The sequence below is a fragment of the Pan troglodytes genome, chromosome 22 (genome assembly GCF_028858775.2).
Source record: "Pan troglodytes isolate AG18354 chromosome 22, NHGRI_mPanTro3-v2.0_pri, whole genome shotgun sequence".
NCBI classification, from domain to species: Eukaryota; Metazoa; Chordata; class Mammalia; order Primates; family Hominidae; genus Pan; species Pan troglodytes.
This window is the reverse complement of record NC_072420.2, coordinates 32,348,190-32,471,708: the sequence shown is the minus strand read 5'-3', so window position 1 is coordinate 32,471,708 and position 123,519 is coordinate 32,348,190. Positions and strand designations below refer to the sequence as shown.

The 123,519-nt window shown below is 41.0% G+C and overlaps 3 protein-coding genes and 1 non-coding gene across 21 annotated transcripts; 2 read left to right on the top strand and 2 right to left on the bottom strand.

The window, feature by feature from the left end:
* Nucleotides 1–29,632: 29,632 nt before the first annotated feature.
* Nucleotides 29,633–91,530, top strand: SCAF4 (SR-related CTD associated factor 4). Of its 14 annotated transcripts, none has more exons than XM_063803685.1 (20): nt 29,633–30,148; nt 55,509–55,592; nt 56,394–56,438; nt 57,938–58,099; nt 59,485–59,620; nt 59,945–60,087; nt 60,691–60,867; nt 65,098–65,276; nt 65,623–65,731; nt 66,863–67,030; nt 67,554–67,627; nt 68,368–68,558; nt 69,403–69,503; nt 69,922–70,035; nt 70,923–71,079; nt 73,404–73,561; nt 76,134–76,299; nt 76,383–76,469; nt 76,627–76,818; nt 90,210–91,530. In XM_063803685.1, the coding sequence occupies exons 1-20, from the start codon at nt 30,119–30,121 to the stop codon at nt 91,163–91,165; spliced, it is 3,429 nt and encodes a 1,142-aa protein (XP_063659755.1). In that variant the 5' UTR covers nt 29,633–30,118; the 3' UTR covers nt 91,166–91,530. The 14 variants fall into 14 exon arrangements, with proteins under 14 accessions (XP_063659755.1, XP_054531279.1, XP_063659753.1 ...); XM_054675304.2 differs by having other exon boundaries at nt 67,554–67,639; nt 76,693–76,818; XM_063803683.1 differs by having other exon boundaries at nt 67,554–67,639.
* A 2,459-nt stretch (nt 91,531–93,989) lies between these two features.
* On the bottom strand, nt 93,990–101,434 carry SOD1 (superoxide dismutase 1). The gene is made up of 5 exons (NM_001009025.1): nt 101,363–101,434; nt 97,321–97,417; nt 96,029–96,098; nt 95,178–95,295; nt 93,990–94,097 (listed from the first exon to the last, which is right to left on the bottom strand). Exons 1-5 carry the CDS (start codon nt 101,432–101,434, stop codon nt 93,990–93,992), a joined length of 465 nt encoding a protein of 154 aa, NP_001009025.1.
* LOC112206706 (small nucleolar RNA SNORA81) lies at nt 96,731–96,907 on the bottom strand. The gene has a single exon (XR_002941135.1). It is a non-coding gene; the product is annotated as a small nucleolar RNA SNORA81 (small nucleolar RNA).
* A 192-nt stretch (nt 101,435–101,626) lies between the features above and the next one.
* On the top strand, nt 101,627–113,459 carry LOC107970121 (uncharacterized). Of its 5 annotated transcripts, none has more exons than XM_063803696.1 (4): nt 101,627–101,807; nt 103,110–103,269; nt 105,797–107,225; nt 112,881–113,459. In XM_063803696.1, the coding sequence occupies exons 3-4, from the start codon at nt 106,912–106,914 to the stop codon at nt 112,900–112,902; spliced, it is 336 nt and encodes a 111-aa protein (XP_063659766.1). In that variant the 5' UTR covers nt 101,627–101,807; nt 103,110–103,269; nt 105,797–106,911; the 3' UTR covers nt 112,903–113,459. The 5 variants fall into 5 exon arrangements, 4 of the variants coding, with proteins under 4 accessions (XP_063659766.1, XP_063659765.1, XP_063659764.1 ...); XM_063803695.1 differs by having other exon boundaries at nt 102,978–103,269; XR_010154531.1 differs by having other exon boundaries at nt 101,690–101,807; nt 102,978–103,269; nt 105,797–105,950.
* The last annotated feature ends 10,060 nt before the right edge of the window (nt 113,460–123,519 follow it).

Here is a 123,519-nt window from a genome sequence, read left to right as displayed (position 1 = left end):
GCAAACCTCACGAGGGCAGGAACGCTGCACCATTCTGATCTGCATCCCACTGCCTTTGAATTAAGACACAAATTAATATTTCAAGTTTAACAATTTGTCATCAAAATTGAAGATGCTTTCAAGGCTGTTAAAAATCTTCTCTTTAAAAATAGAGTTTAAGGTTTTAAATTTCCATAAACATTAAATAGAAGCAACTTAGAAACCACTTATAATGTTTCTAATAGAGACTTTATAAATAATATTTGTAAGGAATTAATCAAACAATGGTCCTTTGTCATCAGCAACATATTTGGATAATACCTTAGAAGTTTGGTTTAGTGGCCAGGCATGGAGGCTCATGCCTGTAATCCCAGCACTTTGGGAGGCTGAGGTGGGTGGATCACTTGAGGTCAGGAGTTCGAGACCAGCCTGGCCAACATGGTGAAACCCTGTCTCTACTAAAAACACAAAAATTAGCCAGGCGTGGTGGTGCACACCTGTAGTCCCAGCTCCTGGGGAGGCTGAGGCAGGAGAATCACTTGAACCTGGGAGGCGGAGGTTGCAGTAAGCCGAGATTCCACCACTGCACTCCAGCCTTGGTGACAGAGCGAGACTCATCTCAAAAGGAAAGAAAGAAAGAGAGAAAGAGAGAGAAAGGGAGAAAGGGAGAGAGAAAGAGAAAGAGGGAGAGAGGGAGGGAGAGATGGAGGGAGGGAGGAAGGGAGGAAGGAAGGAAGGGAGAGAGGAAGGAAGGAAGGAAAGAAGGAAGGAAGGAAGGGAGAAAAAATATGGAAGGAAAACTAAGAATGATCATCTTTGCAGGGTATTCTCTGACTTGGACTGTGATGTTTGTTATTTATGAAAGAGACATTTAAATGCCCTTTCTGCAGTTGGAAGGTTTTCTTTATACACTATTCCCACCATGGGGAATGAAAAAAAAAATGTTAAAATCACAAGGAATTGCACAACGTAAGCAGACTTTGCCTTTTTTCAAGAGTGGAGCATGAATAACAGAAGGATCCAGGATTCAGTCACTTAAATGAAGTCTTTTGGTCAGAAATTACCTTTTCGACACAGGCCTGCTGAATGCCGTTTATATATTTATACATGAATATATATCTATTGAGTGAAACCTTGTAAACACTTTAGAGTTTTCTTGTATAGTGGCAAAGATGTATATTTCTGCATCAAAAGGTGTAATGATGTACTTATTCATGCTAAACTTTTTATAAAAGTTTAGTTGTAAACTTAGCCCTTCTATACAAAATCAATCAAGTATATTTATTGAATGGTGTTTGCCTGCTTTATTTCAGAGGACCAGTGCTTTGTTTTTTGGTTTTTTACTTTTATTTTATTTATTTGTTTGTTTGTTTGTTTGTTTTTGAGATGGAGTCTCTCTCTGTCACTCAAGCTGGAGTGCAGTGGCGCCATCTCGGCTCACTGCAGCCTCCGCCTCCTGGGTTCTAGCAATATTTCCTGCCTTAGCCTCCTCAGTAGCCGGGATTACAGATGTGCACTACCATGCCTAGCTAATTTTTTCCATATTTTTAGTAGAGACAGGCTTTCACCATGTTGACCAGGTTGGTCACGAACTCCCGACCTCAAGTGATCCTGCCCGCCTCGGCCTCCCAAAGTGCTGGGATTACAGGTGTGAGCCACCTTGCCCAGCCTTAACTTTTATTTTAGGTTTGGGATACATGTGAAGGTTAGTTACATAAGTAAACACATGTCACGGGGATTTTTTTGTACATATTACTTCATCACCCAGGTATTTTATTCTTATTATGCTATGTTATAACTGAACCCAAATAAATACAAGTAGGCTGTATAAGATTATAATAAAACATGTCTGAAGTAAAAAAAGAAAGAAAGAAAGAAGGAAAGGAAGGAAGGAGAGGAGAGGAGAGGAGCTTATAATCCCAGCTACTCGGGAGGCTGAGGCAGGAGAAGAAGAGGAGAGGAGAGTAGAGAGGAGGGGAGGGGAGGGGAGGGAAGAGGAAGGGAGGGAAATTTGGTTTTAAAAGCCTATAAACTGGCCAGGCATGGTGGCTCACACCTGTAATCCCAGCACTTTGGGAGGCCAAGGCGGGCAGGTCACCTGAGGTCGGGAGTTCGAGACCAGCCTGACCAACATGGAGAAACCCCGTCTCTACTAAACATACAAAATTAGCCAGGCGTGGTGGCGCATGCCTGTAGTCCCAGCTACCCGGGAGGCTGAGGCAGGAGAATCGCTTGAACCCAGGAGGCGGAGGTTGCGGTGAGCCAAGATCGTGCCATTGCACTCCAGCCTGGGCAACAAGAGTGAAACTCCGTCTAAAAAAAAAAAAAAAAAATGCCTATAAGCCATCTCAATAAATCAGGATGCAGACAGGGACTGGGAAGGTGACTGTCCTTTAGGTAGTAATATCTCTTTAACAAAGTGATTACTAGAGAAAAATATCCAAGGAAATATGTTTGAAAGAAAAATATTTGAATTTATACTTTGAGGCAGGAGGGAAAAAGGAGGGAGTTCTGAATGACTCTGATAAATGGACGGAGGAAGAATCAGGTATTAAATCTTTCCCAGGCTGGGATGGCAATAATGTCACTTCGTAAAAGAAGTCAATGAAAATGTCATACATAATAAGTACACAATCTGTCAATCTGAATAGTAACATACATTAAGGATTTATTAAGCAATATCATTGCATTATAAAATGATAGGAATTATGTCTAGAGGAGACAGATTCTTAGAGCAGTGAGAATTGCAGGAGAATATTAGGATCATTTCAAGAAGCTTTAAAGACAAATTGCTCAAAGTGATCTGTATAGGCAGAGGCCCTGAGAAAAAGCAATTCCACTGCAAGAACTAGATGGGACAGAATTGAGGCAGCCACTGTGTCATAGATCACTTTAAAACATAAAACATCAGAACAGTAGAAATATACAATGATACAGTCCCATGCCAGGCATTTGATCTGGTCCTGTTTACGCAACGGGCGCTTGTCATGTGCCCTGAAATATTTTCCCAGGGAAGAAATCATAATGGATTGGGTCTGATCCATCCCAATTCTTCTCCTGGAATTTCTCATCAACTTAGGAGACAAATATCCAAGATTAAGGGGGGTGACTTGCAGTCATGACAATGTAGAAATCTGCCTGGTATAACCCAGGATCAAACTTAGAAGAAAGTGCTCTCCTCCAGGAAGTATCTGTGAGGTGATGGGGGCTGGTGGGGGGACGACAGCACAAGACCTAGCGCTCCGAAGCTGGCTTTGATCTGATCTCAGGGGGAAATAAATCACTCCTTTGATCGCAAGGGACAGTCTCTAATTGTAAGTCATGTTTGAGGAGGGAAATGAGCCTCTTTAAAAGAGGCAAATCCATAAGCTTCTTGGCAGGCATGGGGCTGGGCAAGAGCAATTTGCAATTGTTATAATAGTAACAGATTAATAATGATAATATTAATTGCCCCTTGTCTGTGATGTAGGTAAGGTAAGTGAATAGTTTTGCAGGGAATCATTTATATTTGTCCTTTGTTATTCAGTAGGAACAAGAAAGGAAATATTTATTGTCTTTGAATTTTTTTAAGTGTACAATTTCTTTTCTCTTGAAGACCTTAAAACTCCAAGTATTTCTCTAAAAATTATGTATCTTAGGGCCGAGTACGGTGGCTCACGTCCGTAATCCCAGCACTCTGGGAGGCTGAGGCAGGCGGATCACTTGAGGTCAGGAGTTGGAGACCAGCCTGGCCCACATGGTGAAGCCCCGTCTCTACTAAAAATACAAAAATTAGCCAGGCATGATGGTGTACACCTGTAGTCCCAGCTACTCAGGAGGCTGAGGCAGGAGGATCACTTGAACCCGGGAGGCAGAGGTTGCAGTGAGCCAGGATTGTGCCACTGCACTCCAGCCTGGGTGACGGAGTGAGACTCTGTCTAAAATAAATATATATATTTGGGGCTGGGTGCGGTGACTCACACCTATAATCTCGGCACTTTGGGAGGCCAAGTTGGGCAGATCACAAGGTCAGGAGTTTGAGACCAGCCTGGCCAGTATGGTGAAACCCCGTCTCTACTAAAAATACAAAAAATTAGCTGGGCATGGTGGTGTGCGCCTGTAGTCCCAGCTACTTGAGAGGCTGAGGCAGGAGAATTCCTTGAACCCAGGAGGCAGAGGTTGCAGTGAGCCAAGATCGCACCACCGCACTCCAGCCTGGGCAACGAGAGCAAAACTCCATCTCAAAAAAAAAAAAAAGATATATATCTCTTAAACAGGGGTTGGCAAACTATTTGTGTTAAGAGCTAGATAATATTTTAGGCTTTGCAGGCCATACGTTCTTTGCTGTAACTACACAACTCTGCCAATCATAGCATATGAAAATATGTAAATGATGGCAGTGGCTGGGTTCCAATAAAACTTTATTTATAAAAGCAGATGGTGGGCTGGATTTGGCCATAATTCTGCCAACCCTGATCTAAATCCCTGTGTGAAAAGTAACAACACACTGTAATGTAAAACATTATTTCATGCATAGTAGGCAAAAACCAACTAGATCAAGATGACACAAGTATTTGAGGAGAAATACTTGAAGATGGGAATTAACCATGGTGATGATGTAGTAGCAGGGGAAGAAAAAAAATATTTATATATTATTTAAAAACACTTTCGTGGTGCTTACTAAGTGCAAAGTTCTAGTCCAAACTCTTTGCTCATTTAATTCTCAAAACAACCCTATGCTATTATTATCCCCATTTTACAGATAAGAAAACCAAGGCATGAAGAGGCTAAGTAACTTGTCCAAGGTCACAAAGCTAGTAGTCAGGGAAAAACACAAATGTGAAATTAGACTCTCATAGAAATATTATCAGAAGACAGGATTAAAATTCTGCTTCTAACACGAACTAGCCATACAAATTGAGACACAAAGTTGTGATCATAACACTGCCCTCTTTCCCAACTGCAGAGTTCCTGCATATCTCAAATGTGATCACGTATTTGAAAGTACTCTGTTACTTCTGCTCACTCTCATAAACTGTTAGTTATTAATACTCAGTTGTCTATCAAATATATGTGGAATACTAATTATGATGCCATAGGAGATGAAGATGTACACCAATTGATTTGTTTTTTGTTGCTGTTGTTTTGTTTTTTGAGACATAGTTTTGCCCTGTTGCCGAGGCTGGAACGCAGTGGGGCAATCTCAGCTCACTGCAACCTCCACCTCCCAGCTCCAAGCAATTCTCCCACCTCACCCTCCTGAGTAGCTAGGATTACAGACACCCGCCATCATGCCCAGCTAATTTTTGTATTTTTAGTAGAGACAGGGGTTTCACCATGTTGGCCAGGCTGGTCTCGAACTCCTGACCTCAAGTGATCCACCCACCTCGGCCTCCCAAAGTGCTGGGATTACAAGCGTGGGCCACTGTGCCCAGCCTTGTTATTTTTTTCAAATACTAAAATCAGCAACCAAAGCAGGAAACAAAGTATGTACATGAGAACTAAAATTCATTAATGATCAGTGTGACTATCTCATCCCTCCAGAACCCAGAATAGTACCTGCCTCTTCTCTGCACTGGCCTTTATGATGATTTTTCACACATATGAACTAATCTGATACTAACAGAAATTGTTTTGCAGACTAGAAGCCTAAGATTAAGAAAAGCAGATTCACCTGCCTAAGGACATATCACAAACCAGCTCCCCTGACTTGCAATGCCTCAGAATAACGAAGCAGCTCAATGGGAGGGGAAGGGTGGAGAGACGAAAATAGGCTTATAATTTTACTTGTATAAGTATTTTCTAAACACTTAATGGTGCCTCATTTATTTGTATTATATGGAATTGAATGGTCCATATGTTAAAAAATTTGGGGGCCGGGAGCAGTCGTTCATGCCTGTAATCCCAGCACTTTGGGATGCCAAGGTGGGCAGATTACCTGAGGTCAGGAGTTCGAGACCAGGCTGGTCAACATGGTGAAACCCCATCTCTACTAAAAACACAAAAATTTGCCAGGCGTGGTGGCGGGCGCTTGTAATTCCAGCTACTCAGGAGGCTGAGGCAGGAGAATCTCTTGAACCCAGGAGGTGGGAGGTTGTAGTAAGCCAAGATCGAGCCACTGCACTCCAGCCTGGGTGACAGAGTAAGACTCCATCTCAAAAAAAGAAAAAGAAAAAGAAAAATTTGGGTAACTAAAACTTATTTCTTTTATTATACAAACTACACATTTTAATCATTATTTCATTTAATCGATATTTATTTCCTTTCATATCAAAATTTACATTTGTTATATTGCCATTTTAGTCCAGATTCCAGCCACTCCCATCTGTCAGGACAGTAGTGATTATTATAAAGGAATACCAGTTCTGGAAGATGCCACTGGGAGCTGTAAACACAGACGATTTTATATGGAATCAAATTAGGATGCTTTCGATCACAAATACCAGAAAATCCAACTCAAATTGGCTTAAACAATGAGGAAATGTGTAGAAGTAAATCTAGTGAGTCTTGAAGGAAGGCTTCAGGGTTGGTTTAAACCAGAAGATCCAGTCTGGGTGGGGTGGCTCATGCCTGTAAATCCCCTCACTTTGGGAAGCCAAGGCAGGAGGATAGCTTAGGAGTTTGAGACCAACCTGGGCAGTAAAGCGAGAACTTACTTCTACAAAAAATTTAAAAATAAAAAAATTAGCAGAGTGTGATGGCATGCGCCATTACTCTCATCTCCTCCGGAGGCTGAGGCGGAAAGGACTGAGGCCAGAGGGTCGCTTGAGCCCAGGAGTTTGAGGCTGCAGTGAAATACGATTGCTCCACTACACTCCAGTCTGGGCAGAGTGAGACCCTGTCTCTAAAAAAATAAAATAAAATGATACATAAATAACCCCCAGCAGATCCAGCTCAGTTCCTCTAGGATTCTCTTAGCTCTGCCCGCTGTCCTGCAGGAGCTCCATGTTGCTATCAAAATGCCTGCAGGGATCAAGTACAGAAGATACTATTGTCTTTCTCTGGCTCTCTGGAACACGAGAAACTTTTCCCCAGAATCTCCCAGAACATGTCATCTTGCATCTCATTAGACCAAAGTGTGTCAGATGCCTATTCCTGAGCTCCTGAACCAACCCCCGAGGTCAGAGGCATGCCATGTGCCTAACTAGCTTAGGTCTGATTTTCTGAATAAGTCACTGGCAAAGAGAATTGCATTATTCAACTTGGTTTGAATAAAACATGAACTACGTTTGAAGCTGAGATTAATCTTCTAAACCTTACAGTTGTTAAATGACAGAAGAAAGTGAGATGAATTGTGGAAAAGCATTTGTCATCATTTTTGGCTGAGCAACCTCTGAACCTTCTTCCTATGTTTACAATGAAAATCTGAATTTATTTCCCCAGATTATAAATTCTGCTGAAAGGCAGACTATTTCCGGCAGTTGAAACTGAAAATCCCTGTTTCACAACTCCCCAGGCTCTTCTGTTGCAAGGGTATGGATAAGTGACCTACACTTGGCTAACTAGAAACCACCACCATCCCCAAACCACCTCCAGATAGCAAATACAAATCAGTATTTATTTCCCCAGCCTATCCCCAAACCACCCCCTAGTGCACAAGGAAGTAGAGCCAGAATAGAATCCAACTGCTCTGCCTAGCAGGGGTCTTTCACCATGCTAATTGACCGAGGAATTTCTAGGACCAAGAGCATTAAGGAGCCCACTCAGACCTGATTAACAAGAGGCATGGATCGAGCCTCTGGGATAGACATTCTCAATTCAAGACCTGAATTATATCACAGACCCAGAGGCTCTTGAATGAAAACAGACCAGGTATTCTTGATGAAGAACGTTACAATAAGATCACAGATATATACTCTAAATTAAGCCTTTGCAACCTGAGACCAGTGGGCCCCATGTGGCCCAGGTTGGCTTTGAATGCCGCCCAACACAAATTCTTAAACTTTCTTAAAACATTATGATATATATATATATATATATTTTTTTTTAGCTCATCAGCTATTGTTAGTGTTAAGTGTATTTTATGCATGGCCCAAGACAATTCTTCTTCTTCCAACGTGACCCAAGGAAGTCAAAAGATTGGACATCTCTGCTGTAAATCTTCATCCTCATCTGCGCCCAAAATCACTGCCACCATTAATCAAGGCAAATGTGTACTAGAGAAACAGAAAACCTAGATCTTTGAAGGATTATTGAAAACTGCATCCATTACTAATGCTAATTCCTATGGACCTAGAATACCACTGTTGCCCACCAGTCAGAGAAGGGATTTATGGTGAGTTAGGTAAGAAACTAAGTTTTAAGTTTATCACTAGGCCCAAAGAGTCCCCAAATCTGTCTTTATTTCCCCGGCTCATAAGGGTATAAGTGGAACATATACATATACTAATAGCAAATCCCCACATTGGCTCAAATGGCCAAGTGTAAACTCAAAGGGCTCTTCATGTACAAAATGGCACATCACAAGTGATACCATATCCCTCGGAGAATTTCAGAGATTAATAGACATGAAAGATCCAGAGGTGATGATTGCTATCACATTCCCTTTTAACTCTCTAGTTTGACTAGTGAAGAAAACCAGATGGGGCTTGGGGAATGACAGTGCATTATCATAAACTTAATCAGTTACATCTGCTGTTCCAGGTGGCTTCATTTGACCAAAACAGATATACAGAGACTCTGGCACTTGGTATGCATCCGTGGATTTGCCAAATATTTCTCTATTATGACACACACTAGAAGCAGAAGCAGGTTAGTTGTTCATTCATTTGTTCGTTCATTTGTTTGTTGTACCTGGCAAGGACAATAGTACATCTTTTCCTTACTTACCTCAGTATTGTTACCTCTCTGGTGCTGGGCTTAAGTTTGGTCTGCGGGAACCTGAACCATCTCAAGGGACATCAAGTTGATAGAATCTAGGGAGCTGAAGTAGCAGACACCAAGGATGCCTGGGTAAGAAAATTCACACCAATGGGTAGAAGAGAAATCTCCCAAAGCTACAGAAGATTTGGGACAGTGGATTTGGAGCAGAGGTGGGGGAAGGTGTTCAATGATCTGGGGGACTAGGGCTCTTTCTCCAAAATGAAAAGTAAGTTGCTGTGCCTGGTATGCCCTATCACTAGGACTCAGGTGCAATGTTTGTGGGCCTACACAGGATTTTAGACTTGTGCAATACATTTGAGTATGCCATCTGACTCAGTGGGTGACTCAATTGACTCTTAGCTTTGACAATGAGAAGTTCCAGAGCCAGTCCAGGCTGCACTGCGAGCAACTTAGCACTTGTGACCCAGCTGATTCAATGAGGTCTGAAGGGTCTCTGGCCAATTCAGATCCAATAAGGAGTCTGTGGCAGGCTCTGACGGGAGAAACAAAGTCAGCAACCCTGGGATTCTAGGGGAAGTCAAGACCTCTCAGCCAATAACAAACCTTTTGAGAACCAAGGCTTGGGTGGCTGTGCTTCCAGTCAGCATGACGTAGCGATTGAGAACTCAGGCTGGTCCTGGGTTGCCTGGGTTCGAATCTCATCTCCACCACTTAATAATGAGGCTCTAGACCAAGGTTGTCCAATCTTTTGGTTTCCCTGGGCTACATGGGAAGAAGAATGTCTTGGGCCACCCATAAAATACACTAACACTAATGATAGCTAATGAGCTACAACAAGAACAAAAAACAAACAAACAAACAAAAAACTCATAATGTTTTAAGAAAGTTTGCAAATTTGTGTTGGGCTGCATTCAAAGCTGTCCTGGGCCACATGCAGCCTACAGGCTGTGCATTGGACAAGCTTCCTCTAGACCAGAGCCTATCTTTCCTTTGCTTCGGTTCCTCTTCTGTGAAATTGGCTTAACAGTAGAGGCTGGTTGGTGGGTTTCATGTGTAATGCATGAAAAGGGCTTAGCATGATGTCCAGCATGTGCTTAATAATACAGGTTGAATATCTCTTATGTGAAATACCTGGGACCAGAAATGTCTCAGATTTCAGATGTTTTCACTTTTTGGAATATTTGCACAACCTTGGGGTTGAAACTCAAGTCTAAACATAAAATTCATTTACGGTTTTTTGTTTGTTTCATTTACGGTTTTTTGTTTGTTTGTTTGCTTTTTTTTTTTTTTTTTTGAGACAGAGTCTCACTCTGTTGCAGTGCACTCTGGAGTGCAGTGGCGCAATCTCGGCTCACTACAACCTCCCCATCCTGGGTTCAAGTGATTCTTGTGCCTCAGCCTCTCAAGTAGCTGGGATTACAGGCATGTGCCACCACGCCTGGCGAATTTTTGCATTTTTAGTAGAGACGGAGTTTTGCCATGTTGGCCTGGCTGGTCTCAAACTCCTGACCTCAGGTGACCCACCCACCTCGGCCTCCTAAAGTGCTGGGATTATAGGCGTGAGCCACCACCCCTGGCCATTTATGTTTCATATACACCTTATGCACACAGCCTGAAGGAAATTTTATACAATATTTTAAACAATTTTGTGCATGAAACAGAGTTTCGACTGTGTTTTGCCTGCCACCCCTTCACATGAGGTCAAATGAGAAATTTTGCACTTGTGATGTCACATCAGTTCTCAAAAACTGGTACATTTTGGAGCATTTCATATTTTGGATTTGGGGATTAGGGACACTCATTCTATATGTTATTGGATCCAGCATGTTGAACAAGCATGAGTCATGCCAGAAACCAAACCTTACTTCAGTGTGTTCCTATCATCCCCCTAAGCTCTCCCTAGTGGAGGTGGCCTTCTCATGAGCTAGGAAACTCTGGCAGGTCCCAAACCTTTTCCACTCATTCCTTGGAACAGATGAGTCATATTAGGTCACAAACAGTTTCAATTTAGTAGTTAGAATGTTAGAATGGGTTGGGTGTGGTGGTTCACGCCTATAATCCCATCACTTCGGGAGACTGAGGCTGGAGGATCTCTTGAGGCCAGGAATTCGAGACCAAGCCTGGACAACACAGAAAGACCCTGTCTCTACAAAAAAAGAAAAAATTGGCCGGGCACGGTGGCTCACGCCTGTAATCCCGGCACTTTGGGAGGCTGAGGAGGGCAGATCACAAGGTCAGGAGTTCAAGACCAGCCTGACCAATATGGGGAAACCCCATCTCTACTAAAAATACAAAAATTAGCCAGGCTTGGTGGCATGCGCCTGTGGTCCCAGCTACTCCGGAGGATGAGGCAGAAGAATCACTTGAACCCGGGAGGCAGAGGTTGCAGTGAGCCAAGATCGCGCCACTGCACTCCAGCCTGGGTGACAGAGTGAGACTCTGTCTCAAAAAAAAAAAAAAAACGAAAAGAAAAGAAAAAATTAGCTGGGTGTGGTGGCGCATGCCTGCAGTCCTAGCTACTTGGGAGGCTGAGGAGGCAGCATCGCTTGAGCCCAAGAGATTGAGGCTGCAGTGAGCTGCTAGTATCATGCCACTGCACTACAGCCTGGGCAACAGAGTAAGACCCTGTCTCTCTCTCTCAAAAAAGAGAAGAATGTCAGAATCCCAAACATGACAGTGTTAAATCTCCCTCACTGTTTGGCTGGAAGACTGCAGCGGGGAAGGTACCACGGCCTTCTGGTCCTCCTCTTCCCTTACTCATGTGTCCCCCAAACTTGCCAGTTGTGGGTGCAGTCCCACCAGGTGCATCAGAAGCAGTGGGTAGGGAGAAGGAAGGGTCTAGCCCAGCTCCAACTTGGCGGCTGGCTTCATGCTGTCTCAGGGCAGGCAGATGGTTAGAGGAGGCTCTCTCTCACTTTGGTGAGCTCTTTAGAGATTTCTTTTTTCTTCTTCTTTTTCTTTTTTCTTTTCTTTTTTTTTTTTTTTTTTTTTTGAGACACAGTTTCATTCTGTTGCCCAGGCTGGAGTGCAGTGGTGCAATCTTTGCTCACTGCAACCTCTGCCTCCCGGGTTTGAGTGATCCTCCTGCCTCAGCCTCCCAAGTAGCTGGGATTACAGGCACGTGCCACCACGCCTGGCTAATTCTGGTATTTTTGGTAGAGACCAGGTTTCACCATGTTGGTCAGGCTGGTCTCGAACTCCTGACCTCAGGTGATCCACCCACCTCCGCCCCCCAAAGTGCTGGGATTACAGGCGTGAGCCACTGCGCCCAGCCTAGAGATTCTTTTCTGCAACCTTTTCTCCCCCACTTCCTTTGACTGCAAAGAATGCACCTATTCTGGGTGGTCTCTTGCGATGTCTTTAATCCCTGGGCAGGAGTTGATCCACTCCAGCCTCTATCTGCTGAGGTCTCCAGGTGGCTGCTCTCTCTCCCACTCAATCCTGAGTGTGGTCCTTGGGAAACACTCAGCGTCACTTCCTATCCCAGTGTCACAGCACAGGGTATGCCACCAAAGCAGGTCTTCACCCTTCTCTTCCCCTTGGGAGAGTCAGAGCCTAGCCCATGGCCGCCTTAGATACAGTCTAGGTACTCATCCTTTATGTTGCCCACCTAGCAGGGACATATCTTAAAACTCTCCTGGGGACCCCTGTGGTCTTCCTCATGAGGCATGAGGTTACAATCAGGGATGGCAAACTTTTTCTGGAAAGAGCCAGGCAGCAAATATTTTAGGCTTTATGGGCTTCAGCCTCTGTCACAACCTTCCCACTGATACTTGAAAACAGCGAGAGGCCGGGCATGGTGGCTCATGGCAGTAATGCCAGCACTTTAGGAGGACAAGGAGGGCGAATCACTTGGGGCCAGCCTGGCCAACATGGCGAAACCCTGTCTCTACTAAAAATACAAAAATTAGCCAAGCGTGGTGGCACATGGCTGTTATCCCAGCTATTCCAGAGGCTGAGGCATGAAAATCACCTGAGCCTGGAAGGTGGAGGTTGCAGTGAGCTGAGACCAAGCCACTGCACTCCAGTGTGGGTGACAGAGCGAGACCCTGTCTCAAAAAAAAAGAAAAAAAAAAAAGGAAAGAAAAGAAAAAGAAAACAGCCAGAGACAATACTAAAAACAAATTATCGTGGCAGTGTGCCAATTAAAATTTATTTGTGCAAATAGGCTATGACCAGATTTGGCTCACAGGACAAAAGCTTGCTGGCCTCTCACCCCAAATAGAGGGGGTTAGAAGCCTGGAACAGTCAACTCCTTTCCCCCAAAACTCTCACTACCGATCTCCTTATCCCAAATTCTCTCTCTCTGCACCCTGATCATGTTTATTATCTCCAAGTAGGGAAGGATGAGGAATTGCTGAGAAACACTTTCTCAGACATTTCCCTTGAAAATCTCAATACATGGATTTGCCTATAGCTTTGGTAGCCAATGACAACTTGGCACCTCAGTTGGAAATGACGCAGGAAGAGTTTAAAATGTGCTGAGCTTGAGAAGGCTGCAGAGTCCAGATGTGGCATCCAGCTGAGAGCTGAAAGTTGTGCCTTGAAAGTCACAAGGATGAACTGGGCATAGCCCTTGTCCTGTGTTCTATCACACACCGCCTTGCCTTCTTAAACAGAGAATGTGGCGCATACTCTCCCATTCCTCATTCACTGGGGCCTGATGTGTATAGCAGCCTTGTTGTGACTTGCTGTAAAACCAGTGCCACCGGGGGTTATGGAGGTGCCTGGAACAAGTCCTCCTAAACAAAATGGCCTGACAGTGTTGTCTTTGTGTGTTCTTTCGTCTGCTTCCTATAGATTGCTGTCTATAGATCGTGTGTGTTCTTGTGTATGTTCTTTGTGTGTTCTTGTGTCTGCTTCCTATAGATGGCTGTCTTCTTCACTGTCAACATGTCAGCTGTTACCTCTAGTTGCTGTCAGTTTCCCTATCTCTAGTAGCCTCCTTAACTATTTTTCTACTTTTCATAGGCTGGGACTTTAAAACAAAAAGAAGAAGATTCAAGATGTTAGAATTGCACTAGATAACTACGCTAGGGAGTGAGTGCAGAGTGGCTGTCCCTCTAGCTGGTGGCATGAACGATCTTAATCCGTGGACAATGGGATATCTACTGTGGCTGCTATGGACTTATTCATTTATTCATGTACTCATCATTCATTGATTTAGTTTTTTTGCTTGAATGCAGGGGCTCAGCCAGGGTGCTGACATAATGCAAAAAACTACCTGTATTTAGGATGGGATCAGGATTATTTTAAACATTTTTCAAATTTATTTAGATATTCACATAAGTACACAATTGGATATAAATGCATAAACGTGATCGCCATATTTTTAGGCCACTTTTTCTTTTCAGTTTTGTTTGCTTCGCCTCCCGCCTTCACCTGTATCCCTGCCCCCTTTCCCACTGTGATGTGGCATGTGCTGACAACCAAGTATACATCCTTCCACACTTCCTGCGTGCTTACACAATCACACAGCCCACACTCACACTCACAGCGTCCTGTCTGTGTGGCCGTTAGTCTCTGTTCTCACTCATTAGCCATACCTTAGCTTCCTTCTTCCCTGTTCTCCCTTGCTAATAGAACTTACTTGTTCAGATAGAAGGCAAAGATCCCTTGTTCTAAAGGAAAGTTGCTCATATTCTAGCCCTAGCAGATGAATCCTGACTGGTGTTCATCCAATCCCTTTCTTCTTTCCATTGGTTTAGGAATGAGCACATGGCTCATTTCTGGTCAATAAGGAGGTAAGGAGACCTGTGGGGAGACATTTCTGGAATAGCCTCTTTACTAATTTTTAAATTTTTATTATTTTAGTTTAGTTTAGTTAATTTTTTTGAGACAGAGTCTCGCTCTGTTGCCCAGGCTGCAATGCAATGGCATGATCTTGGTGGAATAACCTCCTTTCTTTACGTAAGTAAGGAGCAGACCCAGCAGATACCACCCTCTCTCCTGATTCACACTTTGAAATAGATACGATGGGCCGGGCACGGTGGCTCACGCCTGTAATCCCAGCACTTTGGGAGGCCAAGGCGGGTGGACCACCTGAGGTTGGGAGTTTAAGACCAGCCTGACCAACATGGAGAAACCCTATCTCTACTAAAAAAAAAAAAAAAAATTAGCTGGGCATGGTGGCGCATGTCTGTAATCCCAGCTACTAGGGGGACTGAAGCAGGAGAATCACTTGAACCCAGGAGGTGGAGGTTGCGGTAAGCTGAGATCATGCCCTTGCACTCCAGCCTGGGCAACAAGAGCAAAACTCCATCTCAAAAAAAAAAAAAAAAGAAATAGATATGATGGCTGGAACTATAGCAATCATCTTGCAAGCACAAAATAACAAAGAAGAAGTCAAAAAGCCAACATGTTAAGAAAGGTCAAGCAGAATGAAAGAAAGAGTCTTAGTCCTCGGCTGCAGCATTGGAACCAATGCCAGAAACGACCTACTCTAGACTTTTTATGTAATGAGAAAAATCAACCCCTTTTTAAGCTATTGATCAGGTTGTCTTTACTTGCAGCCATAAGCATTCCTACTTGAGACAGAATTTTATGTTTTGAAGTGGTTTGCTATGAGAAATAGACTCTAAAATATTAATTGGCTGAGCAGAAGAGGTAGGATAGAAGGCAGTAAGATTAAATTATTCCAGGTCAGTAATTTGGTGATGGCAAAAGATTTAGGTAAAATGTGGCCAACTCTACATGCTGTGCTATTGGGAGGAATGGTATGAAATTTCAGAATGTTGATTTTTTTATTCATTGTTATAGCTCTGTATTAGTCTGTTTTCATACTGCTGATAAAGACATACCCGAGACTGGGCAATTTACAAGAGAAAGAGGTTTAATGGACTCACAGTTCCACATGGCTAAGGAGGCCTCACAATCATGGCAGAAGGTGAAAGGCACATCTCACATGGCAGCAGACAAGAGAAGAGAGCTTGTGCAGGGAAACTCCCCTTTACAAAACTATCAAATCTTGTGAGACTTATTCACTATCACAAGAATAGCACGGGAAAGACCTGCCCCCAGGATTCAATTATCTCCCACCAGGTCCCTTCCACAGTACGTGGGAATTATAGGAGCTACAATTCAAGATGAGATTTGGGTGGGGACACAGCCAAACCTTATTGGGCTCTTGGCAAAAGACAGCCATGGTGAAGATTAATGATTTTCCTCCCATATCCATTCAGACTTTAGTACCTTTAATAATAGAAGTTTTCTGAGATTCAGCAAGATACATGGTCACCCGGTCCAAAAATACCTTTCTCAGCCTCCCCTGCACCTTGCATGGCCCTGTGACCAAGCTCTGACCAATGGGATATGAGTGAACATGAAGTATATAACATCCTAAAATGGAAACTGCAGGCCTTCTACCTCCTCTTTCTCCATCCTGTGGCTAGAAAATCATGACAAATGGCAAAGTCACCCTGGAGTTCACACGTTGGGGATGGCAGAATCACCTCACCAGCTCTGGACTGCTCACTTCTTGAGCATTACCTGAGAGAGAAATAAACTTTTTAAAACACAATATTTGTGTTAGAGGGTGGGGGGTCCCTTTGTTTCAGCAGCTTATCTTATACCCTAACTTACCAAGAGAGGAGAATTTTTTTTTTTTTTTTTTTTTGAGACAGAGTTTTGCTCTGTTGCCCAGGCTAAAGTGCAGTAGTGCGATCTCGGCTCACTGCAAGCTCCGCCTCCCGGGTTCATGCCATTCTCCTGCCTCAGCCTCCTGAGTAGCTGGGACTACAGGCACCTGCCACCACGCCCGGCTAATTTTTTGTATTTTTAGTAGAGACGGGGTTTCACCATGTTAGCCAGCATGGTCTCGATCTCCTGACGTTGTGATCCACCCGCCTCGGCCTCCCAAAGCGCTGGGATTATAGGTGTGAGCCACCGCGCCCGGCCAAGAGGAGATCTTAACTTAGAGACACCTGGTTTGAGAGGTGAGTGGGGGAAAATCAGTTTTACTAAATGTGAAGTTCTTCTCCAATCCAATTTAACAGAGAGTCCCATAATTTTAAGCCTGGCAGGGTTAATAAAGGCAATTTTTCCTCTATTTCAGTTGAAGCTAATACAAGGGGACACAGGAAAGTGACTGTCTAAGCAGGGGAGTTTGGGCACTTAGACACCAAAGAGGTGACTAAGGGCAGTGTTCCCCATGTAACTCTTTTCTATCAAATTATCTCATGCAATAGCCACTGAACCTATGGGAGAGGGGACGGGACAGGGCACAATGATCAGCAGCTTGGAGCCAAGAGTTCTTAGGCTTAAAGGCCATTTCTCCACAAAGCCCTTGGATGTGGTTACTTACACATGAAATTGTTCAGAAGCAAACAGACTATAAACATACTGTCCTGAAGGAAATGTGTTGAAAACACAAAACCACAAAACCACAAACCCAGTGGGACCAGCCTAGGACTCCTCAGCCCCTAAGACAATACTTCTTAACCTTGGCTTCACATTGGAATCACCTGAGGAGCTTTAAAAATTACTGCCACTTGGGTCCTTGTGACAAGATAACCTCAAAGAAGAGCAAAGTTGGAAGACTTCCTGATTTCAAAACTTACTATAAAGTTACAGCAATCAAGACAGTGTGGTACTGGTGATGAAAGGAACAGAATAATGAGGTCAGAAATAGGCCCACACATATGTAGCCACTTAATTTTAGACAGAAGTTCCAATGCAGTTCAATGGAGGGAAGAAAGCTTTTCAATAAAGGATGATGAAATAACTTTTTAAAAAATGAACCTTTATTCCTGTCTCACGCACATACAAAAAAATTTACTTGAGATAGGCCATGGACCTAAAATCTGTGCACTAAAACTGTAAAGCTTTTAAAAGAAACACAGAGGATATCCTCATGATCTTAGGACAGGCAAAGAATTCTTAGAACACAAAAAGGCTCTAAGTATAAAAGAAAAAAACTAATAAATTTTACTCCATAATAATTAAAAACTTCTGGGAACTTCCGTCTCTCATCATGAGGTAGTAACGGTACAGAATTACCATTTCACCATAAAAAAGAAACAAACCAGAAAACTGGAAAATATACAGGAAATAACAATTTTCAGACATTGGACAAAAGGCAGTTATTTACAAATATAAGAATTATCTCACAGATTTCTCATGAGAAACTATGCAAGCCAGAAAACAATGGAATGACACATTTTAAAGTGCTAGGTAGGGGGCAAACCCTGTAAATGTAGAATTCTATACCCACAGAAAATCCCTTTCAGAATTTCAGGTAAAATATAGACTTTTTCAGATCAACAAGAACAGAGAGGTTTCACTGACAGCAGATGTGCACTAAAACAAAAAAAAATTTTTTTTTTTTTGAGATGGAGTCTTGCTCTGTTGCCCAGGCTGGAGTGCAGTGGCGTGATCTCGGCTCACTGCAACCTCCCCCTCCTGGGTTCAAGCAATTCTCCTGCCTCAGCCTCTTGAGTAGCTGGGATTACAGGTGTGAGCCACCTCACCCAGCCAAATTTTTATATTTTTAGTAGAGACAGGGTTTTGGCATGTTGACCAGGGTGGTCTTGAACTACTGACCTCTAGTGATCCACCCGCCTCGGCCTCCCAAAGTGCTGGGATTATAGACGTAAGCGTTGTGCCTGGCCTAAAACAAATATGAAAGAAACTTCCCTATGAAAAAGAAAATTGACAACAGATGGAAACTTGGATCTATACACAGGAATGAAGAGTACTGAAAATGTTAAATATGTGGGAAAATACAAAAAGTATTTTCTTGTTTTCAAAATAATGACTAAAGAAAAAACAATACTAATGTATTGTAGGCTTATAAAATATACATGTAGAAATAAAATATAAAACAATAATAAGCACAGGATTGGAGAGGAAATAGAGGCATATAATAAGAATCACACATTATATGTCGAGTAGCATAAGTTTATTTGAAAGTGGACTGTAATAACTTAAAGATGCATATTGTAGGCCAGGTGCGGTGGCTCACGCCTGTAATCCCAGCACTTTGGGAGGCCGAGGCAGGTGGATCAGAATGTCAGGAGATCGAGACCATCCTGGCTAACATGGTGAAACCCCGTCTCTACTAAAATTACAAAAAATTAGCCAGGCATGGTGGCAGGCACCTGTAGTCCCAGCTACTCAGGAGGCTGAGGCAGGAGAATGGCATGAACCTGGGAGGTGGAGCTTGCACTCAGCTGAGATAGCGCCACTGCACTCCAGCCGGGCCACAGAGCAACACTCCGTCTCAAAAAAAAAAAAAAAAAAAAAAAAAAAAGATGCATATTGTAAACCTTAGATCAACCACTAAAGAAAAAGAGTTGCACATAGTAAGTTAACTAGTAGAGATCAAATAAAATACTAATAAAATACTCAACTATGCCCAAAAAAGCCAAATGAAGAGAAAAATAGTAGAGCAGACAGGACAAACCGAAAACAGACAGCAAAATGGTAGAATGAAACTCAACCCTATTGACAACTACATTAAATGTGAATGGTCTAAACAATTCAGTTAAGTCAGACATGTCAGAATGGACTGAAATGCAAGGCCCAACTATATGCTGTCCACAAAAAAATCCACTTTAAAAATAAAGACACAGATAGATTAAAGGCAAAAGGATGGAAAAAAAAATATACCAAGCAAGCATTAACCACAAGAAAGCCAAAGTGGCTTTTCAATATCAGGTAAAAGAGAATTCAGGGCAAGGAATGTTACCAGAAAAAAGAGAAAATTTTCCAATTGATAAGGAGTCTATTCATCAAGGAGAAATAATAATGCTAAATTTTTACGTACCTAGTAACAAAGCTTCAATATACATGAGTCAGCCAGACGCAGTGGCTCACACCTGTAATCCCAACACTTTGGAAGGCTGAGGTGGGCAGACCACTTGAGGTCAGGAGTTTGAGACCACCCTGGTCAACATGGTGAAATCCTGTCTCTACCAAAAATACAAAAATTAGCGGGGCATGGTGGCACATGCCTGTAATCCCAGCTACTCAGGAGGCTGAGGCAGGAGAATCGATTGAACCCGGGAGGCAGAGGCTGCAGTGAGGCAAGATCACACCAATGCACTCCAGCCTGGGCAACAAAGGGAGACTCCATCTCAAAAACCAACCAAACAAAGAAAAAAATACACAAAGCTATTGAAAGGAGAAATAAATACATGCACAATCACATCAGGAGACATCAAATCTCCTCTCTAATTGACATAATAAGCAGGTAGAAAAAGAATAGAAATCTAGAAGACTTAAATAATACTATCAACCAACTTGATCCAAGAGACGTTAACAGAACCTAACAAGAGCGGAATATATATTATTATCCTACCTAACAAGAGCGGAATATATATTATTTTAAAGTGCACATGGAGCAATCATCTAGGTAGACCATGAATTGAGCCACAAAACAAGTCTCAATAATTTTAAAAAAACTGAAATCATATGAAGTATGATATGTGACTATAATGGAATTCGATTAGTATAATCAATCACAGAAAGATAACTGAGAAATTCCCAACTATTTGGAATTTAAACAATACTTTCGTAAATAAGAACTTAGGGAAAAGAAAAACTCCCAAGGGAAATTACAAAATATTTTGAACTAAATATTTAAGGAATACAACACTCCAAAATTTGAGAAGTAAATTTAAAGTTTTAAATGCTTACAATACAAAAAAAAAAAAAAAAAAAGGCTCGGCTGGGCGTGTCGGCTCACGCCTGAGGTCAAGAGTTCGAGACCAGTCTGGCCAACATGATGAAACCCCATCTCTACTAAACATAAAAAAAAATTAGCCGGGCATGGTGGTATGTGCCTGTAATCCCAGCTACTCAGGAAGCTGAAACAGGAGAATTGCTTGAACTAGGGAGGTGGAGGTTGCAGTGAGCCGAGATGGTGCCACTGCACTCCAGCCTGGGTGGCAGAGCGAGACTCCATCTCAAAAAAAAAAAAAAAAGGCTCAAATCAATGATCTAGGCCTCCACTTTAAGAAACCGGAAAAGAGGCCGGACACGGTGGCTCATCCCTGTAATCCAAGCACTTAGGGAGGCCGAGGTGGGCAGATCACAAGGTCAGGAGTTCAAGTCTAGCTTGGCCAAAATGGTGAAACCCCGTCTCTACTAAAAATACAAAAATTTGCCAGGCATGGTGGCGCACACCTGTAGTCCCAGCTACTCAGGAGGCTGAGGCAGGAGAATTGCTTGAACCCGGGAGGCAGAGGTTGTGGTGAGCCGAGATCACCCCACTGCACTCCAGCCTGGGCGACAGAGTGAGACGTTGTCTCAAAAAAAAAAAAAAAAAAAAAAAAAAAAAAAAAAAAAAAAAAAAAAAAAAACTTGAAAAGAGCAAATTAAATATAAAGGAAGCAGAAGAAAGGAAATAAGAGTGAAAATCAATGAACTAGAAAGTCCACAAACAATAGAGCTAATCAATGAAACCAAAAACTGTTTCTTTGGTTTTTGGAACAACAAAATAGATGAATCTCTAACCTCACTCAACAAGAAAAGAAAAAAAAGAAGATAGAAATTATCAATATCAGAAATGAAAGAGGAAATATCACTACAGACATTAAAAGGGTAATAACAGAATATCATGGAAAAACTTTATGCAATAAATTGACAACCTTTAAATGGACAATTTTCTGAAAAAAATACAAATGATCAAAACTCCCTCAAGAAACAGAAGACCTGAAGAACACTATATCAATTTAAAAAATTGATTAATATAAAACCCTCTCATAAGCAAAACTTTAGGCCCAAGTGGCTTCATTGGTGAATTCTAACAAATCTTAAGAAAGAAATAATATCAATTCCACACAGGCTATTTTAGAAAATAGAGAAGGAGGTCGGGTGTGGTGGTTCACGCCTGTAATCCCAGCACTTTGGGAAGCCGAGGCAGGTGGATCACCTGAGGTCAGGAGTTCGAGACCAGCCTGGCCAACATGGTGAAACCCCATCTCTAGTAAAAATACAAAAATTAGCTGGGCATGGTGGCAGCTGCCTGTAATCCCAGCTACTTGGGAGGCTGAGGCAGGAGAATCGCTTGAACCCAGGAGGTTGCAGTGAGCCAAGATCGCACCACTGCACTCCAGCCGGGTGACAAGAGCAAAACGCTATCTAAAAAAAAAAAAAAAAAAAAAAAAAAAAAAAAAAAAAAGATAACAGGGAAGGAGAGAAGCACTTATCAAATAATTTGATGAGAGCAAGCTACCCCGACACCAAAACCATTACAAGAAAAGGAAAACAGAGACCACCAATACCACTCATGAATATAGAAGGAAATATTTTGACAGAATCTTTGCAAATTGAACCTGGCAACATATAAAAAAAGTAATATCCCATAACCAAGTGGATTTTATTATAGGAATGCCAGGTTGGTTTCACATTCAAAAACCAATCACAGTAATTCATTAATATAATAGAATAGACAAAATCACATAATCATCCCAATGAATATAGCAATGGTATCTGACAACATTCAACACCCATTTGTGATTTTTTTTGTTGTTGTTGTTGTTGTTTTGTTTTTTGAGATGGAGTCTCACCCTGTTGCCCAGGCTGGAGTGCAATGGCGTGATCTCGGCTCCCTGCAACCTCTGCCTCCCAGGTTCAAGCAATTCTCCTGCCCCAGCCTCCCAAGTAGCTGGGATTACAGGTGCACAGGCGAGCGCCACCATGATCAGCTAATTTTTTGTATCTTTAATAGAGACGGGGGTTCACCACGTTGGCCAGGCTGGTCTCAAACTCCTGACCTCGTGATCTGCCCACCTCGGCCTCCCAGAGTGCTGGGATTACAGGCGTGAGCCACCATGCCTGGCCAGCATACTTCCTATTTTGTCTTGTTTTCAGTTGTGTGGGGTGTTTTTTTTTTTGAAATTAACAAGTTGATTTAAAAATTTATATAGAAATGCAAAGATTACAGCATAGGGAAAACAATTTTTAAAAGAACTATGTTGGAGACTTTAATTGATTTACTTGAATTACTAGAGAAATTAAGACAGTGGGCTATGTATATGCAAGAAAAGTATATAGATATATATAAAGGAACAGAGTGCACATACGTGGAACTAGATCCACACATATGTGGTCAACTGATTTTCAACAAAGGAGGCAAAGTAATTCAATGCGGGAAAGGATCGTTTTTTTTCCAACAAATAGTGCTGGAACAACTAGATATCCTAATGTAAAAAAATGAAGCTTGACATTTATCTTATCTCATACACATATATTAAATCAAAATGGATCACAGACTTAAACAAAAGTGCTAAACTATAAAGAGTCAAGAAGAAAATAGAGGAGAACATTTCCATATCCTGGGGATAAGCAAAAATTCTTCAATATGACAGAAAAGCACAAACCATAAAAGAAAAAAGTAATAAATTATATCCATCAAAATTAAAAACATCTGCTTTTCAAAAGAAAATGAAAAGGAAAGCCACAGACTGTGAGGAAATGTTTACAACACACATATCTGACAAAGGACTCATATCATTCAATAGCTTCCTATTGAAGCTTCCAAATGATCCATTTTTTTAAAGGGCAAACGATTTGAACACTTTACTAAAGAAAGTATACATGGCCGGGTGCGGTGGCTCACGCCTGTAATCCCAGCACTTTGGGAGGCCGAGGTGGGGGGATCACAAGGTCAGGAGTTCAAGACCAGCCTGGCCAACATGGTGAAACTCTGTCTCTACTAAAAATACAAAAATAAGGTGGGCATGGTGGCATGTGCCTGTAATCCCAGCTATTCGGGAGGCTGAGGCAGGAGAATCACTGGAATCTGGGAGGCGGAGGTTGCAGTGAGCCGAGATCCAGCCACTGCACTCCAGCCTGGGTGACAGAGCAAGACCCCATCTCAAAAAAAAAAAAAAAAAAGGAAAAGAAAGTATACATATGGCCAATATACACATGGAAAATACTCAACATCAGGGCAAGGTGCCAGACTCTGGAGGAATAGTTCCTCGAGGAAGGAACTTATCTGTGTTTGGGCTTATCACAGTATTCCACACACCTAGCACAGTGCCTGTCCACAAGAGATGTACACATTTATTTTCTGAATGAATGAAACAGCAAATGTTGGACTGGCGTGGCCTAGTCCTAAAAGGTTGGACATTTCACTTCAGATGAGACTGGTTTTTAATACTTTCCATTTTGGAAAGAGAATCTTGGATTCCTAATCCTAAGTAAGATAGGAAGTGATGAAGAGAAATTGTTTTCCTTTATTAGTTACTCATATGCTCACTGTTGCAATCATAGCTAAGATGACAAATCCAGAACATTTTAGGTTTGCTGCATACTTACTTGTATGTTTACTTTTTTAAGGAGCTTACTCTTTCTGACAATAAAACTGGCCTGGTGTGGTGGCTCATGCCTGTAATCCCAGTACATTGAGAGGCCGAGGAGGGTGGATCACCTGAGGTCAGGAGTTCGAGACCAGCCTGGCCAACATGGCAAAACCGCATCTCTACTAAAAATACAAAAAAAAAAAAAAAAACCAGCCAGGCACGATGGCGGATGCCTATAATCTCAGCTGCTCAGGAGGCTGAGGCAGGAGAATCGCTTGAACCCAGGAGGTGGAGGTTGCAGTGAGCCGAGATCACCCCACTGCACTCCAGCCTGGGCAACAGAGTGAGACTCCTTCTCAAAAAAAAAAAAAAAAAAGTGATACATGCCTTCTGTGAGGAGTATGAAAAATGCTGAAAAATTAAAAAGAAAATGAAAATTCCCTAAAATCCCATTGCCCAACTGCCGTTGAGCTCTTCCTTCTTGGAGTTCCTGCTTTCCACACATTTCATTCCATTGTTTTGGCCCCAACAACATAAAGGGCATGAAGACAGAAGATGCACAAAAGGAGTCAGGTGGGTCCCTTGGGGATGGAGGGATCCCCATGTGGAATTCCCCAGTGGGCAGTTGAAATGCAGTTCTAAACCAGGAGAGAGTTCAGTCACATCCCTAAGTGGGGAGGAAGAAGAATCACAGAGGTGTCAGGGAAAGCTTCAGAGAGAGGAGGCGGCAAGATAATGAAAAGGTAAGTCACAGACTGGGAGGAAGTATTTACAATACACATATCTGACAAATGACTTGAATCCAGGAGGCTGGCCAGAGAAGGAAAGCAGACCAAGGAGAAAGAAGTCTCATATAATACAGCCAGTTTATACTCTCTCCAGAAAGTATATGGCATAAAGCATTAGAAAGAACTCATTTTCAAGGCTGGGTGCAGTGGCTCATATTCACACCCATATTCCCAACACTTTGGGAGGCCGAGGCAGGAGGATCGCTTAAGAACAGGAGTTGAAGACCAGCCTGGACAACATAGGAAGACCCTGTCCACAAACAAATTTAAAATTAGGCCAGGTTTGGTGGCTCATGCCTGTAATCCTAGAACTCTGCGAGGCTGAGATGGAAGAATTGCCTGAGCCCAGGAGTTCAAGACCAGCCTGGGCAACATAGGGAGATTAGCTGGGCATGGAGGCTTGTACCTGTAGTCTCAGCTATTTGGGAGGCTGATGTGGAAGGATCATATGAGCCCAGGAGGTCGACGCTGCAGTGAGCCATGATCACACCAGTGCATTCCAGCCTGGGCGACAGAGCAAGACCCTGTCTCAAAAACAAACAAACAAACAAACAAAAAACAGAAAGAACCCATATTCTCTTAAATTCTTATCTATAAATGTTTTATTGGACTCTTCAGGCATGAGATGCTTTCTCTCCATATTCTCTATACCTGTGGATTGTGGCCAGCATTCTTTTCAAGAAAATGAGCTGGCTTTTGAAGAACACAGAATTAACCAGAATATTGCTTCCTGAATGTCATCTTTTCCTTCCTCCGCAAACAGATTTCATCTACTCTTTTTAAAAACATAAGTTTGTTTAGAATGGCTTTTCAGAACTATTTTCACACCCACATTATGAACAAACGAATCTGTTTCAATCAATGTTCTTTGAAAGAAGGCAAGTTTGCAGATGTATTAAATGTCTTGCTGATTTTTATCCGTCACGTTTATTTCTGAACCTCTGGCCATCTTTTCAATAGGCTACATTCCTACTGCTTCAAAGTCTGCTCACAAAGGACAACCCTCATAAGTTTTTGTCACTTACCCAAAATTTCCTATTGGAAGGTTCGACTCGTCTGCCTGGAGAGATAAAGATGGAAGTCCAGCAGTAGCTGTGCAAATGGCCACCAGATGTTCCAGAACAGATACAGGTGCTGCTGTCTTCAGAACAGGAAAATGCTAGAAAATGCTGCCAAGGCACCCAAAGTCTAGCTGATACCAACTACTTGCTAAAAGACCTCTCAAACACTGTCAACATAAAAACCAAATAATCCTATCCAGGAAAGAACCTCCAAAATCCGTTAACTCCCTCAAGCACATGGATCTTAGAAGCCAAATCTTGTTTCTTGTGCATTCAAATCTCAGTAGGATGGTACACAGAAAATACCCGCTTTGGACTATCACTTCCTCATTCAACAACCATTATAGGCCCCAATAGCTGTAAAGCACCGAGTCCCAAGGCAACCTGTCCAAAGCTCAACTCACTACTCTCCTCCCAAGTCCCCCTTTCCAACCCCAGCTTAAGACTTCATCCTTCCTTAGCCAAATCTATTTCCCTGACTCACAAGAGGAAAGCAGACTGTATGAATTGGGGAAGGGGGATCCCATTTGGCTTTGTGGACCCATTTTTAAGTTCTGCCACTCTTCACAGAAACAGGTAGAGATACAGCGGGGGCACATCGTGTCAGAATAATGCAGACTTTTTTTTTTTTTTTTTTTTTTTTTTTCAGATAACAGCAATACAAGGTAAGAGGTGCTATGGTGGAGTCATAGAAGCATATGGTGGAAGACGCCAAGACTGGCTGAAAGGAGAGTGGGGAAGCTTTTCCGCACAGTGCCTGGCACAAAGTACATGCTCAATACATGATTAATGAATGAAAAGGCAGTGACATCTCAATACCAACTAGATGTTAAATGGGCCTGCCTATATAGAGGAGCAGAGAGGGGTTTTCTATGAGAGCAAAGGCCCAGCCATGTCAATTCCCAGATGTGTCCAGGGAATGACAAAACCTGGGTTGTGCCCTGGCAATAGGCTGGAAACATGGTGTGGGGATCTTGGACAGAATTTGGTAGACAGTAGATCTCCAGAAATGCCAAATGCCAAAGGGTAGGAAACAGAGATCTACTCACATCTGTACTTTTTTTTTTTTGAGATGGACTCTTGCTCTCTTGCCCAGGCTAAAGTGCAGTGGCATGATGTCGGCTCACTGCAACCTCTGCCTCCCGGGTTCAAGTGATTCTCCTGTCTCAGCCTCCAGAGTAGCTGGGATTACAGGCACGTGCCACCACACCTGGCTAATTTTTTATATTTTTGGTAGAGACCAGGTTTCACCATTTTGGCGAGGCTGGTCTCGAACTCCTGACCTCAAGTGATCTGCCTGCCTCAGCCTCCAAAAATTCTGGGATTACAGGTGTGAGCCACCACGCGAGCCTCATGTCTGTACTTTCTAATGCAATGTCAGTGGTCTTGCGGATGACAGCTGTTACAGAAACAAGATGGATTTGGAAAATATAATGGTAGTTCAGTTGGAAGATTAAAAAGTAGTGATAGGAAGCGGTAATGAAGTAGAAGATGAGTAGACCCGAAAATAAAATTTGAAAACTACTTTCTTTGTTCCTTTAACAAGTAATTAAGAGTACATTACTCTCTGGGGGAGGGATAGCATTTGGAGATATACCTAATGCTAAATGACGAGTTAATGGGTGCAGCACACCAACATGGCACATGTATACATATGTAACAAACCTGCACATTGTGCACATGTACCCTAAAACTTAAAGTATAATAATAATAAAATAAAATAACTTAAAAAAAGAGTACATTACTCTCATCTCAAAACAAAACAACACACAAGCAAACACTCTCACTTCCTCCTGCAGGTTTTTTCTGTTGTCTTCACAACTTGCCTTCACAGCCGAGTTTCTATAAACTTTCTCCTGCCTGCCTTCCCCTCTTTGATACACATCATTCTAGCTTTTGCCCTCACCACGCCAGCCTACACGCAGGACAAGCTCCCTGCATGTAGCACCCGTCAGGCACTTTCCAATTCTTATCTTGCTGGACTTTTACTCCCAGCACCAGACAGAGCTGATCACTTCAGAGCTCTTTCTTCACCTCTTCTTACCTCCAACTTATCCCTTACATACCCGTGTTCCTGGGCTTTTTCCCCCTATCTATTTCAGCTCCTTCCACCACTAGCTGTGCACTAATGACTCCCAGATTTCTATCATCTCAGCCATCGCTCCTGACTCTGCAAGTGTTTACCCAACTGCCTCCTAGACATCCTCACTTACTTGTCCCAGGCGCAGCTCAAACTCCACAGGCACCAAACGGAAATGATCCAGCTGTGTGACCTTGGGCACATTAATTAACTCACTCCCTGAATTATAAAATGAGGGCATTACTGATGGACACCTCACCCAGAAGCCTGTTACGGAGAGTACAGAATAGCATGTCAGCAGACGTTGGCACATGGTAAGCGACAAGTGTTAACCATCATTCTGTCTTCCCTCAAACCCACGCCTTCTTCCCCATAAATCCCCTATGTTGACTCATAAACCCACCACCCATGTCATTCATCAAGTCAGGCTGTGGGCATCCTCCTTGACACCCCCTTTATTAACCTCACAGTTACTCTGCCTCAGCCCTTCCACTCCACTTCCTAAACATCTGTTCTTCCTTCTCCATCGCCACCACCTTCAGCCCTCATTTTCCCAGGGGGCTGGGGTCATTCTTTCCCTGTCCCCTCTTACTACTTTGCACCATCCTTCTGAGAGCACACTGCATCCATCACTCCACTTTCCCCTTTCAAGGGCTCCCCTCTGCCTTAGGGGGGCAAAATCCAAACTCTGGAAGAGCAAAGCCTCTTTATGGTCTCACTCTCCTCTCTCAGTCCACCTTGCTCCTCAGCTCCAGCTGGTCCTCCTTCGGGGGAGGTGATGGTGGCAGTCCTCATCAGGCTCTGCAGGCCTTTCCTCCCTCCAGATGTAGCTCAGGTGCCACTTCCTCTAGGAAGCTTTCCTGGACTTCCTGTCGGAGGCCCATCTTTCTTGTTTCCCAGGGCCTGTGCCCTAACACTAAGCATGCTTTGGTAAGTATCTGCTCAGTTGTCTATCCTCTCCACTAAACTGTGCTGTTTTCAGGCAAAACAATTATCGTTTATTTCCATGTCTCCAACACTAGGCAGACAGTAGGTACTCAAGGAAAGTGATCAACATAAAGAGTTTTGGCCAAAAATGAAACAACTTGGTTTGAGGAATCAGCGTGAAAGTTAGTGAATCCACTCCTCTCGTGGCACAAGGCTGCACAGGGGTTCCTTAAGGCCTGCGTGGATATCCAGTGCCTGAACGTCTTTCTCGGTGTTTTAGCTCGCGCAGAATTAACCTGCACAACTACAGCGGACACACAGCTGCACTGGCATTGGCAGAAGCTTTTTTTCTTTTCCCCAGCAGAGCGCACGAGGGCCTGCGAAGGCACGCCCAGAGAGCCGAGGTTAAATCCTGCGCCCTTTGTTCGCGGCAGCCGAGAGCCAGCGGCTCAGTGCCCGCCGCCCCCGCCGGATGCAGGGCCGGTTAGGGCCGAGCGTTTCGCAGAGACGCACCCCGGGAGCACCGCGTCGAGCGGAGCGCGCGTGCGCCAGGGCTTGCTCTGGGTCACCCTCGCAGCCCTGGGATCCCGCGCTCTGCAAGGCCGTCTCCCCGGCCCGCGGCCACGGCCGCCGCCGCCGCCGGCGGGAAAGCGCCCAGCGTCCCGGCGTCACGCGCCAGCAGCCCTGCACGCGGGGCGGTGCAGGGCGGCGCAGGGCGGGACGAGGCGGGGAGGGGGCGGGGCCAGCGCGACGGGGCGGGGCGAACGCCGGGCACAGGAAGCGCCGGGAGGCCTGAGCCGTCCCAGGGTGCCCCGCGCGGCGTGGACTCGGGCCGCTGCCGCCATCCCGCTGGAGAGAGGGAGAGAGAGGCCCGCCCGCTCGCCGGCCGGGCCAGTGTGAGCCAGTGCGTGAGGGCGCGGGGGACCGTGTCAGCGAGACGCAGAGCGCAGCCGCCACCACCAAACGGACATGTTGAAGACCAGCGCTGCCGCCGCCTCCTTTTCCTCATCCTGCGAACGGGACTGAGAGGGGGCCCGCCACCTCTCCGCCTCTGCCTCGGCCGCCCGCCTCGCCGCTTCGGCCGCAGCCTCTTCCTGCCCGGGCCTCGGACTCCGCCGCTCGTCGCCTCCCCCCGGCCACCAGGCCCGGCTGGTTTCCCGGCCCCGCTCCGCCGCGGCGCGAGGTCTATGTGACCGGCGGGCCCGGAGCAGCCGCCGCCGCAGCGCGAACATGGACGCCGTCAACGCCTTCAACCAGGAGGTAAGGGGTGTTTGGGGCAGGGGGGTGCCGGGCCTGCTGCGGGAGCCGGAGCTCGTTTCTCCCGCCGCCGGAGGTTTAAAGCTTTGGTCCGGGTGGGGACGCTTCCTGCCCCGGTTCCGGGGCGGCGGGGCCTGCGCGGAGCGGGGCCTGTGGCCCGGGAGAGGTCGCGGCGACCACGGGAACTGACCCCGCACCCCTCCCCCCACTGCCCACCCCCGGACCGCGACCTCGGGCTTCTCCCCTCGCCCCCTTGCGGCCTCCCATAGCCCAAGTCTGTGCCCGTTCCTCTAACTTGGCCCTTTTTCGGGTCTGGGCGCCCTCGCTCTCTGCTCCGCGAGCCCCGTTGTCGGGTTCGCAGTGCCGGGAGCCCGCAAAGGGCTAAGAAAGAAGCGCGGGCGGGCGTGTGGGGTTGGGGGCGGGGGAGCGGGAGCATCTGCCGGTCGTGGGGCTGGCGGAGAGGTGGCTTCAGCTCTCCTGTTGCTCAGGCCGCGGCGCGTCGACGGCTGGACTCTGATCCCGGGTCTGGGAGGAGTTGAAGAGGGTGTTCATCCCCCTTCTCCGGGATTCACGCACTTGGGAAATAGGGCTAATAAACGGAGAGGGGGTGGCTCGTTATAGTTTAAAGTCGTGAACATAACCCTCTTATAGGCTCTATGGCCCCAACGTGACGCCTAAAAAGTTGAATGGGAGAGAAGAGTATTCGCTCCGCCTTAGTCGGCTAGAAAGCTGGCGTTGTCCTCCAGTTCCCTACCCTCGCACCCCCTCCCGAGGTAGTTAATCCTCGGCTCCCTTCTACGAGGACATTTACATGTGAAAACCTCTCCAAACTGGGAACAAAGCTGCCTGCGGCCTTAAAGTTCTCTAGTTGTTTCTCTGATCATTCCAGGTGTTGCTTTTGGAGTGTAGAGTCCATACATCCTATTTGTCAGAATCGATTTGGGAGGAGGAGACTTGACCATTGATGATTTAAAATGCGGTTACAGAATGGGAACTATTGTCATGGGTTGAGTTGTATTGTCTTCCCTTTCCAAATACCAAAGATAAAGCAACATTGAAAAATCAAATGTTGTAGTTCGAGATGTGTGGATGTGGCCTTAAAAACGTGCTGCATCTCACAGATTTTGTAGGTTTACTTGTAACAATTATGGTGCAATAAGTTTCCTTTAGATTTGCAGTGCCATAATATATGGGACTTTCCAATTACACTGCAGTTGAGACAATTTGTTGCCATATAAATTATCCTAAAAATGATTTTCTTCAATTGATGGGTACATAAAATGCCCTAACTGCAGAAGTTGCAACTGGTATTGGACAGTGTCTTGTAAAAGTTCACTTGTGATGATTTTCAAAACAATAAAAATAATATGTCCTAGTTTTTGATCGCCAGAGAATTTGTGATAATGCTCCAAACATTTCAGGGTTGGAAGCTGATTGTTTTCTGAAGGTAGAATTCACTGGCATGTTGGCTCCTCGCTCCATGAGGGCAGGAAGTTTCAGTTCTTTTCCCCCGCTTCTCTACCAATCAAAACAGGTGCCTCGCAAATAATTGTTGAATGAGAATTTAAACAAATGGCACAACAATAGTTAAAATATTTCAAGTACATTTTTCTCCCAACAATGAATGTGTATTTTAAAAATTTATTTCAGAATCGGAAGAATGAATGTTTTTGATAAAAGAAGAGGATTTTTAGTTTATTCTTAAGATCAGAAGTATTCTGATTCAGGCATTATGGAAGTTGACATCAAGCACATTGTTAAGCAACGTATTTTCTATTAATCCTGAAAAGGTACAATCAGTAATTTTTACTTTGAAAAACCAAAGTTAGGAATGGTATTGATTCCTTGAAAAAGGGAAGTGATATTTGACCTTTTAAATGTGCAAAATGAGCATTTTCTTATCATTGTTCATTTTCCAGTTCATTTCAGTTCTATTCCTAGTCTTTATGAACTGCAAAGAATGCCAGCTCTCTTCTGCTAAATTAAAACTCCTCTAGAGAAATTAATCTGAGTTTAAAATTCATCTTACTGTGCCTACTTGATTTGTAGTGCTTCTCAACTATTTCTCCCCATTCATGAAATATTCTTGATTGGTTCCCCATATAATCTTGAATCTCTGAGATCTGATCTTCACTTAAACTTTTGAGTGCCTGCTCACCTGCACAGCCATGTCCTGAATACTGTAGAGCTACCAAGGATTTCAGTCACCTAAAAGTCTAATCCAATAGAGGACATAAGACTTAGACAAATAATTTTAATAGGAGGTAGAACAGCTTCCTTTGGGATCCTTCCATTGCAGTGTGGCATAGCCATTGGAGATAAGTGAAGGCTTGGGAAGAGGAGCAGGTATCAGTTTTAGGATTTCAGAAGATGTAGGAAGCAGTGATCCAAGGGCAGTAGTGCTGAAAAGTGAGTATTTTGATTCTGAAGGCTACTGGAAAGTAAGGATGGTAAAGTAGTTTGGGCCTGAGAAGTTTCATGTTTGCCTAATGTGTTTGAATTTCAGTTTTAGGCTGTGGGTAAACATTGAAGGTTTTAAGCAGTGGGATAATGTAATCAAAACTGTTTCGTTCGTAGTGTTATGTGTTGTAGGAGGCAGAGACTTGGTAGGAAAGATAAGTAAAACCTGAACTTGGCAAGTGTATAGTGGGAATGGAGAATAGGGAAAGGATGTGGGCCAAAGGAATCCATGGACCTTGGCATCTGATAGGTTTATAAGCACCTTTTGTCCCCACATCCTAAGGGCTGAGAGAGTGGTGATACCCTTATCACAAGTCATCAAAAGCCTACTTAGTAGAGAAGAAAATGTGTTTGATTTTTGAACAGGTTGAGTTAATTGTGGAACAATCATGTGGAAATTTTTGGCAAGTAGTTGGGCTTATAGGACTTAAACTTGGAAGCAACTAAGAGATAGAGGGAGACATCCAGGAGTTCAGATGGGAAAGAAGGGGGAAAATTGAAAGGGGGAGAAAAAGGAATTAATATAAGACCAATGGCATGTCAGGCATTAGATATGTACACATATCTAATTTAATATGTATTCCCACAACCCTGCATAGACGTCCAATTACAGATGAGGAAACTGATTTTCCAAGAAATTATAATAAAGAATAACTCCCCTAAGGGCATATTGCTAGTTAATGGCAGAACTAGGATTTGAATTGGGATCTCTCCAATTTAATTGCGTCCAAAGATAATATTTTGTATAGTATGAGGGGACTTGGCCACTGAAATGTTTGAGGATAACAGGATTTGAGGTTTAGGGTTGAATGGTGATGGGAGATAAGGAAATAAGAGGTAGCTAGTGTAAAGTAGTCTTTAGAAGTTTGGTTTTGAGGGATTAGAGGGAAACGTTGCTTAAGGATGAGGGAAGGAAGGGCAGTTAACAATGTACTAGGCACTGGTGATAGGCAGTACGTTTGTTTGTATTATATGTATATATATAAGGCTTTAGCTTTGGTTAGTAGTGTTGAATCCCTAGTCTTTTAGATGGGTGTAGAGGCTTTAGCATTTTCAAGGAAGGGGGTGTAGAATAGCATAGTTTACCAGCAAGAGGGGATGGCTAACTTGAAGCAAAATTATGGATAAGAGAAATGGGACAAATCAGAAGCAGTAGTAAAAGACGTCCATCTCTGATACAGAAGGAAAGGAAGATAAGAGAGGTTATTAAAGATACCCATTTAACAGAATATTTGGAGAATTTTTATGGCAAGACATGTATTAAGTGTTGTGAAAGATGAAAAGGGTAGTGAAAAAGAATCAGTTATCAATTATGGCTAATACTTAATGGTGTCTGTTGTATAGTTTATATACTTCTGAATGTGAAGAATTTGCTAAAGTTTGTGGAATAGAATAAAGAGTATGGAATTTTTTTTTTTTTTTTAAGGTGGAGACCCGCTCTGTCACCACGCTGGAGTGCAGTGGCGCAATCTCAGCTCACTGCAGCCTCCGTCTCCTGGGTTCAAGCGATTCTCCTGCCTCTCCTCCCGAGTAGCTGGGACTACAGGAGCACACCACCACGCCCAGCTAATTTTTGTATTTTTAGTAGAGACGGGGTTTCACCATGTTGGCCAGGATGGACTTGATCTCTTGACCTCGTGATCCACCCTCCTGGCCTCCCAAAGTGCTGGGATTACACGTGTGAGCCACTGCGCCCAGCCAGATTCTGTTTTTTAACCCATTGATTGTATTTTAGTCTTTAACCCATCTTGCCTAAATCCTGAAGAATTGTATCTTGCCCCTCCCACTTTTTTTGCATCATCTGCAGTTTTAAGACATTTGAAGTACAAAAATAGTCCAGGCACGGTGGCTTACGCCTGTAATTCCAGTACTTTGGGAGCCCAAGGCGGGTGAATCATGAGGTCAGGAGTTACAGACCAGCCTGGCTAACATGGTGAAACCCTGTCTCTACTAAAAATACAAAAAATTAGCTGGACCTGGTGGTAGGCGCCTGTAATCCCAGCTACTTGGGAGGCTGAAGTAGGAGAATTGTTTGAACCCTGGAGGCAGAGGTTGCAGTGAACCGAGATTGGGCCACTGCACTCCAGCTTGGGCAACAGTGTGAGAGTCCATCTTAAAAAAAAGAAAAAAAAGTACAAAAATAGTGCAGAGAAAATAAAACAGTTAAGAATATACAGTTGTTACTATTTTGTGTTTTTAATTTACAAATAAAATATAAAGTCTTCCTTACATCCTCACTCCAACCCCAACCCTCCTCCCACTTGCAGGAGAGGCAATCAAATAATTTAGTATTAATCTCTGTGGTCCATAAACAATATATAATATTCTCTGATACTGGAGTGTATTGGCAGCAGCACGGCTTTCTGCAGCTTTGACCTGCTTTTTTTTGTTTGCTCAAATATTAATACTGTCTATTAAGATTAGTTAATATTTTGCTGACAGGCTGCAATGAACTTTTCAAACATGTCTCCTGGTGCACATGTGTAGGAATTTCTGTAGGACAGCTGTTCTCAAACTTTTTGGTTTTAGACCCATTTATTTGTTTTTTGAGACAGGGTCTGGCTCTGTGGCCCAGACTAGAGGGCAGTGGCACGAGCTCCACCCATTGCAACCTCCGCCTCCTGGGCTCAAGCCATCCTCCTGTCTCAGCCTCCCAAGTAGCTGGGACCACAAACCTCTGCCACCATGCCTGGCTAATTTTTCAATTTTTTTCTGTAGACACGCGGTTTGGCTCTGTTGCCCAAGCTGGTCTCAAGCCTCTGAGCTCAAGTGATTAGCCCACCTTAGCCCCCTGAAAGTACTGGGATTGCAGGCGTGAACCACCATGCCTGGCTAGATCCTTTTAAATTCTTAAAGGTTAAGGGCCACCGCCAGGCGTGGTGGCTCACACCTGTAATCCCAGCACTTTGGGAGGCCGAGGCGAGCAGATGACAAAGTCAAGAGATCGAGACCATTCTGGCTAACACGGTGAAACCCCGTCTCTACTAAAAATACAAAAAATTAGCTGGGTGTGGTGGCGGGCCCCTGTAATCCCAGCTACTTGGGAGGCTGAGGCAGGAGAATGGTGTGAACCCGGGAGGCGGAGCTTGCAGTGAGCCGAGATCGTGCCACTGCACTCCAGCCTGGGCGACAGAGTGAGACTCTATCTCAAAAAAAAAAAAAAGTTAAGGGCCACAGAGAGCTTTTGTATCTATCTATTGGTTATTATATTTATTGATATTTACCATATTAGAAATTTAAACTGAGAAATACAAGTGTTTATTAATTTACTAAAAATAACATTAAACTTATTACAATATGTTAATATAAATAACATTTTTAATGAAAAGTAACGTTTCTAAAACAAAAAAATTAATAAGAGTGACATCATTTTGCATTTTTGCACATGTCATTTAAACTTTGGTTTAATAAAACCTGGATCCTCATTCCACTTTTTCCTTCAGTCTGTTGCAATAACACACATCAGGTAGCCTCTGGAATATACTGCTACATACTTCTGAGAAAACGAACAAAAAGGCAAGAACTATCTTAGTATTCATATGAAAACAGTTCTGACCTCAAACCACGGAAAGGGACTCAAAGACCTCTCAGAGGTCCTTGGATTACTCTTTGAGAACTGCAGTGCTGAGGTGGTATGCATATAATGCTACTTTGCAGTACAGAAAAAAAATGCGAGTACTTGTATATTCATGGTTATCTTTAAAATTGGACATAAATTAGGCTTTATGAATACTTAATGTACGAATTGACATTGGTACACTTATCCAGTTGGGCTGTCAATCATGTTATTCTGAAGGAAGAGTTGAGTTTTACATCTTAGTGGGAGCTTGGTACTCCCTTCTCTTCTCATGTAAATTGTTCTGTATGACTTGTTGATTACTAGGGATGATTGTCTTCTAGAATTTAGTTCATCTGATGGGGATGCCTTATTAAGTATTTTTTTTTTAACCTGTAGTGTTAATGTTTGGGGTTTGATCATTTCTGAGACGTTTATCTAAAGACATGTAGACAGAGGGTTCAAAGTTCTTTACTGTATGGAAAAGATGTAGAGGACCAGGTCGATTATTGGCAGTAAAATTGGAGATTTCCCTTGCAAAAGTTGACCATGTTGTGCTGTTATCCCAGGAGTTTTTGAATGTTGAAAGTTGGTTATACAGTGTTTTCTTTCTCTACTTTCTTGACCCAGGGAATTCTTAGTTTCTGACAAGGGTATTGGTCTGGCTTTATAGTGATTGCGATAAAGTGATTCTTCAGAGCTTTCTGTAGTGGGGTTTATCACTGATGTTCTTGTTGTAAGTATTTCCCTCCCTAGTCTATCATTTTGTCTAGTATTCTGTTTCAGAAAAAATTACATGAGCACATGAGGAATTGATTCAGAGAGCAATTAGAATAATGGAAAAGTTGGTTTCTAAACCTTGTGAAACAGAATTCAGGTTAAAACTGTACCTACTGAGAGATGACACAATTGGTAATGGTTTTTTTTTGTTTTTGTTTGTTTGTTTGTTTTCTTTACCACATACAAAGCCACTGTAAAAATTGTAGGTTGTTCTGTGTCATGGGGCACGAACAAATATAATTTACTTCAGAATTGGAAGTAACTTTTTTGTACATATCTGCGCACATTCAAATCTCATTTGAAATACACCTTGATAACATAGTAGGGAAAAAATGTTACGTAAGTAATGAACCTTTAGTGTTATTCATAACATTTGTTGAGACGATATGCCAAATCCTTTTTTAGCACACTTCAGAGCAACAGCATACAACTTTCATGATAAGCTGAAAACTACACTGTGTTGTCAGGTATATAGCAGAATAAGCAGCTTACCTATTAACAGTTCAAAATTTTGGTAACATTGGTATATTAATTAGTATTATGTTTCTGTTAAACCACAGAAAATATAGAGGTGGGTAATAGTTAAATTTGCGTTAGAGGAGGCCTCATCAGGATCTGTTGAGAGCTTAGGAGAGACATGTCTACATTTCTGTGTTAATATTAAGTGTAATTAATACTGTGCTGCTGTGATTTTGAGAACTACAAGAGATTTTACAAACAATATTATAATTTATTATACCCTGATCACCTTCATTCTGTTCAATATTTGCATCGTTTATTGATTACATTTCATTGCTGAGTAGTTTGAGTTTTTTATTGGTGCTTTTTAAGACGTAGATAAGTAAGTATACAGAAACCCGATATTCCAGTAAAGTGCACTGTACCAGATTAGTAGTAAATTCAGGAAGAAAACCAGTGTAACTCAGCAGTGGAGTTAAGAATTAGAAGCCCGGGTTTTTACTAGGGGGTAGAGGAGAACAGCAGGGCTCAGTGAAAGGTAGATGGCCATCCAGATACCTCTTGAAAGTTATAATTTATGTTTGGGTAATTGATGATTCTTGGTGTAAATCCATGTGGGTCAATAATCCCAGTTGGAAGAGACCAGAGAGCAGTGGTATAGCTGGCATATTTGACATCCAGAGCAGATTTTTTTAAAACACACCCTTTTTGTATAGCAAAATTATTTTCAGAAATAATCATGAAATGAATAATGGAAATGGCCAGAAAGGAAACTTGAACTGTATGTGCGCGCGCGCACACACACCCCCACCACACACACACTACATATAAATCATACCAGACTTTTAAATTGCATTAATATATGTTTTTTGAAATAGTGGAAAAACTTATCTGCATACTGATATGTCACAATAATGAATACAAATGTTACGGGTTTTTTTGTTTTGTTTTTTGTTTTGTTTGTTTTGTTTTGTTTTTTTTGAGACGGAGTGTTGCTCTGTCACCCAGGCTGGAGTGCAGTGGCATGATCTCGGCACATAGCAACCTCCGTTTCCTGGGTTCAAGCAATTCTCCTGCCTCAGCCCTGCCTAGTAGCTAAGATTACAGGCGCACGCCACCGGGCCCGGCCAATTTTTGTATTTTAAGTAGGGACGGCGTTTCACCATGTTGGCCAGGCTGGCCACTATCTTTAAAAGTCTTAGGCAGGTTTGTCAATGACTATTAAAATTGATCTTCACATATTTGTGTTCAGTAGACAGTTACAACCAGATTTATTCATCTGTTTTCACCTACAGTTAAGAGCACTTTTAATTAATTTTAATTACAAAATGTTGTACATACAGCAACACATACACAAATAGGAAGTTTTAAACATCATACTGTGGCAGCGATTTATAAGCATACTTCACAATAAATTCTAGAAATCACAATACTATCCATGCATTTTTTTCAGCATTGAGTGTAATGACTTTTTTTTTAGATGGAGTCTTGCTCTGTCACCCAGGCTGGAGTACAGTGGCGCAATCGCAGCTCACTGCAACCTCCGCCTCCTGGGTTCAAGCGGTTTCCTTGCCTCAGCCTCCTGACTAGCTGGGATTACAGGCACGTGCCACCACACCCGGCTAATTTTTGTATTTTTAGTAGAGACGGGGTTTCTCAATGTTGGCCAGGCTGGTCCTGAACTCGGACCTCGTGATCCACCTGCCTCAGCCTCCCAAAGTGCTGGGATTACAGGCGTGAGCCACCACACCCGACCTTGAGTGTAATGACTTTGAAATGCCTCAGTCAAAATTTTACTGAAATGGTTATCACCTAAAAATTCAATGTAAATGTCTATTATATTTGATAACCACTTTTGATATTCACGTACAAGGAAGTACAGCTTCCTTGTACTTTGTTGCTTAGTGATGGCATCTCTATAATTTTTGTTCACAGGTCTTCACTTTTAAAGTTTTATTTATCTCTATATTTGTTTGAGGCCGATTCTGGTTGTTTGTAAATATTTATGCCAGAAAAAATTTATCTCAGAAAAATTGGACACAGCTATAATTTTGAATATACTATTTAAACACAGGAATGTATATAGGTACAATAGGATTGGAGTCATGCTGAGCCTGAGGAGAGCTGAAGCTATCCTGAACCTTTTTGTACTTACTCTCCAAATGAACAGGTATATCAAATCTGCATGTGTTGGGAACTGACTGTATAACTGGGGGATTTCCTAATAAACTTCCAATTAAGATGGATTGCTTATTAAAGGATATGTAATAAAAATGTGCAGATTTGACATTTTTACGTTGTTAAAACTCAGCAGTAACCACAGCAACCCCTTAAAACTTAAAGAGTATTGCCAAAATATTTTGGGGGCGATATATTTTATCCCTGGTGTTATTTAGAATTGCCTGTGCTCAGGCCAGGCGTGGTGGCTCACGCCTGTAATCCCAGCACTTTGGGAGGTCAAAGTGGGTGGATCATCTGAGGTCAGAAGTTTGAGACCAGCCTGGCCAACATTGAGAAACCCTGTCTGTACTAAAAAGACAAAATTAGCTGGGTGTGGTGGCTCATGCCTGTAATCCCAGCTACTCAGAAGGCAGGAGAATCACTTGAACCTGGGAGGTGGAGGTTGCAAGGAGCCGAGATTGTGCCGTTGCACTCCAGCCCGGGCAACAGAGCGAGATTCCATCTCAGAAAAAAAAAAAAAAAAGAATTGCTCTTGCTTGATGGTAATAAAAGAACAAAATCAAAGTCTTGCTGTTTTATTTAGTCTTGATAGTTCACCCACTTACTGCCTGCACCTGGGTGGACTGCTCCTCTTGCCTCACTCTAGGTATGCAGTTGCATTAAAGAGCAATAGTTGACCAATCCACTAGTCTGTAAAGTCTCCCTCTGCAATATGCCCAGTATATCTTAATGCATTCTGTCATGAGTGTTCCTCTATATTTCCTCCTTTTGACTTTCAGTTAAAGTAGAATTATAATACCCTGCTTAAAGGAAACCTGTAATACCGAAAATTACTGTGATATCTGTTTTAAAGCCTTTAAGAAATATATAATAGTCTTTAAACTTTAATGGCCATACGTGACTTAGTTTACATTGATTAAAAGATGCTGAATGTTAAATCACTTTAGATAGGGCAGCCAAGTTTGGGGATAAGTTGAAATAAGTCCAAATCTTTATGAAGGTCTTTTACCACTATCTATTTTAACAAATATAGGGATATATTTTATAAAGCAAACCCGTAGAGACAGAAAGTAGATTATTGGCTGGCAGACAGCAAAAGGAGGAATGGAGAGTGACTGGTAATGGGGATGGGATTTGTTTTGGGGGTGATGAAAATACTCTATAAAGTGTTGATGGGTGCACAACTCTTGAATACATCAAAAACCATTGAATTGTCCATTTTAAATGGATGGATTTTTATGGTATGTGATTTATATCACAAAGCTGTTGTAAAATACACAGAAATGTCAGGTTATATCATAACCATTTTGTTGTTTACTTGCCTTATCTGATTTTCTGTCAAGATGAAAACTATCTAGCGGCCTCTGCATGGCTCTGTAAATTATTTTGTTGATCCCGAATCCTAAGTTTGTTCAAAGGATAGGTTTAGTTTTGACGTAACTATTTTAAGGAGTAATCCAGTGGGAACAGTTTAAGGGAAGGACAAGAAAAGAATCCTGCATTTGCCCATTAAATAACCAGGTGCTGGCTAATGAGTTAGGTGTTGTGTACCTGTCTTTGCATTCTTTCCATTTTAAAGGTAAGGAAACTAGAGAAGTTTGGTGAATGGTCTGAGGTCACACAGTGTAAAAGTAACAGTTCTGAGATTTGACACAGTCCTTTGAAGAGCCCATCTGAGTCTAGTCCACAGCCCCACATGGCTGCTGTGAAGTTTTTGAGCAGTGAGTCCTTATCTAATGGACCATTTATGTGGGGAGAAGACTCAGTGAACAGCTTTTATACGTCTGAAGCATGGTAGCAAGTGATAACTATCAAAATAATGTGTACTTTTGGAAGGACTTGTCACAGTTTAAGAATAACAAGGTTTGGTTAAGTTTTTGAGCCATCCACAGTAATGCAGTAAATGTAATCAGCATTTAAAACTAAAGATGTCTATTCTTTTTACCAGTTTATACTCCATTAAAAATTTTAACTCATTAAGGATTTAATAAATGCTAACATTAATATTGTTTTCTAATTAAATGATTTTATATCCTGGAATCAATTTTTATTTCTTGTATTGATGTCTAGGAAGAAGTGTTTAATTCACAAAAATGTTTTAATAGCCAACTGTGAGGGAAGGGAGACCAGAAGTTCATTAGTGAGGCACAGTAAATGTGATGCTGAGGTATGGCACCTGTACTGCTAAAGGAGAGCACTGGCATGGATAAAACATTTGGCATTTCCTAAAATCACCTCCTGGCCTGTCTTTCAAGCAAGTGAAAAGGAAGAAGTTGTGGATTGATTTGGGAAGTACATTTGGAAAATGACCTAATGTGATAAGCTGGAACCAATAGGGTTAAAAACCCTGGTGAGGTATACAGCCTTGATTCTAAAAGTGGAAAGTTTGAGTGAAGCCTAGACCCTTGGAAATTGTAGGGGAGGTAGTGTAAAATGAAGAATACATGGCCAGGCGCGGTGGCTCACGCCTGTAATCCCAGCACTTTGGGAGGCCAAGGCAGGCAGATCACCTGAGGTCAGGAGTTCGAGACCAGCCTGACCAACATGGAGAAACCCTGTCTCTACTAAAAATACAAAATTAGCCGGGCATGGTGGCACATGCCTGTAATCCCAGCTACTCGGGAGGCTGAGGCAGGAGACTCGCTTAGACCCAGGAGGCGGAGGTTGTGGTGCGCTGAGATCACACCATTGCATTCCAGCCTGGGCAACAAGCGTGAAGCTCCATCTCAAAAAAACAAAAAAAAAAGAATAATAATAATACATTAGGACATGCTTTATAGAGTAAGTTTTCAGAAATTAACTATTAATACTTAGAAAATTAGTTCTGCCCGGAGTAAATGGTAATAGAATAAGGGCTCGATGATACAATTAAAGAGTGAAAAATAATGCAGATGAAGTTTAAACCATTGTGTATTATATTCTGTTTTTTTTTTTGAGACAGAGTTTCGTTCTTGTTGCCCAGGCTAGAGTGCGATGGCATGATCTTGGCTGACCGCAATCTCCACCTCTAGGGTTCAAGTGATTCTCCTGGCTCAGCCTCCTGAGTAGCTGGGATTACAGGCATGTGCCACCACGCCCGGCTAATTTTGTATGTTTAGTAGAGATGGGGTTTCTCCATGTTGATCAGGCTGGTCTCAAACTCCTGACCTCAGGCGATCTGCCTACCTCGGCCTCCTGAAGTGCTGGAATTACGGGCATGAGCCACTGTGCCCCACCTATATTCTGTTTTCTTAATGTTCTTACTGCACATAGAAATATAAGTAGTTAACCTAAAAATGGTGTTATATTTATTATTAAATGTAATTTAGCAATTCCATGTGTTTATTTGGTAAAACATTTCTTTAAATTCCGAAACTAGAAGAAAAGTCAACAAGATTGTGGAGGAGAATATGGTATAGTAAAGAAATTTAGGAAGAAGTAAGTATGAAAATTTTGAATTTGAATATTATGTGTGGTTTTGTTGCTTATGAAAGTACCTGTTTTGGAATCTCTTGAAATCTGAAGAGTAAATTTTGTACAGAAGTAGATGGAACTGTTTTGTAATGTTTACATTCAAACAAGACTCTGCTCAGTCGGAGCAGGAAAATGGTAGAGCATCTTTCCCCTATTTGTTTTAAAAAGCTTTTCGGGGTGGGATGAGGTGGCTCACGCCTGTAATCCCAGTACTTTGGGAGGCTGAGACTGGCAAATCCCTTGAGGCCAGGAGTTCTAAACCATCCTGGCTAACATGGCAAAATCCCATCTGTACCAAAAAGAAAAAGCTTTGTAAATTTTCTCTACCTTAGGAGTATTTCATATTGACAATGCCAGATTTATCTTGTTTTCATACCTTCCTCTAAGCAAGTGGAAAAGTGGTTAAATGTTTAGGTTTCAAAAGGTTTGAGTCTGTGACAAGCAAGTGGAATTTATATGGAAGTAAGCTGTATATCAATAATTAAAGGGACACTTTCTTTAATGAAGAGATGTTGAAAAAAATATAGGCCTGGCACAGTGGCTCACGCCTGTAATCCCAGCACTTTGGGAGGCCAAGGTGGGCAGAGCAACTGAGGTCAGGAGTTCAAGACCATCCTGACTAACATGGAGAAACCCCATCTCTAGTAAAAATACAAAAAAATTAGCCGGGTGTGGTGGCACATGCCTGTAATCCCAGCTACTCGGGAGGCTGAGGCAGGAGAATCACTTGAACCTGGGAGGCGGAGGTTGTGGTGAGCCGAGATCGCGCCATTGCACTCCAGCCTGGGCAATGAGAGTGAAACTCCATCTCAAAAAAAATATATATATATATATGTGTGTGTGTGTGTGTGTGTGTATATATGTGTATATATATGTGTATATATGTGTGTGTGTGTGTGTGTATATATATATATATATATATATATATATATATGGCAGCAGTTTCCCAAAATTTTTTTTTTTTTGCACAGTGTATGTTGTTCATTTTATCCACAGGGCTTCAGTTATTGTAAGGATTTGTGGGGGGAGGGGTGTTTTTAATTTAATTTTTTAATTTAAAAATTTACTAATTTTGAAAGGCTTTATTAAAGATTTGCAAGTTACTGATTTAAACATAGTAACTGAGCTTCAAAGACAGGATTTACTCTGTGGACAAGTTATGTGATAATGGTGATTCTGTATAACCATATTTCTTTATCACTTAGTTATATTTATAATCAAAAGTTGAACAAAGATGTATCTCAGACAGATACAAATTAAAGTTCATTTTTAAATCCATGAATTTAATTGTTTTCATTTAAAAATTAATGCAAGTTAGATAAATTTGAATTAGAAGATAAAACAATCCCATCAAACACCATTAGCATTTTAGAGTATTTCCTTTGTCTTTTTTTCTCCTCCACTTGTGTTTGGAAGTTTTTATGTAGTTACCAGATCTTTTTAATAGCATGAAATTCTCTGTCATTTTCTCAATAATTATTGTGGAAAATTTGAGAATATCTAATAATTGCCTTAGATAAATTTCTAGAAGTAGAATTACTGGTTCAAAAGGTATGGACATTTTTTAGTTCTTGTTTTATAGTTTTAAATTTCTCTTCGGAATTAAAACTCATCCATTAGATCTCACCAGCCCAGTACTCTTTTTGCTTTATGCTAGTCCACATGCATGTCCGTTGGATAATGTAAGAATTTTATCTCCTTCTATTAATTTGTACTTTGATTATTGATTGGTATGGTTGAACACTTTTTCCTGTGTTTGTTAATTAGATATTGGGATTTTCTTTGTTAAATGAGTTGCTTCTGTACATTTTTCAGTTTCATTGTACCTCTTACTGTGTGTATGTACCATTGATTAACTCATACACAGTATTCTGCTTTCAGGTAAAGTGACGTAGTGGTACTTGTTTAACGTGATTGGCTTTCTTTCCTCGCCCCATTATATTACCTGATATTAAAAAAGTATTAACCCAGACACACATTTAGTAAATTATATATTAAAGGCATAAGATGAAATACCAGGTTAAGAAAAGGACTGTACATGATCCCTTACCTAGTTGTTCTAGCAGTAGTGTTTTATGGAGTTGTCTTCAGGTTTAAATTAGATGGATAAAGCATCTTTACAGGAAAGATGATTTTAAAACTTTTTAAAAATTAGATTTGGTAAGAAATTTAGCGTGTGCTTTGTTATACAGTGTTTATATGTTGCTAATAAACATAAAAGTTGTGTTGGATTTAACTATTTGGTTTAAGACAGTGTCTTTGATATATTAAGTTGAGTATGAAAGAGGAGGAAAGACTGTAGAACTAAATGCTTTGATATTTGCATCTAACAGGAAGGAGATTTGAATACTAGCCTGTCATTGTGAGTATATATGTATTTCTTTTAGGAAACATTTCTATTTTTTCTTTAAATTCAACTTCACATGGTAATAGGAGCTTAAGGGAAAATTGCTTTGTCATCTTGGAGGTCATACTACCAAAGGAAGGAATACTGGAAATAATCAGTGTTATCCGTTACAAAGTAAATTTAGGAAAATACATTTTTTAAAGTTTAGGTTTCGAAAAGAAAGGGATAAATATCCCATTGAGAAAGATTCAGAAAGAAATATTGCTTGAGAGATTTAAGTTTTAAAAAGATGGCTTAGATTAGTATATAGTCTTCTAATTCTTATTGCCTTGGCAACTTTATTTCAAAAAGTAGGAAAAAGCATACTTTAGAAATTGTAGACTCTGGGCCAGTTTACTTTTGTCTGCCAGTTTTTATTAATTTTAGAAATTGCTAGTCACTAAGAGCCAGAACAGATTCACTAACAATTTATAACAGACTAAACATTTTTCATTTGTAAAGTATGTTATGTCTAGTGAAAACTATATACCAAATATTTCAGAAAGGTATTGGATATGATTGCATTATGAATGAATTAGAAAAATAAGGGCAGGATGACAGTATTGCTAAGTGGATTTTAGCTGACTGGTTATAAATACCCAAGGAATATCAGTTAAGGTCATCTTTCAAATAGGTCCTATTTTAATTTTTAGAAAACATTGACTTGGAGGAAAGCATACCAAATGAGTTCATGAAATTTACAAGCTGATTGGAATAGCTGGAGCTACATCAAATAGCAGAAAATCACTTCTAGGCTTGCTAAATAGGTTGAAAGGTCTGTTAGAAACCAACACAAAGTCAATGTGAAGATCTAGTTTTGATGGGAATCCTGGTGAAAGCAGCCTGAAGATTTCAGATGATTACAAATTGGAGTTAATGAATTAAGCCCTATTTTTTTTAGGTAATAAATAATGCCCCCTTCTCCAAAGATATTCATAATCTAATTCTAAAACCTGTAAATATATTATCTTGCAAGGCAAAAGAGACTGGGGATGTGAATAAGGTTAAGGATGTTGAGACGGGTTAATTATCCTGGATTATCTGGGTGGGCCCGGTGTAATCATAAGGGTCCTTATACTAGAGAGGTAGGAGTCAAAGAAGGAAATAAAACAACAGAAGAGATGGAAGGAGAAGATGCTATACTGCTGGCTTTGAAGATGGAAGAAGAGGCCATGAGCCAAAAGAATGTAGGCACCCTGTAGAAGCAAGATTAGACAAGAAATAGATTCTTCCCTAGAGCCTTTACAAGGAATGTCGCCTTGCTGATGCTAGTGAGATTCTGACCTCAAAAGTGTAATTTGTGTTGCTTTAAGCCAGTAAATTTGTGGTAATTTCTTACTACAGAAATAGGAAACTAATACAAAAGCCAATTCACAGTGCAGGACTACGTCCGGGCCCTGTCCATTTGAGGATACCATACTTAAAGGGAATTAACCAGGATCATCTAGAAACCTTATCATTTGGCTAATAGTTAAAGAACAGAGAGGAAATACTAGTTATCTTCACATTGTTTTGCTCCATTTACTCAGCACTTTATGTGTTAGGTACTGGGCTAAGAGATTTACATACATTATCCTATTTAATCCTAACAATGTGGTGAGGTGAGCCCATTAATTCCTGTTTTTCAGATTTTAAAAATCCTTGAAGTTTAGAAAGGTTGACTAAACTTGTTAAGGTTTATGCCATTGGTAAATAGCAGAGTACCCATGTTACTTTGATTAATCCCTAAACATTGTGAATTCTGCAGGTATCACAGGCCAGATACCCTCGTTCTTCTTTATCTTCACTTGAAACTCTTTACTGGTATGAGGGATCAGGATGAATCGTTCTTCATAATTTTTAGAGGATTTTGTGTCTCAGGCTTCTATATGTCATGCAGCAGGGCAGTGGTCATATTTAGACGTTTTCATAGTCATTCTGCTAGTGACAAAGCAAAGAGCCAAGCTCATATCTACTGCTGACAAGTAGCATTCTTTTCCACTATGCTTATCCCTTCTAAAGAAGTCTTGTATTTGGAGGGGCTGTTGTTATTTTTATGCAGGAGGATTTCATGGTTTTCTCTGGCTGCTTTGACGCTTTTTATTCATTCACAGATAACATTAATTGTGAATACAGGCTATAATGTTGGGGGAGCTCTGCACCTAACGGTGTTTATTGAATACTTGTCCTCTGCCGGGTGACATAGTACGAGTCATTCCATATACAAAAACTCATTTAGTTCTAACTGAAACTGATACCTATCAAGCAGATATCGGTATATCCTTTTTACAAATGAGGACATTATGGCTTAGAGAAATTAATTTGCCCAGAGTCATCTGCATGGCCAGACCCAGATTCAAAACCAAATCTTTCTCACTCTCTATAGAAGACCACAATTTCTGGTTTTTCTCACTAGTAGATTTTGTTGGAATTATATTAAATTTTGTGGCTTTCAGACTTGATATATAAAGCTAATAGCTTTTTTTCCTGAGGTTTGTTGACTGAAATTGGATGTTGGTCATAAGTAACTGAATTATCTTTGAATCTGTTGTCTACTCTGTATATAATACTTATGTGTATCTAAACTTGATTGAAAAACATGAAGTTTTTTTCTGACATGGCAGTGCTTCTTCCCTGCCCCCCCCCCACCCCACCCCCGCTCCGGTTTGCCCATGAGAAATTTATTAATGGTTTGAAGGAACCTACACATTATTGAAAGATGACTAGCAGTTATTTTGGGCCTTATTTTCCTCATTTCTAAAAACAAAATAATTTTTCCCTGGGCTGTTGTCCTTCATATTTTTGACCACAGTACACACAGTAGGAATTATGTAATTCATTCCTGGATCTCAATCCACAGTTTGAAAAACACTGCTCTGGATTAACTCCAGGATTCTCTCTTTTTCTCAAAAGAATTACGTGTAGTACTCATTAATATCTATTGTGTATTTACTCTGTGCTAGGTGTTGCTCTAAGTGCTTTTGTATGTATTGTTTGTATTTAATTCTTAAACTTAACTAAATAAGGAAGGACTACTGTTATCCCCATTTTACAGATGGAGGAATTCTCATAGGTAGCAAGTGGTAGAGCCAAGATTTCTCGGGCAGTTATTATTGAGCCTGTGCACTTACCGTTATTCTAACAAATTATTGTGGAAAATCAATCAAAATCTTAGATCACCACAACATTATATACTTCTCTTGAGAGATTCCTCAAACAATATTGGTGACCATGACAATTAACTCTTTTATTTAAGATTAATAAATTGCAACTTTGCTTTAGACACAAGTAAGGACTCAGTAATAAATCATTTACAACTAACAAGTTCATTTTGTTTTAGAGTGAGAAAAATATACCATGCATAAATGGAAAATAAAACAGATATAGCAATGAGCAGTATAATTGATTTTTAATTAAGAGAAACAGAAGTCGGGGATTGGTGTATGTGAGAGGGGGTAGGAGTTAGAGACCAAGACATTTATTAAGCACTGATTATTTTAGATGCTTTCATTTCATGCTATTAACAGTTTTATAAAGAAGGCCATCAGTGTTTATTTTAAAAATGGGAGAATCAGGCCAGGCACAGTGGCTCACGCCTGTAATCCTAGCATTTTGGGAGGCCGAGGTGGGTGGATCACCTGAGGTCAGGAGTTTGAGACCAGCCTGACCAACATGGTGAAACCCCCGTCTCTACTAAAAATACAAACATTAGCCAGGCATGGTGGCAGGCGCCTGTAATCCCAGCTACTCGGGAGGCTGAGGCAGGAGAGTCACTTAAACCGGGGAGGCGGAGGTTGCAGTGAGCCGAGATCGCGCCATTGCACTCCAGCCTGGGGGACAATAGCAAGGCTTTGTCTCAAAAAAAAAAAAAAAAAAAGGGAGAATCAGGCCAGACATGGTGGCTCTCGCCTGTAATGCCAGCGCTTTGGGAGGCTGAGGTAGGCAGATCACACAAGGCCAGGATTTAAAGACCATCCTGGGCAACATGGCGAAACCCCATCTCTACTAAAAATGCAAAAATTTGCTGGGTGTGGTGGTGCACGTCTGTAATCCCAGCTACTCAGGAGGCTGAGGCATGAGAATCGCTTGAAACCGGGAGGCAGAGGTTGCAGTGAGCCAAGATCCCACCACTGCACTCCAGCATGGGAGACAAAGTGAGACTGTCTCAAAAAAAAAAAAAAAAAGCAATAAACAAATGGGAGAATCAAACTCAGCAGAACTGGCAACAGTAGAGGGCCCATGTCTTACCTGGAAATATTTGAATGCAGAAATAAGAATTTCTGAATGTATAACATGCTGGCTATTTAAAGCTTTCCCTCATGCCCTAAGGTAAAATTGAGTTCTAAAACATAAAAACAGTGTATTGATCTTTAGTCTTGAGAAATTGAAATTTGATCAGTATTTTGATCATCTAAATAAATTATGCTGACACTTTCTTCCTAAGTCACCACATTCAGTATTGTAGGGTCATTTAAAGCATCAAAAAATTGACCCTATTTTAGTAATTTATATCGCCTCTAACTTGTTGCTTGGGTAGGCACATCACTTTATACCTCTGTGCCACTTAATTTTTTTCTTTAAAAAATTCTTGGGTTCAACTCCTCATAACAATTATATATTAGTATATTACTTTCTAGTTTGGGTCCACATTGCAATTTTTCCCCACTTAACATAGCTGTACAGTCCTTTTTATCTTTACTATCTGTACACTATTCTTCTGGGCTAATATATTTGAAATAATTTTGTTATTGTTAGGTACTAGTTAAAAGAATTAGAGTTTTGGGAAATGGTTGATTACAGATTGAATTTTACCACTTAATTAACTTTATAACTGAGCAGATTGTTGAGCCTCAGTGCTATCATCTGTAAAATGGAATGATAACATCTGCCTCACCATAAAGGTTGTTACTATTTCTGTCCAAATGGACAGTGTCAATGTACATGCTTACCAGGAAAGTATATCAATTCATATCCTCTATGTCAAAGTACATCAGCGTAATTTCTGGATTTCTGTATCTGTTCAGTGAAGGCATTGCTGTAGGTATCAGGGAACTTTTTTGTCTTGCAAAAGGTGGAGACCGTTTGGTGAATTTGTGCATTAAATAAGTCAATAAAATATTAACAGCATTCATTGAATGTTCAAAGGTGATTTTGCAAACCTCCAATTTTGAAAAATCTGTATTTCCCTGTAGTGTTTTTCTTCGTAAATTATATCAAATGCAAATGCACAGCTTGAAATTTTAAGAAAAATGTTGGTAAAGGAGAATAAAAGTCATCCCAAAAGAAACTTCTCTGGTGGGGTGGCACATGCCTATAGTTCCAGCTGCTGGGGAAGCTGAGATGGGAGGATCACTTGAACTCAGGAGTTTAAAAAAAGAAAGAAAGAGATGTGATGGAAACTTTATAATGCTAACAAATAAGATATAAGTAAGGGTGGTCATTTATAAAAAAGCTTTGAAACATGGTCCTGTCTCCTTTTTATATACGAAACACTCAGCTTGCCACTTACTAAGCTCTCAGATATTTGTTGAATTAATGAAAAATGAGCCAAAAATGCATTTCTGTTTCCTTGCCTGCCACTCATTCCTTAACCAGTTGGAATTTGGAATCACTTTCAAAAACTGATGTCACTTGCATTCACCTAATTGCCAAACTAAATAAACAAGATTTGTTTTGCATCCTGATTAACCTCTTGTAGCATTTGGCTATGCCAGATGTCTCTAATTTCTGGGATTCTACTTTGTCCTGGTGCTCATTTTTGCAGGTTTTTTCTCTGCTACATTGAAATTTTTGGTATATATGTTGTTCTTCTGTTTTGTGGTTTTTTGTTTGTTTGTTTTTTGTTTTTGGAGACGGAGTCTCGGTCTGTATCCCAGGCTGGAGTGTAGTGGCACCATCTCGGCTCACTGCAACCTTCGCCTCCTGAGTTCAAGAGATTCTCATGCCTCAGCCTCCCAAGTAGCTGGGACTACAGGCACATGCCACCACACCCAGTTAATTTTTGTATTTTTAGTAGAGACAGGGTTTCACCATGTTGGCCAGGCCGGTCTCGAACTCCTGACCTCAGGTGATCTGCCCGCCTTGGCCTCCCAAAGTGCTGGGATTACAGGTGTGAGCCACCGCACCAGCCTGGTGTATGTGTTCTTGGTGCCCTTCTTACTCCAGGCTCCTTCTAATCCATCCTCATAGTTCTATAACCTTTCCATTTCTAGCCTGGATCTCTTACACATTCAAGATCCATATTTCTTTCTCTGCCTAGATATTTAGTAGGCATCCCAAATTAAATTCAATATGTTTCATTGTTATCCCTGAATCCAGACAATATACAGGCAGGCACAGATGCCTTCCTGGATTTTTTTTCCCCCCCTATATTCCTTTTCATAGTTAATGGTCTCTGCACAAATTTAGTCTGTATGCAGCATTGTATCAGGTATGGGTATGGGTATGTTGTTAGGGAGTGTGAACTTTAGAATCAACAAATATTAGTTCAGATCATGGCCTAGGCATCATCTAAAACAGATATGACCCTTTTTTTTTTTTTTAAGTATTATCTCTAAACAGGTGTAACAGATCTGCCTTAGTTAACATGATTAAGTAAAAAATACAGCATATCACTTAAACTCATTGCTGCCTGGTAAGCACTCAAATGTTGGTTACCTCTTCTCTTCCCAAATAATATTTTTATGGAATGTAATAATACTCTGCAGCTGTCTCAGATTATGGTACCTGACTGTTCTCTTGCTGGTCTTTTGTCTGAATGATGGTTATACTGTTATGTGGTATAGTCTTTACTTTTAATTTTTTAAATACATCATGATAATTTAAATAGAGACTATAGAGTGTTTCCTTAAAAGCTACACTAGTCTGTCTTGTATGTTCATTTGGCTGTTAATTTAGTGAGTTGCTTACTGCTGAAATGATAAAGAAGTGCTTTTTGGGGGCATTAGATGAATATTAGCTCTGGCTTAGGTTTCCTTAAAATTTACTCTAAGCTTTTAATGACCAGAGAAGTAGTTCTTACTGTTGCTCCTCTCTTTCTTTCTTTCTTTCTTTCTTTCTTTCTTTCTTTCTTTCTTTCTTTTTTTTTTTTTTTTTTTTTTTTGACAGTTTCAGTACCAGTAAGTATTTATTCGTTGTATTTTCCCAGGGGAAGGAGAAGGGAAGGGGAAAGAGTCAGTTCGTATGTTACAAAATCATTAGAAAATGGGAAAGGAAGTACTTGGTTCAGCAAAATCAACCATCAAAATAGACGCTCCCCCTCACCCCCACAGTGATGGGGATACCAGTGCCCAGTGGGCCTCAGTCTCTACATTTCAGGAAATGAGGAGAAGGGATCAGGAAAAGAACAGACAGGTGAAGGCTTTCTTACCTAGCTTCTGCATAAATTAGAGATTTCACACAAAGCTTTGATTTTTAGCAGTAAACAGGGCGTCACATTTGTTCATCTCCTATGAAATAATCTTGTGGCTACTTTGACATAAGTTTCTTGTACCTGCATGAAAGTTCCAGACTGCCTTGGATATACATTTAGATTCCCTTTCTTGGCCTCCTGGCCATCCTCACCCTCTTGACTTTCTACGTGGAAAGGCCCCTTATTGCTTCTACTTTATTATTAAAGATTTAATCTATCCAAAATATAGCAGTGTCTTAAGTGTTTGGCATGAATCACATCAAGAAGTGGTCTTGACATAGGAGGTTGAGAACAAGGAAGGGAGGGTTTCTAGTTTCTTCAGGATTTTTGCATAAATCATTGAAGAGTTGTGGAGACAACCCAAGAATTAAATGTGTGTGGGCGTGTTCATTAAGACCTATGGGTTTTTGTTTTTGTTTTTGCATCCCCTTTCACTGTGTTAAGGTATAGAAAATAGAACAATAATAAGCAACTGTCTTAATAGATTTTATAACAGAATATACCTTTTATAAATGTATGCTACATATTTATAAATCATGCAGTGTTGATATTTTTAGAATTTGTGTTTAAGTTGAAATATGCTAAATTGTTTCTTACTGGTTTGTATAATTTTAAGGATTTGTTATTTCTTTTTCTTTTCTTTTCTTTCTTTTTTTTTTTTTTTTAAAGACAGAGTCTCGCTCTGTCGCCTGGCCTGGCGTGCAGTGGTGCGATCTTGGCTTACTGCAACCTCTGTCTGCCTCCAGGGTTCAAGTGATTCTCCTGCCTCAGCCTCCCAAGTAGCTGGGACTACAGGTGCCCGCCACCATTTTGTATTTATAGTAGAGATGAGGTTTCGCCACGTTGGCCAGGCTGGTCTCGAACTCCTGACCTCAGGTGAACCGCCCACCTAGGCCTCCCAAAGTGCTGGGATTACAGGCATGAGCCACCGCGCCTGGCCTTACTGTTTCTTTTCTAATTGCCTTTCAGTTAGCATTTTATTCTCAAAGATAATTTTTTTATTACATTGGTAAATGAAGTAATACAATGAAGAATTGCAGCCGTATTTAGAGAATCTTTTTATTAAAATGAATTCCTGTGTTAACATCTTAGTGTTTTCTCTGTTTTCTGTATCTTATGGAAAAATTATATTATTTTCTGCTTAAGTAGTTATCTGGTTTTTTATTGATTATATTTGGCATTCCATGCCTTTTCTAAAATTGTTACTGATGTCTGTAGTTTTGAAAAGATGTGAAAATTGTCTAAATTTTTAGGATACACTGCTAGGTGGGGCTGTTTACTCTGAGAAAACACTCGTATTTTAGGCTAGCCTCTTAACTAGTGGTCTAGTAAAGGTTCATACCCTAGGGCTCCATATTTGGAATATTGACATAAATTGAAAGAATGGAAATGTGATTCATATGAGTTTCATAATGTTGGGATCTCTGAAACTTTCTTCACAATATCTTTTGGAAGTCCCAGGTAAGTGTATGCTTATGGTTAAACCAAACAAAAACAATAATTTAAGAAGGTAGATATGTTTCTTAATGTCAGGATTTTATCTTTATAACCCTCTATGGACTCTCCTTATGTTTTGGTTGGATTTAACCCTTTGGGGGAAGTATGTGGTTAAGTCTCATGGAAGCACCTGATGGCTGTAGATTTACTGTTGTGAGATTTGTTAAATTTGGTTTTCCCCTTTTGTTTGTGTTTTTTGGAAACAAAGTCTTGCTCTGTTGCCCAGGCTGGAGTGCAGTGATGCAGTCTTGGCTCACTGCAACCTCCACCTCCTGGGTTCAAGCAGTTCTCATGCCTCAGCCTCCTGAGTAGCTGGGATTACAGGTGTGCGCCACCACGGCTGGCTAATATTTGTATATTTAGTAGAGACATTATAGGATATAAAAAGTAACCCCCCCATCTGTGGAATGTTAAGCTGACACCCAAGACAGCCAAAGCCTCCCATAATACAACATCCCACACTCTGTTCTGGTTGTACCAAAAAATAAAGTAAACAACCAGTGAATGATTTTACCTCTTAAAAAAAAAAAGCATTTATACATAAAAAATGGGATGAACTGGGATTCCCTCCTTAAAAATGTTTCTAGACCTACTAAAATCTTGCATTTACAAAATAGTTGATAAAAATACTCCTCTGGATTGAAGAGAGGGGAGACAGAGACCACTGATAAGACATGGTATGTACTGAGTAGACTTGGCTTCTTTCTCTGGCTTCATCAGAGGCTGGACTCTCGTTGGTTTTAGTTTCTCCGTTTTCTGCAGGTAAATCTTTAGTTTCTTGGTTAGTCACTTGAGTCTGTTTTCTCTTTGCTCCCCCTCCCTTTCCCTTTTGTTTGCACATCTTTGTCTAAGGATTTATACTTCTGCTGCCTTTTTTCAGCCTCATTTCCACTTTTGCAGGAGCAGGTTTAGCTGACAGCCATGCGGATTGCCTCTTGGGCTTTTCCTTCATTTCACTACCCCTTCGCCACCCCTTTGGCAGAGCTAACCTTCTTCTTGGGTATCATGGCAGTGGGGAGGGTGTGTGCTGGGTGCCTGGCCACCAAAGCTCTTCCTGCTGCCCTAGCTGCTAAGACCCCCCTCACCACCCCCGCCCCGTTTGTATTTTCCAAGTGGTGATGTAGTTATGTAGGAAAGGTGGTTATTTACTAGCCAAATAGTTAAACTTTACTTTTTGTTTGTTTGTTTTTTGTCTTTTAAGCTCTTTTCGCTTATGGATATGAAACCTCCCATCTCTAGAGCCAAGATGATTCTCATCACTAAAGCTGCTATTAAAGCTATTAAGGTAATGATAAAATAAAGCAATTTGAGAAATCTTTTTGAAATTTTGAAAATATTTATTACTTTTAAACATGAGAAGTCAACTTGTGAATTAGTTCAGGCCTAAATCAAAGAGCCCTAACCAGCCTTTGTTGAAGGTACATGATAAGCGTGTATTTGCATTGTAACATATTGTTTCAAAGCAGTGTGGTTTTTTGGTGGGGGTAGGGGGATAGAGTCCCACTGTGCCACCCAGGCTGGAATGCAGTGGTGCGATCTCAGCTCACTGCAACCTCACCCTCCCGGGTTCAAGTGATTTTCATGCCTGAGCCACCTGAGTAGCTGAGATTACAGGTGTGCGCCACCACGCCCAGCCTCAAAGCAGTTTTTTAAATTTTCATGTATTCCTTATCATAAACCAACTATTTAGTTTCATTTTTATTTAAAGAGAAAAAATTCAAGCTCCATGAAGTTAAATGTCTTACCCAAAATCACACTTTAAAATGTGACTTTAGAAACTACATTGTTTAGCTCTAATCCATTGGTTTTGTCCCATAAGGTTGCCAAATATTCTGCTTCATGAAGGTTTATTGATTTAAAATTTAAGAAAAGGGATCTTCTGTTTGGGGAATTTTTGTAGTTTTCTGTTTTTAGTTTATTTTTCTCTGAGTTTTTTAATATTAATTTTTTATTATGTATTTCTCATGGTTCATTCAGTATTGATAATATTTAGATTGTATAGATTTCAGAGTTTTAAGAATTTTCTAATTATAGGAAATGTAGAAATAAGTAAACTGAACAGTAATTTTCTCTTAATTCTTTTCAGCTTTATAAGCATGTAGTTCAAATAGTAGAAAAGTTCATCAAAAAGGTAACTATCTCATTATAACCTCATTTTAGTTACAATATGATTTGTAATTTACTTTGTAAATTTTAATCTCAATGTTTGTTTCTAAACCACTTCATAAAAATTTAGTCACTAGAGGTTCTTTTTAATCACTAGAAGTTTATAAAAACAAATTTTTAGCAGTACCATTAATTGGTACTTAACTTACTGTAAACTTAGCACTCAACTCACAGCAGTTTCTTATATGTTGGTTATGACCCTTCCCTAAACCTGAAGTGCTTACTCTACCCCCTTGCCCTGACTGCTGTTGACATTTAGGTGTTTAACTCACCTTTGAGTATTTCAAATGAAATTACTTTGTCAAATTTTCCCAATTTTTCCCTTTTCCCATCAGAATAAAATTATTTTCAGTTCAGCTGTCTGTTGTTTTATAACTGTGTGATTGGCACACATCTGTCTCAGTAGAAAATAGAAAACAGAGACTGAGACATCTTTGTCTTAACCCCTGACCTGGAGCTGTGACATGTAGTACCTACTAATCAGTGTTTATAAAAATGTCTCTAATCCATGGCCCTTGTATACTGGCTTAGGTATAAAAGTTAAAGTTCCAACAGGCAAAAAAGATGGTTAGTAAACGCTTTGCATAGTAGTACATCAAAGTACAAATAAATAAAATGGAAAAAATTACCTATAGGCACTGTCACCAAATTAACTGCAATATTTATTGATACATTTGGATTTATTTTTTATGTACATGTGCATTTATAAAAGTAAAAATGGACATAATACTGGTTGTTAGGCTGCTTTTCCCACTGAGTTTATCATAAACATTTGCAAAATACTGCTCTGCGGTTGTTACAGTGATGCACACAGCCATTTTCTGAGTTGTTAGACCTAATTTTTTTTTTTTTTTTTTTGCATAAATTCCTAGATGTAGAATTGGTGGATTAAATAAGACTTTGCTTTTATTGCTAAATTGTCTTCCATAAAGGGTTACACCTGTTTCCACTACCACCAGAAATATATATAGGTGTCTGTTTCTCTGCTTTTCTCTGCTGTTGTCAGTTCGGTTAGCCAAAAACTACTTCTTGTTTTTAATTTTTATTTGGTACTGTTATATAATTAAAATTGATATGTTAAAAAATGTTTTGTTAATTTTGAAAGATAAAAATTACCTTTTTGAGCAGGGTGAATTGTAGAGACTATCATAATAAGTGAATTTATATGGAACTGGCTTAAGGATTGGTAAAGTAATGTCGATTTTGGGACATTGGGTGTAGGGAAGTAGAGAAATCAAAGAAGAGTAAAATCTTGGGGGTCAGTAGTATCAAGAGAATGGTAGTTCCATTATAGACATGGGAAATTTGACAAGTTAGCCATTTAGAGAGCTGAAACATTCAAGTAGTTTTTAAACAAAAGCAGTCATTGGATGGATATATAAAAGTTTCATAAATGTGAAAATAATGGGTGTCAGATTGTGACTTTGCTTTTTCTGTACTGATCTTACATCTTTATCCTTGCAGTGTAAACCAGAATACAAGGTTCCGGGATTATATGTAATTGACTCAATTGTGCGACAGTCTCGTCATCAGTTTGGAACTGATAAAGATGTTTTTGGGCCAAGATTCTCTAAAAACATAACTGCCACATTCCAATATTTATATCTTTGTCCATCTGAAGATAAGGTATAATTAATTTTTAAACTAAAACTTGTATTCTTTAAAAAATATTATTTTAAATGTATGTTAGATATTTGGAGCCTACTATATTACTAGATAAGATTTTCATGTAGCGATGTCTGTGAGCTTGAAACAAAACAGTTTTTTTCTTCAGTGGTCATTTCGTATTTATTTTCTTATGAGTTCTTCAGGATTATCAGTCATACTGTTGAAATATGACAGGAACAAAATTTATAGAATCAAAGAGTTTAATAGTGGTTGCCAGGGACTAGGGGTAAGGGAAACATTAGGAGCTGCTAATCAATAGGTATGACATTTCAGTTAAGCAAGATGAATAGGTTGTAGAGATCTGCTGAACAACCTTGTACCTATAGTTAACAATTCTGTATTGTACACTTAAAAATTGGCCAAGTGAGTAGATCTCATGTTAAGTGTTCTTACCACAGTAAAGTAAAATTTTTAAAAAATAATATGAAAGGCGCATCATCTTTAAAGAAGATATCGTTGGAAAGATGTGCTTGTGTAGTTGAGTAAGGAAGAAATTGTGCAGTAGGAAAAGACAGCGATCATCTGATTGTTGGTTATTCCAGAAAGAAAGAGCCAATAATAGATGTTCTTCCCCAACATATAGAGATACTAAAGTTTAAGTGGTATTCATTAGCAATCAGACTACAGTATTTAATTCCTTATATATACAGTTGGCTTTACAACATACTGTATAAAAGTAGAAAAACATTACAGATATAGTAGCTGACTATAAGTAGATAGGAGGAATTATACTAGTAAACATACTCAGAATAATGAAGAATGGAGACATTTACAATAAACAGCATATAAATTTCAGTGTCATAGATGCTGTTTTTATATTCTTGGAAGAATGCTCTTGTGGGAAAAATACACCCAAAACCAAGATGATTCCTTGAGTAAAGATAAAAGTTGTGCCCATGAATAACATATATTCTCTGGATCTTCATATTTGCTTGGCCACATAATTTAAGTTTTGACTACAGGCCAGTTGCTTAAATATTTTAGCTGTTATAATTACTCTGAAGAAATTCTCCTTCATTTACTTCAAGATAGCTTTTTTTTGGGGGGTCAGTGATAGTTTATTTGTAACCATAAGTAAAATAAAATGAAAATGTCAAATAATAAATTTCTTTTTATTGTCTGGGTCTATAGTCCATCTCTGTTCCTTTCTCTAGATGATACCACTGAAGAAAGACTAATTAGTTTAACCAGGTTGTAATTCTGATTTTTTTTTTCCTTGTTTATGAAACACACATAGTATGGAAATATTAGCCTAGGGAGTTTTCCTCTCTTTTTTTTGTAAGAGTATAATCGGTTATTTATGCAAATATTTATTGTATATTTGTGTTTCTCATGCGTAACAGAGTAAAATAGTTCGTGTGCTGAACCTTTGGCAAAAAAATGGAGTGTTCAAAATTGAAATTATTCAACCTCTTTTGGACATGGCAGCAGGAACCAGTAATGCAGCCCCAGTAGCAGAAAATGTTACCAATAATGAAGGTATGGTCAAATGTATCTGTGAGCTCACACAATGGTATAATTTTTTGCACATGAAACAGTCAGAGTTTATCTGTATTGAAGGAATTTTTCTATAAGAAGGAAGCTTGAGTTTACATCTTGGAAGGTATGATTTTCTTTCCATAATTCCTATTTATAATAAAGGTCTGCTCTTCTGGTAGTTGTTACAGTATAAACTCTAGTGCCACAATCTATGTATTTTATACTTTGTTAAATTGGATAAAATGTTATTTTAGCAAAGAAGCTTAATTAGGAAAACTTGTAGGTTAACTTTTTTTTAGGCCTTAATGCCCTTTTCTTTTTTAGGCTCACCTCCACCTCCAGTAAAAGTTTCTTCTGAACCTCCCACACAAGCCACTCCAAACTCCGTCCCAGCTGTACCACAGTTGCCCAGCTCTGATGCTTTTGCTGCTGTGGCTCAGCTGTTTCAGACAACTCAAGGCCAACAGGTAAACTGTCTACTCAAAAGTGAAATTGTTTGCAGGACTAGGTACTGTTGTCATTTCTTGTTTTCTATTCTTCATTAATAAGCACATTCAAAGGAGAAAATACATCTGCTTTTCAACTAGAAAAGCCTTCACAAGAGAAGTAATGTAGGAGGAATAGGGAAAATGTAGAAGTGATAAACAAGGGAACAACACACTTAGAAATGACAGTACCTCTTTGAAGAGGACTTTAGAACTACTAAGTGGCTCATGTTGCTCACAATTCTAGCATTTCTGATGGATTTCAAAATTATTTTTAATGGAGAGAATTTTTCCATTTTTCTAGAAAACTTATGCTTACTTTGTTCACAATTCAGTGTATTTTCTCTTTTTTTGACCATCATATCATTGACATTGTCAGCATACATTTTTAACCTTAAGCAATGCACATTATATCTCTGTATATTCATTCACAACAAATTTAACCATTCATAAAAGGATTTTTTCCCCAATTTGTTCTGTGCCTGTGCTACTTTGAATCACCTTTAAGACATTTTTTATTAAATTAACTTTTGATAGTATGATTATACTTTATTCTGTGATTTATTGGTTTTCCCATTCTTTAAGCTTCAGCAGATCCTTCAGACTTTTCAACAGCCTCCAAAACCACAGTCTCCTGCCCTTGACAATGCTGTGATGGCTCAGGTTCAGGCTATCACAGCTCAGTTAAAGACAACTCCTACACAACCATCTGAACAAAAAGCTGCTTTCCCCCCACCTGAACAGAAAACTGCATTTGACAAGGTATATTTCTCTCACATAACCCACCCCACCATTTATATCACTCAACTTGAATTATGGAAATTATCACTTCTGTATCCCTTCTGTGGATTGTTCATTATGTCGTTTTGTAATTTGAGAGATTTTCCCCCTCAACATGAAAATATCGATTATTTTCCCTGGTTTTAAATGTGATATGTGCTCAGTGCAAAAATTTCCAGGGTTTGAAGCTGAATTTACTAGTGTAAAATGAAAAAAGTGAAAAAAAAAAAAAAAAGTTAGGGAGTAAAGGAAACAGAAAATTCTTCATTAACCCCAATACTTGGGGATTACTGTGTAACATTTTGCCTTACATCTTTTCAGAATTAATTTCCTACAGATACATGCTTTTCTTTAATTGAGTATAATACATACCCACTTGTTTTGGTGTTAATACTCTTGTATCTTTTTTGTTGTTGTTAAGGTTAATAGTGGATTTAGATCTACATTTTTACTGAATGCATGTAATACATAGTATTCCACTACATGGGCACATTACAGTTCAGCCATTCCACTACTAATAGACATTCAAATTGCTTTCAGTTTTTTGCTGTTAAAAAAACCTGACAGCCAAGTGTGGTGGCTCACGCCTGTAGTCCCAACACTTTGGGAGGTCGAGAAGGGAGGATCTCATGAGCCCAGGAGTTTGAGACCAGCCTGGGCAACATAGTGAGACTCCGTCTGTGTTTGTTTATTTTTAATATATATGTGTGTGTATTAATAATATATAGGTATTATTTTTAATATATAAAAATATATAAAATTATATATTATTTGTGTGTGAGTGTGTGTGTATTTTAACCTTAGTTACCATATATATAATATGAGGGTTTGGGAACCAGCTGGGCATGGTGGTGTGCACCTGTAGCCCTAGCTACCCAGGATGCTGAGGTGGGTGGGTTGCTTGGCCCCAGGAATTCAAAGCTGCAGTAAGCCATGATTGTGCCACTAGCCTGGGCAACAGAATGAGATCCTGTCTCTAAAAAACAAGCAACAACAAAAAAGAGGATTTGAGTTAGGTCAGTGTCTCAGCTGCTCTATCGGGCCTATAGGTTTCTTAGGCATGTTTAAGAAGCTGCCACTAAGGATATGGATATGCTGAACAGCTTAGAGCTTCTCATTGAAATTTAACCCTAACAGCTCCACTCTTGTCTGTTTTATTTGGTTTATGGCTTTATAAAACATCATTTGAGTTTTCAGTTTTCACTGCAAAAAAACTCAAAAGTTTGAAAATCAGAACTGATGCCTTTGGTTTCATCATCTTTAAAATATCTGATTCTTTCCAACATCCTAACTATAAAAACAGAAGGACTTTATTGCCAGTAGTCTAAATTAAAAATCCACCTAGTAAATACAGTTTTCATTATATCTTAGTGATTTATGAGTGATGACTGATTAAACAAAAGTTGGATACATTTTTTTGAGTAAAAAGGAAATATATACTTGCAGAAAAAAAAAACAAATAATACAGAAAGTTATAAAATAAGGAAAGAATTCCACACTGCAGTTTGAACAGATTTGTTTGTGTATATTCTTGCACTCTTGTTTGCATGCACATACGAACATAAACTCACATATTTGGTTTTCCTAGTTTTTTGTTTTATGTTGTGATTAGGAAAACTCCTCATTTGTATTAGAAAAGATTTCTATATTCTAGTAAGGTTTTTTTTATGATTGTCTGTTCAGTCCCTCTGGAATCTGTTTTAGAATATGGTTGAAGATAGTTAAACCATTATGTTTTTGAAAATAGCCAGTTCTCCCTCACTACTTTTTTATACACTAAATTCCTGTATGTTTCTGTGTCTTATCTCTGGACACTGTTCTATCCCACTAATATATTTGTTTATTTCTGCATCATAATAATTCTTGTAACAGGCTGTCTTTCATTTCCTGGTATCCCGTCTCTCCCCCTCCCACTTCACTCTTTTTCAAACTCCCCCTCATACTTTTTCAAACTTTGTTCATTTATCATGAAGTGTATTAGTCAAGAGTTCCAGGGAAACAGAACCAGTAATTGAATCTACATCTGCATCTGTCTATCTAGATTCTTGAATGAAAGATAGATTTATCTTAAGAAACTGGCTCACGCAGTTGTAGGGACTAGCAAATTTGAAATTTGCAGGGCAGGTCAGCAGGCTGGAAATTCAGGAGTTAACATTGTAGGCCTGAGTCTGAATTTGCAGGATAGCAGACTAAAAACTCAGGCCAGGGTTTCTCTGTTGCACTGCTGAGGATAATTCCTTCTATCTCAGTTCTTATTCGTAATGCCTTCAACTGATTGATTGAGGCCCACTCATTATTGAGAGTAATCTGCTTTACTCAGAGTCTACTGATTTATTGTTACTTTCATCTAAAAAACACCTTCTCATCTAAAAAAACACCTTCACAGCAACACCTAGATTAGTGTTTGACTGTACAGCTGGGCACTACATAACCTAGGCAGGTTGTCACAAAATTAACAGTCACAGCATACTTTTCCAGATGAACTGGAAAACTCTGTACATTTCTATGTCAGTGTATAGAATTCCTTTGAATTTATAGGTAAATTTAGGAAAAGCCATGATAGTGAGCATGTTTCTCTTATTAATGTGAATTCTAATTCCTCTAGTGTTTAACCTTAAGTGGACTGGCCCATAAGTTTAGAAAAAGGAATTCTGTGCTTTTCTTTTGACTAAAAAGGTCTGTTTCAAGCTTCTCACTGGAAATAATTTGTCTGTTTCAGCTGCTTTATAGATCTTCAGTTTCCTAAAAAGCAACTAAAATTTCTTTTTGGGTAGACCCCATTTTAATTTTTTAATTGCTTTAAGTATTTTAAAGCAGTATTCTTCAAACTTTAAAGAACATATTAATATGTAATAAACTGTGAAGATCATAGGTTTTGTTTTTTGTAGGCGACTTTGACCAGATTTTAATTTTGGCTCCAATTACTTACAGACTGTCCTGTTGTTGAATTAATGTTTACTGTTCAGTAGTGTAAAATAAAGATGGTAGTAAAAATATTTTATTGTTGCCATGAGGGTTAAATAAAAATATGTAAAACAGCAAGGTACCTGGGCTGTGATGGTTCCTGTTCAGAAAATACTAACTTGCTCATTTGTAAGAACTTTACTCACTTGGCCTAGAACTACAAAGAAACATAAGTTAGCTCTATCCCAAAACACACTTTACACTTAGTTTAGTCCTATATACTGTGTTGTCTAAGGACAGAACTTTCATTTGATTTAGAAATGTGTTGTTCAATAAAGCAAAACCAGAATCTCTAGGCAGAACTATTATAGAATGACAAGGTTCAGGAATTTAAGGTTGAAGTCTATGAGCAGAATGAGCACGGCTTGAAAGGAAAGATTGCTTATTGAAAGCCAGAGACTGAGGGCTTTGAAGTCAAAAGGACTAGTGTCCGCATCCTGATTCTACCATTCACTGACTGTGCAATCTTAATCATGTTTCTTAATCACCTGAGCCTTTGTTTCCTTGTCTGTAAAAAAGAAGAAACTATCTACATTGCAGTGTTCTTGTGATGAAGTCTGTATGATCTGATACACATTAGTAGGTATTTAAGCATTATCTTTTTTCTGAATAAATCTTACTTAAAATTGTTCTTCTAGATATGTGATCTCATTAAGTCTGCTGAATTTTTTTTTTACATGAAAGTTTCTGGTAAGCTGTGAAGTTATGAGAAAGAAGCAAGCGAACCTCTTAGGAACTGCTAGTGACTTTTTTGTGTCCTTGCCATTTTTTTTTCTTTTTTTATATTAGTATATTCTTGAGGAAGCAGTATATGGACACTTTTCTATATGCATTATGGTGATTGAATAAGACAGTCTTTTTGTACATTTTATGCTGACTGAAAATGTATACCCATTTTCATGTGCACAAAGTTCCAAACATTTTTAGTCTAGGGAAATGAGTATTTTAGAAAAACATGTATGCTGCTAAATTACTTGTGAAATACACCAATAGAAAATAGAAAGCACTGTACTTACAATTGAGGAAGGAAAACAGAATGAAAACACTGTGTGTTTTCCAAACTGGCATCTGTGTAAAAATTGTTTATATCTACAAACCAAGGTGCTGAGGGGCATAAGGGAAAATAAGATTGTGCTTGACAATGTGGGTTTCTAGATGGTGGTAAACATCCCTTGTTTTTATAAAGTTTTTTGTGCAGTGAATCAGTCTAAATTTTAAAATGAAATATTGACATAATTTTTCCAGAAGTTGCTTGATAGATTTGACTATGATGATGAGCCAGAAGCTGTGGAAGAATCAAAGAAAGAGGATACCACTGCCGTCACCACGACAGCACCTGCTGCCGCAGTACCCCCTGCACCCACCGCCACCGTGCCTGCTGCTGCTGCACCCGCTGCTGCCTCTCCTCCTCCTCCACAGGCACCATTGTTAGTTTTTTTTTTATTCCTCAGCAGATAGAAAATTGGTAATAGTTGTAAGGCATAACCTAAGTAACATTTAGCAATGACAACAATGTTCTATGAAGTTGTTTTGTAAAATTTGTGGTATTAGTTTTCTCTTGAATGAGGAAGGGATCCTCTTAAGATTTAAAACCAAAACATGGCTTTTATGTTGGGAATAATACTGAGTTTATAAATTAAATTTAATATATAGGTAAATATATGGTTCAGTAAAATGTTAATGACTCATGAACAACACTCTGTTTCTGTAATTTAAGTATGGCTGAGAAGCTTGTGCTTTTGAATGGGTAAAAGATTATCCACCTTTTTTTAGTGGCTTTCCTGGAGATGGCATGCAGCAGCCAGCATACACACAGCATCAAAATATGGATCAGTTTCAGCCACGAATGATGGGAATACAACAGGATCCAATGCACCATCAGGTACAAGCATTTTTCTTGCAGTTCAAAGAAAGATCTATTCATTATAGAGCGTATGGTTTGCATTCCACAGAGCACTCTGCAGCTATGTAATTGGCTAAGTCGTACTATATCTCTGATAAAAGCTGTTGAACACGTAACTATTTTGAGTTGCTTTTTTCTGTAATTAAAACAAGGATGCCAAAATCACATGCTCATATTTTAATAATAGGCATTTTTTTAGTTAAAATAATGTAGAGATTACAGTTCTATTTGAAGAAACCGACCTGTTTAGTTATACAGCTTTTTCCCTTGGAAGGGCCTTTCTTCTGTATTTTGTGTGGTTAGATACGTTAGAGGGCTCTGAGCTCTGAACATTCAGGAATATAGTTTGAAATCCGCAATAAAAGGAGCATACATAGCACACTGGAGAGTTGCAGGAAGTTAGTAGAGATAAATTTGTTCCAGTAAATTCTCTCATTGAGTGTTTCTTAAACTTGATTCTGTATCTAAATTATGGGGATGGGGTGGGAAGCATTTTTGTTATTTCAAGTGTTTAACAATTACTGAAAGTTCATAAATAATTTAGAAAGAATACTTAAAGCATTATATTTATAGTTTTATTTGTGTTTAAACTGACATGCAGAAATATGTTAGATTGTAGTTTACTTTCATTATTATTATGATACTTTATTTGAAACTCTAAAAGTTGGGTATGTTAGTTGAAATTCCCCCTTGGTTATTTTTTTTAAAGTAAACCTAGAAGTCATTGCTTCTAGAAAGCCAGTTTTCCTCCCAAAAGGCTTAATTGTCTTTAAAGCTGAAAAGAGACCATTTGCAATGGAGTACTTCTGACTTGAAGTTCAGTTTATCACATTGCTTCCTTATGTAAATGAAGGTATTTCTTTAAATATTTAAAACTAAACCTGTGTGTTCATAATTTTAAAAAGAGTTACAGGATTTTTAACCTATATACTTGGTATGTAACAATTCTTGCGTGGAAATTGTACATATGGAAATTGTTAAACAATGTTGAATGTCGTTGTAACTTTTCCTTGATCAAACTTTATTGAGGATATTTTAGTTTTATATAACTAAAGGTTTTCCAAATTATTTTGATAGCTATTACTCATACACTTTCTTTAAAAATGAAAGGTTCCACTTCCTCCTAATGGACAAATGCCAGGATTTGGACTTCTTCCTACACCTCCATTTCCTCCCATGGCTCAGCCTGTGATTCCTCCAACTCCACCAGTGCAGCAGCCTTTCCAAGCTTCTTTTCAGGCACAAAATGAACCACTTACACAGAAGCCACATCAGCAGGTAAAACTTTATTCTCAGATAGTTTTATCTTTTTTTGTTGCCTTGACTTATATGCAGATTTCTCCTTATTTGCTTGCTGTCTTCATTTTTGAATATGAAGAAATACCTGGGTACATATTAAACCCTCTCAGTGCTCCAGGTTTTTCATCTGGAAAGGGGACGTACTAATACTGCCAACTTCCATAGGATTCTGTGAGGTTTGATATAGAGTGTTGAAGGCTTAACTAGTGCCTACTTCACTGCATTAGATAATGGTTTATTAAAATGGTATGTAATTTAAGCAAAGTAACTTTACCAGAAGTAGAGAAATATTTCTTTTAATCTTTTAAACAATATAAAAGTGGTTTTTGTTTTTGTTTTTTTTTCCCAGTGATGGCCAATTGTTACTAGTAATTTGGTCCCAGGCAACCAAAAGAGAATTGCTTCAGGGAAGGAGATTTTTAATATAGCTTTTGTTAGATTTTGTCCTCTTGCTTTTATACTTGTTAAATTTCTCATTTTATCATGGTTTTTGTTTTTTAAGGAAATGGAAGTAGAACAACCTTGTATTCAAGAGGTTAAGCGACATATGTCTGATAACAGAAAGTCAAGATCTAGGTCAGCATCCAGGTAATTTATAGAAAATGTTTTTTCCAACCCTGTATGTCTTAGGGGACATAGAAATTAAAATTAGATTGGGTTATTTTCAGATATTCAGAATGTTAGTAAAATAACAGTTGGTATGTTTGTATTTGTATATGTGTGTAGAAGGGGGCAGGTGAAGTATTGATGTAAAAAAAAAAATACATCATTCATCTTACTTTTTTTCCCTATATTTGAGTTGCTCAGATGTAATGGAATTTTGAAGATATAATTCTATACATAGGTAATCAGTATGTGATATTAGAAGAACTATATTTTCAAAGTTCCATTACAGCTTTATCAGCCAGCAAAAGTGGAAAGATCACAGTAATGCTGTAATCAGAGAATGTTTTTAATTGCTGCAGAAAAGACTTTACTAAGAAGATAGGTAACAGTAGTAGCAGTGTATCTGAACTATGAAAATTAGCTACTTAAATTACAAGGATGTAATTTTATATAGTACCAGACGGCACTGAAGATGACAGATACTTATATAAGCTGTCAACATTGTGTATTTTATTTAAATAATGTGCATGATTTCTAATTTGGGACATACTAAATCTGTAAAATGAATTCTCAGGTATTGCATTCTTACATACCCAAACATTAAATTACCTAGTTTTTGTTCTGTTTTGTTTTGTTTTAATTAGTATGTGCTTATATTTTCTGGTTTTTGTCTATATGCTATGCATTCTCCCTTCTCTTGAAAACATTAGGTCACCAAAAAGGAGGCGATCTAGATCTGGTTCTAGATCTCGAAGGTCTCGGCATCGACGTTCTCGATCTCGGTCCAGGGATAGACGCCGACATTCTCCCCGATCTCGATCCCAAGAAAGACGGGATCGAGAAAAAGAGAGAGAACGTCGACAAAAAGGCCTCCCTCAAGTGAAACCGGAAACTGCAAGTGGTAACTCAACCTTTATATTCAAACCTCATGTACTATTTTTTCAGGTCTTGGGTTTAAAGTGTTTTATAACTGTTAGCAAAACTATAAAAGAAATGTTACCACTGTGTTGATTTTTATTTGAAATATTGCTTTCTTGTGCCTTGTTTATTCATTGATGTATACCCTTAGATTTGCTTTCGTACCTTAAACCAGCTATAAAGCAGCAGTAAGGAGTGAACCAAAAATTTACAGAATGTATTCACTTGCATTATTTTCTGAATCTCATCAGATGTCTTCAGAATACATTTAGTAAGGTGTGCTAGACATATATTTGATATAAATCAGTAACTATTAAGATGACTAAGATTTTAATTTATAATATGACTAGGGCATATGTAAGATTTCTGATTCCATAAGGCTTATCACCTAGGACACAACATAAAAGAAAAACCATCAACACTTAAGAGTGGAGAAAGGACAGTTACATGCAAGTGAACAAAGCACTGAGCTGGTTGGTAATCAAGAGACTTGAGCTGCAATCCTAGTTCTGCTGTTCATTGGCAGGGTGAGGTGGGCAAGTTATTGCTTCCCTGGCTTCAGTTTTTATAGATGTAATCTTTAGATCCATCTACAAAAAAACCAGTTTTTTCCAACTTTTATGTATATCTTTCACTATCCCAGTTCTCTTTCTGGAAGTACTAATGCAGTTTTCTAGAATTTTTAAAATGTATGTGAGATTTAGTATTTAAACTTGTGGTGTTGTAATATAGTTCATGAATATTTTGTGTAATGATTTTTTAATGTAAGCTACAGTGCTGCTCATTATCAAATGTGAATCTCTTTATGATTGTAATTTTATTTTAAGTTTGCAGTACTACCCTCTGGGTGGGGCAGCTGGACAAAAGAACTACTCAGCAGGATGTTGCCAGTCTCTTGGAAGAGTTTGGTCCAATTGAATCAATTAATGTGAGTGTTTATTCAGTTTTTTAAGTACGATGGACAGGTGTGATTAATGTCATTTTATGAAATGGAGGACCTGAGACCAAAGTTACAATTTGCTCAGGTTTATAGATGTGACTAGAATTTAGGTGTTCAGAGTCCACATTTAGAATTATCTGTATTTAACATTTCTTAGAATTCTTTGTATTTAACATTTCTTGGATAACCAAGTTTAATTTCAAACATTTCTAGGTAAGTCTTTATATAACAAAGCTTGGAGGACTCAGTTGAGACCAAACTTGAATTGCCAACTTAGAAATGAATTTAACCTTACATTATATAGCATGGGGTGAGGGATGGGATTGTTGGAACTGCTTACTTGGTGTTGTATCTTGTTGCTTTTCAATTTTGTTATCTTTTATAATATTAAAATGTTTTGGAGCAGATGATTCCTCCCAGGGGTTGTGCCTATATTGTTATGGTTCATAGGCAAGATGCCTATCGTGCCCTGCAGAAACTGAGCCGAGGAAACTATAAAGTGAACCAGAAATCCATAAAGGTACAGTCTTATATGTTATAATTAATTTTTTTTTAAATAGGCAGAAGGGGAAAAATATGTGGCATAGAAAAACTAATTTGGGTCTTCGAAATGACTTTCAACACTGAGGCATTTCATGTGCATCTTTTTTTTTTTTTTTTTTTTTTTTAAAGACTATTTCCTAAAAGAACTCCAGTGTTTCAACATAAAATTGTAAATGTTACGTGCATGGTAGAATTTGTTTTGTTTTGTTTTGTTTTGTTTTGTTTTGTTTTTCCTAAATGTAGATGGGTTCATCATGGTAAATTAGTGCTTTAAATATAATGTCTTTTAGCAATATGTTTTGTGCTGTTCAAAAAATTTGGATACCGTATTTTTAAAGTTTGCCATCTTAGAATTAACTGAAAAATATTCACCAAAGGTGGAGAAAAACATATAGGTACATGGGTATTTTTCCCCTAAGGAGCTAAAGTCAGTGTTTCTTCAGTGTCTTAACACCCCATTCTACCGCTGGATTGCACTGCAAAAAGATTTTGTCTGATGTTAAGTAATTACAAGGCACCCCTAGACTTGGAAAAGTAGTCCCCAGTATACTACTAGGCTATTCAGGGAACTTCAGCCTTTCCCTGTTAAACTTTTTCCTTTTCTCTAAGTTTTATGTTGGCTGGGTTGGGTGAGAGTTGGTAAGGAGAAGATGCCAGTGAAATTTCCATCCTAGGACAAAGTGAGAATTAAAGGGTAACCAGTTCTGTAGTGAGAATAAGGCTTTGAATGAGATCCAAGCCTAGCTGGTCCAGATTGCTCCCTTGCTGCCCGAGTCGGAATGGATAGAATGATAGAGAATAATACCCTCAAGACTTATGACCTTGCTTTGTTTTCTTTTTATATTTTCACTAATGGTGAAATAGATTGCCTGGGCCTTAAACAAAGGAATAAAGGCAGATTATAAGCAGTATTGGGATGTAGAACTTGGTGTTACTTATATTCCATGGGACAAAGTCAAGCCTGAGGAACTCGAGAGTTTTTGTGAAGGAGGAATGTTGGACAGTGACACACTTAACCCAGGTAAAGCAGTATTTAATTTTTCTTACAGTTCACTTATTTGCTTGGTAGTACATATGACAAATCGAATGTCCTGTTCCTTGCATTAGGACGTGATTTTTGAGATTTTTTAGGATCCCTCCTGTGTCAGTATCTCCATTATAAACTGAGGGTTAAATAGTGAATGAGACAAAAGAGATGCAAACACAAGTGAAATACTTAACTGATTATGGGATCTATGAACTACAGAATTAAGTAGAACTTTTCCTGTGAAACTTAATAAATCATATAGGTCTTAACTGAGCATCTTTGGTATTATGTTTTTTTTAATTTATTTTTTGAGGTGGAGTCTCTGTAGCCCAGGCTGGAGTGTAGTGATGCAATCTTGGGTCACTGCAACCGCTGCCTCCCAGGTTCAAGCCACTCTCCTCCTTCAGTCTCCCGAGTAGCTGGGACTACAGGCGCATGCCACCTTGCCCGGCTAATTTTTGCATTTTCAATAGACACGGGGTTTCACCATGTTGGCCAGGCTGGTCTCGAACTCCTGACCTCAAATGATCCGCCCACCTCGACCTCCCATAGAGTTGGCATTACAGGCGTGAGCCACTGCACCTGGCCTGGTATTGGGTTTTAATCCAGTGCTTCATGATAATTACCTTGGAAAGTTTTAGATGTCCAGAGAAGCAATCTAAAGTAAACGTGTAAGACAAGGAATTGCAGTTATTTGTGGGCATAAATATTTAAAATGCCAGATTGACAGTGAGATTGCAGGGGGGGAAATCGCAGAATGCATGGGCTTGACCTGGAGATTGCTAGACAGAGGAACAGGAGGAGCATAGGATGGCATGGCAGTATAGAATGTTTTTTGTTGTTTTTGTTTCGTTTTGAGATGGAGTCTTGCTCTGTCACTAAGGCTGGAGTGCAGTGGCATGATCTTGGCTCACTGCAACCTGTGCCTCCCGGGTTCCAGTGATTCTCCTGCCTCAGCCTCCCAAGTAGCTGGGACTACAGGCGCGTGCCACCGTGCCGTGCTAATTTTTTTGGTATTTTTTTTAGTAGAGAAGGGGTTTCACCATGTTAGGCTGGCCTCGAACTCCTGACCTCAGGTGGTCTGCCTACTGCCTCAGCCTCCCAAAGTGCTGGGATTACAGGCGTGAGCCACCGTGCTCACCCTCACCGCCCTCAGAACATTTAAAGGAAGCTTCAAGGCCAGGCACGGTGGCTCATGCCTGTAATCCGAGCACTTTGGGGTGCTGAGGCAGGCAGGTCACTTGAGGTCAGGAGTTTGAGACCAGCCTGGCCAACATGGTAAAACCCCATCTTTACTAAAAATACAAAAAAAAAAAAAATTAGCTGGATGTGGTGGCGGGTGTCTGTAATCCCAGCTACTTGGAACGCTGAGGCTGGAGAATCACTGGAACTCAGGAGATAGAGGTTGCAGTGAGTTGAGATTGCGCCACTGCGCTCCATCCTGGGAGACAGAGCAAGACTCTGTCTCAAAAAATTAAAATAAAATAAAGGAAGCTTCAAGCAGGAGTGACGGTTTCAGAGCCAAAAAGAGATGAAACAATGCTGTACTATTCCCACATCCCACTCCCTCCCTGGATGTACAAAGCCTTCATCTAAGGATAGAGCTAGATTTGTGTTAAGGCAATCAGGTATTGAGGGCCTACTATGTGCTGGACATCTGGGAGGCGCTAGACAGTGGTAAAAAGAAGAAGATGGTGTAATCTTGGGGCTCATGGTCCAGTGGAGAATGTATTGAAAAGCTCAAGAATATAGAGAATCTGATGGAGCCAGAGCCTCAGAGGACAGAGCAGAAAGACAGTTTTGTTTTTACTTGACTAGAAGATATGTGGAAATAGGTGGGAGGTTTAAGTTATTCTTTAATATTAGTGAAATGTGTTCAGGAAATATTGGGTGTTTCATTATCCTTTATTTCTAATACTTTAAATAATACATTCTTGTGGTTAAGAACATGGACTCTAGAACCAAATGTGTCTGAGTTGAATCCGTCCCTGCCATTTAGCAAGAATGTGATCTTGGGCAAGCTGTCTTTGCTTTTCTCATTTGTAAAATGGGAATAATAGTAGTATCTACTTGTAAATGGTTGTGAGAACTAAATAAGCTAGTATAAATAGAGTGCTTGTGACAGTGCCTGGCACACAGTATGCATTCTTTTACATGTTTCTATTGTTGTTAATTTAAATAATTACTATTTCTAAAATTAGCATGGGAATTTCTTTAATAATTGGGCTAGGTTTTTATAATCAACATTTTTCATTTCTAGATTTAAAGTTACAAACTGAAAATGGTAAACTCTTGTTAAATTTCTTTCACGCTCACAGATTGGAAAGGAATTCCTAAGAAGCCTGAAAATGAAGTTGCTCAAAATGGAGGTGCTGAAACCTCACACACAGAACCAGTATCACCCATACCTAAACCATTACCTGTGCCTGTCCCTCCTATTCCTGTTCCTGCACCTATAACAGTGCCACCTCCACAGGTGAGAATATTGGGACATGACTTAAACTTTAAGTGCCTGAAAGGTCCCTTTCTAAATCTTACTGTAGATATATGTCTGGATTCATAGTAAAAAACATGAGTACATATATGTGCATATTACATTTTTCATGTTTTATCAGATTTAAAGTTTATATTCTTCACCTTTTTTTTTTTTTTTTTTTTTTTTTTGAGACAGAGTCTCTCTTTGTTGCCCAAGCTGGAATGTGGTGGTGATGTCGGCTCACTGCAACCTCCACCTCCCAGGTTCAAGCCGACCCTCTTGCCTCAGCTACCTGAATAGCTGGGATTACAGGATTACAGGCATTTGCCACCACACCTGGCTAATTTTTGTATTTTTAGTAGAGACGGGGCTTCACCATGCTGGCCAGGCTCGTATCAAACTCCTGGCCTCAAGTGATCTGCCTGCCTTGGCCTCCCAAAGTGCTGGGATTACAGGTGTGAGCCACCGTGCCTGGCCCATAAATGTTTATACAACCAAAATAAATGTATATTGTCTTACATCTATCCATCCAGATTATTCAGTATCAAGTTTCATAGGCTCTGCCTACTTTTTTTCTGAGTCTTCATTCTTCAGGGACTTTGTGTCCTGAAGAAACTTGGATGTGTACCCAATAAGCTGCTGCTTTGAGGGACAGGGATTTTCTTAATTTTCACCTTGGATGCTATCCTTATGAAATTTTTAAATGGATTGAAAACTTCATAATAAATGCCATTTAACATGAAGATGTGTTCTTATTATAAAATATTTGCTGTCTAGTCAGCCAACCTGTTACTTGAAAAGCAATACTAGATTCTGGTAGAACTGGGTTTAATTCTCAACTCTGTTGTTTATATTCAGCAGTATGGTATTTGGCATGTAACTTCACCTATAAGTTTCAGTTTCCTATTTGTAAATGTGCAAATTCCCTTTCCTGGCTTTGGCATTCCTCATGTGTTAGAGTTGTTTTGAGGGTTAAATGAGATAATATATGTTAAGTACTCAGTATGTTTTTTGTCACGTCATAAGAGCCGAAAAATGAAAAACCCTTTGAAAATTATAAGAACTTGACCCATAGTTCTATGTGTGATCTACTGGATTTTTCTTGTCTTCCTTCCTCAGTTTCTCACATTAAATCTGAATCAGATAAATCTGAGCTATCGTGAAAGTGAATTGTGTCTTCATTTTCTCAATGTGAGGGGAAAACTGTATGCTTTGGTACATTCTTGGCTGTGATTTAAATGGACTCCCCTAGTTTGCAAACTCTTCAGCTGACCTTCTGGATATGCCCCTCCAGTGCAGGTTCTAAGCAAAATTCAATGTGTGTCAGCACTCATTTACAGGAAGCTGCCTGATCTGTTCAGATAGTGGTCTCCAACCTTTCCGGCACCAGGGACCGGTTTCTTGGAAGGCAATTTTTCCATGGACTGGAGTGGAAGATGGTTTCAGGATGAAGCTGCTCCACCTCAGATCATCAGGCATTAGTTAGATTCTCATAAGAACTGCACAAGCTAGATCCCTGACATGTGCATTTCACGACAGGGTTCATGCTCCTATGACAATCTAATGCCGCCACTGATCTGACAGAAGGCAGAGCTCAGGAGGTGGTGCTTGCTTGCCCACTGCTGTGTGGCCCGTTTCCTAACAGGCCATAGACTGGTAATGGTCCGTGGCTGGGGGGGTTGTTAAAATTTATCTTAAAAAAAAAAAAATAGCTAACGTTTGTTGGGCATTTAAGTGCCAGGCACCAGCACTTAGTATGTATTAACTCATTTAATCTGCATAATTATGTGTGGTTGGCACTTTGCCGTTTTAGAGAATTTAAATAGCTTGCTCAAGGTCACACAGCTAACTAAAGCGGATGGGAGAAGCAGACAATTTGGCTCCAGGACCTGTGATCTTAGCCATTGTGTAAATTGCCAAGTAGCCTGTCTTAAAGCTGTATTGCTGAAAGGACCATGGAACATTTTAAAATGTATTACATGATGTCAGAACACCAATAAACACTGGTGAAATATAGTGTGAAATTGCTGTCATAAAGTGAAGAGCACAACTTTGATTTCTTTCTTTCTTTCCTTTTTTTTTTTTTTTCTTTTTTTTTGAAGACCAAGTCTTGCTCTGTCGCCCAGGCTGGAGTGCAGTGGTGCAATCTCGGCTCACTGCAACCTCCACCTCCCGAGTTCAAGCAATTCTCCTGCCTCAGCCTCCGGAGTAGCTGGGATTACAGGTGCTTGCCGCCACACCCAGCTAATTTTTGTATTTTTAGTACAGACAGGGCTTCGCCATGTTGACCAGGCTGGTCTTGAACTCCTGACCTTAGGTGATCCGCCTGCCTCGGCCTCCCAAAATGCTGGGATTACAGGTGTGAGCCACCACACCCGGCCCACAGCTTTGATTTCTATCAGTTGGTATGAATAGAAGTTAACTACCACCTGTTATTTAATAAATTGACTGGTCTAATAAGCACAAATTAAGAAACATCTATTTTTTCAACAGTTTGCTCTTTTATCTGTGCTTACTGTGTGGATGGGAGGGTGTCTAGATAGGTGGTTTATTCTTTTATCTTTCTTTCTAGGTCCCACCACATCAACCGGGTCCACCTGTAGTTGGTGCTCTCCAGCCGCCTGCTTTCACGCCTCCTCTGGGAATACCGCCTCCAGGCTTTGGTCCTGGTGTTCCTCCTCCCCCTCCTCCTCCACCATTTTTGCGCCCAGGATTCAACCCAATGCATTTACCACCAGGTACACTAAATTGTCTGTGAACATACTTTAGAGCCTGCGATGGAGTGATACAGCATAAGTTGACATTATTTTTCTTATTCTAGGTTTTCTGCCTCCTGGACCCCCACCTCCTATAACTCCACCAGTATCCATTCCTCCTCCTCACACTCCACCAATAAGCATCCCAAACTGTAAGCATGTTTTTTTCTTTGTGTTTGCTTATCCTCTTGGAGCTGGGTGTAGGAGGGAGAGTGAACCGGTAATAGGATCTATAGTATGGCAGAAGAATGTTGACCGGGAGATAATTAATTATTCAGCTTCACATGTTGATATAATTATATTCCTTAGCTACTATCGCTGGTATAAATGAAGACACTACAAAAGACTTATCTATTGGAAATCCCATTCCAACAGTGGTGTCTGGGGCTAGAGGAAACGCCGAGTCTGGTGACAGCGTGAAAATGTATGGCTCTGCTGTGCCACCTGCTGCACCCACGAATCTGCCCACCCCTCCTGTAACCCAGCCTGTTTCACTTCTTGGTAAGTTATTTTTTTTTATCATTAGTTTTCCTTGCCCCACCCCCACCCACCCCCCCACCCATCCCCAAGTTAGATTTTTTTAAAAAAACAATGTTAATTTTGGTAAAATTATTTCCAAGACTGGCTTTTTTGGTTGTTTTGTTTGTTTGTTTGTTTTTGAGGAAGATCTTCCTCTTAAAGTCAAATATGTGTACTTGATCTTTACCAAGAGAGAATCTCAAAGACAAAATCATGTTTGTCTGTCTTGAATAAAAGTTTGGATCTTCACATCCTTATTTGGTATAGAAAAATGATTAAAAGTAATCTCTGTGCAAAGGAATTGGTACAGAGTTCGTAATTCACTTAACCTTAGTCTCTTCCCAGCTTTTAGGAGATACTTCTTTAACAGCCTAGGTTTTTCTCTGTCTGGACCAATTATTATCTATCTGAAACCCCTGGACTTGGGTAGCGTTCTTTGTGGGCTAGCAAAGAAATCATCTTTGATACATTCCAATAAAATGGCTTTGTTTTCTAAGTAACAGTTGCGCAGCCTGAGGTACCACTTTCCCACTCACTCTCAGTTTACTTGGCTGGAGTTTATCTGTTGTACTTTTTACCCACAACTTCAATACTGTGATCAAGGGCGATGTGACTTAGATCTTTTACATCTTTAAGCAGGCTTACTCTTGCCTGCTTAAGTTATGAATAAATACATCACATGCTTGTTACAGTAGACCATCTTTTAAATTAACAAATTGTTGTATTTGAAGTGGTATTGCCAAATATAATTAACACTTGAATCCCCTAATTGGAAGTTAATGTCTTGAGAGTATTACAGTGTTCTAGTCCTGTGAGCCCATAGTATTTTTCAAAGGTATATGCATATGCCTGTTTGCTTTCATAATCTGAGTTGTTTTAGGAAAGAACCTATTGATTACCTCTGAGATGTAGGACTGTGAGACATTGGTTTGTAATGGAGGACTTTTACTTTTCACCTATGCTATTCAGTACTGTTGGAATTTTTTATTTTTTGCATGTACTATATTTATAATAAAAAACAATTTGTTTTTAAATGGTATACTGTATTCTGCCCTCCCCTAGACTAAGCTTAGGCTGATAATAGCCTTGAGTTTATTTCCCTTAGTACACAGATTGGGTAATGGTAAAAGAGGATTTGGGATTAAAATTTATCACAAGTGATACAGGAGTGTAGTTACCATAATGATGGAAAATGATTTGTTTAATGAGGAAGTTGCTTAAGAGGTCTACCTTCCAATGGAAGTCATATCATAGAAGGAACATTGGACTAGGAACCAGGGAACATTTTTGCATCTGTTTTGTTATGCTTTCTTTTTTTTTTCATATTAACATGATTGCACAAGAATCACAGAATCTGGATAGCAACCCCTTCTTCACATCCCACATACACACCCTTGATTATGAATCCTAGTCTAAGGTCCATGGATGTTAGACTACCTGAAACTATTTATAAAATTGCTGCATTTGTGTTTTTTACTGGGTTTAATAAATTTATTGAATGAGTGAAAAGATCTCATGAACTCCAGGAGTTTAATAACCACTGCTTTCAAGCAACTGTGAAGCGTAGTAAGTAGCCTGCCTGTGATTTAACATTTAGGTCTTGAAGACCCTGCCTGTTATTTCTTATCACTACTGAACATACAATTTAACCTCTGCATCCAACATGTGCAACCAAACACAGATGAGAAGTCGGTGAGCTTGGAAAAACATAGTAAGCTAGGCATGGCTAGAAAAGTAATTAAATTCTGAATCAGTCGTAGCGTTTATCATCACCTGACATACTGTTTGCATGTCCATCTTCCTCCCACTAGATGGACCCATGAGAGGGGAACATTTGTTACATGAGCGGGTGGTTTTCAATGCAGGACTGTTCATATTTTACTTCTGATGATTATCTTCGTTCTAAAACAAAATTTTTAAATTGAAGGCTATTCTAAATCCAGAAGGGTTTAGAATTTGACATAAGAAAAGTGAAAACAATTTTGTTAAAATAAGCACTTTGAACTAAAATGCAATATGTTAGTTCAGTCATGAGAAAGAAAGCCTTCCATGTGCCTTCAGTCAGCAGTCTTGAAAAGAATATCACAGGAATTTTGACCTCATAGAGGAATGAGTTTTAAATGTGTATGCAAGTTAAGAAGGGTTCATCTAAGACTAACCAGTTTTATCATTTTGATAAAGGAATGTGGTGACCACACTGCAGTATTGCAGTACTAAAGGATCAGTAATTAGGTTGGGATAACAAGTGATGGAATCCCAGAACTAAGATGCTTTGGTATTTCCTCTTGGTGCTCTAATGTTTTCTTTTAAGATAATAAAAGGAATTGTTATGCTTACCAGAAAACTATAAGTCTAGAAGTTGATGCTAAACTTCAGTTTTCTCATCTCTAAAGGGGGAGAAAAATGACAAACACAATGGTGTCACGATGATTTAATGGGCTAACATCTATAAAACACTTGCTTTGGGGCCTGCTGTAGGGCAGGCACTTAGTGAGTGGTGGGTGCTTATATTACAGGTAAGAAATGTCATAGATGTTATTTATAAGACCTAGAGAAGAATATCTTTTGCAATTCTAAAATTATATTACTTCATCTGTGATTCGTTTTAAACTGTTATATTGGCAGACAGAGGAAGCAAACTTTTTTTTTTTTTGAGATGAGTCTCACTCTGTCGCCAGGTTGGAGTGCAGTGGCGCAATCTCATCTCACTGCAGCCTCCGCCTCCCAAGTTCAAGCGATTCTCGTGCCTCAGCCTTCCAAGTAGCTGGGACTACAGGCGCGTACCACCACGCCCAGCTAATTTTTCTATTTTTAGTAGAGACAGGGTTTCACCATGTTGGCCAGGATGGTCTTGATCTCTTGACCTCGTGAGCCACCGCACCTGGCCTACTTTTTAGGAAAAAATTTATCTTGACATAGTTGCCTCAGATATTTTCGAGATAGATTAGATCATAAATTTACACATATTAAAGTTCCATCAGTTGGCTTAATGAGAAAATGTGTCAGTTTAGTGATAAATAGCACACCTACTAGATATCTGTAGTTTTTCCAGTGAGCGAGACTTAACTGAGTTCTTGGATCTTAATTTGTGAAATGTGGCAATATTTTTAAAGTACTAGGCACCAAGCAGTTGTTCGGTGGGTCTCCAAAAATTCTGTAGTGAAGCCTGATTATACTGGAAAGAGGCAGTGGGTGCCTTAAGGATGGTTTGGTTGTATCATCAGACTTAAGTGCGGGTGTTAGTTTGGGAGTAATTAGTTGAGTTGTACTACTGAATTTGGAGAGAATAAAACCAACTTTTAGAGATTTTGATTCTTTTAGTAATACTGATAATCTGAAAATATAAAATTACTTGATGCACAATAATTATTACTTGATTTTAAAGAAATCTCACACACCCAAATAGCTACAGTGGTGGTAGTTTCATAAAAGCTAAAGGTAACATTCTACAGTTGTTGGTCACTTAGGAGAGAAGGAATATTACAAATGATAGCAATTCAGTTCATTCTCTTTACTGTATAAGTGTTTGTGTTTTACTTTTCAAAAACTTTTGTATAACATGTATCTCTAATGTGTACAACCTATTTTATTAAAAAGTTCATTGTAAATGTAAAGTTTGGGTTACTTTGGTGTTCCAAACAATAAAAAAGAATACACAAAAAAATGTTTGTTTGTGTTACCTATCTCTACTGTGTTACCAGTATATCCAAAATATCTTTTCAAGCAAAAACTGTTCTAGGTCGAACTCATTCCTTTTATGGAAAATTAAAGCCTCTTGACAAGTATGTTTATTCATTAATTATCAATATGAAGAGATTACCACCAGTTTTTGTCACACTACTGTAGCTGATGGTAAAATTTATAAATAAGAGTTGAGTATTTGTAAGATCACTTCCTACTTGTAATTTTTGTTACCAAAGGTTTTAAAGCAAGAGTAACAAGTTGGTGGCCTGTGGCTAAATTACTAGGCAGTGGTGTGCTGCGCTGCAGTCCTATCATGGCTTCAGTAGACATTTGAGTTGATGATTCCAGATTTGGACACCTCAGGAAATTGTGGGGACAGAATTGGTTTGTGAATTATATTTAAACAAGCGCAAATGTTTTTATGCTATCGTTATGATCCCCGAAACTGCCTAAAAGATGAATAACTTTGCCAGCAATATCAATAGGAATTTGATTTTGATGATTTCACTTAAGTTTGGATTTCTTTGCCCAGTTTGTCTAGAATTTTAGATTTTTTAGTAGCTCATTTTTAGCAACACTTACTAGAATATTAAAGCACCAGTCTACTAATAATGCACTAGTTAGCCACTGACATTAAAAGGAAGCCTGAAGAAAATTCTAGAAAGTAGAGTTTTCAAAGTACTAACATAATACGTAATTTTTTAAAAAACAATTTTTGTGTTTTAATTTTGTTTGAATTTTGATGTTTGGTTACATTAAATTATAAGCTAGAGTGATATATCAGGTATTTAATTTGGTACCCAAAAAGCCTGTTTACTTATCCTATAAAAGTGTTCTTCTTTGAAAGCTTTAAAATATTTGAATTGGTACTCTAATTATTGTATTAATGTTATTCCACTAGTGTTATATAGTAGAAATGGTTCTTAAATACAAATTACAGTACCTTCAACTTAGTATATAACATTGTTCATTGGATACAGTGGATAATGCAAAATAGTGATTAATCTAGAACAAATACTTGGCGTGGATATGAATTTACACATGAACACACCATAGTTTCTCCCAAGGCAAAGCACTTCAAATGAAACGTGGAGAAAGTCTTGCAGAAAACCTTGAAATATTTTAACACATTGTCTCCATTTCTCCTGGGCTGTCACTTCTTAGGCTGCTCCAGAGTGCAAGTCTGAAGAATGTCTTAAATTTAAATCTCTCTGAGGGACATCTTGAGGAAGGTGGGAGGGGCAGTAACTCTGGGCTCTAGATTGATTTTGGTAGACAAAGTTAATTGCTGTAAAGAATTTCAGGTAAGGTTTTTTTTCCAGCTAATATTGAAAATAAAATTGCCTACAGATAATCTCATTCAGTGATAGAAAGTTAACTTTAGATTTCAAGTTTATTGACTCTAATAGTGAAATTGTAACTCATAGCTATTGCACTTTGTCAATTATAGTAACATACTTAAGTAATTATTATTATGCTAACTGAAATTCCAAAAAGCAAATCTGTAGGAAGTTGACCATGCAGAGCCTACTGTACATTATTTTGAAAAAACCAAGCATTTAAAAAAGATAATCATTCTCCAGTTTCACTTATAATTCTGTTTTTCATGTATTAGATGTTATCAAAATATAATATACCCTTATGCCAAAAATAGATGAGTCACATCTCAGTATATCTGCATTATATATTATTGAAAACTCAAATTTCTCTTAAGAATCTCTTGCTAACATTCTAAGCATCATTTTTAAAATATAATCTTAATGTATAATATAATCTGAAAGATGCTTTTTCTCATTCTTTGAAAATTGGCTCCTTATTCTTCCATTTTCCCCAGCTCTCAGAACATAGTGCCTTCTATAAGAATAACCCAGGAGTGTTTTCAGAATAAATAGGCCTAAATGTTATTGGTGAATCTAGGCAAAGGAAATAACATGTTGGTTGTACTGTTATTTCAGTTTTCTGCAGGTCTGAAATGGAAAAAGGATAATACTTGCTGATTAAAAAAAAAACCTAGGGATATATGCTTAGGGATCTTCAGGTATTGATGAAAGAGATGAGTGGTTGATACATCTTTTTCTTCATGTGGGAAAAGTTCATGTTTAGTTCATGCAAAGTGCCACAGTGACACTCATTCTGTAGAGATCAAATCAAAACGGTGGAACTGCAACAAAGAACAGAAAAGGAGGTTGAAAGAAAACTCATCCTTTCTCAAAGTTCAAGTCCTCCTAGGTTTATGCTGGGAAGATTCTTACCACCCTGGGAAAAGACCTGGAGCTTGTAGCCTCTATTCTTAATTCCCTGAGAGGTATCTTCTCCTTGATGAGTTTGGTCATCACCTCTGCAAACACCATTCACTCATATGTTCAATAAATATCTAATCAATAACCATTGTGTGCCAGGCACCCTTCTAGGTACTAGAAATACCAGAATGAACAAAACAAAACCTGTCTTTCTGGAGTTTATATTTTCGCATACCTGGGCTAATAATTTAACATGGAGACGTTTCTATGAAAAGAGTAAAACAGGACAGTTAGGCAGTATAAGGGTGTAACACGGATATGTACAATTTTAAATATGATTGCTAGGGAAGGCATCTGAACCAGTAATGAAGAGAATACCCCCATGTAAATACAGAGGAAAGGAATGTAGAGTGAGGACCAAAGGAAAGGGGGCCTGGATTGAGATGGGGCATGGATTGTTGAAGGACCACAGCAGGAAGGGAGAGCAAAGGGAAGAAAGTGGCAGGAGATGAGCTTAGAGAAGTTTGTTGAGCACTAGGCTTTGAGTGCAGTGGGAAATGGTGTAGAGTCTTTTATCCATGCCATGATCTGATGTGCAGTTTTTAAAGTATTACTGTGGCTGTTAGAGAAACAGACTCTAGAAGTTGGTAAGAGTGGAAAGGAGACCAGTTCTGATGCTGTTGCAGCAGATGAGATGGGAGCTAGCCCACGTTGGGCTGGTGCAATGGAGGTGATAAGTGGTTAGAGTCTGAAGATATTTTGAAGATAGAGCCTTCAGAATTGCCATATTACTTAAATATGGAATGCGAAAAAGAGTCAAGAATGACTCGTTTTTTATGTAAGCAACTGGTAGATGTAATTGCCATTCCTGTGATGCGCAAATCTGTAGGAGTGGGTTTGAGGGGAGCCTATCAAATTAAAATGTTGGATATTCTAACTTTGATACCCAGGTACAGATGTCAAGTAAACTACTGGTAACATCTAATAGAGCTGCAAATTCTGGCATCTTCAGCAGATAAAGATAATATTTAAAGCCGCAGGAGCCTGTGAGATTACCTAAGGAGAAAATGTAAATAGAGAAGTGGTGAGAGGTCTGAGGACAACATTCTTCAGCATTTGGCAGCTAAGAATATGATGCTGTGAGACTAAGGTAGACATAGTTCCACGTGCCAGAAACTCTTAAGCAGTTTGTGTATATTAATCATTTAACCCTTGCAGCCCTCAGGGTTATCTTCATTTTATAGATGGGGAGACTGAAGCACTTGGAGATGAAATAACCTTCCAAGGGTCACATAGCTACAAGTAGCCGTGTTAGAATTCAAGGTAGCCCCACTCCAACAGGAGCCTGTGCTTTTGACCACTATCTATACTGTACTCTCCAGCAAAGGATGCTGAGAAGGTACAGCCCGTGGGCTAGGATAAAAATGTAGAGGGAGATAATCTGAAAGCCAAGTAGAGTTTCTAGGCAGGAAAGAGGGGGAGAGAGGTGAACTATCAGATGACACTGATGGATCAAGAAAGAGCGCTGCGACTTGGCAGCTGGATTTAGCAAAATGAAGGCTCCTGGTGACTGTGAGAAAAGTGCTTTCATTGGATTGATGAGTTCAAAAGCCCAGTTACATAGGGTTGTGAGAGACTGGGAGATGAAGGATACAATTAGGATTTTGAACATCTCAGGAGATTTGCTATAGAGGAGAAAAACAAGATGGGGTGATACCTGAAAGGAGATGCAGGGTGAGGGAGTTTTTAATTTTTGTTCTTGTTTCTGAAAGATGGGCAAAAACTACAGCATACTTACCATTGGGAAGCCCAGTAGAGGGGAGAATGTTGGTGCAAGCAAGAAGGGCTATGTGCTCGGTTGTTATGTAGGTGAGAGGGGACAGATCCAGGGTACAAATAACAGGTGTAACCATTGGAGCACGGACAGTCACAGACAGTAGGAGTAATGTGGATTCAGGTGCAGGTAAATTGGTAGATTTGGTGGCATGTGGGTGGATGAAAAAGTCTTTTTCTAAAGACCTTTTTAAAAAAATGATAAGCCAACTAGGGTGACTAAAATATGGTATATTCGTATCACGGAATATTAGTAATAAAAAATGAAGGACTTAAACATGCAACATGGATGAACCTTGAGAAGATACGCCAAGCAAAAGTCAGTCACACAGGACCACATATTTTATGATTCCATTTATACAGAATGTTAATAGGTAAACCCACAGAGACAGAAAACATGTGGTTGCTTGGGGCTGGGACAGATGAGGGGAAAGCTGGGGAAATAGAGATGGCCCACGGATGCAGGATTTCCTTTTAGGGTAATAAAAATGTTCTAAAGTTGATTGTGATAGTTGCCCAATTCTGTGAATATACTAAAACCATTGAATTGTACATCTATGTGGGTAAATTACAGGATGTGTGAATTTTACCGTACTGAAATTACCAAACAAAACAACTAAGAGTAGACAGGATTAAGGAGGACCTTGAACATGTGTCCTCATCCAGGACATGAGAATGTGGATTGACTAGGAAAATGTTAGATTACTGGCCAGAATGAAGGGTCCACTTGGGTTGTAGTTACAGAAATTTGAAATGAGAGCAGTCAGCATACTCCATGTCCAGGTGGAGATTAGGCAGAAGAGTTGCATTTAAAACCAATGTTGGGGATTTTCCAGGCAGATATGGTGAGGGAGAGCCATGGACTCCAAAGCAGGTAAGGATTAAGATAAAAACATGAAGGGCCTTGTGGGGCATGAGCCTGGTGGGATTGAAGATTGTTTGGGGAAAGGAGATCTGGAGAGAATAACCTGGAAAGAGGAGAAGCAGGTAAAGAGTGGGGTACTTGAAATTGGGAATTTGGAAGTAATGACTTTATTAGTGATCAAACATCTGAGCTCCTAGAGATAGTGGCTCTGGTAGAATGGAAGATAGGGTTGTTGACCAAAACAGGTAGAGGAACTGAGTCGTTCCTCTTTCTCTGTAAAGATCTCACTGAAATTTTGCATCCTCTGCAAAATCTTCTGCAACTGATGCAGTTGGTCACTCCCACAGTATTTAAATCAGACCTTTTACATTTTATGTTTTATATCTGTCTCCCTGACTGCGTACACTCTGTGGTCCTTGACAGAAAGCCACCCTATTCATTTATATGCCTTTTGTATCCCTTATGCACATTCTCCTGAGATTTCAAGGTCCACGTTGGACTCCAACTATGAAATCAACCTTCCTTTCTCCCACCTCCCCCGTAGCCCTTTAATGTACTTGTTCTTTATTTCACACCATTTCAGGCATCTTTGCTGTAGATGGCAATGGTGTCTCCCCACCCCCTTTTGTAATTGTAAAACAACTGTTTTTTGGATCGTCATAGGAAGTATTTACAGATTCTTGGTTATTTTTAGTTAAACTCCAGTGTGTTTTCCATACTTCCCAAATTTGAATTCAGGCACTTAGAGCCATCACTGTTTTGGTCTGCCCTAACGCCTCGCTGTGTTAAAAATTTGTTTCCCAGGTCTGAGCCCTTATTTGTTTCACCTATATTCCAGGGGAGTTAACACCATCACTCTTCTGATCTTGCGTTGACAGCTGCATCCGCTCAGTTAAGGCAGAGAGCTGTGTTCCTTCATCGCTTACACCCTGTCCTTCCTGTCCACTAAATGTCTTCAGTGTGTCCTCCATCTCTAGCACCTCTCACTTCAGTCTCTTGTCACTATCACTGTCACTGCTGGATTCTCCGAATAAGTGCCTAACTACTCTTGAGGGGCCTTCCCCTCTTAGCTATCCTGTACACTACTTGCCAGAAGGATCTATCAAAAACAATCATAGAATCATTTATCCCTGCTAAAAATTACTTGGTTTTCTGCACCACTAGAGGTCAAAGTCCAGGTTCCTCCTTATGGCATATAGGGCCTGTGAATTGCCCTGACTTATCTCTTCAGCTTCATAAACCTCATCTGTATTTTCTCCTTTCTTCTTAGTTTTCATCAAGTCATTTTATTGTGGTTCTCTGAACCACACACACCACTGCTTTACCTTGCTATATGCCTTTTCAAAAGCTGATAGTAATGTCTTGATAGTAACGTCCTTCCTTAACTCACTGGCCTTGTCCATTTTCCTTTGAGATCCAATTCAGACACCCCCGATGACTGCCACTCAGATTCACACACCAGCTTTATGAGTCCCATCTCTATACCACCATGCTAGCTTGTGCCATCTCCTACAGCAATTGAAATTTGTCTATTTCTACCAAACTGTCCCTTTTGAAGGAAAGGACTATTAAATGAGTTAATAGAAAATTCAGATATTTAATACATAATATGAATGAACTGGGTTTTTTAAAAATTTATAACTTTAGAAAACTCATCAGTGATATCACACGTCATATTTCCAGATGAAATGAATAATTGCTTTGAATGCCCTTTTCACCTGGGTAACTCACAATATACTCTGATGGTTTATGCCTAATGCCAGCTTTCCTAATAAGGACTTCCTAGCTAGCATGCTTGCCAGTCTTCTGCCACCTAATGTGTTTTTAATATAACTGATTATAAAAGCATTACATGTTCACTGCAAAAGGGAATAAAAGGAACTACAGATAAAATTTTTTTGTGGTCTGAAGGCCATCTGGGGCTATGGGCATATTCTATCAGGAATCTATAAATTTAGTTGGCTCTCAAAGGGTTAAAAGGAAACCCAGCTGGCCACATCTTTTTAGCTTTATTTACGAAGAAGGGAAAGGATTTGAGTGTATAATGTTTTAAGCAAATCCCACACACAAATATCCACATGTATCAAACAAGTAGGCAATTCTTTATAAAAATTGTGCTTTTATATAAGGTTTATATGATTATTGTAAATTTTAACCCTGTTAATTTATACCCTCAAATGAATGCTGTAAAGTACTTAAGAGATGTGGTCCTTCAGTCTGGGGTTTGTATTTTATCATCAGGGCCCCTTTTCTCTCTTCTGTACAAAGTTGAGGTGGCTTTGCATCCTTTGGCCACTGTCAGATACTCGAGGAAGCCAAGTCATGGGGCAATCAGGAGTAGGACCTTCCCATTGCCCTTCAGGAATCACTTTCCTTTTGAAGACTCATCTCAACTAAATTCTCTTGTTATAATAAGATGCTTTGAAACTGTTTCCCCCGTTTTTCTGGTGTTATTTTATAATTTGGCTTGACCACTTGAACCTATAGATAGGCACCAGCATGTGCTATGCTGACCTCCGTAACAGTAAACATTGGCCATTTTAGTCCTGGAAAACAAATCTTTACTGATAAAAGGTGATGGGAAAGTAAAGTTCAGTTTGTTTCAGGTGTTTCTATATAATGATCCCTCTATTAAAAGAGACTGTGCCTGGGCATATACATTTTATGTTTTGGATTAAAGTCCACAGGTGTTGGAACTACACTATTCCTTTACAAAGTGAAAGCAAGGACATGTGCTTCTGTTGCCCCAGTGTATGGTATATACTCAGTAAATATTTCCCAAATGATGTGAAGAGTGTTTTATTTCTATCTGAGATACAGTGTAGCTGGTGTCCTGTACTTGTTCATTGGGATTTTCCCAAAGTGTCTGAAGAGCCTGTGAAGGGACAGAGCCATCACCTCATCCATTTCACAATTTCTGGCGCTTTTGCTGTGGTAATCAGCATTTCCCAACTTTAGACCTGACATGAAAGCTCAGTGTATTTTTTCTGGTTACCGAAGTACTTGACTTTAAACTATGGCAGGTGTCGAAGAAGCAGGAGGAGTTGATTAAGATTTTAATTACCAGAAATAGAAAATGTTGTGTTTGTTTTTTTGCAAAATCAAATGTTTAGTATTAGGATATTTATTACTTTTCTAAATAGATATGCAGAATAATTTCAGCAGTTACATGAGCCAAACACTGAACTCACTCTCATGTATTTTATCCTATTTGATCTCAACAAGTGGCAGGTATTATTACTATGCCCATTTTATAAGCCAGAATACTGAGGCACATGTCCAAGATTGTATTTCACCGAACATAATATATTTCTCTTTAAGCATTTAGAAGAAGATATTTTTATGTAAATACCAAACCTGGTGAGTCTTTACGTTAAAAGAGTATTATAAACTAGTTTGCATACCTTTTCAGGTCCACTTTAGTGCTGAAGTGTGACAAGTACTATTGGACAACACGTTGTGGGTAGCAAAAACTAAAGTAGAAGTTCTTATTTAGCATGATATAATTATTAATACATAAAATCTAGAAACAGGACTTGTTAATTTGCTAAAGTAGGTGGGAAGAAGTTTATTCAAATTGTAAATCTAAAATAACATGATGTTGGGGAAGAAAGAAAACTAGTACTAAAGTATTGGTCATTTTTCTGTCAGTGTCACCCAAGTATTTTTCTTACCATTGCTAACTGATCAACCCATAACTTGCTCAAAGACCTTTCTGCAGCACATGGGTAAATAGCATGTTCTTAACAGTACCTGGAACATTTTCCATTATCAGAATAACTCCTTTCAGTCATAGTATTATAGTATTTGTCTTATTTATATTTGCAAAAGGATAAATTGAGAGATTCCAATGCTTTTCTGTACCTAAGTGGTAAACCCCAAGCAGAAAATGACAGGTTGTTGAACTTGCGTGACTCTTATATCAGTATGAGCAAACCCTCATGTAGATAGGAAAATAAAACCAAGAAGTCATTGTTATTTCAGCAGCACCAACCTTACCAGACTTGCCACCTTTGGAAGAATGAATAGAAATAATGAATAGAAGGTGAACAGCTGAACATTGAGCATTATTCAGGTCGTGATGGCCTCGCAAGTTAAATATCATGCTGTGCCTTGAAAAAGGAACTGTAACAGTAAACTTCACATTTGCGTATGGATCTTTGTTTTGTAGACATTAGTGTTTATTTGATGCACATTGCATAGTAACTGCATGAGGCATTTTAATAATATGGACTAAGTGTAGCATGGAGTCAAAGAGATCTTCCTCTTTCATGGGTTTTCTAGGTCAGTGACCTCATTTTTTTCTAGTAATAAGACGGGGTGTAAATTTTCTAAGTGTGCACCTGCAGTATGCTTAGTTAGCTTGAATAGTTACTGATAGTGAATGTATTTATCTCATTAGGACTTAGCACACTGTGTTTCTCAAATGTATTTGGAGTGGGAAGACAGCTTCTAATGAAAGCTACAGGAGATTTTGACATACTCTTTGAAAATTGGTATTACCATTACTATTTTATTTCCCAGTTTATTCTGGCCTCTACCTGTATTAGATACTTTAAAAATGTCTTTGCAATTGCTTGCCTTAGGTTGTTACTAGGCCTCACACTGGGTTTGTGACAGGTAGAGTGGCAAACTATGAAATTTGAAGATTGTGGGTTGAATTTTATTTTGCTTTAAGCGCCACAGAACACAGCTGAAACTGGAGTGCCATCTTCGGTGGTGTTTACATTTTTATTTTTGTCGTCTTTTAGGCACTCAAGGAGTTGCCCCTGGTCCTGTAATTGGACTTCAGGCACCATCTACTGGTCTTCTTGGCGCCCGGCCCGGTCTCATCCCACTCCAGCGCCCTCCAGGAATGCCCCCACCTCACTTACAGCGGTTCCCTTTGATGCCGCCCCGTCCCATGCCACCGCACATGATGCACAGAGGCCCACCGCCAGGACCAGGGGGCTTTGCGATGCCTCCACCTCATGGAATGAAAGGTCCCTTCCCACCGCATGGCCCCTTTGTTAGGCCTGGTGGAATGCCAGGGCTCGGGGGCCCAGGGCCAGGCCCAGGGGGTCCTGAAGACAGAGACGGAAGGCAACAGCCGCCGCAGCAGCCACAGCAGCAGCCACAGCCGCAGGCGCCCCAGCAACCACAGCAGCAGCAGCAGCAGCAGCCACCACCATCACAACAGCCTCCACCAACACAGCAGCAGCCACAGCAGTTTAGAAATGATAACAGGCAGCAGTTCAATTCAGGTAGAGACCAAGAAAGGTTTGGAAGAAGATCTTTTGGAAATAGGGTGGAAAATGACCGGGAACGGTATGGGAACCGTAATGATGATAGAGATAATAGTAACCGTGACAGGAGAGAGTGGGGAAGGAGGAGCCCTGACCGGGACAGGCACAGAGACTTGGAAGAGAGAAATAGACGCTCTAGTGGGCATCGAGACAGAGAGAGAGATTCTAGAGATAGAGAGTCTCGTAGAGAGAAGGAAGAAGCCCGAGGAAAGGAAAAGCCTGAGGTGACAGACAGGGCAGGTGGTAACAAAACCGTTGAACCTCCCATTAGCCAAGTGGGAAATGTAGACACTGCTTCAGAACTTGAGAAGGGGGTGTCTGAGGCTGCAGTCCTAAAGCCTTCTGAAGAGTTACCTGCTGAGGCTACCTCATCCGTTGAACCCGAAAAGGATTCTGGCTCAGCAGCAGAGGCTCCTCGTTAGAGACTGGAATTTGTGAAAATGTGACAGTGACACTTCCTGGAGTGTAGAGCTTGAGGTGTACAGATGCTGTATTATATCCGCTCCCGCTGTACTGCAGCCCCGCGCCAGCTGGTGGGGAACTGTAAGCAATTTGATTGCTTCCCTTCTATTTAAAAATAGCCACAAAATAACAAAAAATACTGAAAATATGAATAAATATTACCCTTTTTGCTGTAACTTTTTAAAAGTTTTGACTTTAAAAAGTTTACAAATCGTAATTAGAAGTGCTCTCTATTTTTTTTTTTTTTTTAATTTAAGACAAGGTAACGGTGAAAGCTCCTCAAAACAATAGGGATGTTTTTAATAAACTCTATTTTCGTAACAAACTTTAATGTGTGCTATTCTTCCTACACTGCATTAAGGTGGAAAAGGATTGTTCACCATCAAAGTTTGAGCTGTTAATACTGTATTGGAGTCTAAATTAGACTTATTTGATGAAAATAGACATTTTATGTAGTTATTCTCACTTTCATATGTAATACTTTTGATTTTTAATGTTCAGTCATAAGGTAAAGGTTAGTTGTTTTAATGTCAATTGAAAAGCTGTGTTTGCAATTCAGTCGAGGTTTTCTTTTTTTTTCCATTGGCTTTGTGGTATATGTTGCCCTAATTTGTAAGGAGATTTTGCTGGGTGAAAAGTTGGATCCCAGTGTTACACGTTGTGCTATAAATTATCTGACTGCCTGGGTATTACGTTAGAAGGTTGCGTGTGTGTGTGTGTGTGTCTTTTTTTTTTTTCCAACCATCCCATTGAATTTTTCAAAAGGGTAAAAGAATCAAGGTTAACATTTGCAACCTAAAAGCTTTTTGTTGTGTTTGAGGACTTCAATGCAACCTATTACTGTTTCCTTATATAAGCCTTGCCTGTTGCCTTTCTTCACCAGTTTTTTAATTCCCCTGCTGAGCAGAGGTAAACGAACTTTTCCCCCACATATACTTTATTTCTTCTGCTTAAAGTTGGTGGTTTAAATAGGAAAAATCGTTGTAGGTTATCCAAGAATTATCACATGAAAACATCTAAAGCCAAGTCAAGCCTTCATCTGAAATTGCAGGAAATCCAGTGCCAAGACCTGATGTCACACTATCCAAGTATTTATGGCCTTGAAGTTGTTTTGAATTACTTTTTCAAACTCCTGGTTTCAGTATACTGAGCAGTTAACTTTGTCTTTGCCTTCATCCTCAGGCGAAGCTGCTTTATTACTCTGGTTTTTAAATAATACTCAGCAGCAAGACCTTTGGTTTGATGGGGAGAATATATCTAGGGCAATGTCCTTATATTCCTGCCTTTAGAAAATGAGAGAAAATTGTTTTATATCTATCTATCTATCTGTAAATTTAAATTATAAAACTTGTCCTTAATTTTACACTGGCCCACTGAGAAGTTTAAAAGTCCTAACAAATGGCTTCTGGAAGAAAACGTGATTACCCAACATCCAGACTTGAAGGACTTACAGCCTGTATTTCCAATTTAAAGTATTGGGACCATCCTATATGCACATGTAAAAACTGGTAGTGTAATTATATTTGAAGTTTCAAAAGGCGTGAGTGAGTCTCCAATTGAGTTATTCCACATGGGCAACAAACTACATTAGGGAAATGTGTTCAATACTGTTTTTTAAAAATTCTCTACTGAGATTTAAAGAATGGTTGTTTTAACCACTTACTGTGAACATACTGTTGTTTACCATAATTTTAAAACTTTGGAAACACTACAGATTTGTCTTCCAATTTAGCTTTTCCTCTCCTAAATGATCTTTCCTACATTTGATAAAGTACATATTTATGAACAAACAGCATTTCACTTATTTCTGGTTTATCAGAAATAATATTCTACAATTTCCAATTGAATAATTTAGTCAAACCTGAGTTAGGTTAACATTGAAAAGCATTCTCTCAGGTACATACATACATTAAGAGAAAGTGACTCATTTCACTAATTCGGTGTGTAAATTATTTATCAACAGCCAGAACCCACAGTCAAACATTTCCTTGGTTCCATCTTCTAATGCTACAGATTGCTTTAAAGGGCTAATCTGTAAGTAGGTTGTGCCAGCATCTACCCTTGAATGTAGAATTTGTGCCATTCTGGCAGGCAGATAATCTTACTAGCTAGCTGAGGCTGTAACTTGCCTTTTAAAGCTCACTAAAAAGTTATCAAATGGCTCTCTTACATCGTAGTATCTTTTTAAAATGAGGAGGTACTTTATGAATCAAAATGCTAAAATGACTAAGCAGGAACATTTCCCTAAAGCTTTCAAAGGACAGCCTATTTGTCTAAGCAGAGTTGTGTTAGTTTTAGCTAAGACTTGCTGTTTTAAAGTATGCATTTTGATGGTCTCAAAACACTTTCAAAATAAAATGCTATCACTGTTAGTATTACTAAATCTGTTCCACTGAAGCTGTTTATATAAATAAGTATCAGAGCTAATTTAGTTTGAATTTGGATTCTTTTAATAGCCTCATAATAAGTGCCATACAGGGTTTTTATTCACAGGCTTGAATGACAATTGAAGAAATTCTGACAAGTTTAATACCCATCTGTGATTTAAGTCTGGCAAAATACAGGTCATTGAAACAGACATTTTAACTGAGTTTTATAAAACTATACAAATCTTCCAAGTGATCATAAATCAGTTTCTCACTACAGGTACTTTAAAGCAACTCTGAAAAAGTCACACAATTACACTTTTAAGATTACAGTGTTTAATGTTTATCAGGATACATTTCTACAGCTAGCAGGATAACAGATGAGTTAAGGGGCCTCAGACTACATCCAAGGGAATGTTTATTGGGCGATCCCAATTACACCACAAGCCAAACGACTTCCAGCGTTTCCTGTCTTTGTACTTTCTTCATTTCCACCTTTGCCCAAGTCATCTGCTTTTTCATGGACCTGTAAAAAATTTTAAGAAGATAACTTTGGGCTGTCAAGTAATCACTACCTCCTCCCAACAATACCCAAAAGATGTTTAAGAACCTCATAATATTAGAAAAATAACATTAAACCTAGTAGAGAGATATACTAATATTTAGTAGTTTAAAAGTAGAAACTACTACTCAAAGCTTTCTCTTGGTGTTGCAAAGACATTACCTTTAAACATTAGGTAAGTGTTGCTATGTCTAAATGAAATACTAAAACCCAAATAACTGTTGTAGACCACCACACGCTACCCTTAATCCTCCATGGTAAGTTACATTAACCTTAGTTCCGCAGTCACTCTTACTTTGGCAGTTTTTTTAATTGCTTTGGAAAAAAAGGAAAGTGAAAGTGAATAAAACTCAAAATTTCATGCCAAATGAATGACAGGCCTATAAGTAAGGTATAATCCTAAAAAATCTTAATACTTTAGCAACAGTATTTTGAATTTTGTTCAACAAACCTTTATAAATGATTTTTCTGCTTTACAACTATGGCTCAAGAAAACCATAAAAATAAAGGGTTAACTGAATGGAAGTGACTACTGAATGTTAATGCCCTCAAGGGGAGGTAAAAGAGAGCCTGTCTACTTGGTGTTTTGCATGAACCAGATGCAGTTCCCCAGGATAACTTGGGACAACAGCTTCCCACAAGTTAAACAAGTCATGATAACCTGCAGTCCTGAATGAACATGAATACTTAAGTCCATCCCAGGTTTTAAACTTAACAAAATGTTCTGTTTAACAAGTGAGAAACCCAATCCTGGCAAGAAAATCTGGCCATTTTAAAACTAAAGACTACTTCTGTTTTCCAAACTCAGATCTAATATGGTCAAATGTAACCTGCTTTTTACTGCATCTTAGCAGAACAGTGTTCTTAACTGACCTAGATAAAATAATTCATTTTCACCGTAATTGTCCAATAAAATTGCTTTTCCTAATTTGAACTGCAAGTACAGTTTATCTGGATCTTTAGAAACCGCGACTAACAATCAAAGTGAAAAGATACATGACTGTATGTTAGAAGTTTTATGCATATCCTTTTATGAAAACTTACCACCAGTGTGCGGCCAATGATGCAATGGTCTCCTGAGAGTGAGATCACAGAATCTTCAATAGACACATCGGCCACACCATCTTTGTCAGCAGTCACATTGCCCAAGTCTCCAACATGCCTAATAATGAAAAAGCATCAGATGGATTAGGGCTGATGCCACTAAACATCAAGGTAGTTCATGAGCTAAATTAAAACTTGACTGAGTAGACACAAATTTGCAAACAAGTAGCTAGGCATTCTAAATACACCTCTTCAAACAAGGCTTCACGTCTACATACTAATGCTCTGGGAAGAAACATGGGGCTGCACCTGATTTCAGAAGTACCAAAGGGTAAACTCTCAATTACTGAGTTATGCCTGTTAATTACTGGCATAGCTAACAAAGCTATGTCCCAAGGCCTCTGATATAAAAATCTTGTCCTTTAATATTTTTCTGAAAGGCTTTCAGAAAACATACACATATAAATGGAGTCTTGACTAGTTTTCAGTATCAATTTTTTTTTTATCTACAGGAGCTTCCTATGTTTCACAATGATGATTGATTTTGCTAGTGGTTGACAGTACTGTTCATGACATTTCCTGTATTAGTTCCCCTTTGGCACTTGTATTAGTTCTATATTCAATAAATGCTACAAAACCAAATCGTTTTAAGTGTCCCCATTTGTCAATTCCTTTAAGCCCAGGAAGTAAAAGCATTCCAGCATTTGGGAGCAGGGGTTTAGATGAGTCAGCAAGTTCAAAAGCAAAGGTGGGGGAAACACGGAATTATCTTAGCACATATTTACAAGTAGTATACCATATGAACTCCAGAAAGCTATCGCCATTATTACAAGACTTAAGCATCTTGTTACCTCTCTTCATCCTTTGGCCCACCGTGTTTTCTGGATAGAGGATTAAAGTGAGGACCTGCACTGGTACAGCCTATTTACAAGAAGAAGAAAAAAAAGCTAAATTATGAATTAAAGTTCCCAAATACATTCTAAAAAGAAACACCGCTAAAACTTCCCATGGAGAAAGTGCTGACCTGCATCACGACTTCTGGGATAAGCAACACCTTGGTACAGCCACAGTGAGAAGGGAACAGAAACAAGTCTATGGCCAGGCATGGTGGCTAACACCTGGAACCCCAGCACTTTGGGAAGCTGAGGTGGCTGGATCATCTGAGGTCAGGAGTTTGAGACCAGCCTGGCCAACATAGCAAAACCCTGTCTCTACTGAAAAAATACAAAAATTAGCTAGGCGTGGTGGTGCGCACCTATAGTCCCAGCTACTTAGTAGGCTGAGGCAGGAGAATCGCTTGAACCTGGGAGGCAGGGGTTGCAGTGAGCTGAGATCGCGCCACTGCACTCCAGCCTGGGCCACAGAGTAAGACTCCGTCTCAAAAAACAAACAAACAAAAAAACACCCTCTTCTACAATGATGCTGTAAGACAAAACATCAACTCTTTCCCTTTCTTTTCCACACCTAGGTATCAAAGCCCAGTTTTGTGGCTAATCTTAAGGTTGATCTTCAAAGATATTTTAACTTGACTTCTCTTTTTTTGGTTTCTAAACATACACTACACCAAATCTTAAGACAAAGGGCACTGGACCTTCAGAAGCAAGTCCACCCCAGTCTTCACAATCTAGTGCAGTTACTTTTCTTGTGTGTACTCTGCTGGCATTATTACAAAAATCAAGATATGGTCCCAGTTCCTGCAACTTTAGCACAGTGCTTATATACAATAAAGTTGACCTCTTTTTTAAAAGAAAAGTTGAGGGTTTTCCCAGGCACAGTGGCTCACACCTGTAATCCCAGCACTTTGGGAGGTCGAGGAGGATAGACCACTTGAGCCCAGCAGTTCAAGACCAGCCTGGGCAACATGATGAAACCCCACCTCTAGAAAAAAATACAAAAATTAGCCAGGCGTGGTGGTGTGTACCTGTAGTCCCAGCTACGGGCCAAGGCATGAGGATCACTGGAGCCTGGGAGGTCAAGGCTAAGGTGAGCCGTGATGGCACAGCGCCACTGCACTCCAGCCTGAGCGACACAGCAAGACCCTTTCTCAAAAACAAGTTGAGGGGTTTTAACGTTTAGGGGCTACTCTACTGTTTATCTAACTAGGGTGAACAAGTATGGGTCACCAGCACAGCACAACACCCACCTGCTGTATTATCTCCAAACTCATGAACATGGAATCCATGCAGGCCTTCAGTCAGTCCTTTAATGCTTCCCCACACCTTCACTGGTCCATTACTTTCCTTTAATTAAAGAAAAGTGCAAAGTTGGAGAGAGTTTCTGAACAAAGAAAACAGCTGATTTACCTTTACCCCTCACAGTGAAGTAAAAAGCAGCCAGACTTGCGAGTGGAAAAATCTGTGTCCAAATCCCAGGCTGACCACTTTCTAGCCAGTGAACCTCCAGCAAGCTGCTTAACTGCTCTAGGCCTGTGTCCTCAAAAGGGAGACGGTAATCTTGTTCCCACACTCAATGCACAAGCGCCCTGTGGCCAGGTTTCGCGATTAAATAACATAAAAAGCACCTAATAGAGTGGCAAGCAAAGTGAGTACCTACACATCAGTGTTAGATACTTCATAGGCTTTGACTATTACAGTAAATAGGTAATGTAAGTACCTATTTATGTAGTACTTTTGAATAGGTCATATTTGTACATGTTGAATATACATGTAAACCTTTTTTGTTTATTCTGAGACAGAGTCTCGCTCTGTCACCCAGGCTTGAGTGCAGTGGCATGATCTCAGCTCACTGCAAGCTCCGCCTCCCGGGTTCACGCCATTCTCCTGCCTCAGCCTTTTTAACCCAAAAGGTGTATGTCTCATCCTACACTCTGGAGCCCCTTGCTTTTTCTCCACACACACCCTTTTCCATATGGCATACTCACTTGACTTTAAAAAAAAAGAAAAAGTCGCCCTGGAAATGTCCAACAGGCTACCCTGGGACCCCTGCTCTCCACTCCCCACTCAGTGAGTGTTTTTAAGTGTCCATCATAAGTTTTTTTCTTTTTTTTGAGACGAGTCTCGCTCTGTCACCCAGGCTGGAGTGCAGTGACATGATCTCGGCTCACTGCAAGCTCCGCCTCCCAGGTTCATGCCATTCTCCTGCCTCAGCCTCCTGAGTAGCTGGGACTACAGGCGCCCGCCACCACACCCGGCTAATTTTTTTGTATTTTTAGTAGAGACGGGGTTTCACCGTGTTAGCCAGGATGGTCTTGATCTGCTGACGTCGTGATCCACCCGTCTCGGCCTCCCAAAGTGCTGGGATTACAGGTGTGAGCCACCACACCCGGCTATCACAGGTATTTTTAATTAGCAGTCAGAAAATATTCTATTCCACGGCCCCCAGGAGAGGACTGATTCTAGTCTAACCAGAGGTACTACTGCTTTCTGAAATCTTTTCAAGCACTGAAACCTAGGTAACCTTTCCACTCTACCAAAATGAAAGTAAGCAGTATCGCCATTCAGGTAATGGTGACAGGTAATGGTGCTCCGTGGCTACATACAGAAATCAAGGAAGTTACAACTAGATCTCAGGACTAAAATAAACACAACATCCACACCACACCGTCATACAACATGTCAGTGTCTCTTGTTTTTAGCTTGGTTTGTTTTCAAATACGGCCAACAGTTAAGAGGCATTAACCCTTAAGATGTGACTTTCCACTGGAAAATACCATTTTTCAAATGAAGTATCCTGGCAATTGCTGCCTTTTTAAATTCTTTTCTTTTTGACAATAGATATTGTGACTCTTCTATAACCTTTAATTTTGGAAAAACTCAAATGTGAAAGTTGTCCCTCAAACACTCTGTTATCAAGAGCACAGGGCCAAAAACAGCAGGTTCTTTGAAACCTCCATTTAACTGGTAATACACTCGGGACATGTAAGTAGCTGTGCTTGGGTACAACCCTACAGGGACCAGGCTATGAACTTAAGTGAATAACACAGGCCTGGGAAGCGAAAAAATACATGAACTGCTACAGCAGTACTGTCCTGGGCTAATGAAGGCTCAGTACGAAGAGATCTCCAAAAATTCTTCAAGAGAAGCTAGGAAAACTGGATTAATACGTGAAAAATTCTGATTTGTAAAAACTAGCAGAGTCCAAGATTTTAAACACGGAATAGGCCAAGCCAAGTAGTTTATAGCCAATGTATTATCTCTGCATATCTGGAAAGCTGGAATGCTCCACTATCCAAGGCTCATTCTCAGGTACAACGGGCACCAAACAAAACGAAGTCAGGCGCTTAAAAGAAGGAACTATGCAAGCTGCTCAGGGAAGGTAGAAAATGACAGAAACCTGGGTTCATGCATGGATTCTCAACGGCCAGGGAGAAGGGATTCCTCAGAGGCGTCTTAAGACTAACACTGGTGGCCGGGCGGGGTGGCTCACGCCTGTAATCCCAGCACTTTGGGAGGCCGAGGCGGGTAGATCACGACGTGAACAGATCGAGACCATCCTGGCCAACATGGTGAAACGCCGTCTCTACTAAAATATAAAAAATTAGCCAGGCGTGGCGGCGCGCGCCTGTAGTCCCAGCTACCCAGGAGGCTGAGGCAGGAGAATTGCTTGAACCTGGGAGGCGGAGGTTGCAGTGAGCCGAGATCGCGCCACTGCACTCCAGCCTGGGCGACAGAGCGAGACTTGGTCTGAAAAACAAAACACTAGTACTGGTGAATTATGTGGGGAGAAGTAAAGAGGGACAAAAAGAAGTCTGACAAATGAAACAGCAAAATGGAGTCAAATGCCAAAGAACCTTTTCCAGAAAATCTGGAGACCTATTAAAGAAAAAGGCTAAACTCATTATCTCCCTCACATATATTTCAGACATTTACACAGACTAACTGTTCCTGTCCTCTCACGTTTCTGTAAACCCCTTTAAAGACTGAATCTCATTCATATAGTAAATATTCCCTCATGATTTTTAAGCCGAGTGCAAGAGAAAATTTTCCACCAGTTGGTAACTTCACTAAGGTTCTGGGACAGTGTTATCACAAGCACCTTCCTTGCAACACGTTTTGTAATTTTACTGATAACAGTTCTGAAAATATTTCTGTATATTTTACAAGAGTCGTTCAGAAGTTTGTCTCTGATCATCTTAGCAACCTGCCTACTGGCAGAGCAATTTTAAAACCACTTTACGAAAATGTGGCTTAAGAAATGCTCCCACAACAGTTATTAAGTGCCAATTCGGTGTAATGGAAACTCCAGGTCTTCTAATTTCCAAATACGAAACCCCACCCACTGTCCTCAAACGACAGTTCTCAATCGTAGGTGCACATCAAAATCACTTTTGGAAACTTTCAAAAAACAGCAATACTCACCCTGCACTAGGACAGGTTTTGATGTAATTGGTCTGAGGTTGGGCTCTGGTGTATTTTTAGTAAGATCTTCAAATAAGCTAACTGTGCACCCAAAGTTAAGATCACTGCCCTCAAAAATCCCCAAAAAGGTCAGTTAAACCTCTGGCTCCCGGAGCTTAGGAGGAGGAAAAGGACCTCTGTTGAAGGCTACCTTCTCTGCCCTTGCAGCCCAATCATGACCTAGAACAGAGGCCAGCAAACTTCCCTGCAAAGTGTCACACAAACGGTCTCTGTTGCGTATTTTTGTTTTCCAAAGCCTTTTAAAAATATAATAAACCATTCCTAGCCTTAGAGCTGTACAAAAGCGAAGACTCCCTGACCTAGAGCGCTGAAGCCGGAAAGCGGAGAGGGATGCGAAGACACCAGGCGGGCTCAGGCGCAGTCGCCATCCCCGGGCTGGGCCTGGCACTGCGCCACTCGGTGTCCGCGGGACCCTCAGGAACGAGAACACGGCCAAGCAAGGGACGAGCACAGCCGCTCCAGGCACACGACAGACCCGCGGCGGCGGCCCACGGACCACAGAGGGCAGCACGCCCGCCCCCGCCCCTCCCCGGCCCGCGGCAATCCCTCCCCGCGCTCCCGCCACGCGCAGGCCCAGCCCCGCGGCGGCCTCGGTCCCACACCCCGCGCCCGGGCCCGCCCGGTGACTCAGCACTTGGGCACCGCACCGCTGGGGGCGAAGGCACCGACCGGGCGGCACGGGCCGGGACCGGGCGCTGGACCAGGGCAGCCCCGAGGCCTGGCGGGCGACCCGCTCCTAGCAAAGGTGCGCGGGGGGACGAGCGGGTAGGAGCGGCCTCGCAAACAAGCCTCCGTCCCAGCCCTTGCCTTCTGCTCGAAATTGATGATGCCCTGCACTGGGCCATCGCCCTTCAGCACGCACACGGCCTTCGTCGCCATAACTCGCTACGCCACGCCGAGGTCCTGGTTCCGAGGACTGCGACGGAAACCACAGACGCTGCAGGAGACTACGACGCAAACCAGCACCAGGTCTCCGCGACTACTTTATAGGCCAGACCTCCGCGCCTCGCCCACTCTGGCCCCAAACCAATCGCCTCGCACGCGCTCAGCCCGCCCCCTGCGGCAGCCTCGGGTCGCGAGTGGCCGGGAATGACTGGGGGCGGGGCCAAGGGGCCGCGTGCGCCGGAGACTCCCCCCGCCCCGCAGCCGGGAAACGTCCAGAACCCCGAAATGTGGAGAAAACAACCTTCTTTTCACGGGGGCGTGGCCCGCCGGTTGCAGTTCGCGAAATTGGCAAAATGATGTAAACAGGGTACGCTTTGAAAATCTGAAGTCACTTTGTCTAGAAATGTCATTAGTTATGACTGAGTTTGGCCACAGCGTCTCATTTGTTACTCAGAAATTGGGACGCCCCAAGATGGATGCTTTTGTAGTTTTCATTTTTTTGTCTTGTTTTTTAGTTTTCTGAGGGTATAGAAAGTCGCTACACCTCAATCCCGGGCCTTACCTTTTCTTCCCCTGCAATTTTCTTAGTCCTTAGCATAGAGTTTCTTATTTGGTTGGCAGAATTCGGTATTCTTTTTATATTTTTCCTGTTTGGCAAGGCCACAACCCTACAGATAACCAGTCGGCAACTAGTTGGCTTCTAGGCATCGCCTGCGTTTTTGTCTGGCCTAAAGGCCACAACACTCAAGGAGGGTAGAATGGTGAAATAATTTATGATGCCTCCATACAACAGGAATGATAAATATGACTTACCTTTCAAGGGAAATATTTCAAAAACATATTGTGAAATGAGAAAATAGTGCAAACTACTTTTGTCCGGGGCGAGGGGGTTGTTTATTTGATTTTTGAGACAGGGTCTCGCTCTGTCACCCAGGCTGGAGTGCGGTGGCGCCATCATAGCTCACTGCAGCCTCCACCTCCTGGGTTCAAGCCATCCTCCTGCCTCAGCCTCCCAAGTACCTGGGACCACAGGCATGTGCCACCACACCTGGCTGATTTTTGTATTTTGGGTACAGATGGGGTTTTACCATGTTGCCCAGGCTGGTTTCAAACTCCTGAGCTCAAGCCAGCCATCTACCCACCTCGGCCTCCCAAAGTGCTGGGATTACAGACATGAGCCACCACGTCCAGCCTAGTACTTAATATTGAGTATGGCAAAATACTGAGAGTTAATTGAAGTCCAGTGTGAAACAACAATAGAAGCTATTCCAGCCTCGTTTGGAGTACACTACTATCGATTTATTTACTTATTTATTATTTACGCTATTTAGACCCTCAGACTCTAATGCATCCTCTATCAGAGAAACACAATTCACATTTTTTTTATCATCCTCTAGGAAGTATACATATTTGCAGTTTTGCCTGTTGTATTTGGTAGTAGTCTCCAGATAATTCGTATATTCTAAACGGTTGCATAAACAGTGCAAATGCTGGCCAAAGGGCCTTTGCCCAAGGCTAAAGTTTCTTTGGGTTCCAGGAAGTTCGGCAGATTTCAGTTCATTGTAAACTTGCCAAGGGAGCCGCCCACAGACACGAGAGAGCTGCTTTGGGACAGTGAATTACTCTTCTTTTGAGACGGTCTAATGATGCCTGGGTGGTGCCTTCGTAGGACGGTCGTCACACCTGAACAAGGGGGTCCCCGGCCCCGGGCCCCATGCTTTACTGGGCCCTGTTCTGTCCCTCTTCTGGCATCATCTCCCATGGAGAAAAGAATGTGTTGAAGCCAAGAAGATGCTCCCCCCAAGAATATCATCTCTGCTAGAACAGGGGTAAGGAATTTAACTCTGTGATATTTAAGAGTATTTATATCTTCCTAATGCAGGGCATCGAATGTGGGCAGTATGGACATTTTGAGCCAGACAGTTCTTTGCTGTGGAGGCTGTCCTGTACACTGTAGGATATTCAGTAGAATCCCTAGCCCCTACTCACTAGATGCCAGTAATACCCTGTCCCTCCCTGCCAGGCTGGGATAACCAAAAATAATTCCAGACGTTGCCAAATCACTCCCAGTTAAGAATCACTGTTTTTATTTATTTATGTATTTATTTTGATGTGGAGTCTCACTCTGTCACCCAGGCTGGAGTGCAGTGGTGCAATCTCGGCTCACTGCAACCTCCGCCTGCTGGGTTCAAGTGATTCTCCTGCTTCAGCCTCCCGAGTAGCTGGGACTACAGGCGTGCACACCATGCCTGGCTAAGTTTTTGTATTTTTAGTAGAGATGGGGATTTACCATGTTGGCCAGGCTGGTCTCGAACTCCTGACCTCAAGTGATCTGCCAGCCTCGGCCTCTCAAAGTGCTGGGATTACAGGTGAGCCACCACACCCGGCCAAGAACCACTGTTTAGAACGCCACTTGAGTACCAGGATCCTGGAATTTCCTGCCCAAAGAGCCCTGAGCCTGTGTATAGGATCCTGAACAGGCCACACAGGGACTGTCCCTTGTTGAGTACACTGCTAGCCTTGAACGTAGGCCCTGCCCAGTGCCACAAGGAGCAGGGGTGGGGAAAGGAGGAAAGGCCAGGGGCGGGCAGGCAGCCAGCTCTGCAGTGCTACCCTTCTACGTAGAACTGAAAGAAGTCCAAGAATTCCACATTTCAACCTGCCTTCCAGGTCCTTATGAAGGTATATTTGTTAAGACAGGATGATAGAGCCTTGGTTGTTTGGAACCCTGGAACGTGGGTTGAATCTGGCACATGTAATTAGCCGGGCATGGTGGTACACCCCTGTAGTCCAAGCTACTTGGGAGGCTGAGGTAGGAGGATCGCGTGGGCCCAGGAGGTTGAGGCTGCAGTGAGTTGTGATGGCACCATTGCACTCCAGCCCGGGCAACAGAATGAAATCCTGTCTCAACAATAATCATCGTCATCATCGTGGAGTGTCTAACTTAAATAAAATAAAATAGGGAAATCAGATGAGAGGGACCTTTGCACTTGAACCCCAGGGTTTAAAGAAGCAGAACAGGCAAACCCTGTCAGAAAGAAGAAAAGAGAGTGAGAGAGAAAGAAAAAGAGAAAGAGAGAAAGAAAAAGAAAGAGAAAGAAAAAGAAAGAGAGAAAGAGAAAGAAGAAGGAAGGAGGGAGGGAAGAAAGGGAGGAGGGAAGGAGGGAAGGAATTAGAGAAAGAGGAGAAAGTGGCACATGTAGACAGTTCAACTTTGTCAGGAATGGTGAGGAGGAATAGATGCCTCAAATCAGATGGCGGCACATGCAGATGACTAAACCGCTTGTAATGTGTCATTTCAGCCTTCCTGAGAGTGAAAATTCATGTTTGGGGAACCTCTGTGGTTAAAAGGTGGGCAAAAAGGTAGACCAGAAATTTTTTTTTTTTAGATGGAGTGTTGCTCTGTCGCCCGGGCTGGAGTGCGGTGGTGCAGTCTTGACTCACTACAGCCTCACCCCGCTGGGCTTAGGCAATTCTCCAACCTCAGCCTCCCAAGTAGCTGGGACTGCAGTTTCAATAATTCTCTCAAGACCTCAGCTGCAAATCAAAGGCACTGGGCCTAGATGCAGTGTTTATCAACCCTGGCTGCATAATAGAATCACCTGGGCAGTTGAAAACTAAAACAAACTAAAAATACTGTGCTTAGGCCCAATTATATTAAAACCTTAAAATTGTATATCTTTATACTGTAAATACACATTTCATTGCTGTAAGAGTCATAAGAAACCCTCAATGGTTATCGATGGAAGTAGGCTGCTTATCTATGTACTTTTCATCACATGAGAAAAATAAACCTTTATTTGGTTAAATAGCGTAACCAGATTTGTTACATGCAGTCAAAACCAACTTCTAACTGATAGAGATGAGAAGCCACCAGAGGGGTGTCCACAGGGAGTCAGAATGGTCTCTGGAATAGCTGAGTGGGTGGACTGAGAGCAGATGGGGTGAGACTCAAGGCAGAGAGGCCATTTGGGAGACAGGATAAGAGCCCACCTAAGGCCATCACTGGAAGAAAGCTGGGAGATCACAGAAATGCAACCACAAGTCCAGCCACCCATTGGAGGTGCATGGTGAGAGAGGAAAGGTAAGGGCAGCCCCCAGGTTTCTAGCCCCCTTGGTGCTGTTTACCAAGGAAAGCAGGTTCAAGGACAAAGGGCTTAATTCAGGACAGGGTGCATCTGAAGTGCCTGAAGAACCTATAAGTGCCAGGCTGGAATCATCCTCTTGGATATGGGTCTAAGCCTCAGGATCATTCTTAAGTCTGGACTCCATCTCAGAATTAACACACAGCCTATTCAACGTTCTTGTTTTATTTTGTTCTGTTTTTTTGACACAAGATCTCACTCTGTCACTCAGGCTGGAGTGTAACGGCGTGATCTCGGCTCACTGCACCCTCGACTTCCTGGATTCAGGTGATCCCCTCACCTCAGCCTCCCCAGTAGCTGGTGTGTCCGGAATTGGTGGGTTCTTGGTCTCACTGACTTCAAGAATGAAGCCGCGGACCCTCGCGGTGAGTGTTACAGTTCTTAAAGGTGGCGTGTCCGGAGTTTGTTCCTTCTGATGTTCAGATGTGTTCGGAGTTTCTTCCTTCTGGTGGGTTTGTGGTCTCGCTGGCTCAGGAGTGAAGCTGCAGACCTTCGCGGTGAGTGTTACAGCTCTTAAGGCAGCGCGTCTCAAGTTGTTCATTTCTCCCGGGGGGTTCGTGGTCTCATTGGCTTCAGCAGTGAAGCTGCAGACCTTCGTGGTGAGTGTTACAGCTCATAAAGGCAGTGTGGACCCAAAGAGTGAGCAGCAGCAAGATTTATTGCAAAGAAAGACAAAGCTTCCCCAGTATGGAAGGGGACCCAAGCAGGTTGCCACTGCTGGCTCAGGCAGCCTGCTTTTATTCTCTTGTCTGGCCCCACCCACATCCTGCTGATTGGTAGAGCCAAGTGGTCTGTTTTGACAGGGCGCTGATTGGTGTGTTTACAATCCCGGAGCTAGACACAAAGGTTCTCCACCTCCCCACCAGAGTAGCTAGATACAGAGTGTCGATTCGTGCATTCACAAACCCTGAGCTAGACACAGGGTGCCGATTGGTGCATTTACAATCCCTTAGCTAGACATAAAGGTTCTGCAGGTCCCCACTAAACTCAGGAGCCCAGCTGGCTTCACCTAGTGGATCCCGCACCTGGGCTGCAGGTGGAGCTGCCTGCCACTCCCATGCCGTGCACCCGCACTCCTCAGCCCTTGGGTCGTCGATGGGACTGGGCACCGTAGAGCAGGGGGCGGCGCTTGTCGGGGAGGCTCCTGCAGCACAGCAGCCCATAGAGAGGGGGAGGCTCGGGCATGGCGGGCTGCAGGTCCCGAGCCCTGCCCCGCGGGGAGGCAGCTAAGGCCCGGCAAGAAATCGAGCCCAGTGCCGGTGGGCGGCACTGCTCCGAGTACGGGGCCTCCACAGCCGCTGGCCCTGGTGCTAAGCCCCTCATTGCATGGGGCCGGCAGGGCCCGCCGGCTGCTCCGAGTGCGGGGCCCGCCAAGCCCACGCACACCTGGAGCTCCAGCTGGCCCGCAAGTGCCCGCACAGCCCCGGTTCCCGCTCGTGCCTCTCCCTCCACACTTCCTTGCAAGCTGAGGGAGCCAGCTCCGGCCTTGGCCAGCCCAGAAAGGGGCTCCCACAGTGCAGCAGTGGGCTGAAGGGCTCCTCAAGTGCTGCCAAAGTGGGAGCCCAGGCAGAGGAGGTGCCGAGAGCGAGTGAGGCCTCTGAGGACTGCCAGCACGCTGTCACCTCTCACTGGGACTACAGGTGAGCACCCACACACCCGGCTAATTTTTTTTTATTTTTTGGTAGAGATGGGGTCTCCCTATGTTGCCCAAGCTCATTTAGAACTCCTGGGCTCAAGCAATCCACCTGCCTCAGCCTCCCCAAGTTCTAGGATTATAGGCATGAGCCACCGCCCTCAGCCTCAAAGTTGTTTTTTAAAAATGTAATTATCTATTCCCTTTAAGGCACATAATTTTCTTAATGAACCTCTACCCTACTAGGTGGGTAGGAGTTGGGTGAGACTTAAACTTGAAATGATAATGCCTAAAGTTTGTGCGGTTTAAACCCCAGGGGTCCCCATCACCTGGGCCATGGACCAGTACTGCATTGGCTATATTTGAAGAATTGTCTTGGGCCACACATAAAATACGTTAACACTAATGATAGCTGGTGAGCTAAAAAAAAAAAAAAAATCGCAAAGGCAATCTCACGTTTTAAGAAAGTTTATGAATTTGCGTTGGGCTGCACCCAAAGCCTTCCTGGGCCACAGGCACCATAGGCTGCGGGTTGGATAAGCTTGGTTTATAGGCCTCATATGTGGTGGGGCTGCTGTTTTAAAAGTCTCATCAGTGCAGATTTTACTTATTGCATGAAGATTGGTATTTAAGTTGAGATGAAGGATAGTATATTTTGTTTGAGATCATTACACTTGTGAAGAGTTAATTGAGTTGCATGTTTATCACGTAAGTATTATTTAGTCATACCTTTATCATGACAGGATGATTCTGCTTCACAACTTCTTTCTGTTTTTAAGGAAAGGGGCTGGGCATGGTGGTTCAACCCTATAATCCCAGCACTTTTGGAGGCGGAGACGGGCAGATCACTTCAGCCCAGGAGTTTGAGACCAGCCTGGGCAACATGGTGAAACCCCGACTCTACAAAAAATACAAAAACTAGCTGGGCATGGTGGCACACACCTATAGTCTCAGCTACCCAGGAGACTGAGGTGGCAGAATTGCTTGAACTCAGGTGGCAGAGGTTGCAGTGAGCTGAGATCGCACCTCTGCACTCCAGCCTGGGCAACAGAGTGAGACCCTGCCTAAAAAAAAAAAAAAAAAAAAAAAAAGGCATTGGTTTATTGTTATTGTTCTTTTAAAAAAAATTGCTGCTCCACAACCTGGGAGATTTGGTTTGTTTTTTTTTTTTTTTTAACAGTTTTATTAAGATACAATTTACATACCATACAATTCACCCTTTGTAAGCATGCACTTTAATGATTTTTAAAGTAAATTTATGTAGTTGACAGCTACCAGCACAATGCAGTTTTAAAACATTTCCATCAGCCCAACTTACCTCATGCTGGTTTTTGCTTAATCCCTTCTCCCACCCCAAGCTGCAGGCAACCACTGACCTGCTTTCTGTCAATAAATTTGCCCTTTCTGGACATTTCATGTAAATAGTATCATACAATACGCTGTCTTTTGCATCTGGCCTATTGTACTTAGCATGATGTTTTAGAGCTCAGTTCACGTTATAGCACTTATCTGTAATTTGTGCCTTTCTATATGTGAATACTATTCTGTTACATGGATAGACTGTATCTGAGATCGTTTTTCCGCTCATAAGCTGAGGGACATTTGGATGTGTTATGGGTTGAATTGTGCCCCATCCCCAAATACATATGTTGAAGTTTTATTTTTTTGGACGGAGTCTCGCTCTGTCACCCAGGCTGGAGTGCAGTGGCGCGATCTCGGCTCACTGCAAGCTCTGCCTCCCAGGTTCATGCCATTCTCCTGCCTCAGCCTCCCAAGTAGCTGGGACGCCCGCCACCACACCCGGCTAATTTTTTGTATTTTTAATAGAGACTGGGTTTCACCATGTTAGCCAGGATGGTCTCGATCTCCTGACCTTGTGATCTGCCCCCCTCGGCCTCCCAAACTGCTGGGATTACAGGCATGAGCCACCACGCCCAGCCCTGAAGTTTTAACCCCCAATAACTTGGAAGGTGACCATGTTTGGAAATGGGGTTTTGCAGATGTAATTAGTTAAGATAAGGTCATACTGGAGTAGGATGAACCCCTAAGTCCAGCATGACTGGTGTCCTTACAAAAGAGGAAATGTGGACATAAGCACACAGGGAGAACACCCCCATGTGAATATAAAGGCAGAGATAGGTGTGGTGCTTCTACAAGCCAAAGAACACCAGATATTGTCAGCAAACCCCAAAAAGCTAGGGGAGAGGCATGGAGCAGATTCTTCACAGCCTCAGAAGGAACCAGCCTTGCTGATACCTTCATCTCTCCTAGCCTCTGGAACTATGAGACAATGTCTGTTATATAAGCCACTCAGTTTGTGGTAGTTGTTTTTCTGGTTTGTTTGTTTTTCTGAGACAGAGTCTCGCTCTGTCACCCAGGCTGGAGTGCAATGGCACGATCTCAGCTCACTGCAACCTCCACCTCCCGAGTTCAAGCAATTCTCCTGCCTTAGCCTCCCAAGTAGCTGGGATTACAGGTACCTGCCACTACACCTGGCTCATTTTTTGTGTTTTCAGTAGAGACAGGGTTTTGCCATCATGGCCAGGCTGGTCTCAATCTCCTGACCTCAGGTGATCCACCTCCTCGGCTTCCCAAAGTGCTGAGATTACAGGTATGAGCCACCGCATCCAGCCGTGTTCATGGTAGTTTGTTACAACAGCCTTAGACAGGCATACAGGAGTATTTCCAGTTCTTGAATATTATGAATAATGCTGCTGTAAACACTGGCATTCATGCCTCTGAACACATGTGGTTTTATATCTCTTTGGTTTTTTAACTTTTGTTTAACTTTTTTAAAAAACTGCCAATTAGCTTTTCCAAGTGTCTACATCACTTTACATTTCCATCAGCAACGTATGATGGTTCCATTTTCTCCCCATCCTCACCAACACTTGGTATCGTTTTTCTTTTTTGATTACAGCCATTCTAATGAACGTATAGTAGTATTTCATTGTAACCGTAATTTGCATTTTTCTAATGACTAATGATGTTGAGCACCTTATCATAATGCTGATTAGCAATTTGTATATCTTCTTTAATGAAATGTCCACTTCAGTCTTTTTTCATCTTTATGGCCTTATAACACTGTCTGGGACCCCCAGGGCAGTGTTGAATAGAAGTAGCAAGAACTGACATTTTGCATTGTTTGTGACATTTCAGGGAAATGTTCAGTCTTTTACTGTTAAGTATGATGTTAACTGTGGGTGTTTCATAGATGCACTTTATCCAGGTTGAGGAAGTTCCCATCTATTCCTAGTTTGTTGAGAGTTTTTAACATGAAAGAGTGTTAGATTTTGTTAGAAGGTATTTCTGCATCTATTATTGAGAGGATCATGTAGTTTTTGTCCTTTGTTCTATCAGTATAGTATATTACACTGGTCAAGTTTCGGACGTTAACCAACCTTGAATTCCTATAATAAATCCCACTTGTTCAGAGTATATAATCCTTTATATATGTTGCAGAATTTGGTGTATTAATATTTTGTTAAGGGATATTATTCTGTAATTTTATTTTCTGGTAATAAAAATGTCTTTATTAACTGTTCTCACTGAATGAGTTGAGACTCATTGGACATATATCAATTAGGTCACATAGGTTAATAATGTTTTCTAACTCTTTAATATCCTTGCTGATTTATTGTCTAATTTTTTCATCAATTAATGAGAATAGAATATTGATATCTTCAACTATTGTTGTTGAACTGTCCATATCTTCTTATATCTCTTTTAATTCTGCCAGTTTTGTTTCATGTTTTTGAGGCTTTATTAGCGATGTACATATTTATGACTTGTACATTCCTGACCTATTGACTCTTTTATCATTACTAAATGTTCCTCGTTGTCTCCAGTAATATTTCTTGACTTAAAGTTTATGTTAGCTGATAGCCACATAACTAATGACTGCAACTCTCTTATGGTTACTATTTTTTTTTTTTTTTTGAGACAGGTTCTCACTCTGTCTCTGTCACCCAGGCTGTAGTGCAGTGGCCCAATTATGGCTCACTGCAGCCTTGATCTCTGAGGCTCAAGGATCTTCGCACCTCAGTCTCTGAGTAGCTGGGACTACAGGCACGTACCAACAGGCCCTAATTTTTGTATTTTTTGTAGAGATGGGGTTTTGCTGTATTGCCCAGGTTGATCTTAAACTCCTGAGCCCAAGCAGTCCTCCCACCTTGGCCTCCCAAAGTGCTAGGATTTTAGATGCATGTGCTGCCATGTCCAGCCTACTATTTTCATAGCATATCTTTTTCCATGTTTTTACTTTCCACCTATTTGTGTCTTTGAACCTAAGGTGTAACTCTTGCAGACTGCCTATAGTTAGATTTTGCCTTTTTTATCCAATCCAAATATCTTGTTTTTTATTGGAATGTTTAGACCATTCACATTTAATGTAATTAATGATAAGTTTGGATTTACATTTACCATTTGCTATTTGTTTTCTTTTGTTGTTGCTTAATTTACTTTTCTTTGTTTTTTTATTTTTTATTATTTTAGAAGCAGGGTCTCATTCTATAGCCCAGGCTAAAGTGCAGTGACGTGATCACAGCTCACTGCAGCCTCGAACTCCTGGGCTCAAGAGATCTTCCCATCTTAGCCTCCCAAGTAGCTAGGACTACAGGCAAACACCACTACACCCCACTAATTTTTCTTTCTATAATTTTATAGAGATGGGGTCTCATTATGTTGCCCAGTCTGGTCTTGAATTCCTGAGCTCAAGCAATCTTCTCACCTCAGCCTCCCAAAATACTAGTATTGCAGGCATGAGCCACCATACCCAACCTGCTATTTGTTTTCCGTATGTCTCCTATTTTTGTTTCTCTGCCCCTCTTTCACTGATTTCTGTGTTACATATTTTTTAGTACACCATTTAAATTCTTTTTTTAACTATTTAAAAATTTATTTTCTTAGTCATTGCTGTATGGATTACAATATGTATTTTTAATAAGAGCCATCTCAAAGTAATTTTTTCAGCTTTATTGAGGTATAATTGACAAAACTATATATTTAAGGGGTACAACTTGATATTTTGATAACAATATGCATCTTATCTAAATATAGTTCAGATTAATACTAATTTAATTCAGATAAAACATAGAAATTTTGCTTTAATAAAGCTCAATTCTCTTCCCTCTTTTTTGTATTATCATATGTATTACATTTATACGTGCTATAAACCCAACAATACAATGTTATAATTATTGCTTTACACAATATTCTGTCTTTTTTAAAAGGTAACAGAAGAAATGAGAAAAATATATTTATGGAGTCTTTTCTATCAGCCCACATATTTAACAATTCCAATGGTTTTCTTTTTTTCTTTTCTTTGGTGACAGAGTCTCGCTCTGTCGCCCAGGCTGGAGTGCAGTGGCGTGATCTTGGCTCACTGCAACCTCTGCCTCCTGGATTCAAGCAATTCTCCTGCCCCAGCCTCCCGAGTAGCTGGGACTACAGGCATGCACCACCACGCCTAGCTAATTTTTGTATTTTTAGAGAGACGGGATTTCACCATGTTGGCCAGGATGGTCTCGATCTCTTGACCTCATGATGCACCCACCTCGGCCTCCCAAAGTGCTGGGATTACAGGTGTGAGCCACCGCACCCGGCCTATTTTTGTCCTGTGCATTAAAGTTGCTCTCTGATGTTGCTTTCTTTCACTCTATAGGACTTCATATGGCGTTTCTTGAAAGGCAAAACTGTCATCACTTCCACTGACAGTTCCATAGGTGTGGGCATCACCTGCTACAGCAAATCCAGTAAGCCCCCTCCAACCTGGCAGCACCACTGCAGGTCCTCATGCCTGGTCCTGCCCTGGCAGAACCTCCACACCCACTCGGCTAGAGGAGATGGGAGCAGTCCTAGGAAAGAACACCTCAGACATCCACTGTTCTTACCCAACGTTCAGCATGTTGTCAAGCTTAAACACTTCTCAGATTGTTGTATGAGTTTTATTGATTTCCAGAGCACCAAAATAGTTGTTCTTGTCAATTTTGTTCAGACTTATAGTTGCTTTCTGGGGAGAGGATTTGCTGACTTTTCACATGGCTGTAGCTGGAAATACGCTTCCACCCCCAGTGTTTCTGATTCATTAGACCCGGGGTGCAACTGGAGAATTTGCATAGCCCAAAAAAGAAGTGTGTTACAGTTCCTCCCCCACTCTCTCTCTTGCTCCTGCTTTCACCATGTGAAATGCCTGCTCCCACGTTGCCTTCTGCCATGAATAAAAGCTCCCTGAGGCCCCCCATGAAGCTGAGTGATGTTGGTGCCATGCTTGTACAGCCTGCAGAACCGGGAGCCAATTAAACTTCTTTTCTTTATAAATTTCCCAGTCTCAGGTATTTCTTTTTTTTTTTTTTTGAGATGGAGTCTCACTCTGTCACCCAGGCTGGAGTGCAGTGGTGCTATCTCGGCTCACTGCAAGCTCCACCTCCAGGATTCAAACCCATTCTCCTGCCTCAGCCTCCCAAGTAGCTGAGACTACAGGCTCCCGCCACCACGCCCAGCTAATTTTTTGTATTTTTAGTAGAGACGGGGTTTCACCGTGTTAGCCAGGATGGTCTCAATCTCCTGACCTCGTGATCTGCCCACCTCGGCCTCCCAAAGTGCTGGGATTAGAAGTGTGAGCCACCGTGCCCGGCCTTTTTTTTTTTTTTTTTTTTTTTTTTTTTGAGATGGAGTTTCACTCTTGTTGCCCAGGCTGGAGTGCAATGATGCAATCTTGGCTCACTGCAGCCTCCACCTCCTGGATTCAAGGGATTTCCTGCCTCAGCCTCCCGGGTAGTTGGGACTACAGGGACGTGCCACCAGGCCCAGCTAATTTTTTTGTTTCTTCACTAGAGACGGGGTTTTGCCATGTTGGCCAGGCTGGTCTCAAACGCCTGACCTCAGGTGATCCACCCACCTCGGCCTCCCAAAGTTCTAGGATTACAGGCATGAGCCACTGTGCCCAGCTGGAAACTCCCATTTTTAAAACCACCAGATCTCATGAGACTTATTCACGATCACAAGAACAACATGAGAAAGACCCGCCCCCACACCTCCCACCAGGTTTCTCCCATGATACGTGGGAATTGTGGGAGTCACAATTAAAGGTGAGATTTGGGTGGGGACACAGCCAAACCATATCAGCCTCTGTCTTGTTCCTCCTCTTCTGGTCTGGTTTCTTGTTCCTGTCCATCATTCACAGAGCCACGTGAAGTTTTACCACTGCCACTGCCATCATGAGGACACCCAATTCCATGCCAAGGGTGCTACCTTCAGATACCCCCTATTTCTCTGGTACTGGAGCATGGCTGGGTTTCATGCTGAGGTAGAGAGTTATAGCCTTCCCCCAAATCCCTGCCACAGTTCCCTGGGCCCCAAGTTGGATACAGTATTTCAAAGGCCATGCCAGTAGGATTTGCCAATGGTTAAGATGTTGAATGCAAGAGGACAAGAGTCCAGGATAACTCCAAGGTATTGGTTCAATAGAAGGAGTTGTTGTTAATTAATATGGCCAAGGAGGCTGCCAGTGGAGCAGGTGTGAGGAAGAAGACCAGTAGTTTCATTTTGGACACAGTTAAGTTCATGATGTCTCTTAGCTATCTGAGATAAGAAAGGTAATGATGGGTGGACCTCCCCTTTTAACTTACACACAGTTACCGTAGTCAAAGAGCAGAACCAAAATGTCAAGATGATTTTCCAGTTCGCTGGCACTATTCATTGCCTCCCCACCAGCCCTTTTCCCTTTCTTCCACTCTGATAGACCTGATTTTGTTCTAGTGTCTGTCCTTCCTTATGTGGCCAGCGGAAATTTCAGTTGTCTAAACCAGCCATGGTCATTCATTCTGCTTATCAATGATGAGTTTAGGGGTGAGCTGAAGGCCCCCACCCAATTCTGGTATTGACCCAGAGGGAAACTCAGTTGGAAACTTCTGGGATATGTTCTTTTCCTTTTAAAAAAGATATATAGGCCGGGTGCGGTGGCTCATGCCTGTACTCCCAGCACTTTGGAAGGCCGAGGCAGACGAATCACGAGGTCAGGAGTTCGAGACCAGCCTGGCCAACATGGTGAAACCCCGTCTCTACTAAAAATACAAAAAATTAGCTGAGGGTGGTGGCAGGCGCCTGTAATCCCAGCTACTCAGGGGGCTAAGGCAGGAGAATCGCTTGAACTGCAGTGAGCCAAGATCATGCCACTGCACTCCAGCCCGGGCAACAGTGTGAGACTCTGTCTCAAAAAAAAAAAAAAAAAAAAGCCAGGCATGGTGGCACACCCCTGTAATCCCAGCTACTCGGGAGGCTGAGGTGGGAGAATTGCTTGAACCTGGGAGGTGGAGGCTGCAGTGAGCCAAGATCGTGCCACTGCACTCCAGCCTGGGTGACAGAGTGAGACCCTGTCTCAAAAAACAAACAACAAAAAAAATGATATATAAGGTCGGGCATGGTGGCTCATGCCTGTAATCCCAGCACTTTGGAAGTCCGAGGCAGGCGGATCACCTGAGGCCAGGAGGTCGAGACCAGCCTGGCCAACATGGCGGAACCATGTCTCCATTAAAACATACAAAAGTAAGCTGGGCATGGTGGCGGGCACCTGTAGTCCTAGCTACTCAGGAAGCTGAGGCAGGAAGAACACTTGAACCCGGGAGACAGAGGTTGCAGTGAGCCGAGATCCCATCACTGCACTCCAGCCTGGGTGACAGAGCAAGACTCCGTCTCAAAAAACAAACAAACAAAAAAGATACACAAAAAGAAAACTTGGTCTCGCTTCTTCTCCTGGACATCTAGAGCAATCATCTTGCAGACGTAATGAGAGTTAGACTGCATAAAACAAGCCAAAGGTGGTAGAGCTAACAGACATCATCTTCCAGTCCATGTATTTGTTAACACGAAGCCACACTTTCTCTGGATTTCTTCTTCTGCGAGATAATACACCTCAGCATTGGTGAAGCCATTTTGAGATGGAGTTTCTTCACTTGTGGGGGAGGGGGCCGAGGGAAAGGATTATCCCGAACATTTAACTAGATAAACTGAAGAGGAAACCACTGAAAGTTCCGGGCAGTAGATTAGGATACCCAACCTGTTACTGGCAAGACCAGGACGGTGCCAGCAGCAGGACAATGTGCAGTGCAAGGGACTGACTTGGTGTATGACTTGAGTTAGAAGCTGCTTATTTTGGCACAGGTCTCTCCTTTTTCTTTGCCAGAAAGGGCAGGAATTGCAACTGCACCTGTGGTCCTTATCACTAATGACTTCCTCTATGTTCTTCCTTCACGCACAAGACTTTTCCTGGGCACTGAGAGTCAAAGTCCATGAATTGCTTTCTCCTTATTGCATTTTGTACTTACAAGCCCTTGTTATCAGGCCAGGCAGATATTGTTATCCCTATTTATAAACTGGATATTTTATTTTATTTTATTTTTGAGACGGAGTCTCACTCTGTCGCCCAGGCTGGAGTACAGTGGCATGATCTCGGCTCACTGCAAGCTCCGCCTCCTGGGTTCACACCATTCTCCTGCCTCAGCCTCCTGAGTAGCTGGGACTACTCGAGAGTGCTCACCACCACGCCCGGCTAATTTTTTGTATTTTTTAGTAGAGACAGGGTTTCACTGTGTTAGCCAGGATGGTTTCGATCTCCTGACCTCATGATCCGCCCGCCTCGGCCCTCCAAAGTGCTGGTATTACAGGCGTGAGCCACCACACCCGGCCTAAACTGGATATTTTAATTAAGGACTCAGGGAGGGAAGTGATCACAACCTAGAAATGGGAAAAACCCAGACTTGAACCGAGGTTTTCTGAGTTCAAGGCCAGCACTCTCATCCCCACATGGCATTCATTTTAGAATTTAAAAATGGCATCTAATCATTGTTCTTACTTGATTATTCTAATTTTGCATATTAAGTACAGTATGAGTAAACTATCATTAAGACTCTCATGCATCTTGATTGAACAGAATGTATGCTAAGTACCCAGGCCTTCTAGGGTATGCTTGCTTATCTTATTTTCTCTTTTCTTTTTCTTTTTTTTTTTTTTTTGGAGAAAGGGTCTTGCTGTGTTGCCCAGGCTGGAGTGCAGTGGCACAATTACACCTCACTGCAGCCTCCCTCTCCCAGGCTCAAGAGATCCTCCCACCTTAGCCTCTGGAGTAGCTGGGACTACAGGCATGTGCCACCACGTCTGAAAAAAAGTACTTTTGTACTTTTTTGTAGAGATGGGGTTTCACCATGTTGCCCAGGCTGGTTTTCTTATATTCATAAAAATAAAAACTCTTCTTCCTATGCTACTTGATCAGGACTCTGTTCCTCTTCCAGTTTTCTTACAACATGTGCTTTGAGTTAATCTTTTAGTGCTGTATAGAACAAGGCTCAGAATCACATTTACTTTATTTTATTTATTCATTTATTTCTTTTCAAGAGGGAGTTTCGCTCTTGTTGCCCAGGCTGGAGTACAATGGCGCCATCTTGGCTCACTGCAACCTCCGCCTCCCAAGTTGAAGCAATTCTCTTGCCTCAGCATCCTGAATAGCTGGGACTACAGGCACACGCCACCACGTCAGGCTAATTTTTGTATTTTTAGTAGAGATGGGGTTTCACCATGTTGGCCAGGCTGGTCTTGAACTCCTGACCTTAGGTGATCCGCCCGGCTCAGCTTCACAAACTGCTGGGATTACAGGCGTGAGCCATATTTACTTATTTATTTTTTGAGACAAGGTCTCACTCTGTCCCCCAAGCTGGAGTACAGTGGCATGATCACCACTCATTGCAACCCCAGCCTCTCAGGCTCAAGCAATCCTACCTGTTCAGCCTCCTGAGCAGCTGAGACTACAGATGCATGCCACCATGCCTGGCTAGTTTTTGTAGAGATGGGGTTTCACGATGTTGCCCAGGCTGGTATCAAACCCCTGGGCTTAAGCAATACTCCTGCCTCCGCCTCCCAAAGTGCTAGGATTACAGGCATGAGCCACCACACCCAGCCCTTAAATTGTACTTTATTTTCGTGAAATAAATTATTTTCACATAGTTCAGAAACCGAAACATAAAAGAGAATAGGCTGGGCATGGTGGCTCATGCCTGTAATCCCAGCACTTTGGGAGGCCGAGGCGAGCGGATCACTCGAGGTCAGGAGTTTTGAGACCAGCCTGGCCAACATAGTGAAACCCCCCTCTCTAGTAAAAATACAAAAATCAGCTGGGCGTGGTGTGGGCTTGTAATTCCAACTACTCGGAGGCTGAGGCAGGAGAATCTCCGGAACCCAGGAAGCAGAGGTGAGCCGAGATTGCACCACTGGACTCCAGCCTGAGCAACAGGGCAAAGACTGCGCCTCAAAAAAAAAAAAACGAAAAAAAGGGAATAGGTGGGAAGTTTTCACTTCCATCTTTAGTCATGTGTATGTACCACTATTTATTTATTTATTTATTTGAGACAGAGTCTCACTCTGTCGTCCAGGCTGGAGCGCAGTGGCACAATCTTGGCTCACTGCAACCTCCACCTGGGTTCAAGCGATTCTCCTGCCTCAGCCTCCAGAGTAGCTGGGACTACAGGCACGTGCCACCATGCCCAGCTAATTTTTGTACAGGCCACCACACCTGGCCTGTACCACTATTTATTGAACTAACCCTTATTACAATATTTTTTTGGGGCTGCCATAACAAATTACCACAAATTGGGTGGCTTAAAACAACAGAAATTTATTTTCCCACAGTTCTAGCGGGCAGATTTGCAAAATCAAGGTCTCAGTGGGGCTGCAGTCTCTCTAACAGCTCTAGAAATGAATCCTCCCTAACCTCTTCCAGCTTCTGGTGGCTCCTGGTGTTCGTTGGCTTATGGCCCCATCACACCAATCTCTGCCAATGTGGTCACATGGTCTTCCTCTCTATATGTGTCTTGTTTCTGTGTGTCCTCTCCTCTTCTTCCAAGGACACCGATCGTTGGGTTTAGGGTCAACTCTAATCCCGTGTTGTGGTAGGAGTTATTAAGAAATTATTTTAGGCAGATAGAGAGGAAAAGGGGTCCTTGGGAAGTTTTCATTTTTAAAGCTGTTCCAGAAAGGTTTCTTGTAAAGCCCAGGCTCTTAGAGCCAGGCCAGCAACCTTTGATATGCACATGCTGGCCATTAGAAACTGGGTCTACCCAAACATGACAATTCCCACCCTCTTCTTCTTGCCCTTGCCCCACAAGTGCCTGGCAAACATGGCCGCCCCCACATATCCCCACGTGTGTAGAACATCATGGTGCTCTGTATTTGCATATTAAAAGGCTAGGGTGGGAGGATCAGCTTTTTCCCGGGCTGCGTGAATGACATGCCTGGTCAAACCAATCCCCTGAGCCCTATGCAAATCAGACACCGCCTCCTCCAGCCTCTATATAAACTTAGCTGGTTTCCACTCCACTTGGTGTCTACTCTTTCGGCTTTGGAGCCTCTCTGCCTCTTGTCTCTGTATGAGGGAGCTTCTTCCTTCTGCCTTCTCCCTTCTTGCCTATTAAACTTGCCTATTAAAACCACTCCACTTGTGTCCATGTCGTTTTATCTAAACCGGCATGAGGACCAAGAACCCTTGTGTTCCTCCACTCATCGGAGCCATATCAATGTGCCCTCATCTTAACTCAAGGGTCCCCAGTCCCTGGGCTGCAGACCAGTACCAGTCTGTGGACTGCTAGGAACCGGGCCACATGGCAGGAGGTGAGTGGTGACAAGTATTACCACCTGAACTCCGCCTCCTGTCAAATCAGTGGCAGCATTAGATTCTCATATCAGTCCCTGGTGCAAAAAAGGTTGGGGACCATTGTCTTAACTAATCACATATGCACAGACCGTATTTCCAAGTAAGGTCACATTCGCAAGTATGCCATGGATTAGGACTTAAACTTATCTTTTTAGGGGACACAATTCAACATATCACACCTATGGATGGACTTGTAGATGTTTTCAATTATTTGCTATTAGAACAGATGTGTATTTTCTATGGACGTGTATATATTCTTATGGACTTGTGGAATGCTTCTGAGATATAAATTGCTCAAAGTATATATGCCAGCTCACAAGTTTTTGCCAAATTGTGTTTCAAAATGGTTGTGCTTACAGCCTGGCCAACATGACAAAACCGCATCTCTACTAAAAAATACAAAAATTAGTGGGGCGTGGTGGCACACCCCTGTAATCTCAGCTACTCGGGAGGCTGAGGCACAAGAGTCGCTTGAACCCAGGAGGCGGAGGTTGCAGTGAGCCGAGATCACGCCACTGCACTCCAGCCTGGGAGACAGAGTGAGATCTTGTCTCAAAATATATAAAAATAATAAAATGAATTTAAAAAACAAAATGGTTGTGCTTAATTCCGTTCCTACTCTGTTTATTTCCCTACAGCCTCACCAAACCATAATACCAGTCTCTTTACCTACCAATCTGAGAGGTGAAAAAGAAAACCTCATTTTAAATTTCTACTTATTTGATTATTCATGCTAATGAGTACATGTTCATGTGTTCATTGGCTTTGTGTAAGTCTGTGAAATGCTAGCTGTTTCTTATTCCCTGTTGAGGTGCTGGTCTATATTTTATTTAATCTATTTTAGACATTTCAAGGGCTTTTTGTAAGGTCATAATCTTTTTATTGTTGTTGTTCTTTTATTGAAAGGAACTTGATCTTTTATATAAACTTAAAGCAGCAGATTGTGTGAAATTACATATCTACAATGTAAGGCTATTAGCTATGTGAGTATGGGAAGTGTTTAATAAGATTATGATACTTGTGATGGGTACAATTTATGAACACAGAGAGAGAGAGAGAGAAGTGTAAATAGTTACACCAGAAACAAGATGTGATTGAAAGAATGTCAGTGAGTGGGACCTTATATGAATCTGTGAGAAGGTAAAAAAAAAAAAAAAATCCATTTCCTAGCCAGGCACGGTGGCTCACACCTTCCAAAATAGTCCAGCACTTTGGGAGGCCGAGGCAGGTGGATCACTTGAGGTCAGGAGTTTGAGACCTACTTGGCCAACATGGTGAAACACTGTCTCTACTAAAAATACAAAAATTAGCCAGGCATGATGATGGTCACCTGTAATCCCAGCTACTTGGGAGGCTGAAGCAGGAGAATCACTTGAACCTAGGAGACTGAGGTTGCAGTGAGCCAAGATTGTGCCACTGCACTCTAGCCTGGGCAACAAAGCAATAACTTGTCTCAAAAAAAAATCCCTTTCCTTCATTTTATTTACTTTATTTTATTTTTTGAGACAGAGTCTCACTCTGTTGCTCAGGCTGGAGTACAGTAGCACGATCTTGGCTCACTGCACCTTCCACCTCTCAGGTTCAAGTGATTCTTCTGTCTCAGCCTCCCGAGTAGCTGGGACTACAGGCGCGTGCCACCACGCCCAGCTAGTTTTTGTATTTTTAGTAGAGATGGGGTTTCACCATATTGGTCAGGTTGGTCTTGAACTCCTGACCTCGTGATCTGCCTGCCTCAGCCTCCCAAAGTGCTGGGATTACAGGCGTGAGCCACCACACCAGCTATTTTATTTTATTTGAGACTGAGTCTTACCCTGTCACCCAGGCTGGAGTGCAGTGGTGCGATCTCGGCTCACTGCAACCTCTGCCTCCCAAGTTCAAATGATTCTCCTGCCTCAGCCTCCCAAGTAGCTGGGACTACAGGCACACACCACCATGCCCAGATAATTTTTGTACTTTTTTAGTAGAGACGGAGCTTCACAGTGTTGGCCAGGCTGGTCTCGAACTCCTGACCTCAAATGATCTGTCCACCTAGGCCTCCTGAAGTCTTGGGATTAGAGGTGTGAGCCACCTTACCTGGCCCCTTTTCTTCACTTTAAATGAGGACCTCCAGTTAAGATATCAAACTGGTGGTAAATATTCAACAGACTGTGTGCCCATCCTGACTTTCTTTTTTCAACACAGAGCCATTTAGTTTATAATTAAAAATAGTGAGGGGGTGGCCAGGCGCGGTGGCTCACACCTGTAATCCCAGCACTTTGGGAGGCTGGGGCAGGCAGATCATTTGAGGTCAAGAGTTCAAGACCAGTCTGGCCAACATAGTAAAACCCTGTCTCTACTAAAAATACAAAAACTAGCCAGACGTGGTGGCAGGCACCTGTAGTCCCAGCTACTTGGGAGGCTGACGCAGGAGAATTGCTTGAACCTGGGAGGCGGAGGTTGTGGTGAGCCAAGATTGCACCACTGTACTCCAGCCTGGGCAACAGAACAAGACTCTGTTTCAAAAATAAAAGTAAAAATAAATAGTGAGGGGGTAATTCCACTTCTGGGTATATACCTACAAGGATTGAAAGTAGGACATGAGTAGATATGTGTACACCTGTGTTCATAGCAGCAGTATTCACAATAACCAAAAGGTGTAAGCAACCCAAGTTTCTATTGTCCAATGAATGAATAAGTAAAATGTATCTATTCAACAGAATATTATTTATTCTTAAAACAGAAGGAAATTTTGAAACATGCTACATCACTGATAAACTTTGAAGACCTTATGTTAAGCAATATGTGCCAGACAAAAAAGAACAAATAGTCCAGGTGAGGTGGCTCATGCCTATAATCCCAGCATTTTGGGAGGCCAAGGCAGGAGGATTGCTTGAAACCAGGAGTTTGGAAACAACCTGGCCAACATAATGAGATCCTGTCTCTACAAAAAAAATTAATTAGCCATGCAAGGTAATGCATGCCTGTAGTTCCAGCTACTTGGGAGGCTGAGGCAAGAGAATTGCTTGAGCCCAGGAGGTCAAGGCTGCAGGGGGCTATGACCATGCCACTGAACTCCAGTCTGGGCAACAGAGTGAGATCCATCTCTACAATACAATAAAATTAAATGACAAATATCATATGATTTCACTTATATGAGATAAACAGAGTAGTCAAATCCATAGAGACAAAGAGTGGAATGGTGGCTGACAGGTGCTAAGGCAAGGGAGGGATGAAGAGTTATCATTTAATGGGTATAGAGTTTTAGATTTACAGGATGAAAAGAAGTCTGGAGACTGGTTCAACGACAATATGAAATACTTAATGCTACTGAATTATACACTTAAAAATGGTCAAGAAGTGCCTGGTGTGGTGGTTAATGCCTGTAATTCCAGCACTTTGAGAGGTCAGGGCAGGAGGATCACTTGAGCCCAGGAGTTTGAGACCAGCCTGGGCAACAAAGCAAGACCCTGTGTCTACGAAAAATAAAATAATTAGCGGGACATTGTGGCCTGTGCCTGTAGTCCCAGCTAATCTGGAGGCTGAGATGGGAGGATCCCTTTTGCCCAGGCATTCGAGGCTTCATTGAACTATTATCACACCACTGCATTGAAGTCTTGGCCACAGA

Coding starts and splice junctions, on each gene's coding strand:
- SCAF4 (XM_003319040.7), top strand. CDS start 30,119: ATGGACGCCGTCAACGCCTTCAACCAGGAG. Junction 65,732..66,862: donor AGGATCCAATGCACCATCAG/GTACAAGCATTT, acceptor TAAAAATGAAAG/GTTCCACTTCCTCCTAATGG. Junction 71,080..73,403: donor CAGTGACACACTTAACCCAG/GTAAAGCAGTAT, acceptor TCACGCTCACAG/ATTGGAAAGGAATTCCTAAG.
- SOD1 (NM_001009025.1), bottom strand. CDS start 101,434: ATGGCGACGAAGGCCGTGTGCGTGCTGAAGGGCGATGGCCCAGTGCAG. Junction 96,099..97,320: donor GTTTGGAGATAATACAGCAG/GTGGGTGTTGTG, acceptor TCTTGTAAATAG/GCTGTACCAGTGCAGGTCCT. Junction 94,098..95,177: donor TCATTGGCCGCACACTGGTG/GTAAGTTTTCAT, acceptor AATTTTTTACAG/GTCCATGAAAAAGCAGATGA.
- LOC107970121 (XM_063803694.1), top strand. CDS start 106,769: ATGGCGGGCTGCAGGTCCCGAGCCCTGCCCCGCGGGGAGGCAGCTAAG.